Raw genomic sequence first — 144,179 nt, forward strand, 5'->3', positions numbered from 1 at the left:
CTCTGGAGAAAAACCTATTTTTTAAATCTACCAATTTATAGAAATATTAGGTGCCAGTGACTTCAATGCAAATGAGAATCAGCTAAAAAAAAAAAAAAGTAAGTGAAATTGTCAGAGATTAATATGGCCTTAGGCCCTGAGTTATACAAGTTCCATAGGTATTTCTTTCTTTCTAGAAAGAAAGTTTCTACATCTTGAAATAATTTTATAAATATAATCTTCAAAACCATACTAAGAGGTAAAATAATGAAAAGGATTTTGCCTACATCTACTTTGCCAGTTGAAATAAAATACAGATTAGCAAAGTGATCTGTGTTATTTCTAATGCTCTGAGAATACAACATAGGAGGCCTTCTATAGCAATATATAAAAAAAGCCACAAAATTTTTGTTTGGTTTACCATCTGTAAGAAGATCAAGTGGCATTTTTTTCAGTCCTACTATATAATTCAAATAACCATAAATCATCCAGATAACTATATTCCATAAAATTCAAGTGAATTGTTTCACTGCACTGCATACAAATAACAACAGTTACAGTAAGCTTATACACATGGAAGCCTTAATGTTTTGAAGACGCATAACCAAGTCAAAGATCCACCTAAGTATTTATTTTGTTGAGTGAGAGTGGAACTTTATTTCTTGGTAAAGATAAAGCAAACAATTATGTATTTATTATAGTTGACTAGGATTACAACAATTTAAACTGACTGCAAAATAAAATGGAAAGGAGAAGTTAGGACAGTATCTTTTCAACTGTTCTCACCTCCACCTTTGGTCCTCTAAGCAACATTTATTACTTGTCATCAATTTCTTCATTAACTACAAACTTTATAGCGGGATGACAAGTGGAGGAGAAGCCATAGTCCTGATTCTCAAAATCTGTTCAGGCTCAAAAGGGGGCTAAGCATACACAACTCAGGTCATCTTGCATGTAAATATAAGAAATCATTTATATAAAATACATAAATCAGAAGGGTCAGGGAGAAGGGGTTTATTTTTTGCTTCCCTTTGCCGGGTTCACTTTTCCTGCTGCATAAGCTTCTTATCAACATTAATTTTAGCCTCCAGAGATGTTTTGCATAACACAGAATGTTAATGCAGCGTCTAAAACAGTGCTGCAAACCGCAGTTCCAAGTGCATTAGGAGGGTGCATCATTTCCATCACAGGGGCCACGGTGTCATTTGAAACGATTACTCATGAGACAGAAGCAATACATAATTAAGCAGTGTGTGACATGCAAAAAAAGGAATCAAGGAAGTTTAAACAGTAAATGCTTCTCCTGTTTTCCTGGAGGACAGGAGAACTCTGCAGCTCCCTCTCATTTCCAGTTTGAAACGGAGGGGTGTTGAGGACCAAAGCTATGCATCCCAGCAGTGAGCAGAAAGACCTGGGCCTCGGAAATGAAGAAATGGGCTGAGGCCAATTTACATCACTTGCGATTATAAATTCTCTACAAAATTCTTACTGAGTTCACATTATTTGCGTTGAATCTATTTTTTGGTTTCCGTTTTACATCTTTTGTGCGTGTGCGCTTACATTTCTTTTAACTCTCTTGAAATAGCCTCGAAATCAAAGTGTTGTGCCAACTCTGAACAGGAACAGGAAAGAAAGAGGGCCAGCTTTCTCTAATGCATTCAAGTTTATAAGATTCTTGGAGGGTGTTGTTTTTTCCCCAGGCTTTCACACTTAACCGATGCCCCAGTACCAGCCTGAATAGTAATGAAATATAATAGAGGGCATCAGTCGTGGGCCCACACCAGGGACATAACCCGGCACAAAGATGCAGTCCCTCTGGCTTAATGAAGCCTCTTAAAGAGAAACCATCTGCATTCAAATTCAGATGAGCCATCAGAGCTTGTAAAGAAGGAAAATAACACTTCTTATCCTGACCGATCCCAGAAACTAGTGTACAGTTTCTAAGGGCAGGCGCTGGGACAGGGGACCTCTGCGATTCTTCTTTTCCTTCCCCTATGTCTTGTGCTTCATCAAAGTCCTGCGCACACAATGCTTCCAAGGCAAAGGTTGGAAGAAACATTATAGAAGATGAAGCATTAAACCGCAGAACAGAAAGTAAAAGGTTATAAAGAGTTGGACTTCATAAGATTTAGATCAGCAATTTTTTATTTTTATTTTTTTTTGCAATCCTCAAGGTTTGCCGCCAGCCTATGGAGTTGAAATTAATATCCGCAGGATTAAGTCTCATGGCCCTTAGAAAGAACCAACCCTGCCAATACTTTGATTTTGGACTTCTAGCCTGCAAAACTATGAAACACTAAATATTTGTTGGTTAAGCCACTTAGTTTGTTGGGTTTTGTTATGACAGCCTCAGCAAACCAATACAAAAAGAAAGAAAGATCACTTGAAACTGCTGTATTAGTTTCCTATTGCTGCTGAACAAAGTTCCTTAACACAATAGAAGTGTATTCTTTCAGAGTTCTGGAGACCAGAATTGTGGAATCGAAATGTCAGCTGAGCTGCACTCCCTCCAGAGACTTCAAGGGAGGTTCCTTTCCTCACCTCATTGGCCGCATCACTCTAGTCTCTTCCCCAGCCTCCCATTGCTTTCTCTACATCTCTCTTCTCTTATATGTGTCTCATAGAAGGATACTCGTCACGAGTCACTAGATTGGGGCTCACCCGAAAAAATTAACGTGTAGGTTTTTTCATTATAATCAATTAAGCACATTTCTATAAACAACGGTCAATTTCCATGCCTTTATCCTCAAAATAGAATTATTCTCCTCTCATTTTTAGTTTTGAAGCATTAACGGGAATCCTATTTACGTAGTCCTAGCTGGTTACCAGACTCGTTACTAGCTACTAGATTTCTGGAGTACAGTTTGACTGCACAGGGAAATTTTGAATATTGGGGAGAAAAATTGGGGAGAAAAAGAAAATAAAGTTCATTATGAAAGTAATACTATAGAATTGTAGTATATATCAGAGTGTTAACTACAACAGAAATGAGTTTTCCCAGCAACCATGTAGCCGGAGCAACTGGTTTAAAATGTCTGTTTGAGCAACTTTTCCAAATAAAACACTACGTCATAAGAACTGTTCTGAGCAAATGAGATAATTACATATAAAAGCTTTGTGGGGGGAAAAATATATGCATATACATGCACCTATATACATGTATGATTTCATAGAGTTATTAAAATCACTTGTACATTTTGTATTTCAGGTTAAATCTTTATGAGCAACAGTACAGAATATAGAAACTAAAGGGAACGAAGAAAGAAGAAAAATAATTGAAGAGGAAAAATAGGACCCTGCTTTGCAAACACCTAAAATCTCAAGTCAGAGAAACCCAGAAGATAATAGGTAATTAGGATGAAACACTCAGTGAGAAGGAAGGATGGAAATATTTTTAAGAAAAAGAATGAGACATCTGGGAGACATCAAAGGCTTGTTGGGATATAAAGAATGGTCTAGATGATCATCTTCAGGAAAGGATTTGCCAGACATCAATGGCAATAGGAACCTTATCTATTAATAACTTTATCTCTCCTAGGCCAACCTTCTGGAAAATTTTGACATCAACAGATTTCCTTGAGCAAATAATAACTACATAGATCTGTCAACTTGGTGAAAGCAATAAGTCAAAAATAGTCAATGTCAAAACGAAGTGCTTCTAAAGGAGCTGCTTGGAAAGGGTGAATTCTGCAGAAGAATAAACTTCAGTTACACCCATTATCAGCAGGGTCGGACTATTTTGGAGCATGCTCAAGCATCTGTCTAGAATTCTGACTTTAACCACCGCTTTTCCAATGGGAAAAGAATACCCGTTAGCCCACCTCTCCTGAAAGCCTTGCCTCAATGACAGGAATTCTGAGAAGGGGGCTGCTCTTCTTGGAAATGCCATTTACCAACAAGACCCTAAAGAGGGGAAAGTATTGATAGAGGACAGCCCCTGACCCTGTCTGATCCTTATCAGGGCAAGAGAAGAAGAAACATTTCTAGCAGATAGTATTTGCTAATTTCTGCTTCCCTTATAACCTGCCAAGAAGTCCTGGTTAACATGATAGAAGTAATAGCTTCCAGAGGTGTGATGCCTGTGTACACAGCTACTACACAGATCAGTCAACACAACAGTTTGTAAAAAATAAATAAATAAAAATACATTAAACACACAATGTCATCATCTCTACACTGTAAAAAAATGGTGCAAGTATAGCACTTTCTAGTCAAATTAGGAAAATAACTGGCATTTTTTTCTCCACCTGATCAAATATAGCAAGTTAATTTTCATTGCAGGATAGAATTAAGAATTCTTCAGCCTACACAGAACCATGTGTTATCCATAAAACCATGTATTATCTACTTACCATTTTCTATCCTGTTATTTTATGCACAGCTTCATCTTGATCCAGAAATTATTTAAATAATCTCCATTTGATTCAAATAAATGTCCATTAAAAGCTTGGTTATCTGATTTGGCCACCCACATTGGTCAATTTAACTAAAGAAGTTATGTACTTGACCCAGAATTAATTATACAGAGCCTCCCAGAGTAGTTGTCTAATAAATTATAGTTGAATGACAATAAATTAAAATAAAAGCCCAAATTATCTCTTGGTTTTCTATAAATCTCATGGTCAAGTCCCAAATAGGGTTATTTTAAAAGTAAAGATGTTACTAATACAAGACAATAATTGCTATCATCTCTTGAGTGCTATGTGCTAGGCATTGTAATAAACTCTTCAGTTGAATCATTTTATTTAACACATCCATCCAGTGAGATAGTTATTAGTTTATCCCCAGTTTTACAAACCAGCAAACTGAGGTTTAGAGAGATTAAGCAATGTGACCACATTACACAACAGGACAAAATTTTTACTCATTGTAATTGTCTTACTAAGTTTCATTGATGCAAGGCCATGTGTAAATAATGTAAACTGTCGCCTCTTTCCCTCACCTTCGCTGGATGAATTCCTGTGATAGGAAACTCTGTGTATCAGTAGAATTGGAAACATACAGTCTAGCTACCTTACATGGAGGTGCATTTTGATGAATACCGAGGAAGGCAAACTCATTCTTATTTTAAATGAGGAATATCATTCCTTTGCTAGAGTTATGCTGTGGAAGTTGCAAGATGGTTATTTTTGTTTTTTCAGTTTTTTTAAAGTAGTATATTTCCTTGAATGCTTAAATAAGAATCTGAAACTCAGAATTTCAAAACCATAAAAAATGGAAAACTTTAATCTTCCTGGAGTTTTCTAATGGTGAAAGTTAGTGAAGTCTTACGTCAACCATAATAAAAACTAAATATGAGCATTGTGTTGCTGCTGAGATTAGACTCTGCAAACTACAGTTTTCCTTTGTAAACTGGTTTTCTGCCAATAGCAAGAACTAGAGAAGAGTTGGAAGCCAGGAAGAAGGAAGAGGGGACTCTCCCCTTTATGCTAGCTTTCTGTTCACTGGGCCAGCGGAACAGCCATGCGTTTGGATGTGGATTTGCTTTCCCTGGCAACATTACCATCTGTGAACTTATGAAATGCCTTATTCTATGCATATTCCACATAATGTTTCTCATTACTGAGGAACTCATTTCATTGCAAAAGAAAGGCAGCCATGGAATCACCCGTGGAATCACTGGTCTTATCATATGAGGAGCCGGCCTGAGAGAAGGGTGAAACATAGCCTATCAGAGACTCAGTTGTGGTGCTAGTAATGAAATAAACACCATGAATTATTAGAATGCTATTTTACAGAATATTGATTATAAATTAAATCAGTAACCTATACATAGTGTTGTTTCTTCTAAACTATAATACACAAGTACAGGAATCAAAAAGTGAAAGTGAATTTACCTCGTATCACACCTAATAATCCATTCAGAAACTTTTCCCTAATCAAGAAATGTGGGTTGATATTAGTTTGGGGTCTTAATTACCACACAAGAGCCAATTGTCAAATCACTGAGCAATTTTGAAAGCTGGTTGTTAAATAGTCATTATATAAATCTTAATATTAAATAAATTAACTAAATATAAAGGAAATGAATACTTGACAGATATTTCTTAATTACTTTACTACATTTAACTATTTTCTACTTTGAGTTCATTTACATCAATTGAATCTACATTGTATCTGAAAAATTTCTTCATATTATTGGATCATGTGAATACCTTAAAGTCAACTATGATGAAAGTATTCACACCATAAATACAGGCAAGTTCTACGAATTTGGGCTTTCTCTTTCCTCCCAGAATCTACTTGTTAAATATATATCAGCATACCACTGGTTGAACTCTGTAAATTTTTTTTTTTTTTTTTTTGTCAATTAACCGTGTTAATAGGCTCTGCCCATACTTGGCACCAGCAAGGGGAGAATAAAAGGTAAGAGGAGAAAAGAAGGAGTTTCCTTTTTCCTGTTATTACGTTGTCAGCATAATGCCAATAAAAGCACTTCACCCTGGCAACAGCAGCTGGCTCCAGTCGTCAGCTTCTTTCAACACCCCCAGTAAGTACCGCGCTGGATTCTAAGAAGCAATGTAATAGTCTGAAATCTTAGGGGTGGCGATGAGAAAATATTGTCCAACTCCATCCAATTTTTCACCTTTGATTCGACAATTCAAGAAGAGACCTAGACTACTTTTGTCACTTATCTAAATTGAATTATGTTTTATCATAAATTATGTATTTATTATGTCATTTGATATATGATATTGATGAAAGTTACATACAAAATATTCTCAGGCCCTAAATATCCCAACTCACATGTTCCCCTCCCTTCTTTTCTTGAGGCTACTTCTTAAAACACACAGAACTATCCTATCTGGAGCTAATCACAAATAATGTGATCTTTTGGACTGTTTATTATTGTCTTTATATTTCAAATAGAGTCCATGGACACCTCTTCTTCATTTACCTGAAACGTTTGAAAAAGGAATTATAGCAGTTTTTCAACATCAAGGGGCTTAGGTATGTTTAATAACCATTTTTGCATTAGTGAATATTTGCAATTACTGATCACACACCCACACAGTGACATAATCACATCATTCTTGTTGTGAAGTATAATCCTGAAGGTTGGGCCAGATGGTCTTGTTTTTTTCCCCCTTTTCTTTTTTCTTTAAACTAAGATTTGTGCCTAGTTAGGAAAGACTTTTTATGAGCTTCTACATAATGGCCTCATTTATTTGTTAAACAATAACACAACCTTATTTTTGCCACAAGTAATATCTTGGTCACATAACAATGATTTAGAATTGTTTCTGCAATAGTGTCTTTCAGTAACAGTGTGTTTGTGTGTACATAGCCAGTGAGTGTAAACAAAATTTTCTTGGTTTTATTTACATTACTAACATTTATTACATTTATTGATTAGTTATTCTGTTAGAAGCAACAGCAATAGCTGCTAAACTTTCATATGTTAAAAATGACTGTGGTTAAATATAAGTAAAAGTTTCATGTTTTAAAAATTACTACTTTTAAATATAATATAAATATATATTCTTTACAAATGTAAAGAAATGCCAGCTTTCAGAAATATCTTAGACTTATAAACACAATGTAATTCACTCTTGTTTTCCTCATATGCAATTTTGTATTATTTTTTCCATTTTCTCAAATGTGGAGCTTTATAAATGTGATGGAAGACTCACTAATATTAAAATAATTTAGCAGCCATTCCACAACCTTCAAAAGGATCTGAAACAAAATTACTCCATATACACAAAACACCAATGTAGCAGGCACTGAGATTTAAACTCCCAGAGAAAAACAATGGCTTGTTGCCTGTAGTTCCTATGGATCAGGACAGAGCTGGTTAAGTGCTTATAACTGGCTTAGGAGGAGACCATAAAACCAAGAAGTTTTACTAACGTCTCCTCATGTATTATGTTAAAAATCACAAGGAGTGGCTTGGAAGTAGAATTAAAGTTCAATAATTAAATAATCTAGTGACCCAGTCAGTCGATTTGTATTTAGTCAAAATATCCAGAGATTCCCCAGACATATCAAGTTAACTGGATCATACTTAATATTCATCAGTAAAATTATTTATTCCTAGTTTTTTCTTAATGATAAAAGGAAAATTAGAATATTGTTATGTTCTAAAGGTCTCTACGGGTTTCTTTCTTGATGTTTTTAATATCAAAAACTATCCTAAAATTCATAAAGAAGTTTGATTTACTCTTACTGGTGTTTTAATCACTGGCAGGTTTTGGCCTATTGCATGATTTTTTAAAGGAAAGTTATATTTTAAGGTAAATTATATATTTTATTTTAAAGTAAATTACATATTGTATACTTGCAAATTATCGTTCAGTAAAATTTACCCATTTCGCTGTACAGTTCTGCAATTTTCAACAAACTAATTCAGACTAAACTACTCACTGTCTCCCATCCTCTCCTACAAATTAAAGGCCAGAATAGGAAACTGTCCAAAAGATAAGCAATAGTTGGAAGAAGATAAATCTAAGTATCTAGTTAAGATTGCATCAATTTATAATTTAATGTCAGTTCCTGGCATTTCACAGGGGATTGAAAGAAGAGTGTGTTCCTTACAAACACTGTTACCCTTTTCTAAACCTGTTAAAAACACTGTGCATGACACCTTAGTTTCCCTTACACCAGGGTTTACATGGCATATTTCTCTCAGTGACATAGACGTATTTTCCACTTCAAAAAACTAATATGTTTTCTTTCTATTTAAAAATGAAAATCGTAAAGCCCACTGTGTTAACCATTCAGTAACCACATGGAGCTAAACATCTCCCTTGAAAATTCTCTTGCCCTCCTTATTTTATATTTATTATTTTTTCATTGTATAAGTCATATACATAATCATAAATATGAGAATATAAAAAAGCATATAGCAATCCTATTTGCTGTCATCACTCCTACATACTATTATCATTTTGCTCTGTAATACATATTTTTTTTAAATATATCTTTATTGATTTCAGAGAGAGGAAAGGAGAGGGAGAGAGAGATAGAAACATCAGTGATGAGAGTCATTGATCGGCTGCCTCCTGCACGCCCCCGACTGGGGATCGAGCCCGCAACCCGGGCATGTGCCCCGACCAGGAATCGAACCCCGATCTCCTGGATCCTAGGTCGATGCTCAACTGCTGAGCTATGCCCAGCCGGGCTATAATACATATTTTAAGTAGAAAATCTATATTTTATAGAAAATGGGATTAATTTATGCATAGCAATTTATAACTTGATATTTTACTTTAAAAATTATTATTACTACACAAACCAACTTGGGTGAATCCTAAAAGAATTATGCTGAGAAAAAAATCCCAGATGTTACACACTGTATGATTCCATGTACACAGTGCTCTAGACATGCCGCAGCTATAGAAACAGACCGGGTAGTGGTCCCAGGGCCGGGGGAGCAGGAGCTGGGCGCAGCAACAAAAGGCAAGGGCAGGGGGGTCTTCGTGGCCATGGAACCCTTTGCTCTGTGCTGATTAACAGCCAACTGACTGACAACTTCAAATTTAAATGAAACTTGACTTCTCCTAATTTGACTTGATAATTGAAATGAATTAATTAAAATGCACTTAATCATAAAAAATAAATGTTTTTATTTCTGAAATACAATATTAGAACTATTATTGTGATTGTGTCTAATTCTACCCACAAATGTTTCTCTTTAAGAAAAAAGATTCTAAAATTCTCTGCTAATAGCGATCACATTATTTTTCTGAGAAATAATTCACTACTAAAACTTGAAAGCAGGCACCACGACTGCTGGCTGCCTTGTCAACAGCGATGCCCCTCATGGCATCTGAGTACCGAGCTCTCAGCTCTTGGTAATTGCCTAAAGAATAAAGCAGCGCTGGGGCGGCGTTTATAATGTCTAAATAGCTAGAGTAGCTGCCATTATAATACCAGAAATCCGTCTAGTTATTAAGGTTTGAGATTAGCATTCCTAATAAGGGATTATGCAGCAGTGTTAGGGGAAAAAACTTATATTTGGAAATGTCATCAAAGAGAATTAAAAACGTTTTCAGCAAATAATTGCTAAGTAGACTTTGAACTATGCAGTCTTAGTAACACTATAATTAGCTAACTTCATTAGCCACCAAACATCTGAACACAAAAGAATATGTTAGCACCGAAACAAAAGTGTGGAAAGTTAGTGAATGCATCGGATGGAGAGTAATAAAATAGGTTTTTACAAATGCCACACATAGATAGATTTAAAGGTTTTGTTACCCAACATGTGTTTACGCTGGATTATATGTTCTGTCTCATTCCTAAACTGTGCTTAGGACAGTGTTGCTTAGGTAGAAAGTATGCCCAATATAGAAAAATATTTTCTCAGATTTAAAACCAGATCTTCACAGATGCAGCATAAATTGTTAGTAACTGACAATTATAAAGCAAATCTTTTTTTTTTTAAGAGAAAAATCTAGTCTAATATAAGCAGACATTTCAAACTTAAGTCTTACTAAGTTGAGTTCATACCCAAGCCTCTATAGCATGACATTTCCACTGAACTTCTTTTATTTACTGAGGAAGCCAGAATTGGCTTATTCCAGTTTCGAGGTTTCTCCACAAAGCCTTAGAATTGCTCACTACGGATGGTTCAGCCTTCACCTAGACTCCCTCCCTCCAGTCCAAGTTGAGCAAAATAAAAAAGAAAAGGTGCAGTGGGTTGAACAGTGTTCCCCCTCCCCAAAGTCAGGTCCGTTCGGTGCCTCGGAACGTGATTCTATTTGGAAATAAGGCTTCGGCAGGTGTCGTTAGTTAAATTAAGATGATGTCACACTGGATTAGGATGGGCCCTAAATCCAATTACTGGTGCCCTAATAAGAAGAGGAGAGGACACAGCCAGAGACACAGAGAGAAGGCCGTGTGAGGAGAGGCAGAGAGGAAAGCAGTGCAGCTGCGGCTGGGAGAGCCGAGGACGCTGGCGCCCCTGGAGCTAGGGGGCTCGGAGGAGAGGTCAGCGCCTTCAGGAGGAACTAGCTCTGCCCACACCTTGGTTTTCGACATGTGGCCTTCTGAATTGAGAGAAGAAATGTATGTTGCTTTAAGCTACCCAGTTTGGGGTAATTATAAATGCCAGCCCTAAGAATTAATATGGAAGGTAAAAAATACAATCTAAGAGCAAAATTGAGTTTGTCAAATAGAGTCATGATATTTTTGTTCATGCAATTCCCATCTCCTGACACCCCTTGCTTCTACTTCTAAAGGACCTTATCCAGTCCTTCCATTTTCTAATTGTTCAAAGTCCCCCTCTGTGTCTCAGAAGTGGGTAGGTATGTAAAGCTCCTACATACACTCTCCCTCGCTGTATCAGAACTTGTATGCCTTCAGTGCAGCACATATATCTTCTTTTAAAATTATATTTGAATTTTACCTATGGAAAAATTATAAAAAATAATAAAGCTTCCAGGGATACATACATTACTCTTTCTTTATAAAACATTTGAATAATACAACACATGTCGGTATATAGTCCAATTTTAAATTAAACCATATAAAGTAAACATTCTATCATTTGATAAATACTTAAAATACAGTATGTAATAGCCACTTGGTACTTCATCTCATAGATGCACCGTAGTTCACCTAATCAGTTATTATGGGAATATTTGGTGGGTATCTTTTCTGCCCAGTGTAAATGACAGTGTAATGGTCCACTTTACACATCAATCTTAGGTCCCATATCTAGTGTTTTCCTTAGTATACAATCCTAAAAGCTGCATTTCTAGTTCAAAGGGTATGAACAATTTTTAAGGCACTTGATCTGTGTTGCCAAACTTGATTCAAGAAACACTGTACCAAGTAGACCCCCTACTGGCACCGATCTATGCCTCTTAATCAGAATGAACACAACTTAATAATAGACATCAATTTTGAATGATGCTTTCTTGGTGTTGACAATTCCATTTTCTCTCTTTTTCTTGATCAATCTGTCTAGAAGTTTGTCAATTTTAATAATCCTTTTAAAGAACCAATTTTGACTTTGTTGATTTTCTTATTTCTGTTTTCTCTATCATTAACTTCTCTAATTTGTCTGATTTCATTTATCTATCTACTTGGTTTTAACATGCTTTTCTTTTTTATTTCTTAAGGTAGAAACTTAGATCACTAAAGTATAAAAATAGTTTCTAATATATGCATGTAAAGGTATATATTTTCCTCTAACTTAAACTATAAAATGTTGTACGTCGTTATTTTCATTATCATTCAGGTTAAAACATTTTCTAAATTCCCTTGTAATTCATTTTTGACCCAGAGATTATTTAGAAGCTTGTCCAATTTCCAAATATTTGAGATTTTCCTGGCATCTCCTTTTTATTTAGTCTCATGTAATGCTGCTATGGTTAGAGAATATTTTCTTCATGATTTTGATCTTTGAAATTTCTTGAGATTTATTTTGTTGTCCACCATAAATTCTATGTTAATAAAGGTTCCGTGTGCAATGATAAGGGCCTCTGTTCTCCAGTCACAATAGGAAGGAAGCCATTGATCCATCATATCCAGCACAGAGCCTTCTAGTTCCATCCTTAACTTTACTTACTTTCCATTTATAACCAAGCTCAGAAAATCTGTCCAGTTATCCTGCTATAAAGTCTTAACAGATTCAAAATATTTTCTTTATTCTGAATGAACAATTTTTATAATATAAGAAGACTGAACAATATATGATTTCATACTTAAAGTAGGAGTTTTTGTTTTTATTTTTTCAAAAAAAAATACAGTTTGGCTAAAACACTACATTTTTTAATCTTTTTAAAGATGCATATAAATTTTTTATTGCAAGTTTCTAATTGGCTTAGTTGCCCAAAATAAAAGTAGCCCAGACTGATTTGGAATTATAAATCTGAAATAGTTCTTTGAGATGTTTATATCAGGAAAAATTACTTGAGATTTCTACACCAGCTCTATTTTTATTACTGTTATTATTTCAAGATTATGATATTTGGAACTGATGCATTTTTACTATAATTAATGAGTGTCAAATTGGCCTTTTCTCATTTTAAACATTCTGCGAATATGTACCATAATTATAATTATATAAATATGTGTAAGCAATATACATAAATATATATTGATATATATCAAATATTTATATCTGTTAAAGAGAAAAGTCGACCATACCATAAAACATAGTGATAATAATATAAACTGTGTTCTTAGGATATCAGATTATATAGATGTGGTTGGTAGGTAATGCAACTAATTGCATATAGACTAGCAGACAGATTGGGACAGAAGTCATTACAGCCTATTTACCTGTTGATGACAGGCCTGAACAAAAAAAGATCACCCTTGCCAATTTTATAGGCTCCGTCCTGTCTGGTAAAGATTAAGAAATATATCTTTACCAGGGGATTTTGGTTACATGAATAATATGTCTGAAAGCCTCAAAACAAAACTCTGAGGCGGCAACAAGTGTAAATTATTTGCACGGTGGAGATGACGTCTCTGCAGAAAGTGTAAGGGAACAGGTCTGTTCTATTTGTCCCTCAAACCCTTTCTCATAGGGAACGCATTTTGCTCTTAATTTCAATACATTTATCTTAATTACCCTGAAAGAAATGAATGCCGCTATTTTCTTTTTATAAATGGTGGGGGAAATAACTGAGCAGGTTAACTGAGTGTTCAGGGGAAGCCCCGGGCGCCCCAGGAGCGGCCGGCTGGGAGGCAGGCTGCGCCGTGCGGGGCGCGGGCGTGCGGGGCGCGGGCGGGCGTGCGGGGCGCGGGCGTGCGGGGCGCGGGCGGGCGTGCGGGGCGCGCGGGGCGCGGGCGGGCGCGCGGGGCGCGGGCGGGCGCGCGGGGCGCGGGCGGGCGCGCGGGGCGCGGGCGGGCGCGCGGGGCGCGGGCGTGCGGGGCGCGGGCGGGCGTGCGGGGCGCGGGCGGGCGTGCGGGGCGCGGGCGGGCGTGCGGGGCGCGGGCGTGCGGGGCGCGGGCGGGCGGGCGTGCGGGGCGCGGGCGGGCGGGCGTGCGGGCCACGCGGAGCCCCTCACGCCCCGGCCCGCCCCTGCCTGCAGCCTGGGCCTCAGCTCTGGCCGGTGGGCCCCAAGCCCGCTGGAGGAGCCGCAGAACAGAGCAAAGCGCCTACAGGGTGGCCGGACGGACAGCGCGCCGCCGGCAGCGCGGGCCGCGTAGAGGGAAGAAGATGAAGACCACGGAAGGCGCGGCCCTGCGGGAGCCGCTCCCCGGCGGCTGAGCTCTCGGCCGCGTCCGCGAGCCGTTCCCGTGGGCGGCGTTGCCCCCTTGCCTGTGAGTAACAGCGGCTGCCACGGCTTTGTATGGGAACTCCACCATAATCTAAGCAGACCTCACCATTTTGTGGAGAATGAGTGGCACGCTGTTTCCGTTTTGCTGCTAGAGCTGCCAGCCATCGCCGCCTGCGTCCAGGACGCCTCTGCCCGAGCCCCTGAGCCCCGCTGCCCTCAGCAGTGGCCACGCGGGAAGCCGGCCCCTGGCGCCGCTCCGCTCCCGCCGCCCCGGGCCGGGACGCGGTGGCGACAGGGTGACACGGAAAACAGCCCGAGACCCGCCGTCCGGACGCCCGCCCGAGCTGCCCGTGCGCGCGGGCCACCTGCGACTCCGAAGGAAGCACAAGGTCCGCCCGTTCCGCACAGGGCCACTCGGGCCGCCGCTCACCTGGGCGCGGGCCGGGGGGCATCCGCCCTCACGCAGCCGCGTCCACCCTCAAATGGACCCGCGAGGTCCAGTGCGTCCGCCGTGCTCGCAACACTGTCTCATTTCCGCAGAATAATGCTAGGGTTCTGTTATTTGGGGACAAATATGATCATTGGGGGCTTTTGATCCTGTTCCATGTGCTCTCGGATTTCAATGTGAACATTTGTGATAAATGATAAGAAGTTTTAAAATGCCCACTGAATGTCCTCATAACTGCCTTTCATATGCAGAATTACACTACTGAATAATAAATGATATCCTTTGACATATAGGTGTTTGTTTTCATTTCGTACATAAAATGAGAAACAACATAAAATTTGTAAAAAACTCAGATATGGGAGATGTCATCAAATGGCCTTCAATACTGTGATTCTTAAACCAATTTCTCATTCAAATTTTACCTTCTTTACAGACTTTTCCATTCAGGAAAATGCCCTGCAAATGCCCAAGTCGACACATTTCTCTCTAGGAAATTGCATTTATTTCCTTTTTATTGGGTACATTTTGGTACTTGTGACAGTTTATTTCCTTGTTTTAATTATTTTTTATTAGAGTATTGTGATGTAATGTGCTCTGGGCTGTTTATCTGTTGCAAGATGTTCATTTGCAACATAATTAAACTCATATTTTTCTCTGTCCCCTGAGTAAAGGTTCGACTTTAAAATTTTGATTGTTATAGCGCTTCTACTGATTGCCTAAAAATCTGAATATACAATTGTGTACACTTCAAAATACAACGATGAAAACTGTGTACATATTTCACAGGACACATTGTGAAGTGAAATCTAACATTTCCTCCTAAACACACTCATATTAGGTGTCTAATCTCTCCCATTCTCAAGGAGAGAAAACAGGAAAAAAAAGAATCACAAAGTAAATCACTGGAGAAATGGACCCAGGAAAGCTGAGAGTAAGTTCTGACTACACAATTTACTAATTTGTGGTTGGGGACAAATTCTTAATCTCACTAAGCCTAAATTACCTCATATGTATAGAAGAAATGATAACACAGGATCATTTCTGAGAATCAAAAGAATTTGTGTATATGAAATTCTTCTATATTCTAAAGCATCATTCATGTGTGATTACTGTACATCTTCAAAGATTGTACCCAAATGTGAAATATCAAAAAACAAAAGATTCAAAAATCTTCTCTTCGTAACTTTTGCCTAATGTTTATGCAAAAGTGCACTTGAAACTCTCCTCTATGCCAGTGCTTGTCACAGGCTCAGGTACCTGCAGAGCATCTTCAGATTCCAGTTCAGCAGGTCTGAGCTGAAGCACAGCATCCAGGACCACTCAAAGCATGAGCCAGGATCCCTGCCTGTTCTTAAACCATTCGTCCCCAGCCCCTGGCAATGCGATAAAGAGCTTGTACCAGAATTCGAACCAACGAGGATGCCTTCATAAAGGAAGTCCAGTTATTAAAAAAAAAAATGTCAGCTGTACAAAACAAGAGTATTTGGTGGTGCCGTTCATTTCCATCTGGCGGAAACTCATCCCAGTGTGAACTGGAAAACAATCGGTTTCATCGGGCACTTTGAGTAGCACTGTTTTAGACTGTTGGGGGAGGGAAGACAGAATTTAAAATGTCATTTCATTTTCCGTTTGTTGTAAAATTGATGTCCATCCGAAGTCTCTAAAGCAATGGTGCTTTAGGGGGGAAGTGCTATTAACTAATGGTTAATCAGCGAAATGTTGGACTCTAATAAATCTGAGTCAAATTTCCTGTTCTGCCACTTACTAGCAGTATGATTTTTAGGCAAATTATTTAACTTCTCTAAACCTCAGTTTTCTCAACTACAAGCTGTGAATGATGATACCTATCTCATAGATATCTTATCATCAATTTACCTATTCAACAAATATCTATTGATTTCTGGATAATAGCATAGAAGTGAAAAAGACAAAGTTCCTACTTATATCTGATGCCATGTTCACATGAGATAATAAATATAAAAGAAGCTGGCAGTGACTTTTTTCCTTTCCTATCTCCATTTTTCTCTTTCCCAGATCATACACACAAACTCCCAATTAAATATGGACATGGTGAATTATGCTTGATTTTAATACTATTATAATAACAAAATCTGAGACAATAAAACAACATCTGATAGGCAGTGTCGTATTAAAGGCTTATTCCTTGAGGCCAAGCTGACCAGAGTTTAAAGCTCAGCATCAACAGCCTCTAACCTATGAAATATTATGCAAGTTACTTAACCTTCTCCAGCTTCAATATCCTTCTTTATACGCAGGCATGATAAGCTCTATTTAAAAATACTGTTAAGGAAATTAACTGATATGTAAAGATCTTGGTGAATGGAAAGAAGTCAAATATTGTAGCTGTTTTAACATTAAGAGCCCAATTCTGGATGAGACCATTTAGAGACAGATGGTTGGCATGCCTTGTTGCAACCCTGATATTTTGGTCCCCAAGGAAAAGGACTGTTCATGATTTCCAATACATCTCCAATGCATGTTTTAGATATTAATAGCTTTTCTACATTTGTTGAAAAAAAAGAAGGGAAAGATGGAAGGAAGAGAAAGAAAATACAGGCTGACCGAGGCCTCAATTCATAGGTGTCTCACACACCATCACTATGGTCAGGCTGACAGCAGGTCACTATACGGAACCTGCCATACTGCATACAGTGCTCACCACCCCCGCCTAACGCAGGAATGACTGATAGGCCCGTGGTACGGGTGTGCCTCGGGGCATGGGTTACTCTATCATTAGAGTCATTTTTCTCTGTCATTTGCCCTACGGGCAGATGAGGGTTGAAGTTAAGGTCCCTTTAAGTCTGTGACTCACAGAGTGCCTACACGATTAATCACTGGACAATGACTTCCTAGGAACATAGCCTTCATGTACATCTGAAAAAATGTCCTTATCCTGAAGTTATGACTTTCTTGTCCCTTGTAAAATTACACAACTGAAAAAGAAATTAAGTTATTTAAGTTATTTAGTGCCATTCTCTATGTTAACAAATTACAAAGACACTAAACAACCCAGAAAATAGTTTGTGGTTACTTTCTTTAAAGCATCTTGAGGTGTGTTTTTTTCACTTCATTGTGAGTTTAAAATATCAAAAATTCACCAAGCCCTGGCCCGATAGCTCAACTGGTTAGAGTGTCATCTCGATATGCCAAGGTTGTGGGTTTAATTTCCATTAGGGTACATACAAGAATCAACCAATGAATGTATAAATAAGTGGAACACCAAATCAATTGCTCTCTCTCTCATCAATAAATAAATTTTTAAAATATTCACCTAATAAGCCATTTTAGTGTGTACCCACACAGTGAAGAGTTTTTCCTATGATCAGCCAGCACACCCCTGCCTTAAAGTAAGATAAGCCTGTTGGCCTTTAGTCTGGTCTTTGTGGGCACAGAGGGCAAGTAAGCCTCCTTCTGTATTAGGGTCAGTCAGAGCCGAACTGTGAAGTATTCCAAAATGACCTCGGCTGTCAGAGGGGATGGGGAACTGGATAAAAGAAGGTGAAGAGATTTGCCAAAAAACATCTATACAAAAAATATAGACACAGACAGCAATGTGGTGATAGCCAGAGGGAAAGCGGGGGGGCTAGGTGGAGGTAGGCAAGGGGGGTTGGAAAAGGAAAGAGACTTTGCTTGGGGCACTGGGTGCATAACGCAACGGGTGGATGATGTTTTATTACAGTGTTGTCCATGTGAAACCTGTATGGATTTGCAAACCAGTGTCAGCCCAATAAATTCAATTTTTTAAAAAATGTCCTCTTTATCACTTTTTTACCTACTTCTCACCTCATTTAGAAGCTACTGCTCTGAGGCCCTCCCAGGAGGCCGCCTGGCGGTGATGCCCTCTTAGCCCGAGGGGGATGCACACACTCCGGCACCTGTCCTCTCCCTGCCATGAAGAAGTTCCATACACGCCGGGGGACCTTTGCCTTTCAATCTGTCCCATTGTCCTTGACTTCAGCTCCCAGGGTAACAATAAGTACATTTGAAAGTTCCGTGAAACAGGACACTTACATTTTAACCAAATTATTCCGGTATCTTCCAGCATCTTAGGGACATGAGCTGTGATGACCATCATTGCCAAACATATAATTGGTCCTACTTTCTGGTTGGCTTCAAAATTATACTAAATGACAGAATAGGATAAAGTCCCTAAGAGATACCTAAACATTGCACATGGAAGCTAAGCAGGGGAAGAGATTGTGCATAGCTAGAAAAACCAGGAAAGAATTCTTGGAATAGTTAATATACCCACAGAACATTAAAGAGTGATTAGAATTCCTATAGATTGAGACAAAATTGAGGTCATTGTTATTTCATTTTTATCAACAGATAAAGCAGTGCTATGTTTAAAGGTTATGAGATGTGTTTTGTGATGAAAAGAATTTATAAATATATTGCCATATACTCCTCAAAGTAAAAAGTGCAATATATCTTGTAAATTCATTATGCAAAAGATTTAAACAAGATCTAGACCTTTTAAGAAACTCAGGTTATTGTACATATAATCTCAGATAAGGAGATGGGGAGGTGGAAACAGTGAGGGGGAAAAATTAAAACTCTCTAAATCACTGAACCCCAATGCAAAATTTGAGACAGTGTGGTTTAGCCCTACATTACTTATTTATAAAGTTAGATATATTTAGAAGACAATGAGGGAAACACAGCGATGCTATTGCTGTGAGCACTGATTGTATCTGTCTCCAACCCACTGCAGGCAAAATTACAGCTCTTGGAAACCTGATTGTCCTCTGTTAAACACTATAATTTCTAATATAATTGGCCAATAAATAACAACATAGATTAATTGTTGTATTTAAATACTGATGAGATTCATTTCTATTGAGCTTTGGCATATTTCACATAGGCATTGATGTGCCTCAAATCAAGGGAATAAGTTAAACCACAACAACCTCTTGGACATTTTTATCTTGTAAAGAGCATATCTTTGTGGTGATACTTAAATAAGCCTACTTCATATGGAAATTTGGGTGTGTTCAAGCTACTGAGTATATTTTTATTCAGTAAGGTTTATTTTATAGTTGGGTTGCTCATTAGACTATGATTAATGTCATGCTTATTTTCATATGCAGTTATAAAACTAAAATTTACATGAAATAAAAAAAGAAAAGCAGTAAAAGAGATAGAAAAAGCTAACAATGAAGTCATCCGCTTGGGAGGAAGAAAAAAAATTACTCAACAATTATATTTATGACTGTGAAAATAAAAAGCAGTCCTGCTAATCCCAAATATTGTGATCCTGGTTTACATACAGAAGGTGAGTGTGAATCCGGTTACTTTATACTTCTATTGCAATTTTTGCAGACACGAAAGTCATCACCACATGTAACTTGATTTACACCTCCATTCAAATAAGAACTGTCAAAAGACTATAGCCTACAAAATTTTAATTCTTCTTTTCCAAAAGTAAGCCAGGGAGAGTAAAGATGGGTTCAGTTATAGTCTGAGAAACACTATGGCCTAATCCTGAGCGTCATGCACAGTGCTAGCATGAGGTAACTCCCAATGGCCAAAGTGAGCACATCTTAAGCAATAAAACAATGAATGGTAGAATGAATTGTAATTCAAAATGGAAAATAAATACCCATCAATTCAACTGATATAAATAAGTAACTGAATGAGTAAATTAATGTGGGAGAAGAGATCATGCTTCCTTACGGGAAGAAAAGTCTAAATAAATATTGCCCTGAAGTTAAGTTTTCCTTCCTCTCTAGCAGAAAGGGATCTCAACTATTATACCCCCTTCCATTCCTATATTTACAGATCTTGTTGACTGTAATAACACAGTTATATTCCCATAATCTTATCAATTGAAGCTTGACAACACATTCTAAATATTTTCCAAAGGAAATTTTAAAAGTGTCTCCATCCCTTATAGCATTTTTATTTCTAACATTTGTTGACACACCTGCTACTACACAAAATCCCTTGAGAAAAAAATAAGCACTCTTTATTTTGGCTCAGAAATGTGACAATGCAAAGCAAATGGCTTTCAAGATTACATGATCGTCTCTCAATATTTGCTTTTCTGCTCTCACTACTCTCACTCTAGTTTCAACATTCACCCTGGAGTAGAATGAAGGGAGGATATTTCAGCAGATATCATCTAAGCATATTTCCTCTCTCAAAGCACTTGAATTGTTTCCTTCTTCAACTGGCCTTTGGAAACACACTCCTTTCTCTGGAAAGGACTATTTCTTGTAAGTCCTGTTATGTCAATATTGTTATCTGCAAAGTACATTACTAATTAAGAATTTGTTTCACTCAAGCAGACATTTAATTTGTAATAATAAACATCTTATATAGACACATGAAAAATCTATTCCCAAATCTTTAATATGCCATATAGTTTGTTCCTGGCTGAAGAAGAGTGATAAAAGAGGCCTCCAATCTTCCTGGTTGGTCAGTTGTAATTCCATTATATTACATGGTGCGGGCATTTACTTTCTGAACATTTTATTATGGAAACAAAACATCATATGCTTGTAATGACTAAATCATTCAAAATCCTCACCATGTTTGCTCAATTGTCAATAAAATTGCACACTTTTCTTATTTTCCCTTCTAGAAATATTTCTTCAGTCAAACTCACTATGTTGTTAGCTGTTTGAGACCAAGAAATCTCTCAGCATCCAGTCAAGCAGAAGCAAGATTGAATTCATACTTACCCACTGATCTCTCAGTTTCTTGATGTTTCGACACATTCAAATGTGCAATGCCCAAGAAACAGAAATACTTAAATTACTAATATCACAAGCCTTCAGGTTTACCGCAGAATATAATTCAGAAAGAAGTTTGTCAATAATAAGATTCTAGATAGAACTTCTGGAATTCAGACCAAGAACAGATCTAAAATCTCCTTCATGTTTTGTTAAAATGGTTGGTGGTTGTGGTCATTGTTTCAACATGTTACATTTATATTTTAGCCACTATCCATGTAAAGCTACAAGAAATTATCTTCTTAAATCACCTTGTAAAATCTATTGTCTTGAAATTTGATTGATCACCACAAAATTGTTTTGAATACTTCATTTTTCCTTCAAAAACTATTTTTCTTCTCTCTTTCAATTCTTTCTTATTCTTGGATTAAAGATGACTAAACATGAAATTTTTCTTTGACTGTTATTTTGGAGGGCCTTTTTCTCTTAATGAAATTTTGAGCTAGACTATGCTTCTAATTCATCTTTAAATGATAGAAAAATTATGAAAATATTTTTCTTCTCAGAAGACTCATGGTATAATTGGAAAAGAATAATAACAATTTTAATTATTTAGATTTTCAGTGGTTATAAAGCATAATCATGATGCATGAATGTAGCATCTCTCTCCATTAATTTAGCTCTTTGCAATTTCTGTCAGCACTTTATAAATCTGTATAGTGCATATCTTCTGTATTGTATATGTATTGTATTTCTTCCATAAAATTTATCTCAAGATTTCTTAGTGTTGATGTTGTTTTTAATATTTTGAAATTTAAATTTAAATTAGTTTGGTGCAAACATACAGAAATACAATTAATTTTTTATTTGTTGAATTAGTATTATAATACATTGAAAAGCTCAACTGATTCTCCTAGCTTTTTTGTATATAAGGTAGAATTGTTTACAGAGACAATCACTTTTTCCTTAAAAAGTAACAATATCACTTTGTTCTTAGACATCAAGCTTCAGGAATTATATCAAGAAAGGAAGTAGAAAGCAAGAAGGAAAGAAATTTCCCTCATGTTTCAGAAATAGGGAACATATCTCACTGTCCCAAATTCCTTTTATTTCAAACGGCCAGCCTCATTATTCAGTTAGTGCAATCACATGTGAGAAACTAATATTTGTTGAAAGGATCTACTGATATCAATTGATATTACACATGTGAAAGCATTTTTCAATACATAATAAAAGCTGCTTAGATTATTTAGGATTGAGATTATCTGTGATTATTCTGCTTAGTGTTTTATTTTCATAACTTGCAAATTTGGTGTATTTTATTTATTCAGAATCTTTATTAATCATGTATCACACCATGACCTTTAAAAGGTTACTTATAAAAATGTACCATATCATTTTGTTATTTTTATTTCCTTAAAAGAGAGAAATAGAGAAAGATTTTCAATGAGTTAAAAGTTTAAAATAATCTTTCACTTCCTTATGAAGTACATATTTTCAACAACAACAAAATGGGGCTGCTGAATTGAAAGAGCAATTGTTGAAGCTTTAATTCTTAAAAATGCCTAATCTGCACTACTTATCTCTAATGCTGACAACCTAAGGAACCTCCCAGGAGATAGTAAACCACTGTGTCCTTTCCCTTGCTCAGGCAAGTTCCATAACCTCATTGCCGGCTTCAGATAAACAATGAATGTGGTCTTTCACCAACAAACACTTCATCTTTAATTCAATTTGGCCAGTGCCCAAACAGGAAGGCAAAAAATCTTTAAAGAAATAATGATAATGGATGGAAGACAAATAGAATGGGGAGAGAGTAAGACCAGAGTAATTGAGTTTTAATAGTGACTTTTGTATGTGGTTGTATCTATACCTTTAACTAGTTTTTGCCTCTTTTAGAACTTAATTTTTGTGAAGGTAGAAAACATGTCTGACTATAATAAGTGTGGCTTTATTGGTCTTGCAAAAGAATAATTAGTGAGAGAGAGGGAGATTTATTACAACTTTTCAGCAAAATACACGCTTCTGAAAACAGCACTGATTTCAGTGATGATACAGTAAAAATGAATTGCCTTCAAGGAAGCTCATTTTCTATAGTGATTAAAAGATACACAAAATCTCCCTTTCCATTGCCTTTAATAAGGTAGACCAATCTTCGGTAACCTAAGTGGATATTCTGTTTTTCAGCTGTGTTGAAGCAGTTATATTTATAGTTAATGAATGAATGGACTATCCCTACGGAGTAGATGGACTGGGCGCCTCTCCTTTTGCTGATTGAATTAATTTACTGTTCCAGGCCTCCTGTGCCCACTCACCACCATCCCCAAGCACTTTCTAAAGCAATTATTCTTCCATTCAAAGCCTGTACTGAAACAAACTTTGATGATAAAAATAATAACTTCCTTCAGTTCAGTATCCTGAGTTGTTTTAATGGTTAGCAAACAACTCTCCAGAGCCACTTCCACTCTAATTTGTTCTGTTTCATTCTCATAGGAAAGTACAGGACAGGGGCATTTTGAAAGTTTGTTCTAAAGCTTCTAAGCAAGATCTCCTTTTGATGGGATTGATTTGGAAACCACTCCAACTCACTAGGGAGGCCTTTACTGCATTCACTTGGAACTGATTCTAATATGACCTTAAAAATAATTCTTTAAATTTTCCACAGGAGGAAAACAAATATAAATTCTCCAAATAACATGTTTCTCCCCATTTCTGGTAGAGAACACTGGCTCTCTATTCAACTCCTTCTTCTTGTTAGAGTTTTTTTATATTGTCAACAAAACATAATCGCTATATTAGTCTATAATTTTAAAAGAAAATGTAAAAATCCACTTTGCATGGAAAGCTTACAAAGGGAAATAAAATGTCTCAACTTTGGAAAACAGCCAGCAGAATGTAGTTAGAATTTGAGAAAACACTTTAGGAAGATTTGTTTTTTTCAAGAAGTGATATATTTGAAAATTGGAATACATAGCCTAATTAATGTTTAATGCTGGCAGACAAGTGCAAAGAGGAAAGCAGCCAAGCTTCGATGGCCACTCCTCTAAAGAGAAATAGAAACTTCATCATCAATCAACATGAAGCATGTATTGTGCAGCCTAGTACATGTGCAACACTATTCCGCGTGGTGTGGGGAACACAGAAGGAGAAACCAGGAGCTTTGCCTCATTGTGAGACAACAAATGACCAAGGGAGCTTATTTTTACCCCAGCGTCTACTGACCTCCACTTACTCGGAGACTAAGATTTTATTAAAAGGATTTCAATAAAAAGATAGAATTTAAACCGACCATTGAAGGATGCTTGTGGTCTGAATAGATGAGGAGGGGAATATTAGGAGAGCATTCAGCAACAGGGGACAATGGGCTTACTTTTTTTAAAACTTTAAAAAAAATTTGTTTAAATAGGTTTAATCTTTGTTGTTGGAAGTATCACAGATGTCCCCTTTCCCCTCCATAAGCCAGTCAGAGAAAAACAAGTATCACATGATCTCACTTATATGTGGAACCTAATGAACAAAATAAAATGATGAATAAAACAGATCCAGAGACACCGGAACATGCCCTAGACTGACACAGCTCAGAGGGAAGGGGGGAGGCAGGAAGAGATTAATCACAGAACTTACATGCATATGAGCATAGCCCTTGGACAAACAATAGGCTTACATCTAAGGCTATGATTTCAGCCTCATTAGAGCTCTGCATGCTAGTCATACAGTAATGGGAAGTTAGGCTGTGTCCTGCTATGTTGAATTTTAAAGACATATACAGATGTGCCGAGATTCAGAGAGTTACTAAACTTCCTGAGCAGAAGAATGGGGCAATAAAATTGGCATTTAAGGACAATCGCAGGAAAGAATTATTGTAACCAGAGAACAACTGGAACAACTTTGTGGTAGTCCAGGCATGGGGGAAGATAGCATCCCTAAGACCCAGGCTTCAATAACACAGAAAAGAATAGAAATAGATGCCATTTTGAACAAGATCATTGTTGGCCATTGGATATAAAAAATTAAACAAAAGAATTACTTCATGATGATTTCAAAGAATCCAGTCTAGATAACAGATGAAAGGGTAGATCTTGTGGCAGAATCAGGACAGTCTGGATGAAGAGTTGTTTTAACGATGGTGGGAGGAGAGAAAGGATGGACAGTACAGTGGGTTTTCATTTGTAACATTGATTTTAGGGTGATGGCAGGATATTCAAAGAATGGTTTCTAAGTGACAGTTGAAAAAGACACAGGATAAGAGCAAAAACAATGGAATATTCTGGGAAGCCTGAAGTCAACCAGCTGCCGTTCAGTAGATTTCCCTGAAAGGAACAATATCAGTTTTTTCACCTCCTTGATGTTTTATGAGTTATGTTTACCACTATAATTGCTTTCATGCCTACCACGTAGGGCTGGTGAGTATGTCATATAGAAAGAAGTTCACTTTGTAAACTATGAAGGGCTATATAAATCTGTATATCACCCATTTCATCCTATGTGATCTTTATATATTATTTCCCTAAAGCCCCTGTATAACACCACTCCTCAAGTGAGAGTGATGAAGTGCGGCTTCTTCTAAAGATGCATTTCAGCATGGGAAAGGAGAAGGGGGGGGAACTTGGAAGTGGAGAAAGCTGACTAAAAATACCTCAGCCAGGTGACCAAGGTGAACATCCCCAGCGATAAGTCACGTTGATGTTATTTACCCTGAATGTGACATGATAAAGCTGGCGCTGGACCTCTGTTATCTTCCTCCAAAAAACCCATAACCCCAGACTAATCATAAAAATATATATATCAGAAATTCTCAATCGAGGGGCATTCTACAAAATCCTTGCCCAGGACCCCTCAACAGTGTCAAGGTCATCAAAAATAACTGAAGAAAACAGAACCAGAGGCATGGATACAGGGAACAGACTGACACAGGTGGAGAGTCAGCCAAAGAAAATATATGGCTAGCCATTGACACAGACGACAGTGTGGTGATGACCAGAGGAGGGGTAGCGGGGGCTGGATGGAGGAGGGTACAGGGAGGGAAAATGGGGGACACCTGTAATAGTATCAACAATAAATATTTTAAAAATAAAGTCTGAGAAATTATCACAGGACAAAAAACAGTCTAATATAATGTGGTCCCTTAGATAGGATCCAGGAACAGGGAAAAAAGGGGTGTGCATTAACTAAAAACTAAGAAATCTGACTACTAAAATACAGAAATTAGTTAAAAACAGTGTTTCAGCATCAGTTCATTAACTGTGACAAACAGGGGAGACTAGGGATAGGGTACATTTTTTTATAACTTTTCTGAAATCTAAAGGTATTCAAAACTAAAATGTTTAGCTAACATTTAAAAGAAACATAAGAAAATAGTATAAGGCAGGCAAAGGAAGGGTAGAAGGAAAGAAGATTTTGCTGGGTCATAAAATGTAACACTTTTTTAAAACTTTAATATAAATTTTCTAATTAAATAATTCTATTCAAATGGAGACCTCTCAGGCGAAACATAAATGTTGGGGATTTAAAGCCAAGCAGGATAGATATTTTGGAAATATTCTCTGGAAAAATGAGATAGTTTCTTAAATTAAATGTTCTCAAGTACTTATCCTAAAATGACATCTATTCCAGAATTTGGTTGTATGATTTACTAGATCTTTATTAAAATGATATGTATACTTAAAGTGGCATTATGAAATTATTCTACAATATTTATGAAATGGGATGGAAAAAGCATTTTCAAACCTAATATTTAAATACATAATTAAAGTTTTACTATTTTCTATCTTCCTATTGGATTCAAGAGCATTCATTTGTACTTAATTTGTTTATTATTCAGAATAGTTATGATTTTTTAGTTAATAAAAATAATTGATCCAAGAATAATTTCTAGGACTTATTCCAAATAGTTAAATAGTCCCTCTGGAAATTACTATCCCTCCTCCAATTACTATTTTATTTCAACTTAGAATACATAAAACTCATTAATGATAACTAATACTTTCACTTGAAATTTCTAGTCTGAATTTTAGATATTGAAGTCCCAAGGTCTGGCTAAGAACATGGAAATAACTGCAAATCTTGGATGGGGATATTTTTAGCCTGTTGAAGTTTGTAACTAGGGCTAGATGCCTGTAAATTAGGTGTCTGTGGCTCCAACCCCAATCCACTATAAGTAGAAGGTTTCGTTGGGTTTGAAATGAAAATTAAGCCGTATGCGAAGTGTTCATTACAAAGAGAACAGAGCTGTGGTTGTTTGTTGAGTTAAAAGGCTGAGGGTGAGGAGCCATGGCTAATGAGGCCATTACAAGGAACGCCCAGGCGCCCAGCTCATCGGCAACCTTCTTTCTAAATCCCTTTGGGGATTTCTAAAACTCTTCATATCTTAGATTAATAAAACTGTAAGAGATCTGAGTGATTACTTATTCTGTTTTCTTAACTTCACAGATGATAATATTGAAAGATCAGATGTTCTGCCCAAGGGGCACCAGGAGCTGGGGTGAGAACTGTGGCCTCTCAACTCCTAGCTCAGCGTAACCTCTTTCAATTCTGTTTCCACGATTTGGAAGCTGCCACTTATCCCCTGACAGACTGAACAGGAGATTCTGGACCCACGTTAGCATCGTACAGACCCGGAGAAGGGCTTGTAGTTAGAAATGGAGCTTTGTTTAAAGTTGAACTTTCCAAAATTATGAAACATCATGAAACATCTTTCTTCTCATTCTGTTTTTAATGCAAGTTACGTATAAGATTACTTTACTCCTGCACCTTCTCCCTTGTTCCTTCCCTGAATTTGCCCTTCTCCTTTCGGATTTGGTGGGATTTGGCTCTACCTCCAGGGATCTTTCGTGGTCTCCGACCAGCTTTAGTGTAGCGATAATCGCCGTGTGGGGAAGGCCCGCGTGAACACTTGCACCGTTAGCTTCCTCCGGTTGCGCTTGTTCAGCGGAGATGACACATTTCTTCCTGCAACCCTGGGCTGCTTTGCCAATTTGCTGCCCTTTGTAATGTCCTCGAACAACCTGAACTTCATCATCGTGAAACATCTCTTTTGAAGTGTTACCTTTGCCACTTTGAAGAATTCCACTGGGAAAAACTTTATCCTGGATTCTTCAAAATCGTGAAAAGGGGTCCAACTAATGAAAATTGTTTCCACTTTGACAGAAATACCTAATCTCCTCCTCTTTAAAAAATCTCTTGTTTCTTTGACTTTCAATGGCTACACTTCAAATTGGTTAACTGGGAGTTTTAATTTTTAAACACACTAAACGAATACCTGAAAAGGAGTAGGTGTTATGTTCCATGAGAGGCAGAGGGACACTAAACACTGAGTCAGCGGGAAAACAATCAATAAAAAATTTATGACGTACAGAATAATTTTCTTCACTCATTTGTTGTTACTGTTTTACTTCCCTTAGATCACTGTGACTAAAAGTAAATAAGGTCAGCAGCTGTTCTTGAAAGACATTTGAGGAATGCCACATTTACATGCAGTCTAGTCCTCTAACATGTTTAATAAAAACATGAGAGCTAGGACCCATGTCATAGCAACAAACATTAAAAATAGAAACATGGGAAGCAACAAACATTAAAAATAGAATGGAATAAAATAGAACAGGTTAGAAAAACTTAGAGTATATCATTGCATAGTAATGGTAAGTATATTTGCATTTATGCGTTACATCTTAGTTAAGATAGAAAAATGCTTGCAAAACACTGATCTAGAGCATGATTCAGATATGGAAGGTAAATATTTTACTACTTTTGTGCAGCTGAAATTATTGCCCAAAAGCATAAGTATGGGAATCCTTCTGTGGAGGAGAATACTACTCTGTAGACTAAGAAAGGGAATTTGAAGACTAATATATTGTGTAATATTTCATCTGATGACTGGGTTGTCCATTTTTTATATCACATTCTATAAAAACAAGAATTTCAGGGATAGTACGTGGAGGGTGTTCATTAGTGTGTAAGAGACAGCAACAGAACAGAGGACCGGGCCAGCAGCAGGGAGTATCTTGAACATGAAAATCTGAGCTGGGGCTGGACTGGCTAAAAGGAATGTCTTAATGAAGACAGAAGTTGGACTGAAGCAAGGAGTTCAGAAACTGTCAGGAGAGGATCTGGTTTTTGTTGTTTGGACAAGTTCAAGGATTAATGACTAAGACCTGAATTTAAGGAAAAAGTCAATGAAACAGAGCCCTGAAGTAACAAAAAACAAAGAAAATAATGCACCATGTCAGCCTGATTCCAAATGTGAATCGATGTTAGGGAAGCCAAAATTGCAAAGGGAATACGTGGGGCCAAAGAGAACTCGAGCCAAACATGAAATACAGCTGTTTATAAAAAGGATAATACATCATAAATAAGTGGTGTCTGTTTCAGAAATTCAAGGTTTGCTTAATATTCAAGTCATTATAATTCACCATATTAGTAGATTACAGGAGAAAACCATGTCCGGTTCTCAACGATGCAGAAAAAACTTGAGAAAATTTAACATCTCTTTATGATTAATACTCTGTGTCAACTGCGAAAATCAATTTGATAAAGGACACCTATGAGAAACTGAAACTAATAGCGCATTTATGTGAAATATGGAAATGCCCTCCCATAGTGGAAACAAGGAAAGGGTGTTTACTCTAACTCTACCCATGGTTCTCCTAGTCATTGAATAAGAAAAAATAAATAAAAGATACAGAGATTATTTAAAATGAACTAATATCTCTACTCACGGATAACATGAATGTTTATTCAGATAATACTAAGGAATCTACCAAAATGCCACTAGAACTGTGGTAAATTGTGTTTGCATAGTCACTGCAAAATTTCTGGCCATATGCTCCTACAGAATCTAGCTACTCCCACATAGGTCTTCTCTTTGCCTCAAAACTGGGCAATTTTGTGATTGGCCAATAGTACACAACTGAAGATATATCAATGACCAACAGTACATGACCAAAGGTATATAAATGACCAATTGTACATCACTGATCATTATGGAAATGCAAATCAAAATTTTAATGAGATACCATTACATACCCCCAGAATGGCTAAAATTAAAGACTGACAGGCCCCCAAATTGGCTAAGATGTGGATCAAAAGTATATGTTCAAAACTCATATATTGCTGGTAAGAATGTAAAGTATAACCACTTAGTAAAAACCAATTTAACAAAAAAAAAAACAAAATAAACAAAAAGACCAATTTAACAGTTTCTTATAACTTACATCTTACTTAACATACACGGTTCTTAAACATACAGTAACCCTATGACCCAGTTTCCACTTCAGAAACTTATGCATAAGAAATAAAAGTATATGTTCACAAAAAACACTGTATATGAATGTTCATAGCTGCTTTTTCTTAATATCCCCCAAATAGTAAAAGCCCAAGAGTCTGTCATCAGAAAATGGCTAAAGAGACTGCTATATATTCATACAATGATCACTTCCTGGCAACTAAAAGGATTGAACTACCAATACACATACCACAAATAAATCTCAAAATCAATTTGCTAAGTGAATTTATACAGGATTAATCAATTTATATAAAGTTCTAAAAGAGATAATATTAATGCATGCTGGAAAGAATAACAGCAGTGTTCGCCTTGGGAGTGGAGTAGCAGCAATAAGGAATGTGAAGGTACTTTTGGGGTGATAATGTCCTATATCATGTTAGGAGTTTGGTACATAAGTATATGCATTTTTCAAGACTTATTGAATAGTATAACTATATTTTGTATGTTTCATCATGTGTACACTATACTTAAATACAAATATATATTTGATTACATACACACATACATATTCAGACACAATATTGAACTCCAGTTAGTGATGTGAATGCTGAAATTGTTTAGGGGGGTTAGTGTACTTACGGCTGCAACTAATTTTGAATTGCATTAAAAAACATGGATTGATGAATAAATAGAAGGATGAATAGATGAATTAACATGCCAAAAGCAAATATAGCAAAATATTCGCTGTAGAATCTTGGTTTTGAGCATATGTGTGTTCACTTTTAACTTTTTTGTGTGATTTAAATTTTTCATAATAAAATTTTGGAAAAGATTACAATTGTGTAAGGGCTTTAAAAGATACATGTTATGAAAGCATATAATAATGAATTTGAAAGTCATCAGGAAGAATATTTTTTGTTAGAGTACTAAAGTTTTCCATTTTTCTTTAGTAATCTACTGAGGACTACAAAATCAATAGCTTCTAGAAGTGGTTCTACTCTAACTGCACTGAAAAATCTTTCCTAAGTTCTTTCTACTGCCTGTGAAACAGTATCTTATGAACTTCCGGTCGGTTCTACTCATTTCCCAGGCATCAGTTTAGATGCTGCGCTCTCGGGGTAACCCTGTGCCGGCTCGGAAATGCCTGCTGCCCTGTTCCTCTCCTAGCACTTGTCATCATTTACTTTGTTCCCTTCCTCAGTGTCTGTCTTCCTCAAGAGCCCATAAGAGGTGTAAGGACAGTGATTATGTGTGTCTTGTTCCCTAGAATTCCCAGTGCCTCCAACAGTGCTTGGCACATAGCAAGAATTACACAAATATATATTAAATGAATGAATTCTGTTGTGTTAAATATTAAAAGAAAATAGTGGATTATGCAGAATAATGGATGCTATTCACTGCAAAGTTTTAATTTCATCTCAGAAAACTCCTGGGCTGTTTAAGATAAGATCTTCCAAACTAACTGGTATCCTGGCTCTTATACAATAATTGAAAGACTTTTCCTAGAAGAGCTTTTTCCCAATGATGAAAAGTCAGGTGCTCAGGCTGGATAATATCAAACTTAAACAATCCAAGTCTGATCATTGTTTTCAACTCTCTCCTTGCTCCTTTCCCAGTTTCTTTTTTGACTTTGCCCTTTTATATGAAGGCGCATAACCACCTTCGGACACAAACTTCAGTGTAATGTTAATGTGATTCTTTCTGGTAAATTGAAAAAGTGCCCAGAGAGCATAAACAAATGGAATCAACAATAGCAATATGGTAGCTTTTAATATCAGTGAACTAAAAAAAATCAGCACTTAAGATAGGGGTTGAGAAAGACAACTGTAGGATATGTACCTTGGGAAACTTAAGAACAGAAATGCCTTGCAAGGAGGTGAGACAGTTGTTGCAAAACCAAATACAGTCTTTACTGCAATAATCACATAGAAAGATTGATGTTGGAAGCAGACATATGGCTCACAGGGGAGGAGTAATGAGATAAAGGCGCGTGCTGCTGGAGCAGGTGATCTGCTAATTAGATTTCAGCGGCATGGTTCATATGATGTTGAGATGGAAATTATCTAAAAATAAACAAAAGAAACAAAACAGAGAAGCAGGGGAAGTGATTTAGAGCCATGATCATAATGCAATCAGGATGATGGAGCTGAAATAAGGTTTTTATAAGACTTCTGTCAGCAAATAAAAGCAATTTGTCATGTAATATCAAAATTTTAATGGTATCGAGTAGAGCAATTCAAGAACTAGACATACTGACAATATGATCGCGATATTGCTTTCATATACTTTCATACAGGAAGATATAATTATTCAACATACATTGTTTTCATATACTCTCATAAAGGTAGATATAATTTTTAAGGACCTACTATAATAAGTACTCATATGTGTAAGCTATTGTATTCTCTATAACAATTTTCTGAGATAATTGTATTCTACAAAATAAAGCTCAGAGAGGCTAAATGATTTGCCCAAGGGCTCACACGTGTAAGCAACAGAAACGGGGTCCAAGCTTAGGGTATCTAATTACAAAAACAATGTTCCTAATCCTGAGCAATGTGTTTCATATTGTTCCACAGCACTAAAAAATTATATGCGGCTTGGAAATAAAAATCAATGCATGTAAGTGTTTTATAACACATGCTTACTTCTCCGTCTTACATAGAGATTTTGGTGATAGCCTTCACCCTCAAAAAAAGCACTTGTTCTGGGCTAGTTCTTTGGGGTGAGACCTTGTATTACACTCTCAAGTTAAAAGTATTGCACTCAAGAATACTTGCCTCCTCTCATCCACTTTTCGATGTACCACATGACTGAAATGCTCTATAACCACTACAGTATTTATGATTCTAAACCAAACCACTGATATTGGCTCTTACAACAGTGAGATACAATGGAAATGTTTGGGTTTGAGGAAGAAAGTGGCAAAACTCTCAAATTACTTCTGAATAACCCTTCACATTTTTTAATGTAAGGGCATTTAAAAAGCATACAGACAAACATTATTTCTAGAAAATTGCTTTAGGATAATTTGGGTGGCTCAAATACATGCATCTCTGATTGAAATAATTCACTCAGTTTCTGTTGTGATAATAAAACACTACAATCAAGTGTTCTGCACTACAATGACTATTTCATGTGTTCTGGCTTGTCGATGGATATGAAATTTTACTTCTACCTAAGAATAAACATTCATTATGCAAAATTAAGTTAATTAATTAATTTAGCAATAAATAAAAATTATAAGGTACTTGAGCCTTGGTTAAAAAATTAACTTATATGATTTCTAGGACTAAAGAAAATAAGTTCATTGGCAGTACGTGTACATGGAAATTTTCGCAAAAATCTTTTGAGAAAATTCATTAATTTTAAGTGTGGTAGAAACATGTCTAGGTCAAAAACATGTGGCAAAGAGAAGACCAGCTAGCTAACCTGCTAGCTCCTAACAAGGACAAACATTTCTGATAATAATAATTACCATGTATTCAGCGCCAACTATGTATCAAGGGCTATCTCACTTTTCATATGGTATTTCACTTGAATAAAATAAAAGATATTATTTAAAATGTTGGGTCCAGAATGAGTTAAATGAGAAAAGGTCCCTGAAGGCAGAGGGAAACACAGTGGAGAGTTCAATCTTTAAGCCATCTGTCTGAGCAGCTAGAGGAAGTCTTAGGGTAAGGAAAATGGAGAGAGAACTCCTTGAGAGTGGTCTGAAGTACAGCTGAGGGGAAGGCCTAGTCCTTGCTGAGAAGGGAAATCATGAACTCAAGTAGCACTTGTTACAAGGTGAACTTGCGATGCAGAGAGTAATCAATACCCTAAAACTCAGGTTGTCTAGAAATAAGTTCTCTACTCAGACTGATTTTTAGAAAAACTTGTTGAATGATTTGAAATATGCTTTGTAAACAAATTTGAACTTTATAAGAATTGACAAACTGATATTATACCAAGGTGGAGCAATAATGAATGGACACGATCCAGAAAGTTACTTAGGATCTAAATGCACTATTGGGTCAATCATTCTTTCCCTAGGTAGGAGGAAAGCTATTCCTACCTTTATCTTAGTTTCAAAAAGAACTGACTACCTCCACAAATCCTGTGCTCCCAACATTTCAAAATTACTTTCCCTTTTGATTAAATGAAAATAAACACCTCTAGCTTCTGAGCTGCCAAAGGGGTCTTCCTCTTTTGGATCCCATATATTAGTGATATTTACCAGTTTATCCATCCAATATTATTTACCAGTTTATCCATTCAATATTTCTTAAAGACCTAGACTGTACTAGGCACTATATTAGATGCAGGAAAAAACAAGTTTACTTGGCACTTCAGCTTCCAAATAAGCTTCCCCCGGCTCTTCTCTTACTTTCTGTGATATTAGATTTTGGTCCACATCAGTAATAGCTATCTTAAATGGAAAAAGATAGGTAGATAGACCTGTGGGAGTAAATCCATTTAAAAAGCCCAAAACACACAGGCATTTAGTTACTAAATGATTTTTTTTATGAGGCTATTTCAAATCAAGACAAGGTCAAACCAGTTGTCCTTGAGTTAAGGAACGTTGTTACCCAAACTGACTGAGAAATATATTTCCATCTACTTATTTACTTCCTGAAAACCATCTATGGAGAAGCTACTGTGTTCAAGGCACCAAGGAAAGTGCTGAGATTAGAGTGAAATTATGGATATCCTCTCTCAAGAATATATATGCCTGTAAATGATTATGATACAAAATGAAAAGTGGCAAGTGTCTCAAGGGATGAAAATATAGGATTAGCCTGCATACACACAAACTTTCAATGTATATATTTCTATATGAGTATTAGCCTTCCCCGCCCCCCAGCTTTTTTTTTTTCTTTTTGTAGTAACTATATTAAGTCAGCATTCCTCCGTAAATTATTATTCTCATTTCACCAATGGGCAGCAATTCTATATGACACCTAGAAGTCAAGGTGGAGACAGTAGAATGTAAATATATCTGCTGAGCAGGCACAGCTGGAGCAGGATAAGGGACTTTGGCGTGGTCTGAAATGCAAGCAGCTGCTGTCGAGAGACAGGGAAGAGAGCAGCTCTGAGCTGAACTGGGCGTGGTTAGGGCAACGCCACACCCCAGAGACTGAAAAAGGAATGTCCTGCCAGTGCCACCCTTCCAGCTCTGAAAGATGCAAGATGGATCTGCCATCAACGCCCAGGCTTCATTTGGGGGCTACAGGCCATTCCAGGGGAACATGCAGTGGCACTCTAGATGGAAAGCTAGATGTTTATTTTGTCCAGATTTCATGCCTGGCTGGCAAGGATGTCATCCTACTTCACTCTGCTAGATGCAGGGGAACTTTGCCACCTGGTATTGATGTCTGGCTGGCTTAGGAAGAAGGGGCATGTCTCCTGACAATGCTAGTGGAGCAGTTCATTCATCTGTGTTCAACTAGAGAAATTCTGTGATTAATGTGGCTCTAGTCTTTAAAGATAAGCATTTTCAGTATGCTATAGTTACTATACTTTTAACAAGGCAAGTCCAATGAAAGAAACATACATCTGTTTCAGTGCTGGGGGAAAAGTATCTGTTGGATTTAGTAAGAGATGGTCTATCTCTCTGCATGTATACTGCCCATTATGGGATTTTCAACCCTAATTTCCCATGAGATACGACACCATATTTTACTTTTCTGTCCCATTAAAAAATTCATTAATTTATTCATCCAAAAATAGACACTGGGTGCCAAGCACTAGACACTGGGGATAGAGCAAGGAACCAAACAGACAAAATCCTTACTGTCATGGAATTTATATCTGGATCAGGAGAGAGACAATAGTGAAGTGATAAATATTTCAGATAAAAATAAAGCAAGGAAGTCAATGGACAAGCAGTTGTGAGTTTTCTAGGGCTGGTTTTGCACCACACTGGAGAGGAAGCCCCCCTGCTTTTACTACTCCACATAAGCTACATAACTGCTAGGAGGGTTAAGTGATTAGACTTGGGTTTCTATTTAGATATTGCACAAAGCAAGAGAGATTACTGGAAGAATTTTAATCAAAGAGAAGCAAGGTTCATTATCAAAGTGGTAGATATTCTTCTAGAATCCCAGCCAGGTAGTTCACTGCCCAGGTTCAGTGTAGCAGAAGGAGCATGGAATCTGGGGTCAAGCTAAACTGGTCTTGCATTTTGATTCAGTCACATCAGCTCTATGTGACCTTAGGAGCATTAATTTAATCACCCTGAGCTTTACTTTCATTTTTGCACTATGAGTATAATAATTTATTCCATGTTTAAAGGGCCTATTGTGAAGATTAAAGATGATAATTAATGAAAAGCTTCCAGCACTCAACGGACATTACTCATGCTAAAGTCATTGTGATGCATCACACCCCCTTCCATCTTCCCAAATGGACTGGTCAAGGGAAGACATTAGAAGGTTAATCACTGACTCAATTAACTTTAACAGAAAGATTGAAGGTCTCAGAAAAATGGGATGCCTCCACATATTTCTGGATGTAGGATAAAACCAGAGGTGGCAGTCTAGAGTTGTATCCTCTAGGCTTTCTTGCAGAGCAAAGGAAAACACAGGTAGTTACAGTTACGGTGCCATCTGAGCTCAGACCTTCATAATGTGTCTCATTTTCTGTAGTCTGTGTGATGAAGAGAAACCCCAAACTGAGAAGTGAATGAGCATTCGTAACCCAGGTCTGCTTTGGGCCCTGAGAGGATCTGTTTCAACCTCAAAGATGCAAAGAGATATTTCCACTAAGTCTCATTTCCAGAGCAGAAGCATACAAGGGGCAGGAAAACTGAGTTTCAGTGGCTATGGAAAGAATTTCATTATTTTCTTTTAAGGAAAAGCTAAGGTATTTCTCATTTCTTACCTTTTTATCAAATCTTTGTTTTTAATTGTTCCACAAAATGCACTCAAACCTTCAAACAAGTGACTCAGGGCCAAAGCTATCATGTAAAGAACTGTGGCTTCAGTCAAACTACAGAACTATGGAGCAAGAGGTCAGGTGCTCACCAAGGTCCTCTCTGCTCCTTCCAAGGGTGAGATGGGGAGGGACAGTATATTTAAAATAGAGAAAATTGAAATACTTTGGGAAGTACAGAAGATATGCAGGCCCTAACTAGAAAAGGATTGTCTGTTAATAAGTGTGACCAACTGTCCAGGCATGCCCAAACCGAGAGATTTCCTAAGAAGTAGGACATTCAGTGCTAAAATCGAACACGCCAGGCAGACCGGGATGACTGGTCACACCATGACAGGTCTCACTGATCACGTCTGGACAGGGATGTGACCTGGTAGAAGCAGCAGAGCAAAGAGATGCTTAGAAGGGGAGACAAGCCTCGGTTTCAGTTTCTTTGGATGGGACTTCTATTTTTACATGGTTTTTTTTACTATATTGTTTTATGTTTTTATTGAGATATAACTGACAGCATAAAACTCACCATTTAAAGCACACAATTGAGTGGGTTTTAGCACCTGACAAGTTATGCAACCATCCTTTCTAATTCCAGCACTTTTCAGCACCCCAAACAAGAAACCGTGTATCCACCAGCAGTCACCTCCCATTACCCCTTTGCCCCATCCCCTAGCAGTTAAAAAAAAAAAAAAAGTGATTTGAATTTTCTGCATTTAGGAGGAAAGGGTAAGTATTAAGACACATACAGAATCTACAGTATACTGGGGCTTAAGTAAACTTTTGGTGTGTCTTAAGTACCAAAGGGTAGAGAAAGAAAAAATCAACCCAAATCCTTGAAGAGACAATCTCTTTACTCTCAGTTTCCCTAAATCTACTGCTGGTTAGGAAGTAACCCGGTGAGAAAACTGATGTTTTGAAAAGCGTGGGGAAAGTATAGTCATGCCTATGCAACCAGTTGTTAGCAGTTCTTCTTTAGAAAATCTCAGTATTTCCCAGTTCACCATCTTTCTCTATCTCATTTCATTTCCTTAGAAACAAATTGAAATTAGAATGATCAAGTTGGTTCATAGCCTTATTTTATGTGGTCTCTTTTTAAGTAATTAAAAAGTATGCATTTCATTCATCTTTTCCATCAGAAGTGATGGCTCATTATTTTTTAAAAAAAAGAAAAAAAAGATGGGAATATTTTACTGGAAAGAAAAGCAACCAGGAAACTTTTTAATTAGTTGTGTTTTCCTCCACATCAATGCCTGGTATCTATTTGTTCTTGGCTTGGAAAAGCAATAGTTCCTATTTGGACCTACTTTAACCCGATTTTGCTGCATATTACCAAACTCCTCCCCCTGGCTCTGTTAGCTTGCTGGGCCACAGTGATAGATGCAAGCTTCCTGGACTTCTGGACTCAGACAATCACAGAAACAGAAACAGGAGAAAGTTATCAGAAAACATCGCATTCATAATTTAGCTGTTTATATCAACCATTGGCTTCAAAAGCAAGACACTATTGTCCAGACCATAAATTTAGAGTTTCTTACCTTGAGTACAAGATAGTGCCATAAGCTACCTACGCGCAGGACTTGGAGCTGTTCATTACAGCCGCTAAGAATAAATTTTCACTGAGTCCTTGTATCCTCACTAGACCCTGCCTGTGACTCACAGCACGTATGTGAAAGACATCTGACCTGTGTTGGGTGGAAAAGCTAAGGCATCGGCACTATATGTAGGTTGAACGTGTGATCTCATCCACATTACAACCAGGTTCTGACGAAACGAGCTAACCAGGCATGGACTAAACTGGCAAGAAACAAAATATGAGCCTTGGTCTAGAATAGGAGTTTTTACCCTGGGATTCACAAGCCCCTCAGTGACTTAGGGTTCTATTGACAGACTGCAGGAGAGCTGTGAACAGCCTAAATAGTTCATGAAACATTGTACTTTTTTTTTTTTTTTAATAAAGGAGACATGGCTTCTTATCAGATTCCCAAAGGGGCCTGTTATCCAAAATAAGATAAAAAATTATTGCTCCTAAAGAATGTAATTAACAGTTGATTCTATACTCTAATAAATGATTTGCTTCTATAAATAAGGCTTTATATTTTGTCTGTTTGCAATTATGTCCCAAGTCAGATTCAGTGATAAATAAATTTCTGTGCTTATGGACTTACATGAGTGTATATTTCCATCTTCATTGTATACACACTGTATCCGTCAGAATTTGGTCACAGATGCAGAAAAACTGTGTGATTTACAATAAGGAATTTATTATGGGGACTTATGTACAATTGTAAAAACTGGTGGAGAAGTCTATGTAAAGGTATTGTCTCTACGTCTGGTGTTGAATCTCAAGTTGCCAGGCTGACAGGTGAAGAAAATTTGGATGTAAAGGTGTAACAGAGCTATAAGCAACTACAGCCCACATCTCTCTCAAGCTGCCCTTAGCCTTGATAACGCAGGTGGCCCACAGGTGAAGCTGGAGTCCTTCACCACAAAGCTATACACAAATTACACTGAAGTGAAAGAAGGAATTTCATCAGGAGACCCAGCACTTTGGAGAAACTGCAGAAGAAGAGGCAGGTTTATCATCAATTATATCTTGGAGTTTATAATTAAAAATCATGATATAAAAGTATAGGTAAGAAACCTCTAGAAAAGAGAAAGAGCTAAAGGCAAGGGTGAGAGGAATGAGAGCATCCTTGGCATCATTCCCTTTAAAACAGAAAGAGCTCTTCCGTTCAATGGATCAAATATGATGACATTTCACTAAGGACGTTTATGAGTAGCAAAGTGCTGAAAAGATGTTAGTCCTTTTGGTTGACACAGTTTCTTCATTCGCAGTGACTTTCTACTCTGTGACCTTCAAAGAAGTCTTAAGAATCGCTCAGGACCTGTACCGTCATGAGGAATTTCAGTCCCGGGGTCACCTAGGAATAGGTTCCAAAATCAGCTCAGAAGGTGAAAATCACACCTGGTCAAGCTGAGCCTTGGCCGTCACTCAATCAAGCATCTTGTGGACGCGGCTCTAGTTAAGGCTGACGTGGGCACGACCATGTTCTCCTGTGCATTGGGTCAAGGAGGGGCTTCCACTGGACAGTAACAGATGAGGGGACCGGCTTGCACTTAGGTTCCGTCTGACACAGAAACTATGTAATTTGAAGGACAAGAGCCACTATCTGCCTGACAAGATGTTCATACTTTTGGAGACAGAACTGAGACCAACAGAAGGAGAGCTGGATACCCCACCCCAGTTATTTCGGGAATAGCTGGCTGAGTCTACTATGGCATCCGACTCATTCTTCCCTCGGTGTGTTTTTGCCCCTTCATTTAACTTCTCTTATGGCCAATGCCCTGTGATGCAATTGTATTTCTGATTGTCAATATAGATCATTTTATGCCCCGTGTTCAAGACGAAAGAGGCAACTCTCTTATCCCTATGCCAGGATCTCCTTTGAAAACAATATGTATGAGGCATTTGCCTGAGGGCTGAATGTCCCCATCCGAGATCTTCGGAAGGTGAACATCGTCAAGGCGGATCAATGTGCCCACCCTGAACTCCAGTGGGACCGTGTACTCCCTTGTGATGACGAGCCTTTTTATGTCCCTGGTGATGAGGTAAGTTCAATTTACACTTACAAATGACACATTTCCCTCTGCATCACACAAAGTAGTCTTGATGTGAAATACCAAAATTATACCTATATCTCGATCTCTGTTATTTCTATTTCTAGCTCTAATCACCTCTTCAGTTAGAAAAGACAGGGAAAGTATGTAAGCAGGTTTTGGATGCATCTCCCAGATATAGCTGCTACAGAAATGTTCCAGAACATTTGTAGTATTGTAATATTGATTTCTCAGTATTCCAAAAAACTTCTTTCCCCTATTTTATTCTTTATCCTTTTATCTTTTTAAAGTTCTTAAGGTCAAAGTTATGGGTCCCGCCTCTGTATTATAATGTGAATGCACTATCCATTGCCTTTGCCAATCAAGGGGACGCCTTTCTTTCCAAACAACACCTTGCATTTCATTTTTTGTATTTACTTCCAGAGATAAAGAATATTGTCTAATGACTAAAAGTTAAATGAATAATGGATGAATTTCTTTCCATGTGAGACATAATAAGAGCAGTAGCAAGAATGAAGACTTTATGTGCCTAGAAGCCCAAGAGAGACTGTGGAAGAAGAAGCAGATATTAAGAGCATAGCGCACAAATTAATGTAGAAATAATATACACAAGTACTTCTTTCGTAAGCGATTCGCTTTATACAGAAATGTGTTGTTGTTGTTGTTTTTATCTGAGCGCTGCATTTCTGAAATGCTTCTTTTAAAAGTTGTTTTACCAGAGACTGGCACACAAGGAACTGATAACATAGGACTATGACAGTGGAACGTATTTGTCACTGGTAAAGGTAATGTCGTTACAAAAGCAATGTGCTAACTTGAATTGATAGATAAGCAGTTTCTTTTCTATTGCAATTAGCTTTTATTTATGTGGTGGTTAAAGCCTGCATTTTCTTTATAGACTTCCTATATTTTCAACCACAAGAGCTAAAGCTGTAAAGCTATTGGTAATTAAGATTAAAAAGCAAGTCAATACAACCCAAGGTTATTTAGGACTGTTTTAATAAATTAGAACTAATAAATTTTACCAAAAAAAAGTTATATTGTGCCTTTTGAAAATGCACAGAACATAAATCAAATCATAATAGCAGAGGATCAGCTCTGGAGGACTGTAGTAAGTTTACAGCCACACAGACTAAATTCTGTCCCTTTACAAACTTTGGTCTTGATTTTAATATTCTCTGTAATAATTTCCACATATAACCAAGGTGTTTACATCTAAGTAATAACTAAGAAAGGCAAATGCTCGGTTTAAATTTATGGAATCAGTGTATGCTGGTTCCACAATATTAAAATGCAAACCTTTATTTGTAATGTTGTTAAAAGTAATTATAATACATAATACAGATTAAAAACCTCAAATCTATTTCACTTTAAGGTACAAAAATACTTTGAAAGACTACCATGGAATGTAAATTCTTTTCCCTCTACATTCTCCAGATTTGAAATTATATGGAAGTTAATGAAAGCGTATTTCTGAACAGTCCATCAAATGCCATTTCTTTAGTATTGCTGTAAACACACAAAATGCTGACAGAGAAGTCTAAGAAAAATCTCTAAATCAGATTAATTTGACACATGCTCAGTAAAAAGCAAACAGAATTCTTAAACCCTAAAGTTAGGGGATCTCTTCATTGTAAATCTGATAATTTAGACACATTTCAACCTAGAGTTATTTGTAGACTGTGGAATTGTTTCCTGTCTGTTAAAAAATGTTTTTGTTAAAAAACTACTTGACTTTCTGTGTCGTTCCTAACAACACATAAGTTTTGTTTTGTTTTCAGGTTGGTTTGTTTCTCCCCATGGCAGGTTTCCAAATCCCGAGACTCTTGAGTGTTGCCTCACAATTCTTTACAAGAGAAGACGTAAAAGGGCCCAACATCACAATTACCAGAATTTTTTATTTGTTTATTTCTGAAGTCAAAAAATCTCTCTGTCCTCTATCTCAGTTACGGCGACGTGTCAGCTAGATGCAGGGACCCCTAAGGGCTGCGCGGAGGACGTGAACTCCTGAGTAAACCTGACAATTTCAAGACTTTTAAAAGTTTTTATGCTATCATCCACACAAGTGGATAATTAAATTTTGACTTGTTTCCATTTAGTAATGAACACGTGGAAGACATACAGTGTAATTTCCTTTTGTTGTTGTTTTTATTGTTTTGTGTTTGTTTTTGCTTGTTTGTTATTGGTATCTGAGGTTCTATGGCTCACATTTTGCCTCCAAATGGCAACTGGTGATCTGGGCTTCAGTGGGGATATTTAATGAATTTTCAAATGTGCTTGAATGTACTTTATGACTTGGGTCTGTGGTGCTTGTTATCAATTATACTTTGCAAGGTCAAGAATACATTGTTTCCTGTTATATTTGAAAGTTTACTCCAATGCTTTCAAGTGGTAAAATTGGCCAAATAATGTAAGCAAAATAAACATCTTTCTATAAAAAAAAAGCTATTATTCTAATGCTGTTGATGAAGATCTAGAGTTACAAACTCCAGCTTGTAATGCACAAACATTATATTTGTTAGTATTGTGCAAGATTCAAATCAGTTGAGCACATTGCTTCGAGTCATTTTACGTTCAACTTTTGACTCCATAGGTCAAGTCCTGTTTCCCCTTTCAGGAAAGTTCCTCCTTGAATTTTCCCATCTATGATCAAGGATTTTCAATCACAATTAAGTTTAATGTAATCATGTCTCCATCCTCATTATATTGACAATCTTTAGACAAATTTTTACTGTCTTTCTTTGTGCCTGTCTTATGAACAAACACTAGAATATTATTTGGTTGCAAACAAAAAATTCCTTTAAGGTTGATGATTCATACTACAACACTGACATTCAATATAATAAATAGAATTGTACATAATTTTAAGAATTATTCATGTTATAATTAATCGTGTGCTTTTTAGTTCAATATTTGTCCATCTTATTCCACAACTACTAAAGCAATATTCTGATGAGTTTGATTTGTTTGTAATAATTTTTAAATAATTATTGGTATTTATGGAAAAAAATGGTTTCTGATATGTTATTAAAAAGGAAGCCTCAAGGTCAACTTTAGTAGTATCATTGCAATACACCAGGAGGAAAAGGAAAGCCCATGAACCTAAATGCCTGAATCGTGATTTTAATCTGAAATAAGATGGACAATTAGTGTAAATGATAAGGCATGTTGCTCTTGTTAGAAAAAAGACGCCTTCCTTTCAGTGGGTGAGGTATTTCTTGTGTTCTGTTTATATTCAAATACTAAATAAAGACAACATTTTTATCACAGGTGTGTATGAATTTGCATAAACTGTGGGATGAAATACTAAAATCATTTTAATAAAGTGAAAAGTAGGACATTCTAGAATTAACTTTGAGTATATAATTGCCATGTTTACCATATTTTTGATGACATGAAGCAAACTACTATGTTTAGACCTGCATCTGTTTCAAATAACACGAAACAGTGCTATTTCTAAAAATATTCTTTAAGACTACACCAAATTCTGAAGAGCATAACTGATTCTTAGATTTCTCAATGCAGCCAACTAACTCAGGGGTTAGGATACGACATTCTGATGTTTTTAAAAAACAACTTTTAAATCCAATATGTCTTTGTTTTTCTCAGGATTGACCTATTCCCACTGGGGGTGGGGGATACATTTTATCTTCATGTTTTTCCAAGCATGAATTAAATATTTTATGCATTTTAAATAGGTAAAATAAAATAGGGTTAAAGTAAAACCAATTATTTGAAAATACTTAAAATATTTTTCTTAAATGTGTTATAGTAATAAATGTTCTTTATCAACCCATTAAATAATAAAATCTAACAATGGTATAATCATTGATATAATTTCAAAAAATAATTAGCATAAATTAATATTTGGGCGTATTGCAGTAACTGTGGCATGATCTGACTGTACCTATAACCTCTGTGATGATAAATTCTAGGTATTTCTAATGTTACTGCAGATCGTTAACCTTCATTCATAATTGTAAAAAGTGCTACATTTCATCTGAAGGTTAATGACAATAAAGGTACAATGTTTTTCCCATTTAAGAACACAGACCCTCTGAAATCTCCCTGGTAGCTTTCGAGGGTCTACAGATCTCATTCAAAAAGATCTGACTATGAAAAGAATTTTATTAAATAACTCAATTATTTTCCAAAATTTCCCAATTTCTATATAATGAGATTTCATTGTTTCATGTCTTAGCAACACTTGATTTTGTCAGACTTACAATGTTTGTTCATCTTATTGAACAGGGGCATTTTCTGACGGCTTTAATTTGCCTTTCTGTGATTTTTATGGTATTGGAAATGTTATTACATGTCTATTAGCTACTTATGTTTCTCCTGTGAAGTATCGGTTCATATTTCTTGTCGAGTTGTAAGAGTTCTTCATATTCTCTGGAAAAAAAGTGTTTGTTGTTTGCATCTCTTGAAAAAGTTTGTTTTCATTTCTGTGGTGCCTTCTGATAAATAAGAATTGCTCTTTTTAATATGATCAAAAATATCAAATTTTTTATTTTTCTTATTTTTAGTCTTAAGATATCATCCCAGCTTCAAAGACATAAACGTAAGTTTTTGTGTTGTCTCCTACAAGTTTTTCCTTTCATATTTAAGCCTTTAATAATCAGTGAAGTGCTTCAGACTTCTTACGTGCTTGCAAGAGTCAATTATTACATTCTCAGAAATGTGGGAGCTGGTTGACATCACAGTGGTAGCTTGAAACCAACCATGATGGGCATGCTTATAACACGGAGACTGCAAACACTAAAAATCAAAAGTTTCTTTGGCTGTTTGTTTAGGACTTTTCTTGGGAGGTCATTGGGTTTTTCAACATTTATCACCACACCTCTATTCTATTTTCCTGAAATTGTCTTGACCCCTAAATGTTACTGTTGCCTAAAAATTTAATGTAACCCTATATGTAAGTGAGGGGTTTCATTGAATAGAAAATAATGAATTTGAGGTCAGTGGCCTTAGAGCGTGCTATTTTTAAAATGATAGGTAACCATGCTAAATAGTATAGGATATTAGTTATGCAGTATTTTAGAGCAGAGAAAAAACGTCACTGAGCAAGAGCTTACTTCTCAAATACAAACATTTCCCAATATTAAAACAGCATTTATTTGTTTTGTTCCTGATAGTTCTTTCGTCAAATCATTTCCACATTTGTCATTCAACATTACCCGTAAATGTGAAGCCCTTCTCTATAGTGATTGGTTTGGTAATTTATAAGACTCGAGAAAGAAATAGAGTGACTTTAATTACTTCAAACAGTATTGTCACAGACACAGATGAAGTCTTATGATGTCATCACCATATGGTGCACTATTTTACAAGTTCTAAAGTAAGTTATTTAGGTTAATGTTGACAGTATTATTCTAAACTTAGCATCAGCTGTCCTCAAACATTCTCTAGCTCTGAGATTTCTGGAGCAATACATTCTTGTAAAAAAAAGCAATGTCCTAGCATAAGGTTAGTAAAGGCATTTTGACTATATATCAAATAGGATCTTTTTTCTTTTACACTATTCCCAGTGGTCTCATTTTGCTTTGTGTAAAATGTAATAAGAAAAAATATTCTTTAAGCAGAATACTTGGCAATATTTGAGGTATTTAAAAATTACCCTCAGTACTTGAATTGCATAAATGTAAGAAGACTTATGACTTGCTATATCTGTTCATCGCTGTGTTTCTTGTTATATATTATATTGATTTTCCTACTCTGAAATAAGATTAAGAAATTCTTAAGAACACTTTGTTTTTCAAATATAACTGTTGACATTGTATACCCTACATGTGTAGAATTGGCCTAGTTTAAGCCTTTATTTGTGTGCAACCCTTTCATTGTGCTCATTGGGTCATTTGCCTTTTTCAACACCATTATATCTGCATATTTATTAATAGCAACATGAGGGATTGTGTACATTCGTTGAGTTTTTGCTTTTCAAAAGTTATCTCATGTTGTACTTCCAAGAGTCCCATGAGCTGGGTACTATCATTGCCATTTTTCCTCCAGCAATATCTTCATTTAACACTGCAAAAATTGTAAACCATATTTGACAAATGATGTGTACTTTACCCTGACACTGATATTTGAGATTTTTTTACCTCAGAAAAAAGCTTCACTAAAGAAATGGATTGAATGCATATTACTTTCAATTCTCTAGGTTCCCCCCCAAAGGGCCCAATTATACCAAGAAAATGCAGAATTGAAGACATATTTGGAAAAATATGTTGCCAAATCAGTGCTAACCAGATAAAAATCTCTCCTTCAGATGGCTCCAAAACTGCATTAAATTGGTTGCATCATATTTAGGCAATGATGTAGATTTCTATTATCTTTTAAAAGATTGGAACAGGCCTAAAGATTGTTTCATTAAAGTATATTTTATTGCTTTTTTTAAAAAGTAAAAAAAAAAAAAGTTGTATAGAACCCTGATCAAATTAGGAAAGAAAGAATCCTATTGACCCTGAGGATCTATCATTTTTGATCCAGCTAAGGAAGTTCATTTATCAATGGATTATTTATTTTTATGTTTCTTCTTTCCAATTAAGATAATTAATAAAAGTATTGCCATGGTCATCATCTAAAGTTCTTTTTTTTTTTCAGGATTATAGTGAAACTACTCCACTTGCCTTCTAACGATAACACAAAACCATATAATGATCAATGTATTTAAGATGTAAGCCTCTAAGTTACAAAGAACAATCGCTATGTTTTTCCATCAGTGTTTAGTATTAATGTGATGTTTCTGAAGTTTTTTAAACTTAATAAAATATTTTTCTGAATTTTTTTAATAGTACAAGAATAATACATCACTGAGGAAATGCTAGTTCATATCAAATGATGATTAAATAGGTCAAAAGAAACAATTTCATTGCTCTGTTTTTCTTCAGTTCTACCCAATAAGACATGAATTTCAATGTCATTAGTTCATATAATTTGTTTCATAAGAAGATATTCATAAGTGGGACCTAGCAGTCGTTTGATTCCTAACCAATTTAAAGCACAAATCATTCTTTGATCCCAATGGGACCCCAAGGGGCCCAAACATGTCAGTCTTTAAGCTGAAAGATAAACAGTAAGATCGTTGTAGCCTAATTTTACCTGAGAGAAAACAATTTAAAGTAATTTTGTAAAAAGGTTGACAACTTCTATGAAACTACACAGAATTACATGTTATCATTGTTAAATTTACTTTAAAATTATTTTTCATGAACAGGTAACATTAGAGATGCTAGACAGATTTCAGTGGCAGAAAATGTAATTTTTGTCTGATTTAGATGTTTTTCGCATTTCAATGTCCTTGTGTAACATGAGTCCTACGTCAGAAATAAGGTTGTCTACTGTTTCTGAAAAGACGCGGTCAAGCTGGAAGAAATGTTTTATGGAGTCCAGTAGGGAAAAGTAAACCATTTATCTAAACTCTATCCAGTTGATAAAAACAGAATTCAAAATGTCAAGAGATACCCACCAGGCAGGACATTGTAAAGGGAGCTAATGGCTGAAAAGTGGGGGCTTTGCACTTGATTTATACGAGCTATTCCTGAAAGAGCGTCTATCTCATCAGGGAGCGGGCGCTAATGATTATGGAGGGTTTCCGTTAGACTCATGGCCTGAGCTGCTGTAACATGGCACGAAGCCACCCTTAGGATTCAGCAGCACAGAAACGCCACCCCTACGTCATAGATACCTATTGTGGAGAAGAGCACACTTGTCATATTCCAGGTGATGCAGCCTTAAAGTCTGATTTATCTTGTCACTGCTTCGTAACCTTAAATCTTTGCTCTATTTTTGCTAATCGCTCTTAAATTCAGTGAGGGAAAACTGACCGTTCCCCCTTGCACATGCATGTGCTGTTGTTTCCGCTTCGGGACCGTAGCTGCCGTCTCGAGGGCAGCGTGGGATCTGCGCAGCAGCGAGACTAGGCGCGGGCCAGGGGAGAGTTTGGTCTAAAAGCCTGTTGCGAGCTGCCCGACAGCTCACCCTGAGGACCTGCTTAAAACGCTGCTTAGTGACCCTGGTTCCAAACCTACTCAGTTAGCACCTCTGGGGATGGAGACGCAAAGTGTGTGTTTTATACCTTCTGACGCACAAAAACGATAAACCCTGTCATATGAGAAATACGTGTTTTTACTTCACTTGTCACTATTATAGAAGCCTTAGATCCAAAATAAAATGCAAATCTTTTGTTGTTAGAGCTAGAAGATATCTGCTGCCTTATTTGACAGATCAAAGACCCGAGACCCAGAAGGGATTAGTGATTTGACTAAAGACACATCTTGACTGACAAAGTAGGGGCTAGAATATAGTTCCTTTGCCTCCTACTCCCAGACCCCTTACTCTTATTTGAAGTAATCCCTCTTGAAATCAAAAGGGAACAGTGCCTTTTAGAAGCAAACACGTTTACTGTAGGTCTGTTTCATCTCCACAGTAGCTCCCTTTTTATTGTTAATTATCGGTGTTTCAATAAATGAAAGCAAAATATTCTGTGCCATTATATTCCCACACTAACCACGAGATTTGTAAGAGCACATTCCTCAGCATTTCCTAACCAAAGAATTACATATGCTCTCTTCTCTCTCTGGGTGTGATGCTTTTGATTCTGAGTTAATGGGGAACATATTGAATTGTCCCCCAAGTAGGATACTTGGCAATAATATTCAACTAATCTCAGATTTCTGTTCCTTCCACGGAGAGTGTTTTACATGTCAATAAGCACGCTGAATTCACTGTTAAAAGAAGTTAAAAGGTTTGCTTTGATCCTGGAAGCAGCCTGTCATTAAAACTCCTGCCAACTGGCAAAAACTTTAAAGGTTCGCTTCTCAGCATTGAGCACTAGGAAAGTTGAGTCAATTAGACCCGGCTTGAGTTTTCTCCTCAGGATGGGTTTTCTTCTTTGAAAGACTCCCCAGAAGAATGACTAAGATGTCAAAGAAAGGAAAATTCAGCTCTGAGGTGAAAATGGACAACGGTACCACTCCACATAAGAAGAACATAGGCTGGCCTAGCTTTGCAACTCAGCGCGCAAGACATCGAGCTTGACTTTTCCAAGAAGAGCAATTTCTTTGGCACTTAAACAGACCTAACTGCTAAAACCGTTTCAAGCCACTTCCTTTCTCTGCCCTTTCTCCTTAAATGTGGTGTAGAAACCAAATATGGGTCTTATTTCCATTAACTTTGATATTCATTGAGAACACCAACCATTCCATTATGCCTCCTTGCGGTTCTACTCTCAGAAAACAAACACATTTCAGTCGCCAGAGACTCTTGTGAGTCTGTTAATCCTGAGCAGGATTGAGGTTTGCAGGAAACATAAAGCCTTGGTTTGGGGCTCTTTATGTTTTCACAGCCTCTCTTCCCTGGCAGTATGAATAAATCTTTTAAAAAAAAAGATAAATAAAAGATACTTAAAGATTTATTTAAATATAATTCGTCAACGAGATTTTCTGTTGTAGAAACTGGAAACCCGTCTCAGGTATATAAAACAAACCAAAAAAATCAGTCAATAGAAAAATGGAAGGATTAAATGCATATATTGTATGTTTTATATATAACTATACGTAATATGTTATAATCATAAGTTGCATATGTTATAATATTGTGGTTGAGTCTGAACATGGTTTTATTTTTTCTAATTTACTCTAATGTGGTTATTTTGGTGAACTCTCAAAATAAAGCTAAAGAGGCATAATCAAAATGTAATACTTTCTCCCCAACATGTTTTATGGGTATGTTAGTTCAATCACTTCCCCTCATCCACTATATCTAATCAGTCACCAAATCCTCCTGTTTTGACCTTTTAAGACGTCTCAAATGTGAACACTTCCCCTTAGGATTTGGTCACAACCACACACTAATGGATAACCTGGGTTGCAGCAGCGATCTCCTAGTTTATCTCCTGTATTTTGAATCTGTCTTCATCTCCACAGCACAGCCAGACGAACACATTTAAGGTACTATGTAGAAACAAGTGTCCCATCTCTGTCAGTGCCATACCAGAATGCGCCAACATTTGACATTATCTTGCTGGTGTAAATGGGGTTCTTCCACAGAGTCACAAGAAAAGTATTTCAGGGACCCACACATGGGAGGATGAGGGTGTAGTGGTAAGATTTATTGGAGCCGTGGCAAACGCAAAGGACTGTCCCCAGGTGCCCAGCGTCGCATCCACAACCAGGTGACTTAGCTCCGTCCGGCTGTGGAAGAGGCCCAGCCTTGTCTTCGCCAAACCCAGAAGAAGGGCCAGGGTCTGTGCCATTAGCCGTCACGGGCAGGGCATTGAAAGCTGCCATAGTTCAGTTCGGCCCACGCCTAAGCTTCGTCCAGCTCGGCCTCTGTTGGGTCAGGCTGGCTTGGTCTGTTCTTGGCTGGTTTGGTCTTTTCCTGGCTGGCTTGGTCTGTTCCAGGCTGGCTTGGTCTGTTCCTGGCTGGCTTGGTCTGTTCCAGGCTGGCTTGGTCTGTTCCAGGCTGGCTTGGTCTGTTCCTGGCTGGCTTGGTCTGTTCCAGGCTGGCTTGGTCTGTTCCTGGCTGGCCCTGGCCGGCGGCACTGTGCTCCTGCCCCCGAGCTCAGCCTTGGAGCTGGCGCTTGGGCTGCGTGGCTGCCAGGCCCGCGTGGCTACTATAGAGAGAAACAGAACGAACGGGCGCCCACAGAAACCAGCGTGTGCTACCCAGAGGGGCCTTCGTTGGGCACTGATTATATTACTCGGCTTGGGAAGGGGTGAGCCTTCTTCCAGACTAACCAGTCTTTCCCGGCTCTAGCAGCTTGTGTTGGGTCCTCCCCCATCCAATCTCTTTCCCAGATCTTTCCGGGCTTCATGCCTCATCCACTCTGACCATTTTCCCAACTAGACACCTCCCCTTTATGGGTGTCATTTTGGTTCCTATTGTGCATGTGCCTAGCAAAGGAACTTCTCCTTTACTGGTTCTTCCTCCTCACCCCATAATCTGCAAAAGGGCCCTGGGAAGACTGAAAAGTGGGGCTTTTTCCTCGGGGGAGGGGGGTGATAACTTCCAGGCGCAATCAGGCCATCTATCTCTTTTCTCTTTTGTTAACGCCTAGCCACCTATGCTAACAACGTGATCCAGTGTAGCTACATTTGTCTTCTCTCTCATTCTACTGGTGCTCAGATCTTTCACGCAGGCTTCTCATTGTGCCTTGGTTTAAGCTCTTTGCTGAAAAACTTAAATGTCCTTATCGACTAAATAAGTTACCATTGGCCTTAAAATTCAAGAGATTCTATGCAACTTCCTTTAAACATTTCTCATCTATTTCTTCTCTGTAATCCAATTTTAGGTATAATAATAAATAAGTTTTGTTAACATTGTATTTCTTGTATTTGTTGTCTCACTTATATTTTTAGAACCTAATTACTAAGATATTTGGGATTTTAAGTACAAGAGCTTTACTTGGGAACTTTACACTTTCCATCATCGAATTTATCCTTCCATCTCAAACAACTAAAAACACTAGGAAAAATATTGGAAACAATAATTCTGGGGCATTGGACAATAAACAGTACAGGACTGTGCCCCTGTGAAAAGGGAAGCAAATAAGGTGTACCCTAAGAGGCCCCAGCCGACTGCCGAGAGAAAGCTTGCCGGGGAGCCAGACGGGTGGGCAGCCCTGAGCCGAGGGAGCAGAGCGCGCGGAGGCCAAGGCGACTGGGTCAGCAGGGCCAGCTCGCAGGCGGGTCAGCTGCACAGGAAAACTCTGGGCATACTCAGAGCTCAGGCCTTCAGCTGAGTCCTGAGCAGCCTGTGTTTACGAAGAAACTACTCAAAGCCAGAGAAAGGGCCACAAAATAGTAAGAGAAGGAAAGACAAAAAACAAGACAAAAAATAGAAACCTTGTCAAAAAGAGATGAAGGGAAGGAGAAATTACCCATTATTTTGATGTAATCCACTAATAGATTTTGATTCCATTTGAAAAATATTCGTCCAGACCAGGTGATTCAGAGATTTGAAGAATTAGTGTCAACAGAAATCTACTGTCTCTTTATAATATATATTGCTCGTTTGCAATGCCAGAGTATAGATAGTATTTGCAAAATAAATTCATTCTTTTCTTTTATGTTTTCAAACGTCACAAAATTGATAAATGTGTTTAAAATTTAAAAATTCAAAATATGTAATAAAATAAAATATTCAACCTTTGCTTCATCCTTCACTGACTCTGCCTCCTCCCCAAAAGTAGCTTTTTTCTATATCTTGTGTGTGTATATTTCTTATATCTTTGTCTATTCATTTACAAATACATATGTAGAATGTTATGAAAATTATTATTATATCATGATTATTAACTGTTACATTCTTTTTCCACTTAATGACCTATCAGATATTTTTCAGCATTAATAAATTTACCAATTTCATCAAATCCAAGCTGTTTTGAAAGTTTTGGTTTTATACTTTACAAAAAGAGTATCAACACAAGATTTATCCAATTGTATCACTTTTCAAAGAGAATGAGACTTCATTTGTATGACATTTCAAATCTTTAGGAAAATCTAATATCTTTCTCAGTAATGATTTCATGCACATGTTACATTCAATTCTGTAATACCCTAGAAAGCAGGTTTTCTAAAGCTGAAAAATTCTCAAATGATACTTTCAGACAAAAAGGTCATTTTCTAGAAGTGTATTTACTTATATATTTTAATACTTATTCAAATTGAATTCACGGATACATAATTCCTCATAGAGGTGATAAAAATAGATTGCCTAGAGTTAGGAGACATGAATCGGGAGCTGGCGCAATGCGTGAAAACATATTACAGAGGCTCCCTGACAGATACCTGAATTATTGGCAACTATGCTGAATTATTGGCTTGAAATATACACCTACTCAATTTTGCCTTCAGATGAATGAAGAACCATCACTTGCAAAAGTGTGAAAACAAACTGAAGCAAAGTATGCCAATTTGTATAACTTACTTTCACTCGAGAAGGAAAAAAGAATAAATCTCCCGTTTCGCCATCGCCCGGTAAGAGTCCCATAGACTTGGATATTTCACTTTCTGTAACTTTCTGAAAAATAGCCACCTAATTTATCTATGCTGACTTTGACACTGCCTTTTGACACTGTCTGCGGTGCCAAATAATGAAATGCAGCAGCTGGGAGAAGTCTCTTGCTTATCCTTGCAGCCCAAGTCTGAAAACGACCGCTTGCTTTTTCCTCCCCAGACACAAGAAAGGCTTCCCAGGGGCTCAAGCATGGCAGCCAGAGCATGGTCAGTGCCCCTATCCATTTGTGGCATCCTGCCACACTTAGAAGAGTGCTCAAAGACTCCCCACCCTGTCTGTGACACTGAGCACCCGAGGGCCCCGAGGAGGCCACCTCTGGGAGCACTGCCCTGTGCTGGAAACTGATAATCTCCTTTTATCTCCCAGTCGATTGATGCCCTCTGAGTTCCACTAGCAACCTCAACTTCTTTTTTCTGAAATTGTTGTTACTATTGTTGTTTGAGGTCAGGATGACCCTTTTGGTATCTCCATAGCACTTCTTTTGATCTTAAGCATTTTGTGAAGTAACTGAGCTACTGATTTGAATGCTCATTTATAGATTTGAAAACTGAAATATCAAAAGACCAAGTGACTTAAGAAAATAACATCAATGGTTTACGAAATGAGGCAGCAAATTAATGGATGAGTAAATAAATGAATGATTTGCCCAAAGTGGCATAGATATAAGTAAATCTTGAATTTCCTAGCACTTAGCCCATTCACCTTCTGTGATACAGAGAATTAAAATCCTTTCTTGCAGCTCTTGTGAGTTTTATATGAAATCTCAAGGGACTATGCAAGTGAGAAAAAAAAGAATTTGTACAGCACTATTAAGTTAATGAAATGTTTTATCATTATATCCCCTATATCCTTCTATCATTATAAAGCACCTATGGAGCAGGTATTAGTTCTATTTTTGGACAAGAAACTGAGGCCCATAGAAGGTAAATAGCTTGCCTAAGTGAACTCAGCTAATTGGTAGTAGGGGTGAGATTTGAACACAGATCAGATTCTTGATTCTGTGCTTTTCCAGTAAATGAAACCAAAGCTCAGAACACTTGTTTTGTGGATAACTGATCCTTGAAATGCTTCAAATGACTTGAATCCCTTAGAAAACCAAACATACATGCCTTTACCACAATAGTCATTTGGTGCCCCTTCGGTCCTCTGCGCTCCCATTCTACAGGCATTGTGCTGGATAAGCCAGTTCAGAAGGTTATCATTAAAATGTAAAGTCTAGTAGCTAGAAGACTCCAGATGCCCCTGGGATATAGATTCAGTCACATTACTGAAGTCTGATGTGTTAGCTACGTGACACACATGACAAGTGGGAACATTACAGCTCCCATTTCCCTTTGCTGACATTACAAATGTAAAGCCTCTCACTTCCCCCAAAGTTCATCTACTTGATGTATGCTGCTGAAGCTACATATTTAGTACTTTCTGGCTGCAGGAAAGATTCTGGCAGAGACCAGTGGGCGCATTAGTCTCACATAGGAAGAATTTATTCCAGGACAGAGAATCCACCCTAATCTCCCCCCATTATTTCACCCCACACACTGCCCAGCATGCACTCCCCAGCAATGTCCAAGAACACTGTCTGGCTGTAATGGATCACTGATCAAATCACGAACAATATCAGAGAATAAATACACCTCCCATGAAACAAAGGGAAATTGGATTGCACTATAGTTATTGCATATGCTGAAACTGACAGAAATCCAAGGTTTTGGAAAGAAATGGTACCATGAAAAGAAATTACCACAACTCACTAAAACACAGCTAACTGACAATTGTCAATTAGAACTAAGTCAGCTCATATGCCCACATACTATTGAGGAAATAGGTATAGTGGGTGAAAGGTGGGACAGAAAGAGAGAGAAAGAGAGAGAGAGAGAGAGAGAGAGAGAGAGCGCTCGCCTTTGTTTCTTTTCCTGCCCCCTGCTGCCCAGGTGAAAGTTTATTTAAACTTGAAGATCCAATGCAACTATCACCTCCTGCACAAAGGCCTTTTATTCCTGGAGGAAGGACTAGCTGTTTGCTATCATTTCCCCCAGTAGGCACAGAACTGTATTATTTTCTTTGCTGCTTAGTAAAGTGCCAGATACCTAGTAGAACGCAATAATTATTATTGAATTAATTAAATCACCAGTCTCCCTGCTGTGTTCCTGCAACACATAGTCATATCGGAGCAGGCCCTTCCTCATATTTTGGCTCTGGGTTTTATTTGTTTCCCATAACTGGATCGCCAGCTCTTGCAGAGCTGAGAAAATCAGAGCCTACTCATCCTAGTTGCCCAACATTCGTCGCAGTACCTTGATGAACAACCAGTTCTATAGAAGTAAATGACCTCTAGAGTAATTCCATTCTAACGTTCTATTATATTAAGAAAACATATTTCTGTAAACCATGGTGCTTGGGAAGTATACGATCTAGTTGATAAGCAAGAGGGATGCCAATTAAATGATTAGAGGTGCTATGGAACGAAGGCCACTGAATTGTAATTAAGCACCCATTATTTTGTGCTCTGCCTCATTTAAACAAAATCAGGAGGAAATAAGACTCAGAAAGGTAGCTTTTAAATAAATTGGACACAGTGTGTGTCCCTAGAAGGGAATTTGATCTGGAGTCTATTTCTTCATGTCCCATTCACTACAGTCCCCAATCTCTAGTTTTATTAAAAGTTCAAGTAAGCTTTTATTTTAAATGGTCTCTGAAGTCAACAGGAATTTTTTACTACTGCAAAGGTCACCTGGCAAGCAGCCATCCAAATTAAGATGTAAGAGCTGTAACTCTCAGCTAATAGCACCTAGTTGCCTTGCCTCTGAAAAGGGAACCCGATGATCAGCAAATTTTAAAGAGTGGAAGGTTTTAAGCCATCAGTGATTCATATGCTCCTCTAGATCCAACTTGCTGGGCTAGTGTTTTCTTACCTGTCATGAAAAATATACTACTAAGCCAGGACTCCCAGAGGGATAAACCTTCCTAAATAACTTTGGGTGTCAGAAAACTATAAGAGAAGTAATGTACTTAATTAAAAAGAGGTTCACTGAGGCCAATAGTCCCAGGGATTGATGTGGTACCTCTCAGAGGGCAGCTCCCGGAGGGTATTGGTGTTGGCACTGAAACCTAGGTTCACAGGTGGCTTGCACTTAGGTACCAGCATTTCTTCATGTACAGCTGAGACCCATATGACATCTGTGGCATGTGTAACTTGCCAAGGACAGGGGTAGGGACAGCTTTGTGAGCATGTCACCTGTAGTAGCACAGGGCCTCACACTTGGTTTAAAGCTCTTCTGTGGCCATCTGGAAGATCTTAATCCATTTTGAACAAAAGGTTCCACATTTTTCTTTTGCCCCGGGCGACACAAATCACGTTGCTGATCTTAGGAAGGAAAAGGGCAAACTCTCTTGACTTTTTTTAGGGACTGTGCAACCGCCTTGCTCTCTGGTCAGAGAGTTAAAGTTTCTGATAGAAAATAATTCAGACATCAGGACACTGTGCTGGACTTAGGAAATTAATCCCAGCTAAGATCTGAACATGCTGCAGGAAAACTTTACAGTCTCCTCATGCACACTCCTCCTGGGAAAACTGCTTTATCGAGATGGCTACTGCTGCAGCCTTGAGATGGTTGCTTTTGATCACCAAGGTTGGTTAGTTTATTATTACCCTCAGAAGATTCCAAGCAAAATTGTGAAATTTACAGTGTATGTTTGGGTCCCCACTCCTGTTCGTATGCCCTGCTGTCCCACTACTACCACCAAAGCTCAAATCATAGTAAATAAATATTTTCTATAACCTTTTTTATTTAATATGCCATTATGGTATATTCCTGTTACGTCAAGAAATACAGATATAGATTTTAATCTAATGACTAAGAGCTTAGTACATAATTAGTTCCAAGTTATAAAGGAAGAAAAGTAACCTCAGAAACCAGCACTGTCCGTGTAGTTGACTCCCAAGTCAAGGACATAGAAGAGGAAGGGAGACTGAGCAGGTCGGTGCTGGTGGAATACCTCCCATCTGGAGCTTCTCTTTCCACTGTATCTGTCTCTCACTGGGTGTGTTGTTTTGTTTAATCTTAGCTTACATATCATGAGTCTTCTCACTTAATTCAACATATTTCTACCCATGTTGTTTTATATTCATAATCAATGTTTCAAAATACCACCCAATGGCAACAGGGAGGATCCAGAGCAAAACCAGCAGAGTTTAGGGAAAGGGCCAAGGCAGCTTTAGAGGGTCATTGCACCAGGAGGTGGCTCCTGGATCCCAGCTGCCCAGCTAACCCGGAAATGTCACTCATATGAGATATAAAACTAAAAGCAACAAATGAACAAACAAGAAAAATAAACAAAAATGTATAGACACAAACAACAGTATGGTAGTTACGAGAGGGAAGGGGGTGGAGTAGGGGGTAGTGACGGGTAAAAGGGGTCAAATACATGGTGCATTTATAACATTATCCAAATAATTTAACACTGGAGCTCCATAAGTTAAATTTTTCTTTAAAAATATCTGCATATTATTTCTATTAGAGAATTACTGTCCTATAACTATTCCTTTATGGATGACAGTTTCTTCTCACTTAATTCAACATATTTCTACCCATGTTGTTTTATATTCATAATCAATGTTTCTTATATTTAAAGATGGACAGGATGACACAAGCATGGCCAAAGGGCGTATAATCTTTATAGTTATGTCACCTTGTACAAAGTGCTAACCTGCATTTAGATATCTTCATCTAGAAATCGGGCATAACTACGTCTATCTCAAATATTTGTGGAGATTAAAACACCAAGCCCAGTATCTTGCACAAAGCAAGGGTTTCATAAATAAGCTTTTGATCACAAAAGACAGAAGTATTACCCTTATGTAAAGTTACACATGAAAAATCTATGAAATCCATTTATGAAGATAAAAAAGTTTATAACCTTTTGTTCAACATGAAGATGGGGTATTTTCATATACATTTCCATCTCTTCCTTTCATCTCAGTGGGAATCAATGCCAATTTGAACTAGCTACTTGTGGTTTTCCTCATCAATAGTTCTTAGATCTATTCAATATTAACTCTTCTCATTTTGCTCTGTCCTTTAAAAATCAATATAAATATATTTCACTCTATCTTATGAAATTAGAAACTTACTAGATATGAGGTATAGAAGTTGACCCAGGAACCAGCCACTCTCAAATTGTATTATCTTCTGTATTATGTAGATGACATAGCACAAAAAAGAAGGTCTGGTGTAGGAAAGGCCAGCAAACAACAAACAAACTCTGAAGGGGCTGGGTAGCAAGCTTCCCAGAATCGCAGATGTCCCCTGGAAAACGAGGGAAACATCTCTGCCAGGAACTGAAAACAGATCCTTATGGATCTGGGAAGCTTGCCCCCAGGAGAGTTATGGCCTTAAGGAAAGTGCTAAGCATATAGCTCAGAACAAAGCCCCTTGTTCTTGCGCATTTTACGGTTTCTGCTGATCACAGTCTCTCACACCTGCCTTTCTGTGGCTCACAGTAAAAATCGCTGGATGATGAGGGGGGTTGTTGCAGCTCCTCCAGAGCCTCAGCCCTCTGCATCTCCACCGAACTTCTACATTCGCCTGCCCCAAGCACAACAGCCTGGGGAGCAGCAGGGGAAGACAGCTAAGAAAAAGCCTGAACTATTCTTCCTAGGAGGCAGGAAGTAAAAGTTTAATGTGGAATTTCCCTAGAAATTTTTGACCAAAACAGGGCTTGCCCACTGGCTCCATAAGTAGCCTGGCCCTTGGAATCATCGCTGTCACCCTCAGTGCTGTCGTCCGGTACCCCTGCGTTGCATTTTTACGATTTAATTTTTACAACTTGTGTGAAGCACTTTCACATGCATCAGTTGTCTCTCAGTTTACAGAAAATAACACAATTAATAGGCTGCAGGCCAGGACTCAAACCCACTCTTCTACTTCACAGCAATCTGATGTAGCCTCCACAGCGAAAGAGCATTGATGAGAGCAGGAGGCAACTCTCAGCTACGGACACAGGGCACAGGAAAAGGAGCTCAGCAAAGAATAAATAGGATGGCTTCCTAGGCTGTATGCATTACTCACATCTTTAAAAGGAAGCAAAGACTAAAAATCAAACCTTACTGATTGGGGTTGGCATGTTTGGATGAGAAGGGGATGTGTTCTAATCTGTAGGACCCCTCGCTCAGACACAGCAACAGAGGACAATCGGGGTTGAGCTAAAGAAGTGGACCAGATGCTCTCTCCAAAGTATAAAATAAATAAGACCGTGTACCTTACAGGATTAGAAATCCAAGGTCATGGGGAAGTGTTGGAGTGCTGCAGCCTGCTGTGGGAACATGTTTGCTTACTGACAAGGGAGTAATAATAGGTTTATTAAGAGAGATTCATAGAGGGGGGAAAAAAACTCAATAAATGACAGTGTAAAAAGACTTTAAGGCCCACAAACAGAAAGACTATCTGGATGGTTCAAATGTATTCTTGATGTCAAATCTCACAAAGTGCAGTTTCTCTCTTCTTTGGGATAAACTGTCACTCAAAACTGTGCTAAACACATTTAAAATATAATTCCACAGATAAAATCTGGATTTGTATTCAAACACTAACTCAGCTGTTACAAAATGAAGCAACACCTGCTGTACTGCTGGTTAATCATTTGGAAAAACCACTCCCCGTAACAAAAGACTGCAACTTCTTCAGAAAAAATATGATGGGGAAAATTGCGTCTGATTGATCAGAGCTAATTGGTTTTAACAGCACAGCTTATGTGCCAGTTACTGACTTACGGCTTCTCAGCTCTGAATGAACCCTTCACTATAAGCCCCAGAGGCCTTTGCCCTTAAGGTGAGCACAATGCTAAGCCTTCTCAGTAAAGGGGACTGAAGAGACATCACAGGAGAAAGAAGCTTTTTGAAATTTTCTGCACAGACCAGGAAGTCAGCCTTGTGGTTGTAGCAACATCCTGTGGATCCTGTCCCAGTCACTGGCCTAGAGCAGGGTCCCTCCACGACCTTGCCCCCTATGACCAGCAACAACCTTTCCTCAGTCCTGCAGATATAAAAACCAAACACCTTACCACCCCCACCACACACTCACATTTACTCTGCAGGCCTCCTGCCCGCCAGCACCAGGACTCCCCATGTGGTCAGACAGCAGCCTCTCGTGGCCTGGAACACGCAGTCCTTCAAGCTCCCACCCCCTGCAAACTCTGAAGTCCTCCTACCCTGGCTGGCCCCCTACTCCCTGCATACCCACGTCCCCAGGCGCTGGCCGCCTGCTCACCAACCTGCACTCTCTGGCCCATTGCTTGTCCCAGGGACTCCGACCAGCCCAGAGCTAGACAAACCAGTAAACACCTCTGCTATTTAGTGGACTTCACCAACGAGGTCTGCACCTCTTCCAGGTTTATCCTTCCTTGGTTACTCTCCCTCAACCCTGTGTTTTGTTTTTGGCTTTTTTAACTTAACAAAATATCCTAGAGATTTTCCCTTTCCGGTACACATCAAGTTCTTAGTCATTCCTGTATAGTGATATAACGATTTATTTAACTAATCTCCCGCTACAAAGACTATCATTATATAGAGGGTGTGGCAAAAGTAGGCTTACAGTTGTTTGTATGGCAAATAATACAATAACCAAAAAATAATAATATAAAAATAAGCTCTGTTTTGCCTACTCAAAACTGTAAACCTATCTGTGCCCAACCCTCTGTAATCATTTTATACACATGTTAGCATATCTATATTAAATAAATATGAAATATGTTAAAGACATAACATAGAAGTAGAATTACTGAGTCAAAAAATATTGTATTTCTTTTTGTGAAACATAATGTTTAATTGCTCTCCATAGTAGTTGTACTGCCTGGCTGGTGTGGCTCAGCGGTTGAGCATCGACCTAGGATTCAGGAGATGGAGGTGCCATTCCCGGTCAGGGCACATGCCTGGGTTTCGGGCTCAATCCCCCATAGCGGGCATGCAGGAGGCAGCGATCAATGACTCATCATTGACATTTCTATTTCTCTCTCTCCCTTTCCCTTCCTCGCTCTGAAATCAATAAGGATATATTTTAAAAAATGGTAGTTGTACCAATTTACTTTTCCATAAACAATGGGAAGTGTTTGTTTTCCCAAACCCTTGCCAAAACAATTTGTAACCAAGCATTCTGGTCCTTGCTACTCTAATAATTTTTAAAGGTTATTACTGAAATTTTGATTTATATTTATCTTATTGAGAACTTGAGCGTCATTCCAAATGTTTAAAAGATATTTAACTTCCTTTGCTATTAATTATCTGAACACATCACTTGCCTATTTTTTGTTAAATATTTGTAATAGTTCTCTGTAATTTAAGGAAATTAACTTTTTGATGTGCAAAAAATTATGAAATCAAATTCCACTCTCTTTTAACTCAGTATTTCTAGACTTCCAAGTGATAATGTTAGCAGCAGATTTTCATAGTTTTCAGTTTTTAGAGAATGAACCAAATCGCAGTTCTGGGCACAGAAAAAATGTGGTGGGAGTCAAGGATGAGTCCAGTGACATTTCCAGAAAACCAATGCTACCCACCCAGGGAGTCAGCCCATCCCTTTCCTGTCACCAGAACTCTTTTTGTCTAGAAAACTCTGTCAGGAAAATTCTGCTTGTTCAGTTCCTACCAACCATCTGGTTAGAGAACACCTCTTCCTGCAGTGAGGACTTAGGTCCCAGGATCCACATTACAGAGAAATTGCTAAGAACACAGATCTGTAGCCAGGTTGTTTGAGAAAACAGGGGAAACAGGTTGCAATCTCCAGTGATGTCAGGTTACTGTCATGTACCTGCTGAAGGAAGAGAAGAGACTGGCACTTAGCCTCCGTGGCATCCTTCCCCAACCCCATAACCCCAGTCTAACGAGAAATACTTCATACAAATCCCAAGAAAGAGACATTCTACAAAATACCTGGCCACGACCCTTCCAAAGTGTAGAGGTCAGGAGAAACAGGAAAGAATGAGAAACTTACACAGACTGGAGGAGCCTAAGGGGACATGACAACTAAATATCATGTCATAGCCGGGGTTTTATTGGGGAGGGCCTGTCATTAGCAGAATATCTGGTAAACTTGGAATAAAATCTAAAGTTTACATTAAAAGAAGTGAACAAAACCACTTGTATATCCTTCTAGACACTTTTAGTAATTCATACTGCTTTTTAAACCTGCTTTTTCATTAATATTATATAAATATCTTTCTAAGTCAATAAATAATCATCTCCATAATTTTAATATTTGAGCAGAGGTTCATTTTGCATATTGTATGTATATTAGAATTTACTTAGTCAATCTCTACTACAGGACAGGAAGGTTATTTGTACTTGTCAATAATATAAATAATACTGTAATGAAAATCCTCATTGTAAAATCTTGTCATATATCTTTATTTCATTAGGGTAAATTCCTAAATTCCTCTAAGAAGCTTTTCTGAGCCTAAGGTTAGGCACATTTCTAAAGCTTTTCCTAGATACCACCAACATTTATGATGTTTTGAGAGTGCCCATTTCCATTTTTGTTTTTGTCTTTATCAAAGTAGGATGCAAAAAAATGCTTTTAACTTTTATTTATGTGATAACTGTTTAGATGATGGATGCTTTCTGATGACGCCAGTGACTTTCCTAAAGCTCATTTTCTCTTATTAAGGTCTTGTTCTCTCCTCTTAACTTTTTCCATTTCTTGCTTTCAAAGTTAGTGTAACATTCCTGTCAGTGTCTATGAAAAGTTCCCTCAAAGAATGCCTGCTGTGTCTCTAAAAATAACAGGAGGCACTTTCCTAAGTTTCCTTAAATAGTGATGTCAGGTATTCTATAGAAAACTCTGACAAGACACTTCTAATTTAGCAAAGAATACACATCTGCAATCCAACCTCATTTATCATTGAGCACTTGGAAGCATAGGGCACTTACTTTTAAAGATAAATCAAGACTCTTTTGTGAGGGGAAAAAATGTTTTACAGAGAGAATTGTAAATGTTCGGGGGGAAAGATCCATCTAGGCTGAGAGGTCACCTCTGGCAGGCATATTTGACCTCTCAAATAGCTCCTCATGGTGAGGTCAGCGTGAGCTGCTTACTAACTGAATGTAATAATACTTAAAGGCGCATAATTTTAGCTAAAAACTTTGTTTTGGAGCCTAGTAGACTGGCTCTGAGGCTCATACCATATATTTTTGCCAAGTACAAGAATGCTGTCTAACAAACGCACTTCCATTCTCATCACCTGTTAAAATTCTGGTCTTAAGACGGTGAGACGCATAGGAACTTGTTTCTCATTTCTCTCCACTCAAAGGAGAGTGAAACACTTCCTAAAGAATGCAGTAAAAACAAACTATTTTATACATGTAATAATACAAACTTTTCAATCATAGTTTCTACTTATTTTGTAAAGAGCCTGTGGTCATATTATTGTGTATAAAGAGAATGTTAGTGAACTTCATCCCTAAAGAAATGCGGTAGCTTACTGCTTAAACTAGAATCCAGGACGACCCTCAACCATTTAGATGTTCAAGTAAAATTTTTCAACACTTTATAATGCAGTATTTTTGTTACTGTCAAAAATACTATTGCATTTAAACAAATGCTGTGTTCATGTTTAGTATCTTCTCATATAAGTAATAGCAAGTTTAATTTAAACTCTTTTGACTGGAGAATCAAATGAAACTCACATTATAATAAAATTTTAAGCACACGTATAGCCTGCACATCTTAGAATCATTTAAGTTTTTTTATTAGAATTGTACTAAATCTGTTTATTGCTTTGGAAGTAACAACATTTTTGTAATAGGGACTTTCTCCAAGAAAGTCCACTAAATTTATTTATTTGTTCCTATAAAGCTTTGTAACTTTCTTCTTACACATTTCTTGTACATTTATCTGGATAATTTCTATTTTGGTTGAGCCAGCAAAATGATGTAGATGGTGAAATGCTTCCTAATATCACGAACCATTGCCAACCACCTGGTACTGGAATGGAAACAACAACCTATTCCATCTGAGACGAAGTCTAACCTTCTTCCTCCATAGGCTTTGGCAGTTAAGAGATGGAACTTCGAAAGCCATCTCCAGTTCTCATCCATGATGCCTACTCCTAATCACCTGAACATAAGCAATTCACTTCCTCTCCTCATAATTACTATGTTCTTATTTCCTTTCCTTACTAACATATCAGCAACACTGATCACCTGACACTTTAAAATCTTAACTTACTTGGTCTTTCTGGTCCATTCTTCTCTCTTGAATCACTAACTGTCCTTCCATAAATGTGAGAAATACCCATGTTCTCTAAGAGTGGTCTTTCTCACTCACCTCATATCGCTTTCTTCTGCACATGTGCCTTGTCAGAGTAGTATGAAAGCACCATTTTGCAAACCACAGGAGATCTAATCATTTTCATCTCCAGAACCTTGCTATTCCAAGACATCGAGTTAAAGAAAGCAGCTCAGCAAATAGCCACCCCTTATTATATCGACTGTTTTTAATTGCACGAACCTCCACGCTTTGGTTAAACTTCTTCCAATTAACTGACCATCTCTGAAAAATGAAAAATATAAAAAGGGAGAAGAGGAAAGGAAGGAAATTCACATCTGTGATCATTGTTTCTATTACATTTTACAAAAAGCTTGATCGAATATTTCACAAGGCCTCTTCAGATGAATAATGCAGCAGGAGCCATGCCAGCCCTTCTATTCTAGCTCAAATAAACTCTTGAGATACTTTCATCCTTCATTTGTTGGTTTCATTTTGTATTGCTACCATAACAGTTAGGCAATAGATTGCTTTAAGTACCAAGAATGGCCCATCTATAAATCGGCCATGATCGCCACATTGGGTTATATAATTCCCATGTCTGCCTTATTGGTATCTTTAAAAAATGCATCACACACACAAAATGGGCTGTGGAACAATCCCTAGGTAAGTAATCATCCTGCACATTGGCGGGTTCCCCGGCCTTTGGCAGCAATATATACATCCTGTAGGCCCCGACTCTACACACCTTTCCTTCCACTTTATATAACACTAAGGTGCGCACCTTCATCATTCAGAAGCCTAATGTTCTCACTTGGAAGCTTTATTCTGATTTATAGCACAAGCTAGCCTCTTTTAGAATAAAATGACTGATTTAAATGGCGCTTCTTAGAAGTTCTCTCAGCAGGTCAATGAAGATGGGAAATATCACTTCATATCAGGCTTTGACAAAAACTAAGTTGTTTGGCACACAGTTTCTCCTAAGCCTCTTTTTCGCCCATGAAAGGCATAAGGGGAAAAGCACTTCTCCCATTGCTTATATAGTTAACACACCAAAGGCTTGCATTAGTTAAGGGCCAGGATATGAGAAACGCCAATGAAGGTAATAATGGAATAATAGGGATTTTAAATTGGGATAAAAACCAAAAACTGCTGAGTACTGGTAGTTACAGAAGAGAAGAGAAAATGAGTGGTAAGGGTATCTGATAGTGATTGTGCTACCTCATGTCTATAGTAAGTTTGGAAGAAAATTTTTAATTATTATATTATTTGGCCACAAGGAAAGAGAAGCTAAACATTTTTTTTCCCTAATTAAAGCTTCTACAGGCTTAAAACCTTGATTTCCTACCCTACCCAAGTGAATCTTTTGTTGAGTCCCATGACTATAAGCTACCTTTGCATCATTAATAATCTAAGGAACAAAAAAAAACTATTAAGAATATTTTTGCCTTCACGTCATTATTTTATAAATACAAAAAATGCCAAGATTTTTTCTTTTACATTTCTGATTAGCCACAAGGAAAGGGAAAAATAGGGATGAGAGAGTGTGAAACTTTGAAGAGAGAAGCAGCCCTTCTCAAATTATTTGTAAGCTGGCTATTGACCTGTGTTGTCAGAGAAACTTAAAGAGTTTTAAAAAGCTTTTGACTCATTTATGAACTATTTCTTCTGCCAAAAACTGAGAGGTAACTAGGTTAATTTAAGCATCAAGGTGCTTAACTATGCAAAAAAAAAAAAAAAAAAAGGAATCTAGATACAGACTTTACAGCTTTTGTAAAAATTAACTCAACGTGCATCACAAACCTAAATGTAAAATGCAAAACTATAAAACTCCTAGAAGATAACATAGGAGAAAACCTAGATGACCTTGGGTATGGTGGTGGCATTTGCTAAAACACAAAAGGCACATTCTATGAAAAAAGTAATTGATATGCTGAACTTCATTAAAATTTAAAACTTCTGCTCTGTGAAAACAGTATCGAGAAAATTAGAAGACAAGTCACAGACTGAGAGAAAATGTTTTTATAAGACACATCTCACTAAGGACTGTTTTCCAAAATATGCAAAGAACTCTTAAACTCAATGTTAAGAAAGCAAGCAACTTGATTTTAAAATGTGCCAAAGACCTTAACAGACACCACACAAAAGAAGATATGTGGATGGCAAATAAGTATATGAAAAATGCTCCACATCATATGTCATTAGGGAATTGCACATTAAAACAACAATGAGATACCATTACACATATTAGAATGGCCAAAATCCAGAACACTGACACCACCAAATGCTGGTGAGGCTGTGGAGCGATGGGAGCTACCATTCATTGCTTATGGGAATACAAAGTGGTACAGCCACTTTGGAAGACACTTTGGCAGATTCTTACCAAAAAATAATAATAATATATATATTCTCATCATATGAACCAACAATCTTGCTCATCAGTAACTACCTAAAGGGATTCAAAACACAAACACCTGCACATGAACTAGCTGTATTCATAATTGCCAAAACTTGGAAATGATCAAGATGTCCTTCAGTAGGTGAATGGATAAATGAACTGGTACATTGAGACAATAGAAAATTATTCAGCTCTGAAAAGAAATGAGCTACAAAGCCATAAAAAATGGAAAAAACATAAACACATACTACTAAGTAAAAGATGTCAATTTGAGAAGGCTATGTACTTATATTTTATAGCAGCATTATTCACAGTAGCCAAAAGGTGGAAATAACCCAAATGTCCATCAACAGATAAGTGGATAAGCAAAATGTGGTGTGTGTGTGTGTGTGTGTGTGTGTATAAATGGAATATTAAAATGGAATATTATTTAGCCTTAAACTGGAATGAAACTGCGAAAAGGGTACAACATGGATGAACCTTGAAGACATCATGCTAAGTGAAATGAGCCAGTTACAAAGAACAAATATCGAATATTCCACTTACAGTGGTACCTAGTCATCAACTTCATAGAGAAAGAAGGAAGAATGGTGGTTGCCAGTGGTTGAGGGTAGAGGGGAATAAGGAGTTTTGTTTGCTGGGTACCAAGTTCAATATGGGATGACTAAAAAGTTCTGGAGACAGGTGGTGATGATGACTGTACAACCCTGTGAATGGACTCAGTGCCACTGAACTATGACTTCAAAATGAATTTTATGCAGTATATATTTTACCATAATACAAAAAGAAAACAAAGGGCAGGTACTTTATTATTTTTTATTTTATTTATTTATTATTAAATTTATTCAGGTGACACTGGTTAATAAGATTATAAAGGTTTCAAGTGTAGATTTCTATGATACACGATCTGTCTAGTGCATTGTGTGCCCACCACCCAAAGTCAAATCATCTTCCATCACCATATATTTGGCCCCCTTTACTCTTTATTATCCCCCATCCCCTTCCCTCTGGCAACCACCATACTGTCATCTGTGTCTATGAGACTGAAATTCATAGACAGGTACTTATAAATATAACTTTAAATTTTAAAACATTCAAGATATTTCCTAGGAAAATAGGGATAATACTGCCCTTAACCCAGGTGCTTCGCATCCAGAGACGTCCTGAAGATGCACAGAAGAAGAATTGTATCTGCATGCTTCAGATCATGTCTAAATATTAAATGCTCAGAGGGTGAAAGTGGTGTGAAAATACAACTATACATAATCTTTGTCTGTGCATAAAGGGGAACATGACTTTCTTATGCGATGGAAGTTATGCTCCACAGAGACAATCCTGTCCTGACGCCACCGTGTGCATCAATTTTGTTTGCTCATTGATACGTCCAATAGCAGTAAGCCTTTACCACAATTCTCTTTAACAAGCTTTCGCATTTGAAAGCTATGTTCTTTGTGTCAGACGATACAATGCATCCAGTCATTTCCTTCAGCCCAGCATTGGTGCCTTTTAAATATAAGGTAAATGTGATATTTGCCTCCACTTGGCTCACTGCACCGCAGAGCTGAGATTCCGGAAGAGAGCACCGCCCTCCCGTAAGTCCGTCGCAAGGCGTTCTTAGCAGTTTGAAAGCTGGTGCTGTTCTCAGCGGAGTGAATGAAGTTTGGTAAATGGCAGACAATCGGTTTCTCACTCTGGATACCCTTGCTATTTGCACATGCGGCAGTGAATCACACTCTTTAAAAAGCTAACAGTGTATTTATGTATAGGAATAGCATCTAAGATCCTGCTTATACACTGACAGTCTTGTGTTGATGGTAATAAAGCCTACTATTATCCCGACAGCTTATCTGATGCCAGAAAGTCCTTTTGGTAGAGAAAGAGCTTTTAAAAATACTAACTACTCTCAGCAGTATTTAGTACAACCTGTGAGAGGCTGTCAGTTTTCTGATCCATTTATAACTGCCAGGAATATAATGGTGTCCATTGAAATTGACCCCGAGTGGTCAACATGCTGGTGAAATTTATCAGTAACAATTATTTAACAACATTGACATGCTGTTGTGTGGAGGTCCGACAACATGCTCTTAAAGATGGTGCATAAGTCCATGTCCAGCTAAGCATAAGCAGGAATTTGTTTCTTCCTCCAGAAGCCCAAAGAAACCTTATGTTCAGGGATATTATTAGATAACCATTAGACATATGCAAATGAAAATACATTTTCCATTCTTTCTGTTATCATTTCCCCTTCCCATATCTTCCCTGGACTATGCAGATCAAGTTGGCTTTTGGAATATAGTTACTACCCTAAAATGCATATTGTGGATGTAAGGTGTTTCACCTGAAAGAGAAAAGGACCAGGTTATATGTTTGCACAGCCCTGAGGAAACTTAAATGTTAGCTGCCCCACCACTTCCTTCCTTTATTATGCACCCCTTCTGATTTATGATCATGGTGAAAGAGTAAGGTTAAAATATTTAAGGATCCAGAGATGTATTTGCATACATCTCTGATAACTAAACTCAATTACAAAGTGTGCCTAAAATGAGGAATTCAAATAACATTTTGTTTCTATCAAATGAGATGATCTATGAATCTACATATACTATGCAATCATGATTAAAAGAAACACCTTAATACACTGAGGGTGGGAAAAGATGTTTAGTGGTTTTATATCTATTTAAATGTGTCCAAATCCAGTGTTATAAATATCCCTATATAGCATTCACCAGCAGAACAATACAGTAATTCATAGTTTAGGAGGACAATTTTATGTAATCAGTTATTAGTTTCTGCATATTATATTCATATATTACCTGAGTGACATATCCCATTGCATTCCTCTGAGTGACATCAAGAGGCTATTATGCCCAAAGAGCTATTCCTGCTGTGTTTATTTATTTATTCGTTTACTCATATTTCTTTGCCACTTTTACATTTACCCTTAAAAACTCCTTGAGAATTGTCTTACTCTTATTCTGTCATCAAATTTCTTCAGACAATACTCCAGAAAAACCATTAAAGATGATCATATTTTATAGATCTCAGTAAAAAGTGTCCTATTGTGTGGATAAAATTCCATCAAAATTTTTTTTATTTTTTATTTTTTGCAGGAAATAGTCTCCTTGACTGCAAAATATCTGGACATCTTAGGAACATAAGTTGGCTGGCAGAAACAGACAATGCAGGTAGTTTATCTCAGAAAGTTAGAAAATGTCTCTTCAGTGAAGGAAGTTAAAGTGATAATGATTCTTCATAATGAACCCTGATGATGGGGAGCAAGCAATGAGCCACTGTTATGGCGGTTAATGACTCGGGCAGAGATGAAAAAGAAGACTGCACTGGTCACTGGCTCCTGTGATTCCAACATAAACACACGACACAGTGAAGAAGCATAGTGTTTTCCTAAATTTCAGAGGAAAGTCTGAAAATGTTTTTCAAAGTAAACAAATTAATTGCTGTTCCAAACCCAGTAACTAGTCCTGTCTTTTTGTTTTTGTTTCCTGGTCCACCTTCCTTATGTAGGGGCCAGGTAGCCCAGACTTTTAAAATATATGTCCAATATATTTTTACAGCAATCACACAGTATCTCCATGAAAGAGATGGAGCTGATATCTAAACATGGAAAACTAAGGGAACCCTGTGAACCTGGACATTGGCACCCTCATCCTCTGTCATGAGTCTAGAACGCTGACTAATGAATGTTATCACATCTGTGCAATACACATGGACTGATCATGACAAAAATAATAGGATCCCTCCTTGAGTGTTATTATTTGTAACTGTCCATAGCAATACTTACAACGAATTCTGGTACTAATATATATAACACTTGGACATTTACTACTGTTTTTAATGAGTAATAGAGTCTTCTAGAAGATAATGAGAATGGTAAACACACCCTTTTCCTTCTAAACTGTATTTTCCTAGAAAGGTCAGGTCTAATGGAGCCACGTAAGCTTTCATTTGTTGAAAACAGGAATGTGAACTCTGGCCTGCAAAAACTATGAGACATCAGGAATTTACACACCCAGTGGAATAAATAAATACAGCAGACACCCATGACAACAGATTTGCATAATTATTCCTTTAACTGAAATGTAGGTGTGTTTCTTAAGGAGGATATGGAGACGATTTTTTAGATAGAAAAAATAATTGTGAAGTTACCTGATATCTTAAAGAATTCTGCTAATTTCCATGTTGAAAGTCATTATTTAATAATGATGATGATAGAGTTCAACTAAATTTTGAATACCCTCAGTCTGAGATTGCACGAGTCAGGATTTTTTATGCACTACTACTGCCTGCTTCAGTTTTTCCTAACAGGCCAGCTAAGAAAGATAAAGAGCCACAGCTTGTACATGTGATATATGACTGTGACCATAAACTGGTCATCTCTTACAGGATCATTGACTTTGCCAGTCATCTGTGAATGAAAAAATTCTTAACTTTCACAGTCATAAAGCTGTGATTAGTTCAGCTGTTCTGCTATAAATGAACCAAAATGATTCCATTAATGGATTTCACAAATAAGAAGCTCAGGGCTTTCTATTTTTCTTTGTACTCTTTACTTTGTATTCTAAAATTGTAATTATATGCAGAAAATCAAGTTTCATATAGTGACAAGATATAAAATAAAATGTATGAACTTAATTTTATGTTTAATTAATCAAAGGAAAAGCATTATCAAATAACTGATATTTAAAGTATAATATAATTCTAACTACATAAAAAAAACTTAGGCGGAAGAAAGTTCTAAATAAACACACCAAAAGGTGAAGTAATCTAGAAGAATCATAGACTCCTATGTTGTAAAATGAGTATCAGTGAAGTAGTTCAATCTGTTTCTTCAATATTAGAATCTGGATGATTTCCACTCCAGCCCCTCCCCACCTCTGTGTTACAAAAGGTAAATAAAGATGGTGCTAGGAGATAAAAGTTCTATTATTGCACTATTTCCTGCCTCCAGTTATTCTGCTTCCAAGACTTTTATTCCTTTTACTTAATAACCTCACAGAAAAATCCCACAGAGTAATTAAAGAAATATAACTTTAAAAAAATTAAAACACTGAAAATAGACCCACTGGAGTCTGTGTCATGGTAACTTAAATGTTAGGGCATCTTGTGTAATTTAAAAGATCTTAACCAATTGATTGGCAATTTCCCTTTATCCTTTACTCTCATTTTTCTCTTCTTAAATCAGAAAGGATATTTCAATTCTCTCCCAATATTTAACAGCCACCTATCTGAAATTAGCATGATTTTTTTCTTCAAAAAAAGCAGATCCTTGAAAATTCTTAATTTCAATGGGTAATTTCTCTTACCTGATATTACCTAGATTTTATTGATGCTGTTTCTTCATTCACACAAAACTTCTAAGCATTCTAAGCTTAAGCCTCAGGAACGTTTCCAGCGTATGTGGCAAAGGCCTTCTAGGAGGCATTGACTGCACACCCAGAAAGCTTATCAGGGGCCAATGTTTCATTCACCCCTGTTTCTACACCAAAAAGGCTTTATAATAATTGTAAAGTTACCTGATATCAGCCTAATAATTGTAAAGTGTGTGGATATTCAGCCTGGTAAGTAGCACTTGTATTTCAAGTCAAATAATTTCAACAGAGCTCCAAGAGTGACTAGGAACTTAACTAGTAACTCTCAAGGGGAGAATCCAGGTTCAGCGAAACAGTAAATATAAGAAAGAGGATGGAAGACCCGATGTCAAAGGCCTGAATCTGAATCAAATTCCTTCAAATCCCCCATTATTTTCAACCCTAGATGTTCTTTAAATTCATCTGAGGGGTCTTGCAAACATATAGATTTCTAGGACTCACCCTATTTAATCAAAGATTTAAGGAGTTGGACCGAGACAGATTCCATTAAACAGATTCACAAGGTTGAAAATGCTGTTTTAGTAAACTGATGAACAAAATAGGACCAGAGGCATGGATACATGGAACAGACTGACAGATCTGGGGGGGTGGAGGGGGGCTGGAAGAGATTAGCCAAAAAACAGATATGCCTAGCACATGGACACAGGCAACAACGTATTAAAGGCTGGAGGGGGGAGCGTTGAAGGCTGGCTGGAGGGCGACAAAGTGGGGGGAAATGGGGGACATCTGTAATAGTGTCAGCAATATAAAAAAGGCATACCCCGATCTTCCAGAACCTTAGCAATCTCAGCTATTTGAAAAACAGGCTATTAGTTCCTTCATTACTGACCTCACAGGGATATTGTGAGGGTCTAGTCACAGTGGGAACAGATGTGAAAGTAATATAAACTGTAGACCATGGTAGTAATGTGAGATGACTTCATACTATCAGGTAACTTGAGTATCAAATAAGGGTGTAAAGAAAACAAAACACATCTCCTACAAACATGTTCTACATAAAGAATCATATTATTTCCTTTTTAAAGTTTTAATTATACTTCCTCTATTGTAGTTGTGTTTCTATTTAGTTGTTTATAAATCAAACCTTATTTTAAGCATTAAGGTAAGTAGCTTTTTTAAGTAACTCCTTGTTTAACATTTTATAAAGTAAAGAATGCTCCTAAAATGCAATTAGACAATCCCTAACTAGTCATTTTTTAAAGCTTGGGTTTCGTGTGTGATGTTGTCAGGAAGCAGGACACAGCTGTTCTGCTATCGCAACATCTGGTAGTTTCCCTGTGAAGTGGCTCGTGCCTTTCTTGGCCAACACTCACAGCAGCAATGCCCCTGGCCTCACAGGAAGGACAAGACACTCAGGCCCTGATGCCCACCAAATGCTTAGAAACAAGCACAAGTGTTACCTTCCAGGTTCCAACCACAGCTGGACACCCCTATTTCCCACAGCAAAGCCTTAAATCAAGCAGAGGACTCCCTAAAAAATACTCTTAGTGAAATATACACCATACCCCTGATTTATTACACACCCTGGAACCACACTTCCTCTCCGTCCAAAAATCTCACAAGAGGATTTTCATACAAAATTCCCTACTTTTTTTTTTTTTGGCCTCAACTAGGTTGATAATATTTAAGGTGTGGAAAATAAAGGGCTTTTATCATACAATTTAGTTTCTCAGTAACAAGTTTCTTCATAATGAGTTTCCTTTCAAAAGAAGAAAGTCATGGTAGTTCAAGATCAAAATTCAAGTCACTTCCCATTTGAACCAAGTCTTTGAGAATTCAGTTTTACTTATGCCCAGTTTCCAATTATGTTGATTGGCTGCCGTGTGCATGTTAGGCATCAGATGAGTTGGAAGAGTAAAGGAGAAAGGATTAAAGAGCTTCAACCATGAAATTTCTATAACTTTTCAATTATCAGATTTAGAACTGCCCAAAGAGAATCTTTGGGAAGATGTTGAAATTTTTGACTGGGACCTTAGAAGGCTAACCAAGGGTTTCAGTGAGCTCTTTCATCATTAATCCAGGTGTATTTTATGATTATTCTGGTGGAACACATCTCAAGCGCTGGTAAATAAGGAAAGACAGGCCTCTCCAACTGCAAATGAAGAAACAGAGCTGTAAGGACTGAGGCGAGGGCAGGGTCGTGGTGAAGAACACCGCGGTCAAGGGCATGGCTGCAGGGCCAGACCGGGTTCCAGGGGCAACTTCCACACTTAGATCCGTGTGCATTTCAGCAAGTGAATTAGCCTTTGTGGACCTCAGTTCCCTTATTGAAACAGAGTTGACAACAGTATTTACCTGTAATAGGGGTTGTTATACAGGTAACAAGTGAATACATATAAAGTGCCCAAAACATGGTAAATACTATATAAGTTTTTTAGATACAGAGATACAGAACCATGGAGCAGTCGGACAAAGTTCAGAGGGAAGGCGAGGGTGGGGAGTGTGGGGGAGAGAGATTAATCAAAGAACTTAGGTTCATATACACATGACCTATGGACACAGACAATAGTGTAGAGAAGACCTGGGGGGGTCCCTGGGGAGGGGGGAGGGGGACATCTGTAATACAACAATAAAGAAAAAAATTAAAAATAATTTTTTGGAGCATCGACCCATACACAAAAAAGCTGCGGGCTAAATTCCCAGGGGGAGTACGTGCCTAAGTTGCGGTTCAATCCCCAGTCAGGGCACATGGGGGAGGCACCTGGTGTTTCTCTTACATTGATTTTCTCTCTCTCCCTTCCTCTCACTAAACACATTCTCAGGTGAGGATTTAAAAAATAATAATGATGTGTAATAGAATAGAAAAAATAGAGGAGAAAAAGTAAGGTGCAAAGATGCTGCAAAAACCAGGCCATGTGATCCATCAATGATACACATTTAACAGCTCTGACGACCTGTCTCCATTTCATTCCCAGCTTAGTGGATGACTCTGGGATATTCACTGAAATGGTTACTGCCAGACTGGTATGACAAAAACGCTGAGTTTCTTTGTATTAGAGGTGTGAGAACAAATGAACAGTAAAAAACACTTTTAACTGTTTTGCAAATGGAAAAGCACCAAACACAAAGTTTCAGAGCATATTCTCAATTCCCAGAAGTACATTTCAGTTTTTAATCACACTTTCTGAGGCAGTGTCTATAGAGAAATGTAGACTGTAGCCAGAGGGCTTGTTGAAATGGAAGTTTTAATAACAGAGAAAATGAAGTACTCCGAAAATCACATTTGGCTTTAGAAATGTGTATAGACTGGCTTATGAAATGGCTCTAAACAGGAAGAAAATGCTCAAGCACTTGATTACTACTCACATCTTGCACAACCTTGAGAAATTTATATAATCTCTCTAAACACCATGTTCCTTACAAATGAGAGAGAGAAATTTTGTTGCATCCCTAATGATGATTATGTTGATGATGACTGACCTAAGGGTAAAGCCCTTCCCAATTAAAAAATTGGATGAAGAGCAGGCCACTAATAATGGAACACTTTATAATAGATAACATCTCCTTTACACATGAATTGTCCCACATGGATATAAATAAGAATGGAAATATCACTTCTAGAACTTACTGTTAGTGTGTGAGTGATGTAGGAATTTGATGAGCCCCAGTTTAGCAAAGGACTGGAATGAAAGTTTACCTGCTCTTCCATGACATCACAATCAAGGGTCAGCTTGGATCCCTTTGTGAAATCCTGTGAGCTTCTTAGAGCCTGAGAGAGCCTATCTGGGCCAATAAGAAAATCACGGCTCAGGAAGAGATTACAGAATGGGCCAAAATCTGATACATTTTGCCCCATTAGAGAATTACTTAGATCTTTTGCCAACAGACCCCAGAGACAAAAAGAAAACAAATGATTACTGCAACAGGTATCCATTGACTTCAAGTGTAGGATAACATATGCTTTGTTAACTGCGGAAATATTCTTTTCTTGGCATTGACTTAAACAGTATTTTTTAACTAAATGTATTCTGTGCTATAGGTTTTCCAATAGATCAAGCCATTAAAGAACATTCAAGCCCCAGGTCCCACTGGTGGAAACATTGAAGAGCAAAGTCAAGTTGGAAGGCTTGTGAGACCAAACAACAAAAAGAATTGCTGTCTACCCAGCTGAAGTCCAAGCCACTACCCAAGCCTTCAGGACATTGTAAGGGACAAAGAAAGGACATGGATACAAGAATGTATCCTTTTTATTTAGGCTGAGAGATGTCAGAGGGATGCTTGGGTAGCACAGGTATAAAACTCAGATCAAGAGAGCAAGGTTAACACTGGGCAGAAGGGTCCTTGTTCCTTGCAAAGAGTAATCATTAAGGACCCTTCTATGGCTATTCAAGGAAAAACTTCAATTCAGCCAGAACTAAACCTTTTCCATCTCCATTATCATTCCTTTCCGCAAGTACCCTAGCCCTCCAGTGAAGGTCCTTCATCAGTGTTGTATGCTAGTTTAGAGGAAATTGAAGGCACAATATTGCGAAGAGAAAAGAGGACAATGTGCTGCCCCATATTTTCTTAGATTCAGTGGAGACAAAGTGTCAGCCTTTTTGAATGAACATATTTCTAAGCAATTGTCAGCATACCTACGAGGTACATTCTCATAGTGGCATAGAAACTCACAAAACCAGAATGTTGTTGAGAGGACAAATGCTATGGAGCTTGAATTATCTTCATAAGTTAGAGAAGGTGACATCCTGCAGGAAGAGAGAAAGAGACTGAAGAACTTCTGGTTTGCAGTGAGAATCTACTCAGCTGACTTGGAGAAGGTCATCTCACTTTGGGTCAACAAATGGCCCAATACTTTTTTATTTAGAAAGTATTGATAATAACCAAAGCAAAAGTATGCAGGGACTTTGGCAAAGGGATCAGAAATGTGAGGGAGGAATCTGGGATCCATCAGGAAGAAGCCTAAGGAGAAAACACTCCAGGTAAAAAGTCTTGCTACTCTAAGTGTGGTCCTTGGACCAGCAGCATCAGCATAATCACAGGCCCCACCCTACATCTATTCACCAGACTCTGCATTGTAACAAGATCTCCATGCATTCAGGTTTAAAAAGCATCAGCGTAGAGGGCAGTCCTGGAAGACTCAGGTGGAGATCAGAATCACTGGTGATATTCTGGATGGGTTGAAGAGTAACCCAGAAGGTGAGAGACCACAGTGGACAATCAATATCCAATCTGATTGGCAATGACATCATGGTCCCAAAGATTAATTTACAGCAGAGGTGAAAGATGAGGAATGTGCCCCCTCCTCAGGTTCCAGCCATCTACAAGAGTGGGTCAAAGCCACTAAGATTGTCAGAACACCAGGCATGAAAAGTGCAGTTAAAGATAAGACTCTAGTCCACTTAAGAAACAGAAGTGCTCAGAAGGTGAACCAAGACAGAAGCCTGTTCTGGAGTTTCAGTCAACAGGGGCGGGGTAAGGAAGTGGCATGACTTAGAGATTACATGGGAAACCAGGGCTCATCGCTGGCACATCAATATCTGAACCTCCTGCTAGCAGAACTGCAGTAGTAGTTATTATCCACAATTTCAGTTTCTGCAGTTTCAGTTACCCACAGTCAACAGTGGCCTTAATATTAAATGGAAAACTCCAGAAACAATGCATAAGTTTTAAATTGTGCACCATTCTGAGGAGTGTGATGAAATCTCGCACTGTCCAGTCAGAAACATGAATCATCCCTTTGTCCGTGTGTCCATGCTGTAGACGCTCCCCACCTGTAGCCATCTTTGCAGTTGTCAGTTTTCACATCGACTGTCATGGTATAACAGTGCTTGTGTTCTAATAACCCTTACTTTCCTTAATAATGTCCCCAAATCACAAGTATAAGGATGCTGGTAATTCAGATATGCCAAAGAGAAGCCATAAAGTGCTTCCTTTAAATGAAAAGGTGTAAGTTCTTAGCTTAATAAGGAAAGAAAAAGAAACTGTATGCCCAGGTTGCTAAGATACCAACAAGAACGAATCTCCTATCTGTGAAATTGTGAAGAAAAAAGTAATTCATGTTAGTTTTACTGTCGCACCTCAAACGCAAAAGTTATGGCCACAGTGCACAATAAATACTTAGATAAGACAGGAAAGGCAGTGAATTTGTGGGTGGAAGTCATGAACAGAAAACCTGTTCTGATTGAAAGCGATGTGTTGCACCAGAAAGCATTGAGCCTATACAAAGACTCCAGGAAGGGAGCCCCATAAATGAGTGACCACATTCACATAGCTTTTATTACAGTATATTGTTGTAGTTGTTCTATTTGATTATTAGTTATTGTTAATCTCTAGCTGTGCCTAATTTATAAATTAAACTTTATCATCAGTAGTATGTGTAGGGTTTAGTACTATCCATGGTTTCAGGCAGCCACTGGGGGGTCTTAAATGTATCCCCACATATAAGGGGGACTGCTGTATTGTAAATCCCACCAGCCACAGCACTGAGGATCATGTGTGTATGTAGGGGCATTCAGGTAGTGGAATTGGGTTATCATACTAATGTGGGGGCTTTGGGATGTTTTAGTGACACAAACTCCCAGGCTGCTGAAGATAAACTGCTTTAGCCTGGAACCCAATTCTAAGATGAGTATTTTCTTAACAGTTTTGAAAGTTCTGAAATATACGCACTTTAATTAAATCAGTAAATTCAAACCCACAGTATTTTCATAAAATGAACTTTGTGTAAAAAGATATTTATCTCTTAACTCGTATTAACTGTTTTTCCGCCATATTTGCACAAGCCCTGTCAGCTCCCTGTATTCCTCAGTCCCAAATCATGGCAACCACTGCTCAGTCTAGTTCAGGAGGCCACCCAACCTTGTCTGGGGGGTCTCTCAGAGGACATTGCTGCATACTCTGCAAGTGCCCGGGAGACATCACACAGCACTCACATAGTGCTTGCTCACCAGGCACTGCCATTCTCCCGCCAGCCTCAGCATGGCATCCAACGTGCACGGAGAGCATCTGCCATGCCCACGGGGCATCCAGCTCACCTCTCTGTTCTGCAGTGTTCATCAGAGGGTTACCATTTTGCCCAGGGTGCTGTCTCCTGGGATGCATAAATTAGAAAACCTGCAGGATACCCCAGACAGGATGACCTTTTGATCCTGAGTAGGCCAAAACCAGGACGTGGTTGAAGCAGAAAAAGAGAGAAAGAGGTGCAGAGTAAGGTCAATGCAACCCTTATAGAACTAGGGGCTGATCCATTTTTCTCTTTCTGACCTTAGACACCCATGCACAAAATTCCTATCCTCATAGACTCTCTTTTCCAATCAAACTATTTATGCAAATATATATTGGCAGGCGCAGGTATGTGTATTGATGGGGCTAATGTAGTCCTTTGGCCCTATAAATTTTCACGTAAGCAAGCAAAGACCATTCTGTTTTGTTTTGATTTTGTGTACAAAAGGCCAAAACAATGGCATCTATAATCTAAAAACAAAATAGTGATTCTCTCTCCCCAAAGTGTTTAACGAATGTCTGGCTCCAAAGGAGACTAAAATATGTTAGATATCAGATCATAATACAGGTCTCTACTTTTAGTTTGCACAAAAGTGGGGGGGGGGAAGACTTTTTAAAGGCATTTTAATACATTTAGTCTTTTAAGAAGACCCTCATCTAATCTCACCAACTGAGAGGAGCTTTCTGTTTTAAATTTTACTTGTGTTGGCACCTAAAATAGTAGGTGACTTATCACACTTGATTGTCAAAGTACTCAAGGGAAAATTGCAGCATTCTCCGCACAGCTACGTTGTCAGCCAACCAAGGAAGAAATTCTCATACCGTTTGATTTAAGTGACAACTCAGAGCAGTAGCCTTCTGTGGTGTATGTGTGTTAAACCTATTTATCTTTAACTGTTTTCAGTGTAAGATCTGTGTTCTTAATGATGGAAAGCAATAAATATCTTCAGGTAACAAGAAAAATAAATCAGGGATGTGGTTTGGGAACTCCACGGTAAAAACACAGGACTTCCTTCAATGAAGAAGTTAAGTCAATGCTTCCTGTCAAGCATGAATTAGGAGCATCATTTACTGAGAGTTGGATTTTGGAGGCTTTTTTAAACATCAGATGAACTGCAAGCTAAAAGATAATATAAAGGATTTTAGAATTGAAAGGTGTGTTTTTTCCTTCAGGGAACATTCTGGTGCTTCCCTTGATTTAAAAAAAAAAAAAAAAATGACCAAAATCTGCAATAAAGAATTTGCAGAGAAAACAGATTCAGTATGTCACACATGTCACAGGATACTTGGAGGTGCTGAAAGGTTCGAGGGGAGTGTGGAGGTGAGAAAGGGAAGGGGCATTACAAGCCAGGAGGGAAAGACAAAGTAAATTCTCCAAGCATCTGAAAGAAAAGAAGCCAATCCTAATCATGTAGAGATAAAGATTTAAATTTTAAGACTGTATGCTGTAAAGTGCTGGTATTATGTGTCTTCACAAGTTTTATGGAGATTCTGAGAGTCATGGTAATGCTGGCCGGGAACACAATGGGTATAAAAGTTATAACTGTCCAAAGAATGAATGAAGGTGAAAATTCACCAGACCAGAGGGTCCTTTGCTCTCTGAGAGCCACAAGACATAGTTCTTGCAAGGCCAAGCTAATAACTCTGCTCTCCAGCAGACAGCGCGAGTGGGGTGGGATGGAGAGTGAGCAAAAAAGAGAAAAAAAAGAGAAAACTCATGGACAGGGACAACAGTGTGGTGACTGGGGGGGGGGCGAAGAGGGCATAGAGGGGATAAATGATGATGGAAAAACTTAAATTAAATTTTTTAAAAACTCTGCTCTCTTTTCTTCTGTTACTTTGCTATTGAATAGAAGTGAAAATTTTTAATTTAAAGTCCAAACTGCATTAAACCAGTTGACTTACTTGTAGATGTTTACACTGTACAAGTAATTATGCGAGTCAATGGCAAAGGCATTAAATTTCTCAAAATGCATTGTCCTCTCCTTTCTCCTGGCCGTCTCCCAGATTCAGAACCACATTTTAAAATCAGCCCCAGAAAAATTAGCACAATTGCCACTGGATACCGGAGTCAGGAAATGGGTGTGATACACATATGAAACATGCCTGAAAAAATAAGTAACGTGAGCCACATTCCCTGACTGCAATTTGGTTTTATTTTTAAGGGGACTTTCAGCTGAAAAGGACACTGAGTGTTTCTGAGTAGTCGGGTATGGTTTTTTCTCTCTCAGTGAGGAAAGCTAGTGACCTGGGGTAGAAATGCGCTTCCTTCCGAAACCCCACCACACTCAGCTGTGCAATGCAAACGCAGGGGCTTCTTACGAGCCCAAGTGTTTAAAACACTAGAGAGTTGATTTCAGCATTTTAGAAAGAGAAAGTATTCGTTCTTCTTCCCTTTTCCTCATCAGATACCCAGGAAAAGAAATTCTGCAGCCACCATTGTGAGTCCATTACCATAAACAACCGAGTTATCACCAGCCAGTTCGTGGATTCAGCACATCAGAAATTTGCAAACTTGCTGTTTAGCCTTGTCACAGACATGTTTCTCTAAATAAAGTAGACGTTTAATAATCAGATTTGTCTTTCACTTCCAGTGGAGTATTGAATTTTGTTCATGCAGATAATAGCTCATCCAGAAAACCTTTGGTTCTTATATAGCTTTTCAATTACAGAGCAAAAGAGACTCCCCTAGGCTATTTGGCCTTAACCAGTAAAATTAGCTTTCAGTGTGATTTACTAGGCTGTACATTACCACAGGGGGTAGATTAAATATAAGACAGTGGCACTAAAGCTCTCACAATAGTCCTAATTCCCCTCACTGTCCTTCTCTTAACTACCATTGAAGACCTACTATGTTCTGCCTGATAAAATACATTCCACAGGAGTTATGTATTTCCATCTCCTCACAAACCTTCTTCCCAGGACTGAGATTGCCCATTTTTTTCTCTTGTGTGGTCCTCCTTCATGCTAGTGAAAAATCCCACCGCCCTCCATAAAATTCTCCTCCACCATTCTTACCATCATAGCCACTTTTATAGCTATAAATGGAAATATGCTTTGACTTTTTATCTCTTGTTTCTTTCAGTTAACTGTATCTATCTATCATCTATCTATCTATCTATTATCTATCTATCTATCTATCTATCTATCTATCTATCAAGTATAAAGCCCCTCTAAGATTGTCTACATCTCTTGAGTCCAGAATTCTACACACAGTGACTACTCAAAAAATGGTGTATGCTGTGTTCAAAGAGGGGAAGCAGAAAACAACATCATTCTGTCCTGCTTCCCAGCTCTATGGGGCTAATTCTCCCTTACTCCGAAGATAAAACGGAGGACAGATCTCATGACTTTTCTGGCCAGTCTTAAGAAATGAAAATTTCTGAGGCACTTTTCAGTCAGAGAGCACTGTATATGAGTAGAATGACCTTGTAGTAACAAAACTCCAAATTTCACTAAAGTTAAAACACATCCTTTCCATTCCTAAATAACCTTCCAGTCTTGTTGTGACAAATGTGTCGGGCAACCCATCACTTTCCCTGCCTTTGCCTTATGATTTCCTTTTCCTTGAAACCAACCTAAATTATTCTTTCATATGCCAGGTTTGGCTTAGGCAAAGTTCTTCTATAGACAAACTCCCGGTCTCTGTTGGGTCTTAGCCTAGACAAACCATTGACTCTTGTAATGAAATAGAATCCTTTTTCTCCAAGGCCTTTCCAAGAACTCACCTTCCCCAAGAAACAGGAACAGCAAAGAGCTAAGAACAGCATCCATTTGAAAGCAAAGCTTCTAACTCTGCCTGACCACAAAGCCCCATGGCAAAGATACTTATGTGTAGAGATGGTCCTATTTGTCTTTAGCCTGAGCCATATATGCCAAGACAACAGGCCTGTGTCTGGTGCTAGCATTTCCTAACAGAGCCTAAATCAAGAGCGGTGGCTTGCTTTGATTGATAAGGCCACAGCTACTGCATTCATTGAAAAGTAGTGAACAAAAAATAAGAGGTAGGAGCAACACAGGAAGGGAATGATGGATTTAGGATTGATTCTGTAATGACCATGCCAAAGGGGACTGGCAGATGAATAGCCAGGTTACTCAGCATATTGAAGGCCACTAGCTATTGGTGAGTATAATAATAGTTCAGGGTGTTCTATAACGAATTCTATGGTTTGGGGACTTCAAGAGAACACATCAAATTTAAAAGGACTTTTCCTTAGAACATTTTATCAGAATTCAGTTTCAGAAAAAAGGAAATACCTCTAGCTATTCCAAGAACAAAGAGATTTAGGTAATTAAATGTTCTTATTCTCCAAGGTTGACTCCCAGAACACCCCCAAAACAGCTATCTCTGCTATTGCCAGGAAATTGCAGAGTATTGATGTCATCGTGCCAACCGCTGGTTCCAGCATCACACCACCTGAGTCACAGTCTGGATGTCGGGAAGCTGCTGCCAGAACTGCTAGCTCTGATGCCATGCCACTCATGCCAGAAGCTGAGCAAAATGCCGCTCATGCTAGAGCCATGTGAGCAAAATGGATCCCTGCTCACCACTGCCTCTTTCCCTACTTAATTCAGCTCTGAATTCACAGTTTCCTGTGTGCACCTGATTGGTGGAGCCTAAGTCCAGAGCCTGAACCGCAATGGCATCTGGGAAATGGTGCTTTAAGCTCTCCACCATGTGTGCTATGCAAAGAAACACTAGAAAGTGATGGAATAGAAGTTGAATTATCCAGGCTATCCTATCTGCCACAGCTATGTTCATTTGCTATTCAGGAAGGATAGTGTTTCTTAATTGGCCATCTTTTGTTATAGCTTGATGAGGAGATGTAATAACCATCTGACCTATTAACAAACTTATCCAAGAAATATCTGCCCAAATCAGACACAGGTATCTCCCATGCAATACATATGTTTCTCAAAACAATTATGCCTAGGTATATTTTTGTAGATTGAATACTACGTTCTCATCGATATACAGCCTTTTTAAAATAGCATTTTTTATAGTCAAGTTTTAATGGCCCTTAATTATTTAAATTGAAATTTCTCTGGTCGCCACCTTCAAGCCATTAGTGATTTGTCAGTGACCAATTTAAAAAACGAGGTTGGGGGTGGGAGGAAAATACATAAAAAATCATAAGTAGCATACCTCATACATTCTTTTCGATGTTTTGCACTTTTTTTTAGTGTAAGATACTCCAGGTCGGTGCATAGAAATACACATTCTTTTTTAAAGATCACCCAATATTCCAAGTTGTAGTTTATCTGTCATATACAAATTTAGATTTGGTTTTCCTACTCTTGGCTATTTCCATGCCTCTCCTTCATGCTTTCAGTTCATCTGTCTATTCTCTCTGAGTAAGCAGTAATTTTGTCTTCATTTCTGAAATGATTTTCTAAATTTTTTTCCCCACCTTTTTCCCCTGAGCTTATTTTATCAACATTGTCTCACATCTTCTCTTTTGCTGTCTTGTTCTGAGTTTGTTTCGAGTGTCTGACTCAAAGTGTTCTTTCATATGTAAAATTACTTGCTTAATGATAGGGAACGAATGCTGAGATGGATTTAAGTTGTCCTCTGCTTTGTGGTCGTTCCCCTCCTGGTGTAAGAGGTAAGAAATATTTTTACCTTGTGAAAAACTTTGATTTTCACTTCTAATTTCTCTTAAAATAGCTTTGTGTGGGTGTTTTCTGACATTTGATGTTCATTTTTAAATGTTTTGAATTTTCCCTAACCATAAATAACAGGTGTTTCTCCACGGAAAGAGGTTGAGGTGAAGGTTTGGCGTGGATGAAAGCTTTCTTAATTCAAGATCATTCTCTTCTGTTAGTACAGAAAAGTTGAGTTTCTTTAATAGATGTACCTTTGGGAGATGATTGGTATTTCTTGTGACTCAGTAATACTTTTATTTAAGGCACTTATTTTTTATATCTTGCTTGCTTCCTTATTTTCCTTCACCAGTTCGCCTTCAAAGAAAGCCTCCTTCCTTCTGAATTGCCTTCTTCAGCTTGTCACCTCTGGTCACGTACATCTTCAAGCCCCTTCCTTCTGAATCCCCAGCACAGGTACCCCCACACTGGGGCACACGCTGACTCCTGTACTTCTACTCTCAAAGGGGGAGCCTTCATTTAGGGGTAACTTGTTTTTCGCTCCTGCTAGTACCTCTTCCCTCTGCTGTTTCCTACATTCTCTGCCCGACTCTGCCCTGCACTGGGACCCACCGGAGACTCTCATCGTTTTACATACTATTTCCCTACTTACAAGTTCAAGTAAGTTTGCAGTATTCTTTGTCTCCTCGTTAGACTGTAGGTAAGAATTAGGGGTGCTTTTTCTCTCTCCTTGTTAATCTTAATATTTTCCGAGGATATAGGGAGAAATTTAGATGTCAGTAGTCACCATAATCCTATAGAAATTTGAAATCCTTACTTGATATTTTTAAAGCTATTAAAATGGTATCATTCTCTAATTATATATTCCTAACACATAGAAAGACGGTGTATTTTTGTTCATTGGTATTCAGGAAACTCGCTAAACTCTTATTGTAATAATATATAGGTAGATTTGGGGGGATTTTATAAATACAATCATGTCGTCTATGACTAATGACAATTTTACATCTTCCTTTACAGTTCTTATATTTGTCATATATTTTCTTCTTGCTGCCTAATGCCTTCAATAAACTGCAGAAGAAAGTTTTGATTAAAGGTATCTTTTTTTATTCCTAACCAGAAAAAGAAAACTTTCAATGCGTCACAATTAAGTGGGGTGTTTGTCCTTCATGTTTTTATCTAGTGTTATTTTTAGTGTAACAGGGTGGTGCATAATTCTTAGTGAAAAACATCCTACCTACCCAGAGTTAATCATAGCTAAGGATGAAAGATTGCAAGTATCACCAGCTGTTGAAACTATCCACCTTCTGCAGGGCTCACTGGGCAGAACTGTAACTCTTGAAATGGAGCAATACATCACAAGGTATAAATATAAAATAATTTTATTTTCACCAATAACTGCAATCAACAATGCGGCATTGAGTTCTCCTTTCCTCTGGGTAGTGAGTTACATTACGACATAGAAATCTGACCCTTCTTAGTTAAAAAGTCCTATTTTCAAGACTCCATTCTGCTCATTTAAAATACTTAAAATTACAATTAGAGAAAATTATTTGAACACGTAATAGGTGAGAATGTTCTTGTACCAGCACTAGCCCTAGTCTTTGGTCCCTGAACCTTTTATTTGGGTTATCTTTGATATTGTTATAGAAAGGAGGGAGAAGAAATACAAACATTTTGCCATGTGTTGTCTACGGCAAGGTTACTCCTCCCTTCTCATTTTAAGCACCCCCCAAGGGCTTGCATAAAGCAGAATTATTCTGACACATGAGAACTTGCTCCTTGCTACAGCAGTCCCCAGCCAGCCTAACCCCTGTCTCATGTAACAATCACAGCCCTCAGCCCTGGAGCCTAATGGCATGGATAAGCCCGTTCCCTCTAACTCTGGGGACGGGAAACTTGAGGGGCAGCGCCTGCATGCCAACTCTCATCACAGCTCTTTCCCGGATTCAGCAGGTCAGCATGCTTAGTTGCTTGTCAGAGGTCCTCATTTTCTCCCTCTAGCAGACATGCCAAACTCCGTGACCTCTTAGCCTCCCCCTTACCTTGAGAGAAGGCAACCCGGTGAGAACCCCTCTCATCTTCCACAGGAAGCAGAATGAAAGCGACACCTCCTCTTCATGGAGAATGCATTCCCTGCAAGGGGCATGCCCAGATCACTTCCAGCTTTTCTCTTACATGAACTAAGAAGGAGGGAGACAGCTTGGGACAGCCGCCCTCTGATGAGAAGGCACTTCTTAGCCATCGCCGCAGGGAAGTGGCCACCCAGCGGCTGATAGGTTCTCTAAACTGGGAATGTGAGCTAGGTAAACTCTTTTATTCTCAGCTGTGGGTTTTAGTTCTTGATTTCTAAAAGACAGAGATGCTCCTACTTGGCACCTCATAACTTCAACATCATAAGGCAGTTTTTTATCTTTAACGTAAGGGCTTTCTATTCCAGGCTTACTTCAAACCATCAACACATGAAAATGACAGATGCCACTGATCTATTTTTTCACATCCACTTGACCATCCGACCGTATTTAGAGTGCAGAACAACTATACATCACCTACCTGATCATTTTTTTAAAACCTAGAGTTGTCACCGTGAGGGCACTTTCATAAATAATGGCATCATGCCTGGTCCTCTACACATGAGAGGAAGCAGCCAGCTGAAGCAATCACTCGGCCATTTCAGGGCCAACATACACAATTTGAGGAAAAGTGAGAGCGGTTGGACCATCCATTTAAAGCAACCTAAAATATTCACATTTATTATTTTTTATTTCATTTTAACTTAACACTTTATTAATACTACCCAAGATAGTGACAACAAAATTTATGAGGCTATATCCCCTGAGGACAGGGACCAAGTCTCTCTTCCTCTCTCCTTCTTTCCATCTTTCCTCCCTTCCTCCTTTGTTCCTTCCCACTTTTACTTCTTTATCATTTCTTCCTTTATTCCTTTGTTCCTCTCTTTCTACTACCCTCAGAGTATGGCCTAGGCCTAGCTTATTGTAAATGTTTGCCAAATTAAACAAAAATGAAATGTACTGTTTTATTGATTGGAAATGAATATGTTCCCCCCTAGACGTGGAACTTTTCAATAACTGCCCGGGTAGGTGCACCAATATCTGCAGCACCTACTCTCTAAAGCGATGCCGTCTTAGTGCACTGTTAACCCGGCTCGCTGGCCCACTCAGTCAGTCTGCCACTACAACCCTTTATCCAGTCTAAAGCCATATTGGAGCGGAAATAAATCTGCCCCCAATATCATTATATTTCTCCCTTTCCTTCATTTTAATTTTTCCTCTCTTACATCCAAAGATTAGGCCTATAAAGTCCTGTCAGCCCCTGCAGTCCTCCAGTTCCGCTATTTTTCCAGATGCAATTCCATTTTATAATCATGCAACCCGTATTACATCTCTGTCCAGGGTTTATTGTATTCCTCTCTCTCCGACCTCCATACATATATCATGAGTTATTACTAATACTATTGTTGAACCTACAGCACTCAATCTATTGCATTATTTTATGATCTTAGGACATCTTGGATTTTGAAGGAAGCAGTGGCAATGGTACAATTTGGTCAAGAGTAGAAAACCCATTGTAAAAATAAGATTAATTTTATTTTTTAAATGCTGCATGAAGAATGACTCTCTGGGCCCTTGAGGACTAACAAGAAGCTGAGATCAAATGCTATAGGAATTAGGAAAGAAAGTTACAACCAAAAGCAAATAAATATATCCAATACCATGGGAAGAGCAAAAGAAAAGAAGGAACTGATTAGGACTGAAACCCAGAGACAAAAAGAAATTTTGTGACAAAAATAAGAAGTGATTAAAAATAGGATGTGGAATCGGGTTGAATGAGAAACTATGGAACATGAACAAGAGAAACTGTAGGGAAATGAGGCTCTGGAATTGAGGTACAACATCTCAGTATCCCAGGTGAGTCATAATGCAGTGACTTCTGTCTAATGAGCTTTGCCATTTCAGCCAGTCTGGCCTTATAAGACCCAGTATCAATTTCCCTCTTCCACCTGGAGACCTTACGTTGCCATTTTGTCCTGGTCTAACCTTCCTTGTGGCCTTAGAAAATATCTTTGTGATGGCAGGCTGGGGTAACAATAGCTATATTTTGTGGTCATGAAACTATTGCTCCCACCAGTATTTATAAAATATCTGTATTCTGCTGAGTGCATCCCGTACCATCCATAGGACTTCACTAAAAAAAATCAAAACCAGAAAGTAAAATTAAAAATAAAATTTTATACACAGGAAAGCACAATTTTTAAAAAATGAAAACTGGTGCTTAGGAAAGCTGAAAAGTGTTTGTACTTTGGTACTGATGATTTGTGTGCCAAGCCTTATTATTTTTTTCGTGGAAATGAATGGTATAATTACAAACAACTGTCACTTGTCATTATAACAAATAGCCTCCATTGATGGTTAGTTGCCATTGTTTCCTTTCTCCAACATTTTGAAAAAAGAAAAAGGAAATAGCTAAAACTTCTTAAAAGTAACATTTGGTTTTAAAGTTATAAAATAGTTGAGTCAAGATATTTTTAGTGAAATTACTTCCATCACACCAAAGGTGCAACCCCAAGTTCTGACACATTAGCAGATGTGTGTGGCTGTGCGCCAAATAATTGAGGAAAAAATTATTTCCGTACCTAAATGGCCAAGCTACTCATAATTCCCTATATTCTCTTTGCATTTCATCATTGTGACTGAGGTTGAGGTTTGCATTTCAATTCTAGGTTATTATCTCATTTCTCTTATAGACTTCAAACGAGAAGTGACATATTGTAAAAATGTCTAATTCTGAAATTTGATGAAATTGACTTGAGGATGTATATTTCATACTCAGTATTAAAAGGGTTCTTGCACTTACTTTTTAAGAAATCATGAAAAAATAGAAATCATGTACTGAGTACCTGTTCACAAATCAGAAACATAATGCATGATTTTTATCTTCAGAGAGGTTTGTCTAGTTGGAAATGCCAGATAAGTACAAACAATAAACCAGTTATATTGTTAAGCAGTGAATTGGAAGGTAGAGAGTGTGTACATTTTCTATGTTCACAAAAGAAGGCAATTAAAGTTTAGTGTACTGTTGGAAGCGTTCATGTAGATATAAAATGTAAATTGCACCTCAACAGTTGTATAAAATTTGCGATGGGTGAATAGGGCTAGGTGAGGTCTGTTTACATTATGTTTTATCAGAAAGGGAAAAAATAGGTTCCCTTGATGAGAGAAAGAAATATTATGAAGATGATTTGTGTTATTACCAAACAAATCCAGGAGCCATGACGGCTGGGATACGTTAGGATACGATTTTCTTCCCACTGCTTGATCTTCGGTGACTTAATCTAAGGCTCCTTGAAACCATCTGTACCATCTCACTCTCCACTAATTGAGAGAGAACTGGACAGAAAGAAAGATTATCTATAAATCCCTTAAAGAAAAGGGATTACCATGCCAATATGGTCCCATGCAGGGCTACTGTGCCAGTCAAAAAACTATAGAAATCTCAACTGATCGTATTGCTCCAACTCCCAAGATGTTAGCTTCATTTCCTCTGCAAACCTTGTCCTTAAATTTTCTGTACACCATGTTGTGTATAGTCATTCCAAAGAAGTCTGCCTAATTTGGTCCAATTCTGAGAGATAAAGCCTCCATAACTTCAGCTAAGTGGAAAATTGAAGCTATTATGGAGATAATTCAGCTGTGACTATGAGGTGGTAAGTCACTCCAGGCAAGTCTGGGTAATGATGGGACAAAGTAGGCAGGAGTGCTCATTCTCTCCAAATGAGACAATCAAGTTGTTAGAACATAATAAATTGCTTTTAGGATGAATTAGGGCCTTATTATCTTTTAATTCCATGCAGAGGGTATTTTATTCTGCACTTAATCCTGTTACAAGTGCCTACACCAGAACTCCCAATCAAATCTCTATTCTCACATGCACAGAAGGGAGAGAAAACCAAAACATTATCTGTCTTAGTTACTAGTCAATCTGAGGCTGGCCCAACCAAGAAGAAAACCCTTGGGAGACCGTTTCAAAACTGGTCTCAACATTTCTAATTTCAAATTAAGGCAGCTCTTTGAGGTCCTTCTGACAAATTTGAACTACCCAAAAAGGGGGGGAAGGGGGAGGGAGGGAGGGAGGGAGGGAAGGAGGGAGGGAGGGAGGGAAGGAGGGAGGGAGGGAGGGAGGGAGGAGGAAAGTTTAGAATTGAAGACTTTAAGAAAAGGAGAGACCTTGCTGCCTGATTGAAAACATTCTTTAACCCCTTGAAAAAATGCACTTCATGTTCCCTTCTGCCCTAGAAGAGGTGGGCTGTCCCTCCCATCTGTGCCCTAACCTCATCACAATCACCTCCTCAGGGCAGCACCCCCTCAAATTCCTCCTCTCCCTCCCTTCTACTGGCCCTTTTCTGTCAACATACAAATGGGTGTAAACAACTCTAAACTTTCATTTGCTTAATAAACTTGTTTATCAAACAGGATATATAGAGAAAAGGGCACAAATCATAAAAAAAAAGGAATTTTCAGAGTGAACACACCCACGTAAACACCATCCAGATCAACAAGTAGAGGTTACCAGCACCTAGAAGCCGCATTGTCCCCCCACTAGTCATTCCCTGCCCCAAAGGTGACCACTATCCTAACCTCTAATACCATGGTTCATTTTGCCTATTTTAAAATTTTCTCTGAATCAAATTAACTCATATATTCTTTCAGATGCCTGGCTTCTAAGACCAACATTATGTTTGTGAAATATTATCCAGGTTGTTGCATGCATGTAGTTTTGTCCATTCATTCTCATTGCTGTATAGTATCCTATTGCATAAATAAACTACACTTTATTCCATGGTTGATAGAGATTTGTTTTGTTTCCAGTGTGGACCTGTTATTAATAGGAATTGTAAAATAGGGCTGCCATGAACAATCTTAGATAGACATCTGCTCACATCTCCATTGGGTACATACCTAAGAGCGGCATTTCTGTATGAGAGAGTATACGTCTATTCAGCTTGAACAGATGCTGTCAAACCATTTTCTAAAGTAAATGAATCTGTTTACTCTCCCAACAGCAATATGAGTTCCAGCTGCTCCACACCCTCTTCAAAACTTGATGCTTTCAATCTTATTGTTGGTGGTGGTGGTGGTCATTCTGGTACAGGTGTAGAGATATCTAATTGTGGTTTTAATTTATATTTATCTAATGAGTAATGAAACTGACCACTTTTTCCCAAGTTTATTGGCCATTCAGATGTGAGGTATCTGTTTAAGTGTTTTGCCCATGTCTCTATTTGGGGTGTCTGTTTCCTGTTTCTCTTTATATAATACGGATGCTTTTTTCTCTCTTTTTCTCTCTCTCCCTCCTTCTTTCTTCCCCTTCTCTCTCTCCCTAAATATATATATATTTATAATACATATATATAATACATATTTATCAACATAATATAATTATATTATGTAGAAATTCTTATCTGTTCTTATATAATTTATAATATAAATATATAATATATGCATGCATAGTATCTATGTTATACACATGTAAACATCTTCTGCACTGCTATTTGCCTTTATTCTAAAGTGTCCTTTCATAACCAGAAGTGCTTAGTTTTAATGAAGTCTAATTTATCACCTTTCCCTCATGATTAGTGATTTTTGTGTTCTATTTAAAACATTTTTAGCCACACAATGTCAAGAAGATACTGTTTTCTGTATTGTTCTAGAAACTTCGTTTTAAGTGGCCTCCCACCATCCCTCTAGCTGTAATTACCACTCCTTCCCTTCATAATAAACTTCATAAAATAGCTCTCTACGTTCCCCATCTTCTTTTCTCTAAAAGCAATCTGATTTGTACTGCCCCCCCACTACCCCCATGAAGCTATTCTCTCCTAGCTGATCCATATCTCCCCAGTTGCCAAATGAGAATTTTTCCATTCTTACCTTACTCACTTGACTGTAGCATTTGATGCTGTTGACTAAGCCCTCGGCTTCTTTAAACGTTCTCCTTAAATTTTTCAGAATTCTATTTCATCCATATTTACAATTACCTCTTCATTCCTTCTTAATCTTCATGGGCCCCTTCTCCTCTATTTATGTTTTAAACATATAACTACAACATTCGTAAAACTCTACTGTGTACCAGGCACTGTGCTAAATACTGGGAATATCATGGTGAGCAAAACACACAGTCCCTGATGTCATGGAGCTTAATACCTGGTGGTAGACACAAACATTCATCAAATAATTAATATGATGAATATATAATTACAAACTGGGATTAGCACTCGGAAGAGATAAAGGTCTAGAAAAGAGCTCAGAAACTGTGGCATGTGGGCTAACTATGGCCCACTGACTGCATTTATAAATAAAACTTTATTGAAACACAGCCAGGCCCCTTCATTCACATACAGTCCATGGCTGCTGAGTGGCTAAACCAAAAAATTTCAACACAAGATACAAATAGGGGATAGTTTCTCTTCTCCCTATGTATGCTTTCTAAGAAAATTTTATCCATACCTCTGTCTTAAATTACCACCTATGTAATAATCTATTTGTAGCCCAAAATATTTTCCTGGTCGGAAAATCCTTTAATCCAACTACTTATTTCACATTCCACCCTGATATGCTACAAATTTAATTTAATGAGAAAAAATGAACCAATTATCAGCCTGTCAGACCTACCCCTCCTATTGTATTCTCTACCTTGCCCAAATCAGAATCTAGAGAATTATTTTACGCTCCTTCCTGAATTTTATCAAACTATCTTATCAGTCACCAAGTGCTATAACATATCTCCCACACATACACCAGCCATTTAAAATCCTTTACATGATTCTTGTCACCTCCAGGATTAAAAAAAACACAAAACATCCTGCCAAGACAGTCAGGATGCTTCACACTGTCCCTGCTACCCCTGGAGAAGCATCCTGCACTCCTCTCCTTGGACGTCTTGCGAACGGCCTTTATTCTGGGTTCCTCTGCCTTTACATCTCTCTTTCTAATCTGCCCCTCCTGTTTTCTGCTTTTTTTCGTGGCCAGTTCCTACTGGTCATTCAAGATAAGCTTAGGCCTCGCTTCCTTCAGGAAGCCAACCATAGTTCCGTCCCTGTGTCTCATGTGGGCAAGCTCCTCGAAGGCAAGGGCTATGTCTTGCGTCTTTATATCACTGTGACCTACTAGAGCGCCTGGCATATAATAAGCACTCCATGAACACTAGTTGAAGAATTCTACTCAGGTTAATTAGAAAAAGAAAACGTTTTGAAGAAAATTGCATCGATGGAAATAAAACAATGAAACATGGAAACTGTATGGTAGTGACGGGTTAAGTTCATCGAAGTGAGTAGTTCATTAACTTTTTAAATCCCTCTTTCATACTCTCTGCTCCCCTCTTTTCCAGCAGATGGTGTCCAATCCCAGAGAAGCAAATGTTTAATAAAATATTTCAACCATAAGAGCAGTAACGGAGAGCAACTTAATGATAAGGATGGGGCTTTCTCTAGTTCCCATAAAATGCCTCATTTAATGCCCTGCACCCAGAGGCACCCATTATTTAGTAGTTAGTGATCACAATCTTTAGGCAAGTACAGGATCATAAAGCTTATGGTAAGCACACTCTAATGCTTATGGTTGCTGAGTAATAAAAGAAAATAACAGAAAGCAGTTTTTAAAACCATCTCCAAGATTAAGAAAATATCAGTAGAGGTGGTTCATGGAGTTCCTCTTTAGTTTCAGGACTTTGGGGAGCTAAATTCTATCCATAAGAAACACTCTTTATGATTTTTCTTTCCTTTTATTTTTTTCTCTTCTACAATTTAAGAGTCTCATGCTCTACCGACTGAGCTAGCCGAGCTCTTCTACAATTTAAGTACAGTTTCCCTTCAAATATTCTTTTACTTTATTCAATTAGTATATTCCCTTATGAATCTGGTATTTTTATTATGTACGAGGCATTGTTTCCCCTACAGGACAGGATAAACTCAAGCCCTGCTCTTACAGTGCTTAAAGCCTAGGGGGGAAACAAAGTCATTAAACAAATAATCACACACACAAATCGAAAATCAGAACACTGTGACCTGTTTTTGAAAACAATACAGGTGTCTATAGCAAGCATCTGAGTTAACAGAGATGTAAGTGAAGGTTCTGGAAGATGGAAGTGAAGAGATGCTGGACCTGGGATCTAAAAATGAGAATAGTCATAAGCTAAAGGGAAATGCAGCTGGGAGAAAGCAGAGAACACTCCAAGCAGGACAATGTCCTGTGCAAAAGGCTTTGAGACAGGAAGGAGCATGGCATATGCAAAGAATTAAATTTAAAAAAATAAATTTCTACAAAGTACAGTTTTTCAAAGATAGGAAGGAATAGGATTTAGTAGAAGAGACACTGAATTGGAAATCTCTCATGATAAATTAAATTCTAGTTCTTCCTCTCAATTTGATGTATGACTGGTAAAGCACAGCCTTTATGAACGTGCCTTTCTCAATCTGTGAAGTTGATTGAACTAATTTTTTTCTGTAATTCTCACAGTGCATTACAATTTAAAAATTAATGGGTAACTATCCTGGACCAATGTCGAGTATGATTATTGACAACATTTTGTCCTCAATGATTTTCAATTAAAAGTAGCCTCACAGAATTCTAACTTTCATATAACCTTCCTCATATAAGCAAATAAAGATCCATAAACCAATCTTAAAGATCTAAGGGATATCTTTACTGACAGCCAATGCTTCCTAGTTTTATTTTTAATTGTGAACTGCTAACCTTATGACAAGTAATCAACAGAACATAAGGATGGGTCAGGAAAAATTTAATCTATTTATTAGTGTTCAAAGTTGTATTTGAGGGAGAAACAAAGTTGAATAGTGGATAGATACTGAATTATGATTGGGGGACTTTGCCATTGAAAGAAACTGGGAAAATAAATTCACTTAGGTCAAAAATAGAGGTGGAAAATCATGTTTGGGAGGGGACAATAAAATGAATTTATTTTAATGCAAGTATAATTGGGGACCAATGGAGACCCCAGTAGAGCTTCAAGTAGAAAATCGGAGACATAGGATCGGAACTGCTTGAGAGAGCTACACTGAGTAGTAAATTGGGACTCATTAGTCTGTAGGTAAAAGTTACAATTTCATGAGGGAAGATACTGTCCACTCACTCATTTCAGATGAAGTATGAATTAAGGTCTAATCCACTTTGGTTAATTTAGGCAGCTGATCAATGACAACTCTCTCATCGATGATGTTTCTATCTCTCTCTCCCTTTCCCTTCCTTTTGCTGAAATCAATAAAGATATATATTTTTAAATAGTTTGAGTATTAAAACTTATTTACTATTCTATTCATTTAAATTTACATTGCATATTAATTATAGATAATAATATTATAGAAGAAGCTTGAAATGCTATTTAGTTATAACTTATGGTAACTAATGTTTGGTAAGGTATTAAGGTTGTGAAAATGGTACACCAACACAAGGTTGAAGGCAGGCAATTATTTTTTCAGTCTCTAAGCAAAGAAAGAGACATTAGAATGGAAATCCAAACATGAACAGCATGATTGGAGAATTAACATTAGGTGCATTCATTTGCTAACTAGTTGGTTAAATTTTAATGTGTTTTTCACAGAACTAGAATAAATATTCCAAAAATGTATATGGAATCACAAAAGAACCTGAATTGCTACAGCAATCTTGAGAAAGAAGAACAAAGTTGGAGGAATCTTGCTACCTGATACCAAACTATACTAGAAGACTGTAGGAATCAAAGCAGCATAGTACTGGCATAAAAATAGACATATAGATCAATGCAACAGAATAGAAAGCCCAGAAATAAACCCATTCCGTATGGTCAAGTAATATTTGACAAAGGAGGAAAGAACATACACTGGGGTAAAGATAGCCTATTCAATAATGGTGTTGAAAAAATTGGACAGATAAGTGCAAAAAATGAAATTAGGCCATTTTCTTAAACCATACACAAGAATGAACTCAAAATGGATTAAAGACTCAAATATAAGACTCGAAATCATAAAAAATCCTAGGAGAAAATATAGGTAGTAAAATCCCAGACATTTCTTGTAGCAATATTTTTTCGGTTATTGGCAAGGGAAACGAAAAAATAAATGGGACTAAGTCAAATTCAAAACTTTGTGCACAGCAAAGGAAACCATCAACAAAATGAAAAGACAACCCACTGAATAGAACAGATTTGCCAAAGATATATCTGATAAGGGGTTAAGATCCAAAATTTATAAAGAACTTCTAAAGCTCAACACCAAAAAAAAAAATCCAATTAAAAAAATGGGCAAAGGACCTAAATAGACACTTCTCCAAAGAGGACAAGGAGATGACTAATAGACTTATGAAAAGATGCTCAACATCACTAAGCATCAGAGAAATGCAAATAAAACCACAATGATATAATCACCTCACATCTGTCAGAATGGCTGTCATCAATAAGCCAACAAATAACAAGCATTGCCGAGGATGTGGAGAAAAGGGGGCCCTTGTGCACTGTTGGGAATTCAGATGGATCAGCCACTGTGGAAAGCAACATGGAGCTATCTCAAAAAATTAAAAATAGAATTAACTGTCTTACAACCCAGCGATTCCTCTTCTGGGAATATATCTGAAGAAACTTGAAACAGTATTTCAAAAGAATATATGCACACCTATGTTCATTGCAGTGTTATTTACAATAGTCAAGATTTGGAAGCAGCCCAGTGCCCATCAGTAGACTAGTGGATAAAAAAGCTGTGGCACATTAACACAATGGAATACTAGTTGGCCATAAATAAAGAAGGAAATTTTACCTTTTGAGAGAGCATGGATGGATCTCAAGGATATTAAGCTAAGTGAAATAAGCCAATCAGAGAAAGACAAGTGCCATATAATGTTATTTACATGTGTAATCTAATGAACAAAAATAAATTAACAAACAAAATAGAAACAGACTCATAGATACAGAGAAGAGATGGACAGCTGTCAGAGGGGAGGGATGTTGGGGGTGCTAAGTGTAAAAGGTGAAGGGATTAAGCACAGAAAAAAACACCAACTCATAGACACAACAGCATGATGACCACCAGAGGAAAAGCTGGGTGGGGGGAGGAAAAGAGGGTAAAGGGGGGAAAAATGGTGATGGAAGGAAACTTGACTTGGGGTGGTGAACACACAGTATAGTATACAGATGATGTATTATAGAATTGTACACCTGAAACCTATATAATTTTATTAACCAATGTCACCCCAATAAATTTAATAAAAAAATTTTAATGTAATGTGTTTTATTGTGAGTGGGAAGTAATAATATATAAATATTAATAAAACCCAATTATATTCCTTCTTGCTTGAGAGCTTTGTTCTTGTTAAATGTAGAAAACATAGTAACTATAGAAACCTGACATTTCCATCATAGGAATTTTTCTCATAAAGAACGAAACTGATTAAACTTTTATTCTCTGTAAAGTTTCTAAAAACCCAGCAAGGAAACCAAATCTTGCCCTTATAAAGTTTGCTTTACCAGGAAAAAATAGATTTCTAGTAGTGGGAAATTGGGGAAATAGGATGAGGTAGGCAAATAGGATCAGGTTGGAAATATGAAATTTGTGCAAACATTTATATAAACTTTGCTGATCTAAGGAGTCTCGGCACATTGTTCCAATGCTGAAATTACCAGCTCCACTCTACAGCCAACGGTAGTGAAAATTGAATGTTGGGAACTACAGCAGAGCTGTCATGAAGGAAAATTAGCCAAACCCAGTCTCAGAATCTACAGACGAGTGTAGCAATGCTCAGAAGCTTGTTTGAACTGGGAACACAATCCAAATGGGAGTTGAAAAATGTGATCCACAGTACACAAGGCATCTCCCCACAGGGCTCTCGTCAACACCTAATGGTCCCTATAAAATTCTAAATTCATTTTTAACACTAATTTCCTCTATTTATAAATTTGATTACAGCAATGTTGAGTTAGTCCATGATCATGGTAATAATGGTATAATGTCCAACAGTAGGAAAAATTCATGTACTAAATTACATAAATGATTATTAAATAAAATATATATTAAATTAGATATATGCTAAATTATATACATATATATAAATTATATACATATGTATAAAAAATATACTCCAAACCAACTGCAAAATTATGTTCAAACTAGTTAAACCCTATTATGCCGAAAGGGGGCAAGTAAACATTTTTATAAACAATGAGACTCCAGGCCTCTCTGTGAGCTCTCTATGTATAGAAAGATTATTTCATAAACCCCCAAAGTCAAGTGAGTATGAATTTATTTGACACCAAGACTGTGAGGCATTTGAGTAGACTTAATAGTGGGAGGGCAGAGTGGAAGGGCAGAAATTAAAAACTATCAGTTTGCTTGTAAACTTTCTGACATACTGAATGAAAATAAATAGCATAAACTACTTGCCCCACAATACTATGAACATGCCCCTTTCCTAAGCCAATTCTCTTCTCTGATTTTTTGCACTAAGCATTTTGCCAAGTAATTAATTCTTCCATTATCTAGTTCTCTGCATACATACAAAATGTGACATTTTAGAATTATTGAAGGATCCATGCTCTTTCCTTCTCCAAAATGACTACATTTGATTGGATATTTCCCTATTGTCCATATGAATACAAAAACCCTAAAGCATTTTTAAGTACTAAACGGATATAATCAGCAATTTGTTATCATTAAAACACCCAAGATATTTTTGTTAAAGCAAACACACCTTTGCTATAGGTTGTCAAAGGAGTCGATAGTTTCAAATTTTGGTGTTTTATCAGAAATCCCCCGCAGATGCCCTGGCGACACATCTTATTAAGGACGCTGGAAGTGCCACATTGTACCGCATACTTAAGTATCAGGAAGTAACGCCACTTTCCTGGGGCATCCAGCTTTCCCTGTCCAGGTTAGTGCCACTCCAAACTTCACTTGCAAATAAAAGCTACTAAAAGATGTTGCAACAGCCCACGAGGAATGTCTCTTTGCTGCCATCTAAAAGAAATGAGGAAGGACTTGTCCTGAATTATTGCACCAGTGTCTGCCCAGCAATACAAAGCACAATCTCTATTTTTCTCTGCTCTCTTCAGAGACAGATCTCAGATGACTGAATTCTATGCTTCTTGACACTGTGGCAAAGTTTGTCAAGGTAGCAAAGTGAAATGAATGGTTATCTACGGAAACCAACCCTGTGCTCTTTCTCTCCCTAATATATTAGATGAAGAATCGTCTATAAAAATTGCCAGTTAAGGGAACACAAGAATGTTCTTATTAATATTTTATTTAGGTGTTCTCCAATGTTTCTAGAACAACAGTCTCTAAATCTGATTGCAACAGAAGTTCTTTTTTTAAGAAAAAAATCCACTTTATATCTTTCAATATAATCGGGAAATATTTCCCCCCAATGTTCAGAATATGAAGAGTCTTTTATGAGGGGAAAGGGAGTGCAAAATGTCCAATATCCTACATGATACCAGTGTAGCATAGTCTCTCAGATGGAACCCAGAGCGAAGAACCCCAGCATGATTGTGGAATGGAGAGGAGATTTTTTTCAAGATCTCGTTTAGAGTGTGGCTTCAGGAGAACAGATCTCCACCCCTTCTTTCTGACCATCCCATCTCCCCAGGCAGGCTATACACAGGGTCATTAAGGTGGGAGGTGAGTCTTTGTAGTAGCCCTTCCATATTGTTCAGGGAACAGTAATTAAAGAAAGATTGGCTTATATTTCTGAAGCAATCTTAGAGAGCGAAATTTATATATAGATAGATGATAGATAGATGATAGATAGATGATGATAGATAGATAGATAGATGATGATAGATAGATAGATAGATAGATAGATAGATAGATAGATAGATAGATGATAGATAGATAGATAGATGATAGATAGATAGATAGATGAATAGATAGATGATAGATAGATAGATGATAGATAGATAGATGATAGATAGATAGATAGATAGATGATAGATAGATATAGATAGATAGATAGATAGATAGATAGATAGATAGATAGATAGATAGATGATAGATAGATAGATAGATAGATATAGATAGATGATAGATAGATAGATGATAGATAGATAGATAGATGATAGATAGATGATAGATAGATAGATGATAGATAGATGATAGATAGATAGATGATAGATAGATAGATGATGATAGATAGATAGATGATGATAGATAGATAGATGATAGATAGATAGATAGATAGATAGATAGATAGATAGATAGATGATAGATAGATAGATAGATGATAGATAGATGATGATAGATAGATGATGATAGATAGATGATAGATAGATAGATGATATAGATAGATAGATAGATAGATAGATAGATAGATGATAGATAGATAGATAGATAGATAGATGATAGATAGATAGATGATAGATAGATAGATGATAGATAGATAGATAGATAGATAGATAGATAGATAGATAGATAGATAGATAGATAGATGATAGATAGATAGATAGATAGATAGATAGATAGATAGATAGATAGATAGATAGATAGATAGATTTCAGAGAGAGGAAGGGAGAGGGAGAGAGAGATAGAAACATCAATGATGAGAGTCACTGATTGGCTGCAGCCCGCAACCCGGGCATATGCCCTGACAGGGAATCGAACCCCGATGGCCTGGATCCTAGGTTGACGTTCAACCGCTGAGCCACACCCGGCCAGATGAGAGGGAAATTTTTAAACCCTGGAAATTCACACTTAAATATTCTGAACTTAATCATACTGGGATTAATGTTGGCAGCAGATAAAATCAGTCCATACCACTTTCTTTGGAGGGAATTAAAACATTGGCATCACCAGTCAAACTAATATATCTTTGGTCCTGAGTTACTGATTTACTTGAAGTCTGGAATATTTACATTGGATGCATGAACAAAATAAATGAAAAAGCAGCTGCACATATGGGCCAACAAACATCAATAATTTAATTATTTTCCTCCACAGCAGATAGAGAGAAATAACTTATGGGGCCAGCGGGAACATTAAAATAAGCTTTTGTCTCTTGGCTAATAAATCTGATGAAAATACCTCACCTCTGCCAGGGCACTATTCCTAGAAAAACTTTCTTAAGCCCAAGTAAGTTTAACACTCCTCCAAATTTCATGGTCTAATCATGTGCAAAGATGCCTCTATAATTCTTTAGTGAGAGACAGGGAAAAATACTTTTCCTTGGTCTGTAAAGAATGAAGGTGTAACCAACTTAGGGTCGGTCATGGAGGATATCTCCAAGTTTTTCCACTTAGCTATTCGTACATCACTATACAAAGTTTGTAATGCTATCTCTGTCCTTGGGAACAGCTAAATGACTTTCCAAAGACCATAAATACCAGTTGGGTAAATTTGTATTCAGAGAAGTTTAAAAAAATGGAAATAGATCTGAGAGGCATAACATCTGCTAGGTTTGGAAAATATGATATTTCTCAAGTCATTTTGTATAATTCACATCCAAGCTTAGAATGTTGTTCCAATTTACTAAGCTGCGTTGTGGTTCCAGTTATATTTTATTTTTACGCTATAACCAGTTTTACATACAATTTTACTAATCTGTACAGATATTTCTATCTATTTTAATAAAAATTAAATAATTTTACCTTGGTACTTTTCTGTGGAAAATGTTTATGAAAATTTTCAAATTGTAAAAGAGCAAATAGCTATTAAACAGCACATGGTTCAAATATGACTGAGGATCTCATGTGAGTTTGCAGATAAGCATTGGAGATCGGGTCTTGAGTTTCCCACTCAAAAATACCCAAGAAGAACCTTAGATTATCACCAAACGTATATGCCATATACATGGATTTGGTGGAACTGGTTAATGAATGGTCCGCCCACAGGGTTTCTGCCCTCCCAAACTGTGACCAGGCTAGATTACATTCAGACAACGGAATAAATCTCACGACAAGCTGTTCAGGGACCATGGAAAGAGGACATGATAGGGGAGCCACATTGCTGCTTTCCAGTTCCAGCTCACCCACTTATGTGACCTTGGACAAGTCCTGGTCTCTCTGAGCCCATCGGTTTCCTCATCTGTGACATATGAGCTACTTGTGAGAACCAAGCGTACAAGCTATAATTAAGCTGCAGTCTATGAAAACCAGTAAGCAAATCATTCATTATTCAAGTAGATATCTAAAGATAATAACCATTATGCCTTAATCCAAAATACTGATAGATATACGAAAATGTTTCAAAATATAATCGGTTACTGCTCCCTCCTTTCTTTCTCTGCCTGTACACATTTTTGCCTAATACACTGTCTGCATTGGTACCAATGTCAGAGCTTTCAGAAATATAAAGAGCACACAAAACTCAACCGTAAGGAAACAATCCACCCAATTTAAGCTGGGCAAAAACTTGAACAAACACTTCTCCACAAAAGGCATGCAAATAGATGGCAAAAACACATGAAAAGATGTTCAGCATTATTAGTCATTAGAGAAATGCAAATTAAAATCAAAATGAGATATCACTATACACCTACAAGAATGGCTAATATATTTTTAATTGAAATACCAAGTTTTGGGAGAATTTAGAGCAACTGGAACTCTCATACACTGCTGATGAGAACACAAAATAGAAAAACTATTCTGGAAAACAGGCCATTTCTTATAATTTTTATAAAGCTATACATAGACTTAACAGTAATCCCACTCCTGAATTTATCCTAGAAAAATAAAAAACTTATGTTCACACAAAACTCTGTACATGAATGTTTATAGTAACTCTATTCATAATCACCAAAACCAAACACACACCAAATGTAATGGATAAGTAAACAGTGGTACATCCATAAAGTGGATACTACTCAGCAATAAGAAGAAACGAGCTATTAATACACACAGTAAAGGCATGAGGCTGAGTGAAATAAATGAGTCCCTAAAACTTATATGCGGTATAATTCCATTTATAGGACATTCTCTAGAAGAAAAAAACTACAGTTATTGGGAACAAGTCAGTGGCCGTTATGGGTTAGCTGTGGGTAACTCTGGGACTCTAGGGAGCTGGGGGCAATGGAACTGTTCTGTGGGCTGACTGTGGTGACAGTTACACTGATCTATACATGTGTTAACATAATGGAGCCTTACACAAGAGAAATCCAATTATATGATAGGAAATATTTTAAATAAAATTTTAAAAGTATACTGTATAGGAAGCACTCTACTAATAAAGACATTCTAAAATTCTTGATTTTATACAAAATAAAATTCAAACTTCAAGACATTTCCTCTTTCAGGTTCTACCACTATTCTCATCGCCCCTCCGCATATAATCATCAGAAGGCAGTCAGCAGGTATTTGTGTGACTTAAGTCTCAGATTTTACCTTTATATAATAATAAAACATGTCTAACATGAAAATTCAAACAGATGTCCTGTCAACACAATTCTAAATAGTCAAATATTTTCAAACGTCCAAATGGACAATTTTTTTCACTTCCTCTAAATATTTGGCCCTTCTACCAACTTAGAAGAGTTTGAATACTTCTGATTCCTAAACAAAAAATAGTTTTCCGTGACAAATGAATTACTACGTTTATACCTCTTCGTTTCAACAAAGACGGTCGATATTTCCAGCTCAATGGTCCTGAATTATTTATTGTTGTGTCTGAATGCTCAGCTCCAGGAAAGTCACGCTATTACTAACTCATATTGATAACATAACCTCTCTCAATTTTTCTCTTATGCCTTTATTCTCTTTCTCCCTCTCTCTCTCTCTCTCTCTCTCTCTCTCTCTCTCTCTCTCACACACACACACACACACACACACACACACTTTAAACTTAAACTACTGAAGTCTAGTTTAACTTAAGATTTGGGGGGATGCCTAGCCTGTGCCTCCTCTACCTATGTGGACTGTCACTCTCATCCATAGGATTAAATACTAAAGGAGAGCCACCTTTATATCCTGTGATTGTTTAAGGTTCTGCTAAAGAGAGAGAACCGAGATGTAATGTGCACTTTAAACCCATGAATGACTACCAAAGAACCTTGGCTAGAAAAACTGACAACTGAATAGAAATTTGAGTACTTTGTAAACTCAATATAATACAGTCACAATAATTTTTCTAAGAGCTGAACTATATTTTAAAACAATATTGATTGGCTCAGGAATAAATGAGCAGTTAAGGGTAAATCTTTAGGCATAATAACAGGGTCCACAGGGACATATGGGTCATAAGCAAGCAGGGAGCTTTCCCTATCAAAGTCACACTCACCCAAACATAAGTTTGTTCATGAGAAGGTAGTTGATGAATCTGGGCAGATAGCTTGACCTCAAATATCCACCCCACAACTGTCCAAGGCCTAAAAATACCACCACTAATTACCTGTCACTTTTAGCCTAGAGAAAATAACTATGTAGAAAGGGCATGGGCTTGACTGTAATGCATGATAAGTTAAAAAATAAAAACTTATATTTGAAACAATTCATGAACAAATCAGTATCAGATTCTATAGGAAAAGATCCACAAGCAGAAAATCAAGGAGATGAGTGGAAGAGTATTAAAGGCTTTTTAGAGGAAGTGAGATTTAGACTGAGCCTCAGAAGGAACATACAGAGAATAAAGGGAGCCCCGTCAAAGTTGGAAAGAGATTGAAGGAAGGATGGTGGCAGGTCTGAGAACAGAACTGTGAAGTGAAGTGTATGACCCAGAAGAGGAGCCAGGGCATGCTATAAACAAATGATTAAATTACCTTTGTTTCCTGTACCCTAATACTGGAGTGCGACGTTAAATGCAGAAGTATATTATCAGTGAAGACAAAACAGATGTCTCATGTGAGTTTTAAAACTAAGACTGAATGGCTGTTTTCTGAAATATAGTCTGAATAGCATCTAATAGACAGAGAATATAGTTTTTTCTCAAGCCCTAGGAGGCTGGAAGGGTTGCTGTGTTATCTAATGTACTATTCTTGAGTAAAACACACACACACACACGCACACCTGGAATAAACAAGGGGAAAAGACTAAACCCTTGTTTTAAAAAAGCAAATAAGGATGTGCTATCTGCCAGCTCTAAAAAGAAATAGTAATTTTAAATATATATTCATGATATCTAGAGCAAGGGAAATATTTATAGCAGAACTAAAACTGGGAAAATCCTCAGGAGACTCAATCTGGTGCTTTTATTCCCCAAAAAGGACAGTATATTTTAGAATTCTCAAGGAGAGAGATCAAGTGAATATATTAGGTGAGGGAAAGGGAAAATATGCTTTCCCTTCTCACCTTCTCACGTTGTCCCTTTCTTGGATAGCATTAGAGAAAAGTAACTGAAAATATTTCTTAAAAAATGTTCAAGTAAAAGTATATTGTAATGAGCTATACACCAAATAGATTTGAGTTCAAGCCTGGAATTCCTAATGACACTATTGACCTTTAAACAAAAATAGAGTTTCCACTAGTCTAACTTCTGTCATCTAGCCACCTACTAAGACTTGCCATCAAAGCACTCAGAAACAAAATCACATGCGCCTTGCCTGGCCAGAGAGATAATTAATTAACTAAGATATTAGCTAGACTAGGAACCTGAGAAGAAAACAAAAAGTTTCTGAAAGAAATTTAAGAATCCCTAAGAAATAAGCTTCATTAAACCATTGTGTGATAGAATAACTGATTAGATGAGTATACATAAATGTAGTTAAAATCTAAAGTACTTATACTCCTTATGAAGTCAATACAGAATATATGAAGAGAAATAGCAGTATATAACAGTTATCTATTGCTGTGTAACAAATAACCCCCCAAAATTTAGCAGCTTAAAACAACATTTATCATCTCACAGAAATCCAGGTGCAGTTTAGGTAATTCCTTTGTTACACAGTAGCTCACAGGCTGCAATCAAGATCTTGCCCAGGGGTTGACTGGGGAAGGGCTCATTTCCAAGCTCACTGCGTGGCTGTGGGCAGGAGTTACTTCTCCACGTCTCTTACCCTGTGGGCCTTTGCAGAGGGCAGCTCATCTCATTAAACAGGTGGGTGAGAAGAGTGCAAGCATGATGGAAGCCCCAGGCCTTTATCGCCTAGTTCCTGAAATGACATCCCATCACTTTTGCCATAATCTATTCATCAGAAGTGAGTTACCAGGTCCAGGCGACACATTAAGAGAGGGCACTACACGGGGCATGAATACCATGAGGCAGAGATCATCGAGAGCTATTTCGGAAGCTGCCTATGGCACAGAATTTGGTAAGATTTTAAAAGTGAATATCCATGGGTTAGTGGCAGAAATCTGCGTATATACAGAAATTGAAGTGGTATAGCCCACCTCTTAGAAACTCGTATTATGTATGCCCAGGTCACCATATATCTGCCTATGCAGTGGAGAATTACAAATGCAAGTTAACAGATATTCTCATAATCACTGTTTCTATTTTTAGCACTGTCAATTTTTAATGAATCACGTGAAATGTCAAATCGAACTTACCTCAGCAATCTAAGCCTAACTTGTTTAAGCAATGCTTCCCTGTTCGAAATGTGGTTTTGTCTCACGCTGGAACTATGTTAGTTCTTTCAAATGTTGCAAGTTATTAGATCAATTAATTTTTAAAGAGGAAACGATAAAATGATTATATAATTATAAAAAATTATTTTTGTGTTTATTTAGACTATATTTTTTGGTCACAGTCCTTTGTTCCCTCCTCACTTTTGTTATGCCTCAATGTTGAGCATTCTTCCCAGCTCCACTGACTTTGGGCATGGCCTTGTCATTGCCCTGACCAGTGAAATGGCAGCATGTCAACTCCAAGCACAAGCTTTAAAAGGCAGTTTATGCCCTGGCCAGTGTGGCTCAGTTGGCTGAGCATTGTCTCATGCACCAAAGGGTCACTGGTCCAATTCCTGGTCAGGGCACATGTCCAGGTTGTGCGTTTGTATGAAAGGTAACTGATTGATGTTTCTCTTTCTCTCTCCCTCCCTCTCCCTTCCTCTATCTCTAAAATCAATAAAAACTTTTTTTTAAGTAGTTTATGTTTCTACTTACCTATTAGTGTCTACCTCCTACCCTAAAAACAACATGCTCCATGCTCCATGCTCCTTGAGAATAGGTCTCAGGATGAGAACACACTTGGAGTAGTCTGGCACCTGTCCTGAAGTCTGGAATTAACCCAGAAAAGTTTTGCATGGCCACAAGCAATCGTTAGACCAATATGCAGGAAATAAATGTTTATCATTAGATACTGAAGTTTGGGGCTGTTTGTTTTACAGGGAAAGCTTACTAAAACAACTTATATGATAATTAAAAATCAGAAATTTTAAAAATAAACAAGGTAGCCTTGATAGTAGCAGACTGTAGAAGCAGATCATTAACAATTTCCAAATCATCCATATTGACAAACTGTTTTCCATTCTAAACTTTATTATTTATTACACTAAGTGTTGTGTGATCTTGAACAAGTTAGTTTTTAATTTCTCTGAATAACAGTTTCCTCATAAGAATTCAATGAAATAATTGATCTGAAAGCATCTAATATTATCCTGGAATATAATAGGTAGAAACTAATGTCTGTTTAATTTTCTGATAATTAAATCAACAGATTTTTTTAATTGAATTTTTAAACTTACAATTAAATAAATTGCATTAAAAACAAAGGTAATAAACCTTCAAATTCATCACTTCCTAATTATTTTGTTATAAATGTATATTTTTATGTTTTACTATAATCTATGCTTTTGAGATTATTGCATCTACTCTAGGTCTATATGGAAATACTATGTAATGGTATGTTATTGCACATCTCTTCCCAATCGCATGTACAACATCACAGTGGTAATTTAAAACTGGCCAAAGAAATCAGCAAATGCTACCAATTGGGCTTGACTTACTATCTCCTTGATTGTCAAAGAGTTAAGAAAGTGACGGAGAATATGCTAATAATTTTAATAATGCTAGTAAGACTGTGACTTAAATGCATGTCAGCAGACAACAGTGTGGTGGTTATTAGAAGGAAAGGGGGTGGGGTGGTTAAGGGCAGAGGTCAAGTGTAGGGTGATGGAAGGAGATCTGACTTTGGGTGGTAGGCATACAATGCAATATACACATGATTTATCATAGAATTATACACTTGAAACCTATATAATTTTATTAACCAATGTCACCCCAGTGGATTTAATAAAAATCAAAAAATTAAGGAAAATAAACGAATATGTGTCAGATCAGTAGCCATTACATTGTGAGTAGGGGAAAAAATGTGAAACTATTCTTTCGGTATTTGAAAATTATTATCCAATTTAACAAAGTTGCTCATGTCCTTAAAGAACATGTGAAGTTCTAATGCACACCTTTATTTCATTTTTGCCTTGCTCAATAATATAAATGAAAATATTAACCAAGGTATATCTTGGAACTATGCCCATTTCTAAATATTGTCAGCAACTTTTTTGCTAAGTCAGGTGGTAAACATTTATTCATTGTCTGATTTTGTCAAATCATGAATGAATTACAATCTTAGATTGGCTAGGGATACAAGAGTTAGGCAAAAATTAATGAAAGTATTTTGTGAGAATCAATTGACTACATGGAATTTACAATAAAAAGTATTGTATATTTTATTATCATTTGTAAATTGTGTGCAACATATATTCTTTATGTCAGAAAAATTTATAATAAACTTATATTTTTTTCAGAGAGCCAGTTACTAAACATTTACTAACACACTACTGGGAAGGAAGAACAAAACTCATCAGAAAATGATAAGCATTTTTTTTCAGTGCCATTACTGTTCTACTTGGTTTGCTAGGTACCTAATTAGGCAACTCACCAGAGGACCTGGGAGCACTTCAAACCCTTGCTTCTCTCAGCCCAGGCATTCTTCTATTCTCTTAGGTTAAATCTAGCATCCAAAATGATTTTACAGAAAGTTTGAAGCAACAGAAATAGGACCCAAAGAGTATATGAGATGTGTCTTTGCCTCCAAATCAGTAGGTTTATTCTTTCTCCCTAAAATGCATTAAAGAGAGTATACTGTGTGAGCTGCCACTTCTGACTCTCATTCTGCGTCCATGCTTTAATCTTCTCATGCTGTTTTATAGATATTATGTTCTTTCCAGTGTTAGAACAAGCTACATATCCCTATTTCTATAAATGTTTTTCCATGTAACTTTTTTACCTCTTGACATCATCACTCCTTTTACATCACATTCTAATGTGACAGAATTTTACTAAATGAACCCTCAATTTATTTAGGCCGCCCACTAGAAAACTGGCTCTCTGGCTTTGGAAACTACATCTCTATAAGGGCAGTCTAGGATTGTGCCAGCTGTATTAGTCACCTAACACTATAGGCTCATTGCAAGCTCAAGGTTAACTAAACTGTTCCACACAACCTACTCAAAGTTTGGCTCTTCTACATCTTATACTTTGAGAACCTAAGATAGAAATAGAAAAATTGAAATATGGAGGTACACTAAGAACATTAAGGGACAAACATAACAAATATAAACATCAGATAGTAAGAATCAAGAAATATAACAAAAAACAATGATCCTTTCACACCTAAACAACATTAAGCAATAGTGGTGGCATCTCTCATTACAAAAACAATGATTACAATAATGACCCTGCATTGTTGATGATTTAAAAGGCAAGAAAATGTGCCATACTTTTTAGAAAGCTGTCTATCAAAGTTATTCTAAAAATTACTTGTGCTAGGCTAATCATTCTCATTAAGGCATAAAAATTTTTTAAATTTCTTAGAAGCCCTCAGAGCCTTTAACCTAACAGATTCTCTTCAACTGATTGTTGAACAAATTAAGGGAGTGTACAAGCAAAACCTAGAAAACTTTAACATAGACAAACCATCAAAATGAGTGATAATCTTGTATTACTAGTTACACTATGAGCAATTATTTATTGAATTCCTCCAAAAGCTAGTAACTTTGCTTATGTCATTCCCAATCAACAGCAACACTGAACAAATAAATATCGTTATGCCTAATTTACAGACAAGGAAACTGAGACACTGAAAATTTATGTAAACTACCCAAGTTCACACAGAATGTAACTGGCAAAGCCAGAATTCTAACCCAGAGTTGTTTGATCCCAAAGCCTGGGCAATTTCTCCTATTTGATATTCTTCAAACAGTGATACGTGTGCGTGTCAACAACTATGTATTAAATTAATTTCATAGTCAGTTTTATTTCATTTTATTTCCATTTTAAACATTCATTTATGCTTAATCTTTGCAGCATGTTCTAACATATTTATAAAAAAACAGAGATAAAATATGTCTTTAACTCTATTTTGTAGAAGATTGCCAATAACTAGAATGGTTTTTATCAGTTGAGAATAGAGAGTTATAAAGCCTGGTATGATATAACACGTGTGCTATTTATAAATTCCTTAGGGAAATGCTAAACATGTGCACACACACATACTGAATGGGTTCCTTTGTAGGGTATAGCCCCCCCCCAACTCCCTATTTAGCATCATCGTTGGTCTGGTTGCTCAATATCCAAGCAGGTGAAAGTGAGATGGAAGAGAGTGGCTTTGGCAGACCCCTACTCCCTTGTCAGTGCCTTTGGCTATTCCTGGCAAACTTGGTTTTCCACTTACCCCAACTTCTGGAGACCGGTTGTGCTAACTAATTTCCAAATAGTAGTGACAATTTGCAAAGTAAATCATGCCTCCAAGAGTATATGCAGTGTCCAAACATAAAATCACCAATGGCATTCATTTTCTCCCTTTTCAACTTAAGGCATCAGAGCTATAATGCTCCACCAAGTTATTAAGATCTGACCCCCCCTCCACCAAAATACCACATACCAAATATCTCAGTAAAAGCTGTCTTCAAGTTATCATAAGTTTTGGCAACTGGAATAAGAGCAGCCCAAGAAAGCATTTAGAGAAATTCTAATAATTTAACTATCTTGAGATAATTTATATCAATAAGTTAAGAACAACTATAGTTTATTTATGTAAAGACTGTAAATTACAAAACTGTGTTTGTCTGTATGTGTGTGTTTGTGCCTGTGTGTGTAAAATACAATTTAAGGGCAAATAAACTCATATAAACCAGTTCAACTTCAATCCTATGTTGAATGGGCTTTTCCCTAAAATCCTGAAATTGGTAAACGGGGCCAAAACCTGATGACTAAGAGGCACTAGGTGCATGGTCCATACAGTGAAGAGAACCACCAAAGGCTGGAGTCAGACAGCTTCCCCAGGATTCACAAGGAGCCCACAGAAATGGTTTTACTGCCACGAGCTATCTACCCCTATGTACCTCCCAACCTGTAAGAAGGGAGGCTGAGGAGGAATGGAAACTGGAGGAAGAGGCCTCTCTTTCCACCTCCCACCCTCAGCCCCAGGCACCTCCACAGGCCAAGTGAGAGGGAAGGCTATAGAGATGATGGGGGTGCCTGTGAGAAGTGGTGACCACCATCCTATTCAGTGGGGGGACTATGGCCAAGAAAGGGGAGTTTCTGATCTGCACCTGTGCCCACAGAGGAGCAAAGAGAGCTGGAGAGAGGTGGCAGTCAGAGGGAGTGGGATGTCCAGCAGGGGAGCAACCCTGCCCCTCTCCCTACCCCCTCCTCAAAGAGAAACAAATTACAAATACAGCTAGAGCCCATCCTTCATCCCTCTCCCTCTCCCTCTCTCTCTCTCTCTCCCTCCTTCCCCAGCAGTGGGGATGTATTTCAAAAACACAATGTGGAATGCAAAAGCAAGTTGCAAAAGGATACCTGTAATTCATTAACAACTGTGTGAATTTAAAGAATGTGTAGAACCTCATGCATTGTTTGACTAGACACATTTTAATAAGACTTCCGTAATAAAAAAGAAATAACCAGTTAATGAGGATTTGCTATTACACAAGCAGTAAACAACTTGCAAGAAAAGCCAGAATATACAGAACTGACATACCCACTCAAGGACATCTAAATATCTAAACTATTACTCAATAGCAATCTGTCTTGATATATTCAAGTAGTAAGAATACTTTTAGTGCTATAGCTGCAACCATTTCCCTGTTTCATCAGTTACGCATCTCCTTTGGTATATAAACCTAGAGCCTTATAGATGTGAAATATGCTACATAATAAAATACTTTCCTGGGCTGGACTTAGCTAGTAAATAAAGTAATAAAATGCCATGGCTTGGAGTCCCAGATAATTCACTTTGGTAGAAATGACCTTATAAAGTTCTCACCCTGTTGTATAAGCTAAGTCTCCTTTCTATTGCATTTTGTTTTATTTTATTTTTAATATATCTATTGATTTCAGAGAGAGGAAGGGAGCAGGAGAGAGATAGACAGGAACCTCAATGATGAGAGAGTCACTGATCGGCTGCCTCCTGCACACCCCCCACTGGGGATCGAGCCTGCAACCCGGGCATGTGCCCTGACTGGGAATCGAACCTCCATCCTGGAGATCATAGGTCGATGCTCAACTGCTGAGGCACGCCCTGCTGGGCTCTATTGTATTTTAAATGGTTTACAGGAGTTGCTGGGGTCCTTACAGGAGTTGTAGGGGAAATAGAAACAGCAGAATATGTAATATATCAGGGTTAGTTCTTAAAATAATTGCTTGAGGTATATGTACTTAATAAACTTAAAGATAATATCAACTACCTTAGCAAGTCTTCATTTTCTCTATGAGCATGGCTGAATCTGTGACCCCCCAATAAACTCTCCTCTCTCCTTCTTAGCACTGATTCCATTATTTTTGTTTGTTTTTTTCTCTGTTTCCTGTGTTTGCTTTTACTTTTGTATACCAAGGATGCCTAACACAATACTAGGCACACAGTAGGCGTGATAAACACTTATAATTTGCATGATTTTAAATATTTTTGAAATAAACAATCAATCCATCTTTCCACATAGGATTATGTAAATAGGGAACAGGAAGCACGTGGTCCTTTAAGAGAGTGAACCGACTGTTCCCTCCACCTGCTTCATAATTCCAGTTGTTAACAGCACTAAGGACTCAAATCCCATTAACTTGTCACAGAAAGCCCAGGAATGTTTTTGTGCAGGTTGTGAAGAAAGAAAAAGTGTAGAGTAATCCTAAAAAAACTTAAACATAACAAGAGGAGGAGGGGCAGGGGGAGGCTGCCGAGCAGCAGCTGAGGCCCCCATTCGGTTTTTCCTTCATCGTTCGGGTTGTGCCTAAGTAAGAAAGGCACTCTTACTGAGCCACGCACCTATAAACAACTGCCCTTAACTACACAGAGAGCACCTTGGGAAGTTTTTAGAAATGCTCAGTGGAGTCTACTGCTACTAATATGCTGTACTAACAAGCTGTGATCATTTATACAAACCCAGGGCAGTAGAGACCTGGATACAGGGTGAGCTGAAGTTGAAAAAAATTAGTTTATCTTCTAGACTGTCATTCTCTTTCCCAAATACATATATATACACCCAAGACTCTTAAGAATCTTGATCTCTTCAGAAACACCCTCCGTGCAATAGATTCTGGCTGTTTCCCTCTCATCGCATGTCTCCTCCCCACTGACTTCCATCATACATTATCTGTAGGAACTGCTCTCAGCTTCCCACTTCCAGGAAGAGACATAGTAAACACATGTTCATGTAAAGGTTCATAACTAATTGAAGCTTAATTTTGTTATTCCTCCCGGTATCATGAGCTCAATGCCATGCAATATTGATGGTAGAATTTCACATACCAGTGATATGCTGATGGGAAAGAAATATTGGTACCTCAAGATCTCACTAGAGAGTTCCTACTCATTCCCAGCAGGTAAATAATCCTGTCTGGTTCTCTGGTAGCAAATCATTTCCATAAGATAAACAATAGCTGCAGGCAGAAGTAAAAAAAGGTAAAAATATATATATCAAAATTATAAATTTAGAAATAAATGTAGACATAGGAAATGCATAATATTATCTTTGCTCTAAACAAAGAGTTTCTGCCAGTGAATAAAGTGGTGCCTTGATTCGTGTGTGCTCAGCCTTTGCACCTACCAAGAGCCCTTACTCACTTGAGCATGTGTTCAGGTGTAGAGAGGTACCTGAGCTAATGATAATGATCTCTTAAAATGGAAGTCAAAACAGACACTGGCCTCATAAACAAGTGGATTTTTTTAACCTCTGTATTTTGGCCAACTGAGCCCTTAAGAAATAAAATGAATGTGATTTTCATAGGGCAGCTGCAACTCTGTGTAGCGACTGGAGTAGCAGTAAGTAATGGGGAATGCCAAAAAGAGGCAGAGAGGCAATCAAGTATTATTTTTAAGCTAAGCCTTGAAAAACTGTAACCCGACCATAGAGAAGGCAAGATCAGCTACATAATTTGTAGGACCCAGTACAAAATAAGAGTGCAGAGCCCCTTTTTCAAAAATTAAGAACTCAAGACAGGAAGAGCAGACCATTAAAGCAAGCATGGGACCCTTCTCAGCGCAGGACCCTGTGCGAGCACATGTGCATGAAGCCCTAGGAGAGGACATCCTGGGTAAAATGGTGTATATAAAGGCTCAGGATGGAAAAGGGGTGAATGGTAGAAAAAAGAAGCCCAGTGTTGGGAAAGAACTCCAGCCTCATAGAGGATGGCAAGAAGTAACAAGGTCCCAAAAGAGATGACTAAGCACACAAGCAGGTTGGCTTGCCATGGCTCTGTAGTTGCCAAAGGCAGGTAATGAGACAGTGGAGAGAGCAAGGCAGCTTGTACTACACGGCACAGAAGACAAGCAGGGGCATCATCACGGCAGTAGTTTCCCTTGTCCCCAAGTCCCCAAACTGATGCGAAGTCCTAGGTTGCAGCTATGCCTGCAGTGGGTTGCACCACAGTTGAACTCAGCACCTTTTATAGCAAGCAGTAAACAAGCCAGTCCCCTACCCAGGGGGAGAGCTGCCATATGATTGTCCTGGCAGTTAAGCTGCCTTAATTGCCTATTTAACTAGCTACAAAAATGGCTCTGGGTTAGGGCACATGTGGCCTTATATTTTAGCATATTCAGCAAGGATGTGCACCAGGGCCCTTGGTGGACTGCCTCTCCCAACACACAGCAAGGGAGCTTCATGTGCCCTTGAAACAAGGTCTCTGTTGTGGGGTTGAACTGTGTCTCCTAAAAAAGATATGCACAAGTCCTAACCTTTGGTTCCTGTGAATGTGACTTTATTTGAAAATAGGGTCTTTGCAGATGTAATCAAGTTAAGACGAGGTCATACTGAATCAGGATAAACCCTAATCTAAAGACTGGTATCCTTGTCTGAAGAGGAAAAGTTGGACACAGATACAAGTGCTTGTGCTGTATCAGGATTTTCACTTTTTAGCAAGAATCTGTTCATTCCCTTGCTTCATGTCCCAGAATTTGATAGAGCATATAGTTTTCTTTGAAAACTGACCCCTGGGCTGGGATCAGTTCAAAGGGGCATGAAACCTGTCCACCATGTCATTCTTCGAGCAGGAAGAAAAGTTTACTTTCTGTTTTTCCTAGGAAAAGAAAAATAAACCCTGAACTAAAGTCCTTTTTGGTTATTTATGTAAGACATTTGCTGCACACAACATAAAATCTGTTTTTCAAGGAGTACCGCTTCCGGAGATGTTAGGAAGTAAATATGCATAAATGATTTTCCAGCGATGGACTAAACCTAAAAATCAAATGGTTCTAATGAACCTTCTTTACCTTTGAGCTTTTGCAGTCTAAGAGCTCCAAATCTAACAAATGCTCTTTCCCATCAAATATGTACCCATCAACCAATGCCATTAACAGTTTTAATTGACATTTTCCTTCTTGTGACAAGGGCACTCGTTTTTTGAGATAAGGGGATACGAAAAAATGGTGACTTGTCTCCACACACTGTGGTCTTTGGTTCTTCAAATCAAAGCCATCATCCAAATAACCAAACCAAACAGTCCACTTTAAGAATAAAAGGAGGCTTCGGAAGTAATCTACAAGCTTCATTAAGTAGTTGCTTTATAAAATTAAAGATAAAATGAAATTACAGAAAACCTTCATTCTTTTAGGATAAAAAAGATGAATTGCAGATAGTAAAGATAGAATATCTGGCCTTATGCATTTCTTCCTAATGCATCAAATTAATGTAGGTTTCAAATTAAATTAAGTCTGTGAGTTCCATTTTTAAACTATTGTTCTGAAAACATAAATCCCACTGAAATGGGATAAGAGTAGGTTGGGAAAATCTCAATTGCGATGGTGAGAAAAAAAGCAATGGAATGCAAATGAAACTCAACAATCCATAACTCTTAATGTAGGATAACACTTGGAGTTTAATTCCCTAAGTAGCTTTTAGAGTCACTGGACCTAAATATATTGGAATGACAGTACCTGATATTAAGTTAAAATGCATTACTAACATCATATTTCAAAAAGACAAAAAAAGGATTGTTTATGCCCTTATAGTGCAGACAAAACTCATAATAATCATATAGTAATCATGGAGGTGTGTAGAATCAAGACATACCTGAGGCATTAACTGTTCTTTGTATTTTAATTTGGATTTCAGTGATGCTGACTTGGATGCACATCAGTCACAAACAAATGTTATGCTACATCAAATGCTCACTCCAGGTCCTGCATCTAGTTTAAGAAGGCAATTTTTAAAAATGCAGACTCATTTTTGTTCAATTAAACCATCTAAAAAGGGATGGCAGGTCTCTAAACATATGCTATCTTCTTTATTCTCTGTGAAGTCTACAGAATAAAGTTAATTCTATTTCCACAAGGAGTAAACATCAAGTGAGATTTTCTGCTGTTCTCTTCTAATAAAGAATTTTAATCTTTACTGCAGACCTTTACTGTGAAAGAATATAAGTGCCTGTGTTAGGTCATTTCTGCAGTCAGAAGTAAAGACATATGCTAGGAAGGCTGAGATCTCGGGAGGTCTGTAGCAATGGTATTTCCACTGGGGGACAACAGCCATCTGCCCACTCCCTTCACTGCCAACCCTCAAGGCTTAGTGACAGCAACCCTGGGAACAACGTCATTCTTAGTTTCCTTCATGCCTTTGCAGAATAAATCAGCGTGCCAGCAACTTATGCCCAGGATAGTTATTTTGACTGAAGTAGTCTATACTTTACCAAGGGCAGACTTAATGTTTAAATTTAGGCAGCAATGACTCCAATAGATTTAGAATCCACCTTCAAAAATAGTTTCTGTTGACATACACTTGAAGATTTAGAAAATTATCATCATCATCATCAAATCCCAATTATCTGAAGAAAGAACTGTGAGTCTTAGTAATAAAATCTTTAGTAATAAAGTCTCTAATTCAAGTTCATTTGCCTGAGATTTTCTGGGAGCCCAGCTAGTCCAATATGGCATGGATACCTAAAGTAGGATCCAAACTTCTTAGAAACTGAGCGTAGACATACACATTCACAGTCTTATTTTGCAGCATTGGCCCAGGTTCCTATTCAGGGAAAGGGAAAGCAAACTTGAAATCTCCTGTTTACACAATTTGTGGATTGCTCCCACTCACAAATCACTAATAACTGAGGAAAGAATATGCATTGCACATCTGTGAATAGTATGGTGATCTGTTCAAACCTCATCTCAGTTTTCCATTTCTATGCTCTTTATTTCCACAAATAATTTATTTACCTATTTTTTAATTTTATTCAATTTATTGGGATGACATTGGTTAATACAATTATGTAGGTTTCAAGTGCACAATTCTATAGTACATTATCTGTACGTTGCATTCTGTGCAAACCACTCATTTAAATATGTATTGAGCACCTGACTCCAGGCCCGGCGCCACTGTAGGCAGTATAGATGCAGGAGCCAGCGACACAGGCAAGTCCCCTACTATCACCGAGCTTACAGTCCGCAGGAGTGATAACAGACAATTAAAAGCACGAGCAGTATCCTTTCAGAAAGTGATCAGTGCTGTGAAAATAAAACACAGGGGTGTTTTGGAGGGGTAAGGGGTAAGAGTGGGTTCCCTGGGGTAAGAAAGAGCTCTGAAAGGGTTGAACCGAAATTGAATAGCAGGAAGTGGGTGCTCAGGGATTCAGCGCTCTAGGCAGAGAGAGCGGGAAATGCCATCCTAAGGTGGAATAAAGTTGGCACATTCAAGGGACGGAAAGGAGCTGTGACCAGCTGTGGCGAGAGAAGGGGAGAATGGTTAGATGGCAACAGAAAAATAGCAGGAACAGAGTAAGCTGGGCTTTGTAAGCCATTGCAAGGTGGGTTTTATTCTAAGTATGATGGGAAGTTGTTTAAGGAAGGGAATCACATGATCTGATTTACATCTTTTAATCGCCTTCTAGCTTCTGGGACCAGAATGAGGTTCATACCAGGCTGTGAGATCCGGTGGGGTGAGAGCCCAGGGGAACCAGGACTTCCCCGGACAGAGGTGACCTAAGGCCACCTCACTCCGAATGGACCATAGGAGGACACTTCATTCAACACCTACACATCACAGGCAAGGCTTAGCTTCAGCCTCTTCTCCGGGCACGAGGAGAGGTCACTCTGCCTGCCACTTCAAGCCATGTCGTTTCTTGAAATAAAGTGCCAACAATGCAAGTAAATCCACCAATTGGACAGTCTGTAGTTGGACTACATCTGCAGTTACACTGTAACAGACATCCTTAAAATGCTGAAAAATTCAACGTGCAGAGAACGGAAAGATCATAAATCCTGGTTTGTATCATTCAGTGACTGCACCAAGAAGTAGCAAGTCTATTTGTACTGAACATAAATGTGAGAGATAATGGATTGTTGCCTAGCAAGGGGGAAAAATGCTTTGTCGCATGATAGTTCTGATTGTTGTTTGTTAGAACATGAAGTGATTGATATTTGCTAATGCATATTGTTTAAAAGGCACATTTTTCTCTGAAGATTAGTGATGAGCATTTAATGAATTAAGGAGGGAGAAATGGGGGATATCTGTAATAGTATCAACAATAAATACAGAAAAAAGAAAATAAAAAAATAAAAGGCACAGTTTTATGGGCTCTAGTCCTGTAAATGATTTTTCTAATGGTCATGAATTCTCAATAAGCTGAAGTAGGAAAGTAAAAACAAATCTTCAAGGTGAAATAAGCCTATAGAGGCCAACCTCAGAAAGGGAAAGGGAAAGGGAAAGAATAATGACTACCAAGCACATCTAGTGATATCGTTTCATCCATCTCTACCAGCGAAGGGCACTATCTATCCCTTTATTAGAGATGGAGGAACTGAGGCTCAGAGATGTTACAGCTTCACCATCATCATAAACGGAGTAAACAACAGAGCTGTCTCTGTGTTCAGACTCCTTTAAATGGAGTCTGATTTCTCTCCGTTGCACCAGGCAAGGTCAGTCAACAATAAAGCAATTGGATGTTACACTCAGGAGTGAAGGAGGCAAATCTCTGGAGAACCCAAGACTAAAAAGAACTCTGTCCTTCCAAGAGCCTTTCCATTCCTACCACTGCTGACCTTTGCTGCTACCAAGGTCTCAGGACATGACTATGAAGAAGGTAATTTGTACCTGATTTTTCAGCCCCCTTTTTGGATCTGTATCCTATCCAGCAATGCCTTCCTGTTTTCTTTGTTTTCTTGGCCTATGTAAATACCAGCATCTGCTCTCAAATTCTCCATTCATGTTAAAATGGAATTAACTCATACCAAGCAGACAAATTTAAAAGAGATATTCATTTTATGAGAATGAGAGATTTAAATTATTAAATTTATCTCTATATTTTTTTAAAAAATGAATCAGTAGACAGGGATAACTTGTAGAGAAACAGGACCTGTCTTGGGTCCTGAAATCGATCCGCACAGATGGTCCCTCTAGCACGCCCACGGTAAACTCTGGACCAATAATTGCCCCATCAAAATTTACCTGACTTATCTCCTGCTTTTCTCCCCTCCAGCCAGCCCTTCCAAATAGACTCTGTCTCTCTCCATTTCTGTCATGTAGCCACTGCCATAAATCCCTCCTGAAATTCTCTCCTTCCTCTTCTTTGTCTGCAATTATCCTTACAGCTCTTGCTTGGGGCCAGTATTTTTAAACATAATAAATTTTATTAGCATGAAATCCTTTCCATGTTAAAACCTTTAAAACACAAAATCATAAAGAGGAAAAATTTTAAATCAGTGTGATCCTGTCACTGAGGCAACCCTCTTTAATAAGCTTTACCTATCCTTAGGGCTTTTCTGATCATTCCGGGTCTCTGTCCTCAATCTCTCCTCTCTCCCTTCCCCTCTCCCTCTCTCTGTTCTTTGTACTCCTCCGTTTGCTGACTACAACAGACAGCTGATTGTTATTTATTCAATTAGACCTTTAAGAAATGTTTATTAAGCCCACCTACTCTGTATCAGACATCATGCTAGATTCCAGAGTGGTAAATGGGACAGATACGGTTTCTGCCTGCATGATGTTTACGGTCTAGTGCCTATAACTATGACTTATTACTTAATACATCTAACTTACTAACTTAACAATCCATGTATTTTATAAGTGAATATTGTCCCCCAAGATTCAATGAATATTTCAGTGAACTGAAACTCCTCAAGGTCAGAAAACACTTAATGTCATTGTGATCAAACACATAGCCAGTACTACTTATCACAATGCTCAAGGGATACAGAAAGTCAGAAAACTGGCATTTTCTTCATATCAAAAACAGCTTCAATTATGTGTGACAGAAGCCCTATTAGTGAGCACAGTGTTGCTTTGTGAATCTTCTATTAGAGTCTGTTTCGTTCTACACTAGACCATTTTAGCTAAAAATACAGAGTGGGGCAAAAGGGGATTTACAATTGTTTGTATGAAAAATAATACAAAATTAATAAATAATAATACAAGAATAAACTTTCATATACTAGCAACTGTAAACCTACTTTTTCCCATCCTGTAAGAAGCAGGGTAAAATTTTCATTTGAGAATTACAGTTTGTAGTCTGGCCTGGCAGAAATGAAATCCACCTTATATTAACATGGTTTCTGAGCAGGATAAAATAACATAAAAAACTATTATCTGACCAGATGCAATAAACAGATGGGAAATTATAGTCAAATAAGTGGCATGTGTTTAGAATTCATAACATAATTACCGTGGCTTTCATGGTACACATAGTAGATGCTCAAAAATATTTGCTAGATTACATGACGTTGAGAGTTCTTGAGTAAGAAGAGCAGGCGCTCTTAACCATGGTTTGTCTGGCTGCTTGACATGCTTGCAGAACACCAGTCCAACCCCAGAAAATCACCGAATGCTATGGCATCACATGGAAAACTGTGGTTGAGTTGTTAAATGGCTAAATGGCCAAACAAATTACCCTGACGCCTGAATAAGTCAACAGTCTCTCTGTTTGACCAAAGGAAAAATCCGTCGTACCAATTTGTGGCTCATGATAAAATTAATTAATTAGTTAGTTAATTAAAAAATAAGCCCTGTCCTTTGCAGCAGGTTCTGATGATTAGGAAGCTGTTGTAAAGGACTCAATTATCAGACTCCAGGGGAACTCATTTTCAAATACTGTCTGTAAGGTTAGAAGCTAAAGCTTACAATTAATAGACTAGCCCTCCTGATTTTCATTTGGAAAATTAATTCTCAGTTTGGCTCGAGCACACATTATATGGTCATGTATATGGCAGATGCTCAACTGGGTATTAATTGAAGACCAAAATTAGCTTGGATAAAAATGAAATAGTGACTGCTATGGCCATTTTCCTTCATCCCACACAATATGAAATACCTAGTGAGCTCTGCAGAAGCCTGCTAGATTACTTCTTTCTAAATAATCTAAGTGGTGCTATAGCAACCTTTATTTTTATTCTAGCAATTGTCCTCTTACACAGAAAAATTCTCTGATATTTCAAGGGTTAAATGAAATTTTGTAAAGGAGAAGTCTAATGGCTACAGGGTTCTTTGTCAAGGTGATAAAAATCTTCCAGACAGTTGCACAATCTTGTGAATATACTAAAAACCACCAACTGTGTGCTTCAAAGGGATTTTATGGTGTACGAATTATAGCTCAATAAATAAAGGGCCATTCTTCTCCCTAATAAATAATCTGATCTATTTAATATGCTGTGCTTTAAGTGTGAACACCATGCTGTGTAATTAATGGTTTACTTGACTAGCCTTACATCCAAAAATTGAACTCCTTGAGGTCAGGGAGTATCCTCATTAAATTTTTAAATTTCCAGCATTTAATATAATAATTGGTAGAGAGTAGACAACTGCAAAATGTTTGGTGAACAGGCAAAGTGAATAAATATTTAATAAACAAATAGAAATTAAATAGCATTTTTTTATATAAAGAAAACGAGTGTTGGGAGGCAAAAGAAAAATGTAATAATGAGAGGAAAAAAGTCTTCTAAAATGAAAAGAGAAAGTGTATTCAAGTTGAGAGAAAAGACCAACTCTCCCTTCCAGTCTGCAAATGGCTTAAATTGCCATAGTGGCAACCAATATGAAGACTTTTAGATTCATAATCCATTTTGGACTTGCTCCTGAATCTCAGGTAGTTGCTCACAGCATGGAATTCTCTTTAAACTCTGTGCCTGGTGGCAGAATGAACTGGAAGAAGCATGAAATCATTTCTCTCTCCTTAAATACTAAGAATGTTTGCATTATGCTTAGGAAGACAAAGTCATTTTGCAGCTCCACTATTCATAAATATGTGTCTTAGAAAATTGCTGAACACAGCAATAATAAAACATCCTATTTTTCACTGGCTTTCTCCACAGAAGAGAGAAAGCAAAATTTAAAAAAGAATTTTTGATAGCTGCAGAAATCTTTGTCTTAAAAAAAAAAAAAGTTTCAGAAAGTATGCATGAAATTAAATCCAGTCCAAAAGCCTAAGATTGAAAAGTTGCAGGGCTACGTATCATGGCCATGTAAGTAATCAGTTATGACATCTATGAACCTGGAGCCAAGAGACCATGATATCACGTCTCTGCCTTGGCCAAATCATTCAAACTCTCTGAGCTCCAGTCTCCACATTGTAAAATAGAGATATCTGCCCAGCCTGCCTCACAAGATTATTTTAAGAATCAAATTCATGCATTTGAACATTTATTTTAGCAAACACTTTTTAAATGTCACTCTTCTAGGCTTCAATGACACAATTGTGCATAAAGCAGAGTCCCCGCCCTCCTAGAGCCTACATTCTAGAGAGAAAGGCAGACAGAAATCAAATAAGTAGATGGATATATACCTTCAAGGAGTAGTGAGTGCTCACAAGAAAAGTCAGCCAGGATAAGGGCATAGAAAATGGCAGGGCAGCCATGTGCTTGTTTGGGGAAGAGAGACATGTTCCCTCTGAGGAACTGACTTCAGAGAGGCGATCTGAGTGAAGTCACCAGCCTCCTCTATCTTCCAGTCCTCACTCCAGCCCGAGAAAGAGCCCGCTGTCCTCCGAGCAGCTCACAGAGTCCCCTGCTCCTCTCCACCTGTGCCATATCCGACACCCAGATTTCCCTCCACATCCACCTTTTAATATCCTATTTCTGTGTTGAAGGCCAATTCGGAATGCCACCTCAGAAACTGATGTGATCTCCTGAGCCCCTGATTCCCAAAAGTACAGTGATCATGCAGGCTTTTTTTTTTTTCACTCCTCCAGCAAGCATTTAGGGAGCACCTACAATGCATTTTAACCCCCATTATGGTTAATTACGTCTCTCTCTTTTCCTTCGCTTGCCACCTTCCTCACACCCTACTAAACTGTAAGCTCACTAAAGACAGATGTTCTTTCCAGCTTTATATCCTTTCTAGAACCTACCACAAAGGCAGGCATCTAGGAGACTAACTTCATACTGCCTGAATGGAGAAATGTTTGCCTGTTATACCCTAAATAGGAGGCACGATCTCAGCTCTCTTAAAAGAGAGAAATGAAGATCAGCTGTCCCACAGCACTCCCCACCCATCTTAGAATTCTCCTACCTCAAAATCACATGTCCTATAGAAGGATTCTTCTCAGGTTTGTTCTCACCGCCCTGCACTGGGGTCCATTAGGGTGTGGTTGGGCACGGGGCCCGGGCCTGCAGTGCTCTTCCGTCGGTTTGCGGGTCTTGCCTTGGAGCCAAGGCGAGCCAAGAGGATGCAGAACACACTCGAAGGCCCAGTAGGCCTGGAAGTGATAAGGCCAGCAGAATAAAAATCTCTGGCTTTGAGCTCATCAGCATTGGAGCCCCATTCACCTCCAATTCCATGAGGTCCCAGGGAAGCCATGGCTGGGGCCCCGAGTCCTGGCTCTGACTGTTTAACTCCTGACTCCTGGTACATGAGTCTGTGAGAGCAAACGAAAGAACACTGCGAGATACAAACAAGGTTGAAATAAAATAAAGAGATGTCAAAAAATGTTCACTGGAGGTTAAAGAACTTGACCGTTTTGAGAAAACATCAATTTGTTCTATCAGTGAGTCTAAAACTATTCTCGTCATGTGTCCAAGTGTGCTACAGCTACAAAAATATCAAAAGGGAAGTTAGTAGAGGAATTTGGACAAAATTAGAAACCTCCGTCAGTCTCATACATCACTCTAATATTTACTACCTGGATCCTGCAAAAATAATCCAAACTTGAATGATTCTTGGTCTCCAGGTTTATGAACATTTGATCTTGATGAGTACACAAATGCTTTTTTCTGCAATTCAGCGTGTTCTAAGTATGCTCCATTGACAGCCCCTGGTATAATGGAAGGCTATTTCTGCTTTGGCTGTTGTTCCCTGACTTTAGGTAAGAACTAAGAGTTAAGTGGAATGGCATATTCATTTAGCATTTCATGTGCCTTCCACTGATGTCAATATTGCAATTAATTATACTTAAAAAGAATATTTGATGTACCTGAAAAAAAATCAGTCCTGCTGAACAGTACACAATTTTTAAGTACAAATTCTAAGTCTTAATAACATAACCCCCACAGTGTAAACTTTCTGACCTTCAGCTGAAGCCTTGGAAAGGTTTAGCATTGTTCCGTAAAGCACTAGAACAGGAGAAAGTGTCTGCTTGCTTCCCTGAGGCCTTCATCACTCTCCACTGTTTTATGGAAACATTTGTTTCCGTTTCTAAGTTGTGGGGTCCAAATGGTGTAACCAAAAGCTTTGGCTCATATTTTCTTTGTATTAGAGAAGATCTGGATTGATCCTCTTTTGTGTACAGTACATATCAGGGTGGCAGGGAATATTTTTCCATTGTAAAGAACTTCCCACAACAAACACCACCAGCAATGTATTTTTTTAACATCTAAAAGTAACTCACACAGATTGTTTTCTTCAGAGTCTAACAATCTGTAAAGTTAAAAGTTTTCTACAACCGTTTAAAAGTAAAGCCTGAAACTACAATTCACATTGCACACACGTGAGCTTGTGTGCACACACACACATGCACACATTAAATACTCTTTTGGCCACCTCACCAATGGATCCCAGAGGTAGGTTTAAGAACCAAGAGAGGCAGATGGAGGCGGGATAAATTTGTGGCTGTAAAACAAGGAGCAAAGGAGATCCAGAGAGAATATCCTAGAACAACAGTAACTTGGGATCCAAAGAGACTATCCAAAGCAGCAGCCATCCAAGACAAGGGGTACCAGCTGAAAAAACATACCCCCAAAAAAAGATTTCACCTGGGTTAAGTAAGTCTGAGAAGGGGAACAGAACACTCCTTGAAGCACCAATATATAAGGCAGGGCCTTCCTCAGGAGTCCGGGCTTCGCTTATTGGTAAGGAGGACATTTTCTGCATCTGTATGTTTTCCTAATTTTTTTTCTTACTGTAAATTATTTTAATAATAAAAAAGTACAAATAAGTCTTATTTGTTTTCTAGGTTATTACACCCAGATTTGTGCTGTCACAAAAAGAGCTCGGATGAGAAAATCAGAAGACCTGAGTCTGAGTACAAGTCTGCTGCTATCTCATGGTGTGGCCTTGAGCAAGCCCCCGAACCTCTGCCATAATAACCATCTGTCGACCTGATGAACTTGTATTCTAGATCAGACACTTGCCCACGTGCTTTGCCTGTGTAATATCATAGAATATTCCAGCAATGAAGTAGATAGGTCTTGTTCCACCATTATATAGATGAGAAAACTGAGAACTAAAAAATTTTAAATTGTTGCCTAAGATTACAGAGCTAGCAAATGGTAAAACTGGGAATAGAACTCCCAGTTTTGACTCCGTGTCCCCCGACCTTTTCACCTGTAAAATGAAGATAAATTGTTCATCTTGAACTTTTCTACTTATGAGTTCCCTAGAAGGCAGAACTCTGTGTGAGTTTGCTCACTGATATATCTCAAAAACTTAGACCAGTGCTTAAAACATAGTAAGTAATTAGTAAACATTTGTTGAATGAAAGTATCTGCAGAAGAGACTGAACCCATAGCTTTGAGAATTCTGGAAATATTCTCAAAAGTCAGCGATTCACCTGCAACCTTAAATTTCTTTAAAGTCTCAAATTTTAACTTAAAACTTTATGGGGGGCTTCATAGTTGATATTTTATAAATATCACAGATGTGGCTTAAATAATACTATCACAATATGCAGTTTAACCTAAAAATCATTTTTCAAACTATTCAACTCTTGAGTAACTTTAATCTCCTTTCTCTCACCAAATAGGTAATATTGGTGATCCTAGAAGATTAAACATATTTATTCTATGGTTTCTTGCATGCCTGGCACACCTTACATACCACCATGGGTACAGCACTCAAGCTAAAGAACATGCATCTAAATGGTCTCTAATGTTCTCACTGGCTCAAAAATGCTATGTTTTTGAAAAAGAGCACAATCTACCCGATAAAACTGAACTAGTGAGACATACAGTGGAACCTCTTTGTTCTGAACATAAAGATTTTATGTCTAACATCTGAGGTTGCATTAGTTTTTTTGGCAGCTGAAATAAATTAGCTCATTTTAACTTAAAAGCCCTAGATCTTTCTTACAGGAGCTATTGTGAACCAGATACTCCCATCTTATACTAGCATATTTTATTTTTTGAACCTCTATGCAGGATTTTCCATTTCCTCCCTAATAAAGTTAACCATTTAGGTTCAGATCATCATTCTAGTCTGTTGAGAGCTATAGTGAATCTAGTTGTGTCATCTATCATAGTAACCATAGGACAGAAAATTTCACATATGCCTTCTGTGTCTTCATCCAAAGCATTTATTATTAAAAAACAAAACGGTGCAAGACAGAGCTTTAGGGCATGCCACTGGACACCTTCATCTAGGTCAAAGACATTCATGGTTGAGAAGGAACACTTGCCTCATTTAAAGGACATATCAAAATCTATGTGTGGGCATGAGATGTTTTTATATTTTAAAAAAGAAGATAAATTAGCTTTAAAAGACTAGACACACTGAACTAAGATGACAAAGAATAATTCATCAACATGCTAGATGCTGTTGATCAGTTACCTGTGAATTTTCCCATCTGCACTTTCATCCAATTTTGGCTGTAGGATATAGAAAAATTGTTGACCATATGAGCTTCTAAATCAAGAACTCTGAACAATTTAGTGTCATTGCTTCTCTGAGAGTTCAAAAACAATAGACTTTTTTTTCTTGAAATTAACATCCATTTCCCTGGTATAGATTCTAGAATTTTCCTTTTATCCATCACCTCTATCCATCTGTAGCAAATGTTAACAGAACCCTGCTTATACCCCTTCAGTCTTCCCTGAAGGCCACTGCACACTTTCTTCGTATCTGCCACAGGGCAGTCTCTGCCAAAGGAGCCTGCCCAACCCCAACAGCAAGGCAGAAAGAATCTGCCAGAGGGCTAATGCCCCAGGGCAGCCTAGCGAGGGATGAACTTTGGTGGATAAACACCCCAGCTGATTCCCCCTCGGTGAGGCGATTCTGAGGCATGTTCCCAGGTCTCTCAGAAGGACCTAAAATGGCCCGAGCAAAATTTCCAACAGAAACAATTTACTAATCAATGCACCTTTGCATCTCTCCTCCATTCTGTGCTTCCTGGGATACCTCCCAAAAACCTACTTGCACCCCAAATGCCTATACCTGGGTATGCTTTGTGGGGAATCAAAACTAAGACACTATCTCTAATCTCCCTGAAACGATCCATCTGTGTGATTTTTCTAAAATGACTGAAAAATTTTGTCCAATTGTATCGTGTTATTTCACCACCCATAGATGCAGTGTGTTTGTGCATACAGCCTAGACATCATTGAAAACCCACCCATGGGTGCTTTCTTACCACAGCTCCATCTCTCTTGTGCTTCCGTGGCCCTCACTAGTGTTTATTCTGCCTTTTACAGTAGAAGAGGGAAACAAAGTAAAAGTTAAGCAGTATTGTCCTTTTCTTTCTCAAGACACCTTAAGGTCATACTGAAAGTCTTCAAAAGGACCCAAGGTTAAAAATATATATATAGTGTTAAGACTGAGCAATATCCAAATATTCAGTTGAAAAGTTAAATTAATCATTTATAAGACAGCATGTATCTATTAAGATACGAAGAGACTAACCACTCTGGCAAGTGGGAATATTGTCTTTTTATCATTCAAGGATCTAAATTCCGAACAAGGATTCTATATCCTTTCCACAAACGCTTCTTTAGTCCCCAGCATGTGCCAGGCACTGCACTAGAGCGTGGAGAGCTGCATCTGAGGATGAGCTGTGGCCCCGACGCTGAGGGGGCTACAGCGCAGTGAGCAGGGGGGCTGTGGAGAGGAGCAATCCATCTGGCCACACCACGCACTCCTACGGAGCCGTCCAGGTCGGGCACTGAGTTTCTACATGAGCCACACTCCACCAGAAGTCAATTATTCTGTATAGACAGACACTGTGCTTACTTAAGTCATATCCTAAGCTTCTGGGTCCTTTTAATAAATTACATATTCTTCCTCCTACATCTTTTTTTTTTTTTTTTTTTTTTTGCTTTTTTCACTTGTTTTTATTTTATCTTTCAATTACAGGCGACACCCCATATTATTTTGTATTATTTTGTATTACTTTTTTACCCAGTTGATGAGCACAGAGAATGTACCCCACAGCTCCCAGAACCCCTTGTGACGCTCTACCCCCTCTCAATTCTCTTCTACTAGGATGTTTCTTCTGACGAAAGTGAGTGGCGCCTTATTAAAGGCACAAGAGGATTGCGCTGCGGGCAGAGGCTCTGAGGGGGATATGCCGAGTCTGTGCCAGAGCGCCGGCCTCACAGGAAGGCTGCCAGGCCAGCGGTCATGCCAGGTGGCCGCCCGCAGTCAAGAGCGGCGCGGCCTGAGGAAATAAACCACGGGCACCCCCTGAAACTGCCACAGAGCAGGCTATTCCAAATGTGCTGCCACTCAGCTGCAGCAAGCCTTGGTAAGAAACCAAGTTCCCACCACAGGGTCCCTGTGACAACGCCGAGGACAGCTTTAGGGACATGCCGCTTCACCACTGCTTATCTTTGCAAGAAGCCTTTCAGGCTAAACACAAGACGTATTGCTTGTGATTTTGTATACCATTTAGAATGACCTTTTCCAGAAAATACGCCGTTTACACAACTCATTCCTTTTTTTTTTTCAGACAAGCATAGCAACTGATTTTAGAAAACCCAGCTATTAAAATACCTGAGTTTAAAAGAAAAAACACCACTTTCTATTATGTTACTTTCATTAAAGTGAGTCAGATGTATCATTGCTGTTTAAGTAGAATCGTTTAACAGATTTGTTCTGGAAGAAAAACACTTCAGGAAACATAGTAAGAGGTTTTTAAGCCCTTGCTATGGGAAGAAATGTCTGCTAATGTCCCATTCCCCTCCTGCAACCGAATACCCGGGGATATCCACCGTGGAGATGACAAGCTGGGAAGACAGAGGCACTTTGGTCTTCCGCTCCTTTGCTAGTTTTGCGGCCTTAAGACATTCACTTCATCTTTCTGAGACTCGGTCTCCTTGTTTGAAACGGACTCTGAGGATTGACAGAGGCGAGCTATACATTTACACGGCCTGGCACACAGCTGCTCTCGGCGGAGTGACTGGTGGCGACGGAGCCGCAGCTGCGCACCCGAGACGGCTCCGGCTCAGCACACGGCTCGGGGGCGCCACGGGCTCTGCGCCCTGGTCCTGGGGTCCCCAGGCTCGGGAGCATTTCCACTGACCTTCACTCCTGAGTGCGCCTGGGATCACTGAAGTCTTCCTGCACACAGTGACTCAGAGTCAAGGATAGCAGCCGAATCCAGTTTGGGGGGTTGTCACCGCAATGCCACCAACACGTCTACGTGTAACATTGTTCACAGGATTTTTCTCTCCTGTGACAGAGAATACAGGAGAGATGCCCTTGCCCATCCCAGAAAGGTCTCTCCCGGGGATGAGCCTGTCCAGCAAATATTGTTCATGTATATCAACTCTTATTAAATTTTATTGCATATTTAGATTCTCATTAAGGTGGGAGTTGCTTAGAACATGAACTCATCTGATACGGGTATTTTGGAACAATATTAAATACTAAAGGATAAACATCTGTCCTATTAGACATATAAAATGTTTGATATATAGGTTAATGTCAAGGTATGTGACACTTTTAGACTAAGCACTCAGCATTCGTCAGATTGTTTTACTTGTCAACCACATTACTGTATATCAAAACATATCATCAAAAAGCATGTCTTTGAAAGGGCATTTCTTTTGTTAGTCTGCCTGCTTTTGCTGTAGAACTAATAAGCCGTGACAATTAGCATAGGTTCAGGTCCTAAAAGAAATAGGATTAACTGAACTGAAATCACACTGCAGGCAAGTCCTTGTAATAAAAATGAAGCGTAAGACATAACACCGGCAAAAAAGCTGCGCCTCCTCAGGCTCACAGCAGCCAGACGCATCCTTTCTGACACTCGCCTAAGTAATAAACATTTTATGGGCTGGTAGGTGGTTATTTTTAAGAAAGCTTACACAAATGTCATTTTAATACAGAAGACAATCCAAATTTATAAACTGTAGACATTTCAAGGTAAACATTCAGACAATATAAAAAAAACTTAGAGACCAAAAAAAACCAAAAACCCTCAATATGTAAAATTCAAAATTTACAACAAGAACATCAACACGGAACCCTATTTTTGGACCACATGGGGGCTGCTGTACCACCTTTAAAGGAAATCAGAATTTTTCATTGATCATTCAAAAATATAAACTGTAAGCATGTAGCAGAAGCATTTCCTATATAGAAATGTTCCACTCAATACAAAAAGTATTTGTTGGAAAAAGTAACCGTTTGCCACTTGGTGGCACCTCAGACATCTGCAGTTCTTTCAGGTTCTTTCACTGTTGCTTAATTGTCATATGATGTGGGGGTACACTGGGACCCACAGGTTCCTCAGATTATGGATTTCTTTTTCTGATCAAGGAACACTTCTGATTTTTGAGGAAAATAAACAGCAAAGATGAAACTCCACTTGCTGTGAAGGTCATGATCACCACCATGAGGATAAGTTCTTTTTAGTCAAGAATTAGGATGAGTTTATCATGACCTCTTATAGGTAACATAAGTTTATGGTGACCTCTTATAGGTCCAACTTGTCACATCTTCTAGATGAAGCTAAGCCAGAGAAAGATGTCAATGCTCAAGCAAGGGCCATTTTACCAACACTCCACAACCTACATTGGTATTTTATGCTCTTATAATTTTCTCTCCTTTCCATTGATGAAATCCATTGTTCTGAGCTCTCTGGTTTTTTCCAAAGCTACATAAAAGTAAGGAATTTAGCTTAGCTGTTTACCTTTGAAGCAAACAGATGTATAAGAAGTTACAGTTAACTGCAATATATGCAAATCTTACTTTTCCTAAAGGGAAAAAAATTGTTAATAATATTATTGCAGCTACAAACTTTTCATCACCTAAGAAGGTCATTGTAACAAGAAGAATTACTTGTTATTCAAAATGAACACAGATTTAATGCAGGATTGTTTGCAGTGTTTCTTGAACATATTACTGTACTGATGGGCAAATCTCAGAAAATTTACTGAGAAAACATTCATTCCAGGAATTCCAATGCCCTAATTATTCAATATCCACACTCACTGCATCCCATTTCTACTGGGAATGATCTCCGCCACCAATTTGGTGAGTGGTTTCATTATTTTAATACATCTTAAAAATAGGAAGATTTCTAGAACCATTTCATTTCAGGAAAACTTGTACCAATTTCAAAGAGTTTTGAAAAGAACAGAATTTAGGGAAGAGACATAAATTCAAGACTACCAGTGCACTGCCTTCTTATCTGCATGTTTGAAAAATCTTAATAAACAGTCCATGGGTAGAAACTGTGTGTGTGTGTGTGTGTGTGTGTGTGTGGTGGTGTGGAAGAGGGAGTGCTTTATCTCTTTACCTTGTATTCTTCTGCAATGTAAAAATGTTTATACGATGAGCATGTAACTTTTGCAATTAAACTAACTTAAGCTAAATAAAATACACATGAAAATGGCAGTACAAATATTACATTTAATGATTTCTCCACAATTAGTATTTTTTAATTTCAAATATACAATTATCATTCCAAGTTTGTACTGATATTGTATGGTAATTTTTTTTCCAGAAAATACATGGGCTTAAAGTTGTCTTAATCCTAATGGCCTCTCCCTTTTGTCCGCTCACCCAGTTTCTACTTAACCTTCAAGTCTCTCTGTACACCACTGCTCAGGTTAGTATCAGCAAGCGGCCCACTTCTCAGAAGAGGAAGCTGAGACCCAAGATCGAATCAAAGAGGCAGCCCGTTTGTGACAGACAGTAACTCGAACTGGTCCAGGAATTGGAAACATGGAATTCAAGTTTCCTTCTCAACACTCACTCTCTGTGCCAATTTGGACACATCACTTCAGCTTCTAAGAGCTTAATTTCCTTACCTATAAAATAACATTTTTCATGCCTGCCTATAGGGTTATTGAAAAGATTAGATGACATGGTTTATATAAAACCAACTCATAAACTATTTACTGTATGTGGCTAGTCTTTTGTTCATTGTAGGGATTTCTTCAATAATTCCTCTTTTCTTGCCCCCAGGATTGGGTGCCGGTGCCACAGTGGAGTGGGAACATGCCAATGCATGGGACCCACAGCTCTGCCTCCCAGTCTCACCCCTACCTTTTCTAAGGGGATAGCTTAAGGCAGTGCCTTAACCTCTCTCTGCTTCAGCTTCCTGCTGAGGAAAAAGACAAACAAACATAGTCTATATTTACATAGTCTAGAGATATTTGAAATAATCAAATAGAGAAAAAAAATGGTTGCAAAATGCTTTGCAAAGCAAAAAGTTTTAACTAAGACAGCATATTTGTGTCTTGAAAAGTGGGTGACAGAAAAGTAGTGATTGATGCTGGAATGTAGAGCTTATTAGATACAGGAAGAAACTAGGCTAGCAACTAATTTCAGCTTTCTTCCACTACACCACGTGACTGTTTGAATAAGTAGACCATGTACACAAAATATTGGTCAGAAAAAGATATAACACTATAGAAATGGAAACTCTACTTTCTAATAGGAAAACAGCAAAAGTATTCATATGCATATAAAGATTAATATTCATACATCAAGGCACATTTCAGTTGCATTTATTATGAAGCAAAACACCTTTAACTTTATGTATTTTACACTAACTTCACTGACTACTGACTACTTCATAATAACTACTGGTTTCCAGCCTCTTGCCCACTTTCCATGAAAACCCAAAACCCTTTACTTCCAGTCTAAGGTTTGATATAGCTGCTGCTTGTCCTGTTTGTGCAACCAAGATGTTATTTAAAAATTGATCTTTCAGTCTTGCCCAAGATGCTCTTGAACATTAAACAGCTAAGAAAACCAGCCTGAGTTTCTTGCAATCGAAGTTTCTAATGCACCTTATCAATTAAGGTATAATGAATTGCTCTTGCTTACTTATTTTTGTTTTTGGTGTGTTTTATTTTTAAATTATACACAATACAGACCATAATTCCTGATGCTTTTGCAAGTTTGAATGGATTTAACACTATTAAATGAACCAATACACTTAATTTTGTTTTCGGAAATGTCATTTGTTCTGTCTAAAATCTACAGTGTTTAAAGAGGCAGGAAGGAAAACTAAAAATATTTTACTGTCCCTGTACGCACCCAATCTGGAATATTTAGAACAGAATCAACTTCTTGCTAGCACTCTCCCCTCTGTCTTTCCCATCACTTTACCACCCAGCATAATCATATGCTCACGGGATTTTTCAGGAAGTCCCTAATATTCCGAGAAAATAACGGTGTGCATTTGGGGTATAGGGACCATGCTTACCCAAAGACCAGCTGGTTTTTTAAAAATTTGTCTTTATTGTGGAAAATATTACAGATGTCCCCATTTTCCCCCCGCATTGATCCCCTGATGTCCTACAAAGAGCATGGGTTTTGTAGTGAAGGCAGACCTAGGGTTAGCTCCTGGCTCTAGCTAGGAAGATTTAGGTTTATTACCTCTCTAATTCTTCTGCAAGATATGGCCATTTGATTCATCTCTGAGTGTTATATTTACTATAAGAAATATATGTGGAAGAGCTAGCACATAACAGCTTTTTTATAAATGCTTTGCATATGACTTTGTAGCTCCTAATCACACTGAAATGGAGAGAAGCAGTCTCTGGACAACATTTTAATCACATATCATTAATATCATTCAAATCTGTCATATAAGTGCTTTGGTTAAATGGCTAAATAAAATATCCTCAGCTTTTCCCCTTTTCTTGTTAATTGTCAATTGTTTTCCCTTTTTGGTTTTGGCTGGCAACTCATAGATTATTTGCCCTCTAAAATCACCTGAGGAAACAAGAGTATTTTTTACACCCTCAAGTTAAAAACATAATCAAAGTTCTGATAATCTGCTATCCTGGCAACGCCGAGAGAACATAGGGGAAAGGTGATGGGTAAGGCATTGTTTCCCTGCTTGATACATTTTCATCAAAACAGCAAAATTCAGCACTGCTTAGCAGCTTACCATTTTTAACAGTTTAAATTATAATAGAAACAGGAAACTATTTCCAAGACCTCCTCTTTTGTCTTTGTCGAAACAGTCTGCATTTCTAACCAGCTCCATTTAGGCAGCGGCAGTCAAGAAGGAATAAACTGTAAGTGCCTGCGATCACTGCTGCAGTGAGGGGCAGGGGGAGAAACATTTCCGCAGGTCAGACGGCGCTCGCCTTGCGCGCCCCGTTCCAGAGACAAACCGCCTGTGGCCAGTGATAAACATGCTAGACAGACACAAGCCTGGCTCGAGCAAAACCCGCCAAGGGTGGGCATCATCTGCTTTAACCACCTGAATCATGAGCGCAATAAAATTGTTGACTTAAAAGTTAGAGCGTGCTTCGATGACCCCCTAGTCTAGCCGTTCTCTCCCTACAGAAAGTTCTCCTGCAACAGGCCAGAGCCCTGGAGCAGAGTGAGGCAGGCCTCCCCCTCCGGCGCCCTCCCTCAGGACGGAAGACCTCTCCATCGGAGGGCGAACCCAAGAAGCCTGTGCAGCGGGGCTGGCCCTAAAGCCTGCGGGCTTAGTAATTAAAACGGCTGGGTGTTAACTGGGCTGACTGGGCGATCCCTTCACAAACACCGAATCATTACGCTGTATGCCAGCAACTCGTATGTCATCTGTCAGCTACAAGTCAGTAAAAAACTGGCTTTACATCTCACTTCTCACCTGAATTTTTTAATGAAAAATGTACCTCCAACATCTGAACCAGCAAGAAAACTAGACGTTACCAACCAGTTCCAGTGCCCGTGTCTTAGGCATCTTTGCACCCCACACACACCGCCAGCGTCCAAAGCTGTGCCCACAGCGGGCACCCGGCAAGCATGCGCTGACCTAAGCAAAAGGCCGAAATGCATCCCAGGACTGACCTTCCGGAGCACGTCTTCGTGGCGGGGGCTACCAGGCTCGCAGGGCTCTCTGCCAGGTTTTCCACATCTGCAGTGAGGTCTCTACCCAACGACTCGCAGGGGGCAGGTCTGAAGGGAGCTTCCAACCTAAGGCAGAAACAGGAAACACACATGAGAGAAACCAAACATACCCTTTGGCTTTTGTCCACTCGATGTGTGTGACAGAACTGTTCGTAGTTATATCGTATGTAAGGCATTGCTGAAGTAGGAGCTAACAGAAGCAGAATTTCTTACTGAATCTCCACGCGGACAGTTGTGGAACTTGGCTAAAATTTACCGCTCATTCTGGCCTTTTCTTAAGCCAAGCTGCGACAGCGAGGCTCTAAAAAAAGGCAGAGAGAGCTTTTTGTAGATGACTTAAAGTGAGATAAAGAAAATATTGGTAATAATGAGTTCTTAGGGATCATTTATCATCCCACCCCCAGGTGGGTATAACAGAAACACCTCAGAAGGGTAGCAGGGGAGAGAGAATAGACAAGCACTTAGAGGGTTAGGGGTAAGAAAAATTTCAAAACAAAACAAAAAGATTGGAGACTTTGTTACTGTCTAGTGTACATTCAACATACATATAAGGAAATACAGCAACATCATTGGTTGGGTGAGGCTAAGGAGCTGCTGATAAAAATTAAAAGAGAGGACTTCCTAACACCAGCCTTGTGGCAGCTAACGGGTTACCCAAGCTCCAAGGCGAAGCTCTCAGGGGATCTGTGTTCTCGCACTGCAGGTGTCACGTGAATGAATGACTCACACGGGGGGGCTCCAGCCCACGGGGGGGCTCTGCCTGAGAGATCTTCCCGACTTAAATGTGATCCACTTGCAATACCTGGCACACAGTAACCACTCACCAAGTGCATAAATTGTTTGTCTGAATGCAATTACATTTCTATTTAAAATCTACCCCCAGATATGCCTTGGGGACGGTTTTCCCATTATGTCTCCTTTGTTCCCCTACCCTCTTCTTTCTTGTGTGTTTCCACCTGATAACTTACATTCACTTTTGTCTTCTTTTCCATATCTCAAGGCTCCTGTCCGGAGCTTATCATCATAAAGCATATACACTTTAAAAACAGGGAATACATCTCCGTTTTCTTTTTATAACCCCTTAGTTTGGACAAGGGCCTCCTCTTAAAAGGTGATAAAGTCTGCAGAGTAGAAAACTGGCAAAAGCCTCCTCCCTCATTCCGGCCATACAGTTCCAGTGGGACTTCGACATTCTCCACGGTTCTACCTGCCTCTGCTAATTGTCCCAACACAGGCACCGGATTCCAGCTGGGCTAATCAGAACCTTTCCCCTAGAGTTTTGATTCTAGTCGTACAGAAGGATTTTCTTTAATGCAAACCCTGCAAGATGTGAACATAAATGTTCCACATGACCAAGTTTCCAGTCACAGGGACAAGCTGGTCGGAAAGAGTAAAGAGGCAGATAATAGAAATGTGAAGAAAGACGATCCTGTGGGCATTCAAATCCTTAACTGCCATCCTGCCTAAGGTTCAGCTATACCCCTGGCATCCCTGTGGTTGGCTTATTTCATTCATTCAATAAATCTGTTGTCAAGCATTTTGCCAGGAACGAGAGATGCAACGATGACCAAGGCAATATGGTCTCTGCCCTGGCAGGGCTTGTGAGCCATTAAATCTACATCCGCTTTTTTGCTTAAATTAGTTTGAATGATATCCAATAAAATTCTAACCTCAGCTACATTATGAATTAAACTTCTATAGACTTGTCTCCAAAGCTAATCATAACAACTCGCATGACAAAAGTTACTTTCCAAACAACTAGGTTACCAACAAGTTTCGGATCTTGATTTATGCCTAAATTGCTTAAAATGTCCCCGAAGAAAAAGAGAAAGTCCTCTTCTGACTTCCTCGACTCCTAAGAAATCTCAAAATTTTTCTTTCATCACTTTTTTTAAAAATATCCTGAGCTTAAGTATAATATGATGCAATACATAGTTTTTCTTCAAGCAATATTATTTTATTTCCCTACATCAGCTATTCGGGAAACTGATATAGTGCTTTATCTCTTTTTCCCAACCTGGGTTCTTTTAAAGTAAAGCGTAAAATTCTCTGCCTGTAGGTGGTATTAGACCACATCTCCAAGGCCTTCCGAGAGCTAACATTTGAAGATGATAATAAGAATGACATCCTCTTAGTAGTTCCTTAAAGAGACCTTTGGGGGTCGCCACATTCATGAAAATAAAAAATTTTTAAATCGTACCATTTGCACCAGCATGAGGTTGCACACGGATCCTAAGGAATGAAGGATATCTAAGCTCTTTCCCACAGTCTTTACATTCACATCATATCTCTCCTGTGTACTTTCTCTTGGGCATAATATGGTTAGAATTCCCTCTGATGGCTTTTCCATGTAGGTTATGTCCCTGGGGTTTGTCTCCAGGTTGAGTTGGTGCCTGTTGATTAGGGGATAAGCGGAAGCTAAAGGCTTTCCCACTTTCATTGACTCACAGAGATTCTCCCCCATAGAAAGTCTGCACCTTTTCCTGCCGTTAGATGGTTTCCCCCAGTCTTCATTCAGCTTTGCAGTGTCTCTTTGGTTTTAAGTTGAAACTAGCGGTCTACAAGGTGTCTTGGAGAATTCTCCCCTCCTCAGTCCTCAGCTGGTCCTTCTTTGCCTGAGGCCATGTTCCAAACTTCCTCCAGCACATCATCTCTGCACAGGATTTTCTGAGCAGGGCCCAGCAGTGCCCAGGCATCCTAGAACAAGTCCACAGCCACTTCTGCAAAGGTCACCGGGTCCTCTGACCAGGTTGTCAGCAACCGGGGAGCCATTGCTTCCTCCTTCACGTTCCCCTCCGGGAGACACGTTGGTCTTGAAAATGTCCCCTCTGAAAGAGACAAGGACGGCAGTTGTCACCACTTCATATACAAGTAGAGGTTTATTATTAAAGGGCTGTATAATGTATGTACCTGTCCCATAAGTATCAGGTGACAGTGGCCTCCGTGAGGATGCAGAAGAAATATAACCCTATTACATTTTTATGACTCATTATGTGGTTATTGTCCTTTAAAATTGCAATTTACCCATAACCTAATTAAAAATTATCACTCCAGATAAACCTCATTCGTGTATTTCACTGTTATACAGCAGTTTCCAGTTTTGGTGTGCTTGTTTGTTGTCGTTTGCTTGCATGCTTAAATCGGGCTTCATTAAGGAAAGCGTGTATATGAAAGAATTTTTAAAGTTCTCCAGAGGTCAGACTTTATCATAATCAATGTTTACACCTCTTGAGGTCTAATGAAGTCTCAATGAACTCCGATGGGCGCTGACTTCGGATATCGACAAGCGTGCAAACCACCGTGAAGATGAGGGTCTAACGACCGGCACTTTTCATTTTCTTTCTGTAAGACAACGCTTCCCTCCATTTTTTAAAAAACAGTGCTAAATATCTCCTAATCTAAGATCAGGGGAAGGAGAAGAGTTAGAGGGTTAAAAAGGCAGTAGGTTCTGGTCTACAGCATTTTAGGAGGGCAGACAGTTCTCAACCCACCCTCTGATTCAGTCAGAATATTCCTGTTAGACTTGTTATTGATCCAACAGGCATTCTTAACTGTGGAATGCAGAAAACAGATCTAGCTTATTTTCCTGTTAACCTAAAGGATGCTTAGTACTGTTTGAATGAGATACTTATTTTCAAGAGTCCCTAAGCTGTGTTTTTAATCATTTGACCAAAGGTTCTTAGGAAGTAGAAGGCCATCTGTGACTCTTTCTGCAGGGAAAGGAATGTGGCCAAAGTAGTTCTCCACATCTCTGTGTTGGGCAAGTAGGCATACTCTATTCGCTCATTTTAAAAGGTGACATGTTTTAATACCTTTCCTTGTCTTGAGAGTTAGGAATCAATAAGCATGTGATTAGAAAACATTAGAGATATAGGGACTGGAAAGGAAATGATTGCTATCAGGCAACCCAGAAATAAATTAATGTCTTGGTTCTTTAATTCTGAAATGTTCCTTTGAAACAAATTTACTTTTCCTCTCTTTTCAAGATGATTATTAAGATTTTATTTTGCAGTCTACCAAAATTATCTATTTACATACCACTGACCACCCTCTACAATAGTGACACTTCAATTGATGGTCAATTTTCTATTAAGAACTAAGATGAAATATTGTGTATATGAGTTGGTAAATAAGAGAAACAAATGATTTTAATGGAATAATCTAAAACAAAAACTAAATGTTAAGAGGTGAAGCAGGAAGATCGAGCATCTCTTTCTGACTCCAGTATAATGAAGCCAGCTCACTATACTGTGAGCTAAACAGTGCAAGGAGTTCAGAAAAATTTACCACATCTGCCTTTTGTTCCCCAAATTTATCCAAGTTATTTCCCACTTCCCTGTTTCACTGTTTCTTACTCTGAGCTCTCCTCGCACACTCCACCCCACGCACTCTTACATATCACCCCCTTTTTTTACTCCACACATCAGGCCTCGTTTTCCATCGAACCTTTTCATCAACTGTCCTCTTTCATAGGAAAAGATGAGCCACCTGATTAGAGCTTGTGTTTTGAATTAGAATGACTTGAATAGTTCTAGCCCCATTACATGCCCTATTTTCCAGGTGGCTGCTGGCAACACATTGCTGAATTGGCAGAGGAAAATTACACCCATGGCCTTGAAATGGAGCCTAGGTAATTGGCCCCATATGAACACTGGAGCCATGTCCTTGGCTTCCTCAGCAGTATGTGCTGATCAACTCGGCCAGACAACCAAGTTGACCCTCCTGATGGGTTATTTTCACTGAAGGAAAAAGGCTGATTTTTATCCTTAACTTTAATACTGACTCATACACAAAAATATAGCTGATAAATGTAGTCAATAATATAATAAATTTGCATGGTGACAGATGATTATTAGACTTAGTGTGGTGATCACATCATAAGATACATAAATGTCAAATCACTAAGTTGTACACCTGAAACTAATATAATATTGTATGCCAACTGTACTTTAATTAAAAAAAATTTAAGTAACTATATAAGACATTTCCCTAATATGGACAGTAGTACACTAGGAAATGCTATTGAAGTAATATTTCAGGTGCTAGATTGGCATTGTAGTTATGTAGGAGAATGTCCCTATTCTTCGGATTTACAAGCTGAAGTAGTTAAGGGTGAAGTTAGAATGAGAGAGAGATAGAGAGGGGGAGAGAGAAGGGACAGAAGAAAGAGAGGGGTAGAGAGCAAATGTGGTAAATATTTACAATCGAATGAAGGATGTATGTGTCCATTTTCTTTAGTCTTAAAATCTTTCAAAATAAAAATTAGGAAAAATAATGTAGAAGGGGATTCATCCATTCTCCATCCTTCATTGAAATAAAATTAATAATAATGTAGCCTGAATGATTTAGTTGGAATACATTTCATAGTGAAGGCTGATAAACACTGAAACAGACACCTAAACAACTTGGGGCATCTCCTTGCAGGGAGATCTTAAAATTTAAACTGAGGGTGTGACTTGATGTTACAATCATTCAAGCTAAATGTCTGGCTGAAAGCTCAGTGTCCCCTCTTGCTTAGGATTTTCTGATTATTAATTTACTTCAAGGACACTTATTAGCTTATAATTAGTTGAGAATTCAGTAGAATAATTCAGCAAATCATATATTATTGAGGGTCTTTGAAACTATATTCAGGCTTCAAAAATGTGGGTCAGCACACTGATGCAATAGACTCCCAGTAGTTAAATTGTGTTAATATTCAATATCTCTCAGAGAAGTTTAAAATAGAACCCAATTGTAACACCAACAGATTATGGAAATAAGATTTCCAGAAGCCTAAAATCAATTTCTGGCCAATCTGGAACATTGAACCATTTTATGCTAAATATATTGTTAGCTAAGAATGTGTTTTTCTATGTACACTGTGCCCTCTTTAAAGAACCTGAGAATTTTAAGATTGATTACAGGATTCATTTTTTCCCTAAAATTGTCAATATGTTAGGGGTCATAAAAGCTCTTGGGGCAAATAAATATTTTACGAACATAAAATATTGTGAAAGAATAAGATTACAAGGGAAATTATGAAGCATAATGTGAATTTAAATGTATATCAATTTCCAATTTTGTAAGTTCTTTCTCATTTGCATTAAATACAAACACAAAATAAATAAGCCATTCCTATAACTACCAAAAATAGCTGTAGTGCTTAAACAGAAAATGCTTTAACAAATCTACAAAGAATACACCAATAGGATGCACAGCTTGAAAATATGAAATGTTGAACAAGTAATCTGCCTTGATATTGAACTATTTACATCATAAAGACAACCCAATTATTTTACCAAGTGATAATTTATCTGTGACACTTTTTAAATGGTCTATGGAGATATTTACTCAAGGCTCAAAAAAGCATATTTAAAAAGCATTAAGCAAATGCCTAACTCACCTAAGGAACTTTTGATTTTGTTTTTAAAGGTTTCCAGGGTTGAAGATTTGTCTTTTTTTAATTAATACTTTTATCATCAAGAGCTTTCTTCTGTTATAAATGTTATCTGTTGTAACATTTAATACCATTTTTCATGTCTCAAGTGAGCCAGTCAAAGTCTGTACTGATATAGTGCAGTCTTGCTAATCAACTCCAAGTGCTTTCCAGGAGCCGAGACGTTGGCTCCTGTCTCCCGCTTCCCTCTCTCGCAGTGAAGGGCTGACTGTAGAGCTGGGAAGGACACTGGCCCATGCAGCTCAGTGCTTTCAACAGGGGCTCTTAGACGGTTCATGATTTTCTCAGACACTTCTC

The sequence above is a fragment of the Miniopterus schreibersii genome (genome assembly GCF_964146895.1).
Source record: "Miniopterus schreibersii genome assembly, chromosome: 13".
Taxonomy (NCBI): Eukaryota; Metazoa; Chordata; class Mammalia; order Chiroptera; family Miniopteridae; genus Miniopterus; species Miniopterus schreibersii.